The sequence below is a fragment of the Tamandua tetradactyla genome, chromosome X, assembly GCF_023851605.1.
Source record: "Tamandua tetradactyla isolate mTamTet1 chromosome X, mTamTet1.pri, whole genome shotgun sequence".
Taxonomy (NCBI): Eukaryota; Metazoa; Chordata; class Mammalia; order Pilosa; family Myrmecophagidae; genus Tamandua; species Tamandua tetradactyla.
Genome location: NC_135353.1, coordinates 146,567,101 through 146,711,279, shown reverse-complemented (window position 1 = coordinate 146,711,279; position 144,179 = coordinate 146,567,101). Strand labels below are relative to the sequence as shown.

General features: G+C 37.2%; 2 long non-coding RNA genes and 1 pseudogene across 5 annotated transcripts; 2 read left to right on the top strand and 1 right to left on the bottom strand.

The window, feature by feature from the left end:
* Positions 1–29,744: 29,744 nt before the first annotated feature.
* LOC143671551 (serine/threonine-protein phosphatase 4 regulatory subunit 3B pseudogene) lies at positions 29,745–33,775 on the bottom strand (annotated as a pseudogene). Of its 2 annotated transcripts, XR_013169597.1 has the most exons (2): positions 33,349–33,775; positions 29,745–32,753 (listed from the first exon to the last, which is right to left on the bottom strand). The product of XR_013169597.1 is annotated as a serine/threonine-protein phosphatase 4 regulatory subunit 3B pseudogene, transcript variant X2 (transcript). The 2 variants fall into 2 exon arrangements; XR_013169596.1 differs by having other exon boundaries at positions 29,745–33,775.
* Positions 33,776–34,102: 327 nt separating this feature from the next.
* LOC143670387 (uncharacterized) lies at positions 34,103–45,164 on the top strand. Its single transcript, XR_013169345.1, has 4 exons — positions 34,103–34,235; positions 34,596–34,661; positions 36,118–36,170; positions 45,109–45,164. It is a non-coding gene; the product is annotated as an uncharacterized LOC143670387 (long non-coding RNA).
* Positions 45,165–57,778: 12,614 nt separating this feature from the next.
* Positions 57,779–130,564, top strand: LOC143670885 (uncharacterized). Of its 2 annotated transcripts, none has more exons than XR_013169473.1 (6): positions 57,779–57,941; positions 61,147–61,324; positions 122,956–123,294; positions 124,958–125,198; positions 126,064–126,290; positions 130,453–130,564. It is a non-coding gene; the product is annotated as an uncharacterized LOC143670885 (long non-coding RNA). The 2 variants fall into 2 exon arrangements; XR_013169474.1 differs by lacking the exon at positions 57,779–57,941 and adding an exon at positions 59,926–60,009.
* The last annotated feature ends 13,615 nt before the right edge of the window (positions 130,565–144,179 follow it).

Here is a 144,179-nt window from a genome sequence, read left to right as displayed (position 1 = left end):
CTTTTATACTCTGAAGTTTGCCAACCCTTATTGGTCCTGAATTCTGCATTTGGTGACTTGTCTGATTGCCATTGGCTGGTATTTTTGCTTCCTTCTTCTTTGTGCCTGTTCTGACCTGTTTGCTCTTTATTGGAGGAGTTTCAAATAAATCCTTATTTGATGTGGTTTTTTTGCCCCAGGCAGTGTTTGGCAGAAGGCATCATGAATTGTGGTAAGGAGGAGGGGGAAGGGAAGGGGTCAGGAGTCATTGGACCACAAATTTTGGCCGTTGCTGCAGGGTTGGGGAGGGAGGGCTAAGCTTCGTCCCCTGTGACCTCTGTCATTCCTGTCTTTTGATTAATATATATGTTTGGGAAGTTTAGGCGAGATTTAAGGGAGGGACGTGGGGCACTGTTTGTCTTTTTTGGCTACTTCCTGCTGGAAGGGGGTGGAGCTAGGAGTTTTCACGGGTGGAGGCAGGATTTGCAATGCGGCAGTGGTCAGGGGTCGAGTCATCCAGCTCTGTCATTCCTGTAAGAGCTTAAGAGTAATATGTTATGAACCAAGGTAATTGTGCAGTGAAGAAACGGATTTATGAGTTTACAGAACAGAGGTGCTAAGGTGAGAAGTATTAATAAAATGATAAGAGGCCCTGTAAGGGGAAGTAAGTAGGAGAGCCACGATGACATTTCAAACCAGGAAGGATTTACCCTGTGTTTTTGCAGCCAAGCAAATTTAAAAGCATTTGGGATGATTGCCAACTCTTGTGCCCACCCTTGTTAAGATACCTAGAGTGGCTAACAGACGTGTAAGAAAATTTTGTATTAATATATTATTTGACATTAAAGCTTTAAAGCATTTTTTAGATAGCTGCATCAGATTTTCCCAACTTTGACCATAATTTTATTTCCCAGAAGCATTTTATGACTTACTATATCCATTCAGGTTTTGTCTATATTTCCTCATTCTATTGTAACCACTTATTTTATCTCAAGACAAAACTATACTTTTATTTTTCCTTTTAACAAAATCACATCCTTTATATCCTTTATAGTTAAGTTTCTAAGCAAACATCTCATCACACACAATGACCACTAAAATAAAACTTGGCAGAATAATGTCAAATACTTTAACAGTGGGAATGTCTAAGGTTGGGGTTGGGTAAAAATTGTGGCTGAGGATAAGTAGCAGGACTGCAAGTGGCATAAGGCTTAGCTTTGAAAGCAAGGAAAGCATGAGCACCGTGTTTTGTTTAGCTAGAATGTCTCGTCCTAAGTGGGGGACTGGATATGCAGGCACTATTAAGAATGAGTGGGAAAAGGAGGTGTTTTGAAGAGTGCAGGCCATGGGTGAGGTTTGTACTGGGTGGGTGCTTTCTCCATTAATTTCAATTATAGACCTGAGGGAAGGTTTTAAGGTCCCCCAAAATTCAGGTAAGGCTGAAAATGTGGCTCCTGTGTTATTCACAAAAGAGACTGGTTTACCTGCCATGAGGATGGTTATCCTGGGCTCAGTCATGGAGATGGAAAGAGTTTGGGCTGAGGAGCCTGGGCCCCATCAGTTTTCAGTAGCCAGGTAGAGGATGTCTGAAACTTTAAATCCTAAGTAGCGGCTGTTTGTTAAGGATGGCTGTCTATTCCCATGTGCGAGGCCAAAGGACAGTCAGTTTTCAGTGTCCTGTCTTATGGCACAGAGGGCAAGGCCCTGGATGTGGCTTGGGATTAGGGCAAGCTTTTGCCCAGTGTCTCTTCTGGCCCTAGCAAAAACAGGGACCTGAGGGTGGCTTAGCACCTGATTTTGTTCCATCTTGCTGGGCATGGATGGATCCTCGCAGGGCATTGGCCAATTATAAATAGTGAGTGTCTTCACGCTCCTGTTTGAGTTTTTCCTGGACTGATTTTTTAGTGTCCCTTTCCTCCTGTCTATTGTTGAAAACCCAGAAAGCAACCCAGATGAGTTTATCCTGCGATGTTTGGGGTCCTTGTTCTAGTTTCTGGATTTCTTTTATGAATGTTTGCAGCTGATTGTGTTAGGAAGTGTGTGTAGGAAAGGAGTTCTTCCAGCGTGGTTGAGTCTAAGAATAGGGTTGGTAATTTTAATTTGGGGGCGATAGAGTAAGTTTGAGGGTCAGTAGCAAAAAGTTGGCCTGCATGAGTGGTAGCTCCCGCCCAAATACGTTTGTTTTTTTTTAATGGGATGGTAGAGGAAGTAAGAATTATAACTGCATCTTAGTAGGTAAGATCATAGATTTGAATTAGATATTTACATTTTTTATGATATTAAGTAGAGTCTATAGAAAAGGAACCTAAATGTTGCTTAATCTGTGAAAGATCAGAGAGAGAAAACGGAACTTGGACGCTGGCTGTGCCTTGGCGTTCTGCTACTTCCCTTAAAGGAAGAATGGCAGCAGAGGGGAGGTTGTTGAAGATGAGGAAGTGGGAAATTCGGCACTAGGGGGAGAAGAGGGTGCTAGGGGTAAGGCAATGGAAGAGGTGGGGGATGGAATCGGTCTGCGCGACTGGGTACAGGAAGGGGCAAAGGAGGAGGGGAAGAAGGAAGGGTGGGTGGGAGTGGGGGGTTGTGGGGAGGGTGAAGGTAGCAGAGGAGGGGCAGAGTATTGAGGGGGTGGTCATAGGGAGGGACCCAAAACGGAAACACTGTGTCATGTACGCCTGAGTTCGAACTGCCATGGACCCCGCTGAAGCATCCCATGAGAACGCCCCAGAACAATCCAATTCCTCAGTCTTACCTTATAGAAGGAGGGGACCCGTGTTGGGTGTTGGGTGCCGCCAAGTGAAAAGAGGGATGTTCGAGCTACGGTGGGGAGAGTGAGGACGTAACCAGTTTAAGCACCAAATGTTAATAAAATTGAGGTTTGATCCATCAGTTGTAACCATGCTGTGAGCTGAGGTTGAAAGGGGTTTATTATAAAGGAGGGAGGGGGAAGAGGAAGAGGGAAAGGGGGAAAAGAAGGGGGGGGGAGATGATAAAGGAACACTTCAAGAGCCCAAATAAAATGTCCACCTGCGCTGTGATGTGTTTCTCTTTTTATGCTTTGAAGTTCGCAAATCCTTATTGGTCCTGAAGTCTGCATCTTGGTGACTTGTCTGATTGCAATTGGCTGGTATTTTTGCTTCCTTCTTCTTTGTGCCCGTTCTGACCTGTTTGCTCTTTATTGGTGGAGTTTGTGCTCTAAGTCTTTCCTTGATGTGGTTTTTTGCTCCGGGCAGTGTTTCGCAAGAGGCATCACGAACTGTGGCAAGGAGGAGGGGGAAGTGAAAGGGTCACGAGACAATGGGCCATGAGTTTCGGCCGTTGCTACAGGGTGGGGGTGGGGGGGCGCTGAGTTTCGTCCCCTGTGACCTGTCACTCTCTATGTTAAAATAATAGGATTTATTGTTCTCTGGGTTTGTGCTATATATAGATCCTTTCCCTGACATTATGGTTAAACAATCTGCACAGTAGATGGCTGTTACCTGACTGTTGCACTAATGCTGTGATGGAATGATGGAATATGCATACAGGCAATGAGGAGTGCGAAAATAATTAATTTCTAGACCAGGACCACCATGAATATTCACACTATAAAACCTGCTTCTTCATTCTTTCAGAGACAAAAACAATTAAAATACGAGGCATTCGTTTGAATTTAATGAGTAGAGTTAGTTTAAACCTTTCTTGGGGACATATGATAGGGGCAGCTCCCAGGCATTGATATTTAGAAGGTGTGCCAGTTTGAAAGTATATGTACCCCAGAAAAGCCATGCTTTAATCCTGATCCAATTTTGTGGGAGGCAGCCCTTTCTTTTAATCCTGTTAAAAAGATTGGAAATTTAATTAAATTATCCCCACAGAGATATGACACACAAAATTGTGGATGTGACCTTTGATTAGATGGAGATGTGACTCCACCCATTCCAGGTGGGTCTTAGTCAGTTTACTGGAATCCTTTAAAAGAAGAAACATTTTAGAGAGCATCAGAAACTACAGAGCCAGCAGAAACTTTGGAGCAGAGCTGACACAGATGCCGACACTTGGAGAACAGAGACACGGATGTTTGGAGATGCTTGGAGCCCAGCAGATGTCACCATGAGATGTTAAGCAAGCTGGAAACTGAAGACAGCCAAGAGAAGCCAAGAAATGAAAGCCAGCCCCAGAGAAGCAAAATGAAGAACCCCCACAGGAACAGAGGCTGAAAGCAATGGAGCCCAGGAACAAGAGACCAGCAGATGCCAGCCACGTGACTTCCCAGCTTACAGAGGATTTCCTGGCCCATCGGCCTTGAATTAAGGTTTCTTTCCCTGGATGCCGTAGCTTGGACATTTGTATAGACTTAGACCTGTAAATTACTAACTTATTAAATTCCCATTTTAAGAAGCCATTCCTGTTCTGGTATATCACATTCCAGCAGCTTGCAAACTAAAACAGAAGGCTGCAATATAATTTTAAAAAGCATTTTATTATGCCAGTTAGAATTAGTGATAGAGTAATACATTTTCTCCCTCCTTTAGCAAATTTGTCTACCTGGGGAAAAAATAAATCTGAAATGTGATTTAAGACAGCATCATGACTTTTTCCCTCTATATCACAGTTTCAACGCCTACATGAAATGTAAAGTCTTGACATGCATAGTACTTCATACTTTTTTTAAGAATGTGAAAAGTTGCATGTGTTTTTAAAAGCAATATTGTGGAATAATTGTCATTGAACAAACTGTACATATTTAAAGTGTACTGCTTGATTAATGTTCTCATATGTATAACCTCATGAAACCATCAAAATAAGGAATATACGTATCACCCCCAAAGTTTCTATAATCCCTCCCTCTTGGCTCTCAACATTCTCCCCCCCAATCCCAGGTACCATTGATCTGTTTTATGCCATGAATGAATGAATATTCATATATTCATTGCGATTGTCTAGAGTTTTATATAAATAAGATCAATTGGTATATACTATTTCTTACCAGATTTTTTGCACTCAGAAGAATTGTCTTGAGATTCATCAATATTATATTGTGTATCAGAATATTGTCCTATTTTGTGGACGTACCACAATTTGTTTATCCATTCACCTGATAATGGACACTTGGATTGTTTCCAGCTAAATGCTCCCTAGTATATTGTCAAATCATTGAGAACATTCAACCTTAATTTGACTAATTACTGACCAATTCATGCCCAGATATGCAACAGTTAATATACTCAACAGGAGGACACAGGAATCTCTATTTCCCACATCTGCACCAATATTTCCAATGTACACTTTTTTCTTATTTGCTGGTATACAGTGGTATCTTCTTGCTATTATAACTTGGTTTTTTATTACTAATGAGTTTAATTATCTCTTCATATAGTCATTCATCTCTTTGATATTCTCTTTGCTTTGTTTGCCTGTTTGCATCCTCTGTTTATGTTTTTATTGGGTTTAGATGTTGCAAATCTCTCTTTGCCTCATCATTCTTCTGCCTGTTAAATCTAGGTGTCCGTCCTTGGAAAAAATCCTTTATTTTTGATGCAATTAAATCCATCCTTTGGAACGACTTCGTGGATATTGTGTTTTGAGGCTTATTTAAGAAGTTTTCTTGCAAATTCAGGTGACAAATATATTCTTCATTGTTTCCTATTAACTTTAAATTTTGCCTTTCATTTCTACTGTTTTTAAATCCTTTGAAATTCACTGCTTTATATCTGATAAAGCAGTGGTTTGGTTGTAATTTTCTATATATACCAAGTAAGTTTTCCTAACATCATCTATTAAACAGGCTGAGACTGACCACCTTATATTCAGATGCTGTCTATTGATTTCAGGACACTTGTTTATCTTTCTCTATGTGGTCACACACCACACAGGAAATCTAAAGTGCTAGTATTTAGCTTTTAACATGGAACTGTTCAAACTCTTTGTGATCAGTGAATACTTTTCATTATATTTGGGAGTCAATGAAAAACATCCATTATTTTCCCAATTGATATAAAAAGCAATCTTTTCCTATATTAATATATTATAATGATTTGTCTATTCTTGAACCAATAACACATCCAATTATAGTTGCTATAGGTAATCTAATATCTGGAGAAAAATTATACCTTCAATTTCTGTTTTTGTAATTTTTCTCCTGGGAATTCTTTCGTCTTTATTTTCCTATAATTTATCTATTATATTTAATTGAATTGTATTGAAGCTATTGATTAATTTAGGAGACACTAATAGCAAAAATCATATCTCCCCATATAAGACAATGGTTTCAACTTATGCGCAACCTCTAGTGTGTCCTTCAGTAGAGTTTACATTTTATCTTATACTCTACATATTTTCTATAAAATTTATATTACTCTTTGAAACTTAGCCATAGATTAAGTCCAAATCTTAGTGTTGGACCAATTTCCTCTTCTTTGGACAACAAAGTTCTATTTCTATACTAGTTTGCCATGAAAAAAAAAAATGCTGTCCTGGACCTGTATCTCACAAACAAGTATCTGTTTGTGTTGAAGAGGTTCAGATTCACCTCAAGACCTGCTTTCTTTCTTTTAGCCCCTGGTACCTTTTACTAGGAGCACTCCGCAGGAACCTCATCTACTATTTAAAGAAGTACAACATTGATGGAGAACCTGAAAGCATCAGCCATATTGCTCTGAGTTGGTAAACAAATTCTCAGCTACCCCAGCTCTTTGTAATGTAATTCTTAGGGTATTCTGATGATTGATCTAAGTCTGACACAGTGTGCTGGTTTGAAAGGAAGTATGCCCCCTAAGAAAAGCCATGTATTACTATAAACCCCATTTCATAAAGGTAGAATAATCTCTATTCAGTGCTGTATGTTTGAAACTGTAATGAGATCATCTCCCTGGATGATGTGATTTAGTCAAGAATGGTTGTTAAACTGGATTAGGGGATGACATGTCTCCACCCATTTGGGTGGGCCTTGATTGGTTTATTGGAGTCCTATAAAAGAGGAAATATTCTGGGGAATAAGAGACTCAGAGAGAGCAGAGAATGCTGCAGCCCCATGAAGCAGAGAGTCCACCAGCCAGCGACCTTTGGAGATGAAGAAGGAAAACACCTCCCGGGGAGCTTCATGAAACAGGAAGCCAGGAGAGGAAGCTAGCAGATGATGCCGTATTCACCATGTGCCCTTCAGCTGAGAGAGAAGCCCTGACTGTGTTCGCCATGTGCCTTCTCACTTGAGAGAGAAACCCTGAACTTCATCGGCCTTCTTGAATCAAGGTATCTTTCCCTGGATGCCTGTGACTAGATATTTCTATAGACTTTGTAATTGGGACATTTTCTCGGCCTTAGAACTGTAAACTTGCAACTCATTAAATTCTCCCTTTTAAAAGCCATTCCATTTCTGGTATATTGCATTCTGGCAGCTAGTAAACTAGAACACATAGTGTCAGCAAATGTTTTTTGTAAAAGGCCAGCTAATAAATATCTTATGGTTTGGACACCGTAACCTGTCACAACTGCTTAACTCTGCTAGGTAACAGGAAAGCAGCCATAGATAATATGCAAATAAATTGGTGTAGGTGTGTTCCAGTAAAACTTTATTTACAAAACCAGTTGGTGGGCCAGATTTGCCCTGTAGGATGAGTTTCCTGTCCACCGATCTGAGATACTGATGCCCATTGCAGACTTTTTACCAAAATGTTTCAGTTTGCTAAAGCTGTCTAAATGAAATACATGAGAAATGGATTGGCATTTATAAAGGGACTTTATTAAGTTACAATTAGAATTCTAAGCCATAAAAATGTCCACATTAAGGCATCAACAAGAGGATACCTTCTCTCAAGAAAGGCTGACCAGGTCCGGGGTTTCTCTGTCACATGGAAAGGCACATGGCAACATCAGCTGTCTTTCTCTCCTGGCTTCTGGGTTCAAACATCTCTCTCAGCTCCTTCTGCACCTCCAGACATCTGTTTCTCCTCTAAACTCATTCTCTCTCCATGAGTTCTTTTAAGGACTCCAGGAAACCTATCAAGACGTGAATGGGTGGGACCACAACTCCATGTAAATAATCTCATCAAAAGATCACACTTAAAATTGGGTGGGTCATATTTCCATGGAAACAACCTAATCAAAAGATCCTAGCCTATAGTAAATCTGCCCTCACAAACCTGGATTAGGATTAAAAGAACATGGCTTTTCTGGGGTACATAACAGTTTCAAACCAGCCCAAGGAACTTTAAAAATTATGTCTTTGCTTTGTAACCAAGAAGTTGGATTTTAAGGGATGATTATGGTTGCTGAATCATTATATGGATATTCCTTTTAGCTTTCTGGTATATTGGAAGGAAATATCTGAAATCTTTGAGTTGTAATCCAGTGGACTTGACCTCTGATAATGATTTTTAGAGTCTTTATCTTGTGCCTTTATGACTGTAAAAGCCTTGTGACTGACCTTCACTTGTAACTATTTTATCAGGTTTTTTTTTTTTTTTTTTTTGCCTTTGGAGCCTTATGATCATGAGACAACCCCTAACGCTTATTAATGAAGGGCTTTGGGTCAGTCCAAAATGAACCCACCCCAATTCCAAAGTTATCTTGATAGCCAAAACTGGATCTAGCCAAAATGGACCCATCTGACATGTCCAAAAGCTTAGGCTTTAACCTATAAGTGACCTATACCTCATTATAATACTAAAAACATGCCCATCATCATATTAAGGCCATTTTCTTACATACTATGCTGGTTTGAAACTGTTGTGTACCCCAGATAAGTCATGTATTTTAATCCTCATTCAATATTGCTAGGTTGGATTTGCTTTTTTTTTTTTTTAAGGTGGGATTTTTTTAATTGTTTCCATGGAGATGTGTCTCCACCCATTCAAGGTGGAGTTGCTTGTTAGAGTCCTTTAAGAGGTAATCATTTTGAAAAAAAAGAACTGTTAGTGCTGACAAAGACCATTCAGCCAGAGAAGTTTAGAGATGTAAAAAGAAAATGCCCCAGGGAAGATGTTTGAAATGAGAAGCCAGAAACTCCAGCAGATGCCAGCCATGTGCCTTCCCAGCTGACAGAGGTGTTCTGGACCCATCGGCCTTTCTTGAACTAAGATATCTCTCTCTGAATGCCTTAGTTTGGACATTTTTATAGCCTTAGAAGTATAAACTTACAACTTAATAAATCCCTTTTTAAAAGCCGTTCTGTTTCTTGTATATTACATTCCAGCAGCTTTAACAAACTAAAGCATATGCATTCTGTGACTAAGCACGTAATCAGTCTGTGCATGCTCAATGATTAGGTCACCTCTAATTGCATCACCTAGAGCCATTGTGCTTGTTATCTTAAAATCTGCCCATCTTTTGATATTATAAAACTGTCAGAATTACTGCAATATGGGGAGACAGATTTTTGGGTTGATAGACCATCTGATCTCTTATTGTGCCTGGCAATAAACGCTTTCTCTCTTTGAAACCCCAGTGTCTCTGGAATTAGTCCATTAAGTACATCGGGCAGGAAATCCACTGCCTTTGTCTGGAAACAGCTCTACCCTCCTCTCCCAGCCACAGAAAGTCTGTATTAATTGAAGTAGGCCAGGCACCTACTTTATTTAGCACCCCCAAATCAATAATTCAGAAGTCAGAGTTGAGAACTACATCCCAGAGGCATTTTCTCAAAATTTATCTACTTTTAGATATTACATATATCACCTTAGCACTTTTAAAACTACAGACTGAAGCATCCCACTCAAGACCTACTTAATCAGAGTCTCCATGGGAGGACAGTGGATTTGAAAAGCCCATTAAGAATCCCAATAATTCTTATCATCAGAAAAAATTTAGGAAACACTGCCCAGAGACAAATTCTGATTTCTGTATTTGCCCACTATGAAGCTCACGTTAAATGCCTTGGAAAATTATCTTTCTACCTGAAGATCATATATTCTGGAGGAAAGCAAAACCTTTTTGGTGGTAGGGAAGTATGCATAGATCATTTTAAAGGGCATAATTTCCAAGATATTTGCCTTCCAAATGTACACTTTTATGAAACATATTTAGCTGAGAAAACTATGAGTTCACAAGGGAATGTCTCTCTCTTTACATGAGTTAGCTGCTGAGTCTTCCTTGCAACTCTCACCCATCCCAAAGCCTACTATGCAGCATTGCCTTAGGGTGAAAATCTCCAGGGCACTGAGGGGAATCCTCCTTTAAACCTAAATCAAGAAACTATGGACATGTAAGGCTTCCAGTGCTTTCATGTTGTGTTAGGCAGGTTCTCTACAGAAACAGAACCAACAAGAGAATTCTGTAAATATGAGATTTATAAAGGTGTCTCACACAATCATAGGAATGGAAGAGTCCAGAATCCATAGGGTATGCTGTGAAGCTGGCAGCTCTAATGAAGGGTCCGGAGAAACTCCATAGGAGAGCCTTGCTGGCTGAAGAAGCAGTGGAGTCTCTCTTTATCCTTAAAAGCCTCCAGCTGACTGGATTATCTCATTGAGGGAGACACGCCTTAGTTGTTGACAGATGTAATCAGCCACAGATGCAATCAACTGACTGATGATTTAATCTACCAGTCTTCTGGTTTATCAACCAGCCACTAAATATCCTTGTAGCAACGGTGAGGCCAGTACTTGCCTGACCAGACAACTGGGTATCATCATTTGGCCAAGTTGACACCAGAACCTAACCATCACACGTCTTCTACATATTTCGGTTATGAGCCATTTGTTAGAAATTTGGTATTTTGGCTATGAAGAGATGTTCTGAATTCAGATATGTGTAGAGTAGGATGGTAGTAAATATGATGATTTTTATTTAATGACACTCTCTCCTGCATCAATATCTTAGTTTCCCTGAGCTGCTATAACAAATACCACACAATGGGTTGGCTTAAACAACTGGAATTTATTAAACTCCTAGTCTTGAGACTAGAAGTCCAAAATTGAGGAGTCAGCAAGGCAATGCTTCCTTCCGAAAATCCGTAACATTCTGGTGCTGGCTCCCAGTGATCCTTGGGGTTCCTTGGCTTTTATCCCTGCCTCACATCACATGGCGAGGTCCTCTCCTTTCTCTTCTGGATTCTGTTGACTTTCATCAGACTACTGACAACAATCAGACTATGTTAATGAACACATCTTCTTTGAAGGACAGTCTCATGACAGAAAAGAAAGATTCAGTAAGAATATTGAATATTCAACATGATTCATTGCTGCATAAACGTAAGCAACTCTTTTCCGCTTTTCTCAATATCCATCCCTGAGAGTGAGTCATTAGGCAGAAAGAAAACAATCTTCCAACAACCAAAGCAGTATTAGTTAGTGATCCTACTACATCCTTATGGAACTAGAAGTTTCACAATGGAATATTTTCAAGACGCACTATATAAAATTCCAGAATAAAAGTTATATGTGATTTATTTCTGATTTAGTATATATTTTTACATTTTTTTAGAAGAATTTTGAAGTTGCAAGATAGTTTCAAAGAATACAAAACCCATATAGAGCACTCCAACAACCCACCCCCCAGATACCCAGAAGCACAAACTTTTAATATTTTTCTACATTTGCTTTATTATTCTAATTATCCATCGATCCATTCATCTATTTATCCCTTTATCCAATCATCTACCTTTCCATCTATTATGTATTTATCTATTTGTCTATTTCTCTATATATTTTCTAAACCTTTGAGATTAAGGTTGTACACATTTTGCTCTTTGAACACTTAATATATCCATATATTCTTTCTAAGAAAAAAGATATTCAATAACTACCCTAAGTATAGTTATCAAGTTCAAGAAATTTAGGATCGTTGTAAAGCTTACAATCTATAGTTCAAGTACTAATAATGTCCTTTTGGGCCATTTCTCCTCCTTTATTAGATCCACGCATTTTCATTTAATTGCCATTGTTTCTTTAGTCACTCCTTTTTTTTAAATTTTGAAAACATATATACAACTTAAACTTTCCTGTCTCAACCACTCACTCACAAGCACACCATTCAGTGAATTAATCTTAGTATATAGTTTTGAAAATCAAGTTAAACATATTTTATCAAATCATGAATATAGTATTTTTCCTTTTTAAATCAATTCTCATTTCATCTGGCATAATGTTTAATATTTTTTATCATCCCTTGACAAAAAACAAAATGTTAGCTGCCAGATAGTAAATAACAAGACTAATTTCTACCATATTTTATTTCTTCAGGAAGTGCAATTTCCATAAAACTTTATTTTGTAACAGTTACCAACATTTATAATGTATTTATATTGCATTAACAAAAAATAAATCCACAAATTTTTTAACAGTTAAATCCATGTGCCCACAGGTATAGAACATATTCTAAAATTTCAATTATATATGTAAGGTATTTTTGTTTTCATATGTAGTATAGGTTATTAAGCAATAATAATATTCAAAAATTAAAGTCGTGGCATGCAAATATAAAGTGAACATATGTCAAAGATGTATTTAACTCAATAATGAAGAAAACAGAAGGTGGAAAAGCTGGTTCAATGAAGAATTTAAACAGCGGTTGTATTGTCAGTTTAAGAAAGGCAGACATTTGCTAAGTTTGTGACAAAACTCTTTAATATATTATCAGAAAAGCAAATTTTAGGGGTTATCTCCTTTACCTGAGGGAAATCATCCACCTCAACTGAACTGCATCATTGAGACATAACTTCACAGAGTCTCAACCACGATAAATAAATAAATAGTAAAACAAACAAGGGTACAGTTCCCTAAAGCACCTTTTAGATATTCAGTATGAAAATGAAAAATATACACTCATCCATTTATCTTGTTTCTAAGACTTTAGTAATTTTCTATTAATAGTGATCAACAAAATATTTTCAAGCATAAAATAAGGTTAGTGTTTGTTCTGGTTTGCTAGCTGCTGGAATGCAATATACCAGAAACGGAATGGCTTTTAACAAGGGGAATTTAATGAGTTGCTTGTTTACAGATCTAAGGCCGAGAAAATGTCCCAATTAAAACAAGTCTATAGAAATGTCCAATCAAAGGCATCCGGGGAAAGATACCTTGGTTCAAGAAGGCCGATGAAGTTCAGGGTTTCTCTCTCATCTGGAAAGGCACGTGGCAAACGCAGTCAGGGCTTCTCTCTCAGCTGGAAGGGCACATGGCAGACACAGCGTCAACTGCTAGCTTACTCTCCTGGCTTCTGGTTTCATGAAGCTCCCCGGGAGGCATTTCCCTTCTCCATCTCCAAAGGTCGCTGGCTGGTGGACTCTCTGCTTCGTGGTGCTGCAGCATTCTCTGCTCTCTCCGAGTCTCTCTCTCCAAAATGCTTCCTCTTTTATAGGACTTCAGAAACTAATCAAGACCCACTCAGATGGGTGGAGACATGTCATCCCCTAATCCAGTTTAACAACCGTTCTTAACTAAATCTCATCAACCAGGGAGATGATCCCATCACAGTCCCAAATACACAGCATTGAATAGAGACTATTCTACCTTTAAGAAATGGGATTTATATTAAAACATGACTTTTCTTAGGGGGTATACTTCCTTTCAAACCAGCACAGTGTTTAAGAAGTAAAAGGAAATATATAAGATCTCTACATATAAAGATCTTGTTCATGTATTTTCTTTCGATGGATAAAGGTGAGTAAAAACTCTTGATATATTTAAATTCCCTTGATTACAATTTAAAAAGTGACATCATGGTTTATTTGTAAATGACAATATTACATTATATCAGAAATCATATACTTCAGAATGACTTCAAATTATGGTGAATAATTTAGGTTCCACTTAAAGTATGTGGCAGGTATATAGTTTTACAAAATTCTTATAGGCCAGATTTTAGTGAAATCGTTTGAAGTATGATCCTTAGGCAATATTTTACTCTGTTCAAATTTCTCCGTCAATGTGACACTAGGCACTTTGCATTTTCCTGAAATTCTTCCAAACATCTGGGTCACTGGAGGCATGGTTCTTTATTCCCTGGTACTGGGAAATAGGCATTGGTATACAACAGTGAGCCAAAAGAGCCTACATAATTATCCTCAGAGTGTTTAGTGTCCAGGAAAAGAAATGGACATTAATCAAATGATCACATACAAAAAAGCAAAATTGTTACTGAGGCATATGCTACGACAGGCGGGTATGCAGAACTCTGAAAGTGAAAGGGGAGGGAAATGAATCTTGAAAGAGTTGAGATATGAAGAAAGAGTTAACTAGGTGAAGACAGGGATTCAGTGTTTTAGAGCATTATCTTTTCTGTCATTTCAAGAGCTTCTTGAGTAAGAGGGAGAATACATATGTTTGGTTTTATTCCCCTTTACCTTTTTTTTGGAATTTAATTGTTTATTTTTGCCCAAAAGTTTCACTTTAAAATCTTCAGAGTTGCCATTGGCAACCAAGGTGCAGTTAAGAGGGTCTGGATTCACCCCACAGTCTGAAATAGCCAAAGTCAGACAAGAATTGCAAGACTTCAGGCCACAAACACAGTGATCCCCGAAAGATGGGAAATAAACAAGGTGGGGCCCAAGTCTATCTGAGTTTACTGCTGAGAGAGGGTTTCCTGGCCACAGTTTAGGGAGGGGGAATTCAGGCAGGGTCCCAGGAGACTCTCCGAGATGGAGCTGAAAGTCCAAGGAGACGGCAGTGGCTATTGTTCCCAGAAAAGGGTGTTGGAGAGAAGAGAGATCCACAGAGAGAGAAATCTGCAGAACTGCAGAGGATCATCCTCAAGTATTCAGCTGATTATTGAAAACTATTCAAGGTGGGGGAAAGAACCACTGGGAAGGATTAAAGGGAACAAGGCTTGATATTCAATCCATACTAGACTTGATAAACCTGTTCATTTTTATTGGCCGGGCTCTTGAAACAGAAGCACTATATCCCCTGGAAAAGACACAGTAAAAACTTGTAGGAGCCAAGGCTAGAATAGTTTGCCTCATTTACATTTCCTTTGTTGTCACAGCCATTATAGTCTTCTTCATAATTGTCTTCCTCGGAGACATCTTCAGTTAAAGAAGAAATGAAGTTTTATTTAAAATATATCTAAGAGAACTTCCTGTTCACATTCTTCTGTATCTATCTTATATATCTTTAAAAAGTGTTCTTTTGAAATAATTTCAAACTTAAACACAGTTGCAAAAATAATGCCAAACCCAGACAGAGAACTCCAACATACCCCTCCATCAGATACTCCAATCCACCAACTTTTAACGTTTTGCCACTTTTGCCATATCATTCTATCTATCCATCTGTTCATCTACCTTATATATATTTTATTTGAGAATATGTCTTTGAGATATTTTTTCAGGTCTACTTATTTAGATAACTTTATTCCATAAAATGTTTAATAGTCTGCTTGGCTAGGCTAAAGTTGATAGAGTGCAAGCAGAAAACAACTTCACAACTTTAGTTTTTAATTTTTACTATGGTTCCTTCACATCTGTTGTATCAGTCAGGGTTCCCTAGAGAAACGGGTTTACTTTCAAGGAATTTGCTCACACAATTGTGGGGCTGGGAAGTTTGGAATCTGTAGGGCAGGTTGGCAGGCTGGCCACTCAGACAAGATTTTAGGTTGCAGACTTGAGGCACAATTTCTTTGCTGGATAACTCAGTGTTTCTATGAAAGCCTTCAACTGATTGGATGAGGCCCACCCATGTTATTGAGGGTAATCTCGTCTATTAAAGGCAATTATTATAGATGCTAATCACATCTACAAAATACCTTCATGTCAACATCTAGTCTAGTATTTGAATAAACAATTGGACACCATAGCCTAGCCAAGCTGACAAAATTAACCGTCACATCTGCTTTGCGGACTCTTCTCCACCTCGTGGATGATATTTAAAACTTTTCCCAGTGACTTCCAGATAGTAAAATAGTAAAAGTTCTGTGGTGTCTTTTCAATACTATACCCACGCATTTGAATAGTAAGTTGTTCTGTGCCTTGAACCTCCACAAGTGCTCTCTGCATCCAGCTTGAGTGGGTTTCACATGGGAAGCCCACAGGGGCAATCAGCATACGTGCTCTCTCTCCACCCCCCACTGCTACCCCACATCTTTTCCTAGCTAACTAATTCCAGGATAGAGATTTATTGAGCCAGGGCTCTCTGGGCTTGGTTTGTCCTCTCACTGAGTAATTGCAAGAAATTCATCCACATGCTGTGTGTGATGGCTCTTATTTTTTGGTGGCTGGCAGGCTCTTCCAAGAACTACAGCCCCATCTCTCTTTCAGGTAGCTCTTTTGGGCCAAATCCTTGTTGAGATGGCTATTCGAAAATTGAGTTTCAAGCTATTTTGTCTCTAGCTCTCTGATCCCATATCGACATAAGAATTTGTGGAAAACACAGCTAAAGCCTTGCACGTTCTGTAGGTGGAAGTATGCTTACGTTGCTCCTAATATGACATTCTTTCTCTCTAAATAGTTACACAGCCTCTTTAGAATTCTCAGGTATGAGTCACATCTCAGTATACTAGGTCCCTAAAACTTCGGGGGGCTACAAAGTTTCCAGCTGATCCCTCTCACTAGACTAGGGATCAAAGGCATTGGCATCTCTCTCTCCAAGAAAGAAGTGAAATGGTGAGACAAGGGGAAAGCACCACAGTACTACTGCAAACATCTCCAAAGTAATTCTCTCTTTACCTAACTTCAAGTGAACCTTTTTATACTCTTAAGATTGGGCCAAGGATTGTAAAACCCTTTTTCATATACTTTCATTTTATGAGCTGTATAAGTGACTTGTGCCTCACTTTGGCAACTATTGCTTTGTTTTCCAATGGTAGGACCTCAGCAAAAACGGCTACAGAAAATCTTATTTTAAAACAACTTTACATATGTGCATATTACATTGTAATGTGTAATTTTAGTCACCAGAGATGATGGACATTTAAGGTGCTTCCTGTCTTTGCTACTCCAAATAATGTGGTAATAAACATCAAGGTATATGTGCTGGTTTGAAAGGGAGCATGCCCCCTAAGAAAAGTCATGTTTTAATATAAATCCCATTTCATAATGGTAGAATAATCCCTGTTCAATACTGTATATTTGAAACTGTAATGAGATCATCTCCCTGGTTGATGTGATTTAGTTAAGAATGGTTGTTAAACCGGATTAGGGGATGACATGTCTCCCCACCCATTTGAATAGATCTTGATTAGTTTCTGAAGTCCTATAAAAGAGGAAATATTTTGGAGATTCAGAGAGATTCAGAGAGAGCAACACTACAAAGCAGAGAGTCCATCATCCAGCGACCTTTGGAGATGAAGAAGGAAGACACCTCCCGGGGAGCTTCATGAAATAGGAAGCCAGGAGAGAAAGCTAGCAGATGACGCCGTGTTCACCATGTACCCTTCCAGCTGAAAGAGAAGACCTGACTGTGTTCACCATGTGCCTTCTCACTTGAGAGAGAAACCCTGAACTTCATCAGCCTTCTTGAACCAAGGTATCTTTCCCTCGATGCCTTTGATTGGACATTTCTTTAGACTTGTTTTAATTGGGACATTTTCTCGGCCTTAGAACTGTAAACTAGCAACTCATTAAATTCCCCTTTTTAAAAGCCACTCCTTTTCTGGTATATTGCATTCCAGCAGCTAGCAAACTAGAACAGTATGTTTGCCTATTCACAAATTTTGGATATGTTGGTAAGAAAAATTCTAAGAGAATATATGAATCAGTGATTAAGTGCTTATTTCTATGCATATTTCTAATTGCAATGCTATAGAATAGAAATATCCCATTTTCTTTCCATAGCCATATTTTATCATGTATTTTAATCTTTGCCCATGTGATAAGTGTAGAGTAACATCTCATTGTTATTTTACTTAGTATTAGTTTCCCATGACTGACAGTTGTAACAAACTGGCGCAAACTGGGAGGCTTAAAACTGCAGAAATTTATTCCCTTACAGTTCTGCAGACCAGAAGTCTAAAATCAATATCATTGAGTAAGAATCAAGGTGTTGGCAGGGCTACACTCCCTCTGGAGGCTCTAGATAGGAATCCCTTCTTTGCCTCTTCTAGCCTCTACTGGCTTTCAGCATCCTTTGGCTTGTTGCCCCATCACTCCAATCTCCAAATGTCTCTCTTTTCTGCCTTCACATTGTCTTCTGCTCAGCATGTGTCGAATATCACTCTTTTTCTTATAAGGGTACATGTGATTGCATTTAGGGCAGGCCTATATAATCCAGGATAATCTCCCCATGAAAGAGCCCTAACTTAATCACACCTGTAAGTACTTTGCTATGTATAAGGTGACATTCACAGGTTCTAGGGATTAGGACATGGCTATCTTTGGAGGGGCCGTTTTTTCAGTCTAGCACAGAGTACTCGATTATGTATTTATTGATGGTATTTCATTTTCTGTGAACTGCCAATTTATGTTTTTGAACATCATTAAATTTAGCTTTTCATGTTTTCTATAATCACTATAAAATAGAAAATAGAACCCATAGAAAAAGGGGTACATATTTTATCTTTCCTTCTCCACCAATGCGGAATTTTTGCCTAATCAGTCTCTCCCTTCATCACCACTGGGGTTTTCTGTAGTGATAGAGAAAGGAAGGGTCCTTTGCCTTCTAAGATAGGGAAATAGTATATACTTCTAATAACCAAATATACTTCTAATAACTTTATGATTTATTTTCTTGAAATATTTGATTCCTGTAAAGTGAGATGAAGCTGGATGTTTCTCCTAGTTTCCAGATTGCTGAACCAACATCACTTTTTTCATAACATACTTATCCCGTATTTACTGTATAAGAAACCCCATACATCTATTCCTAAACTTTATTCTTTCCATGGAAATGTCACTTTCTTGCTGTTCCAGAACAGTAATCTTTCAATTAAACTGGACTCATATATTTTGAAATCTAATAGAGCTAATTCTCTATCATTCTACTTTTTCATAAAAGTGTTAATTACTCTTCCATGGTAATAATTCTAGATGAATTTCATAGTTATTTTGTATTATAAAGAAAAAAAATTCTTGGGGTACTTTTCCTGTGATTTCATTCCATTAATGGATTCATGTTGAGAAAATTCAGTGCCCTATATTGCTGATTCCCTGTTTGAAATCAAAGTATGACTTTAACTTATTAAAGTTTTTTAAGTGTCTTAAGAAACGTTAATGCTTTCTTCAGTTTTACACATTTCTTATTATGTTTGTTAGGCATATAATTTTTAGTGGCTATTGTACTTACTATAGGATGAAGGAAAGTTTTTGGTTGTCATGCACTAATTGTGTAATCAACACCTAAATTGAATTCGCTTCTAACTGGATTTTCTTCTTGATTCTCAGATTCTTTTGGATCTTCATGGTATACAGTAATAAAATCTGAAAAGATAAATTGTCCTCCTTCTTCTTAATATTTATAGCTCTCATTTCTTCGTCTTTCTTACCTAATTGCATAGGCGAGGAACAACAGTTCAATGTGAAATAATGGGTGATAATAGACATCTTTATTTTGTTCTTGACTATAATGATTATTTCTCTAGGGATTCTCCTCTAAATATGATACTGAATTTCATGTATATTGTGCTGGTTTGAAAGGATGTATGTCCCCTAGAAAAGCCATGTTTTAATTAAAATCCCATTTCGTAAAGGCAGAATAATCCCTATTCAATACTGTATGTTTGAAACTGCAATCAGATCATCTCCCTGGAGGTGTGATTTAATCAAGAGTGGTTGTTAAGTTGGATTAGGTGACATGTCTCTCCCCATTTGGGTGGGTCTTATTAAGTTTCTGGAGTCCTACAAAAGAGGAAACATTTTGGAGAATAAGAGATTCAGAGAGAACAAAGCAGACCGACATAGCCACGAGAAGCAGAGTCCACCAGCCAGCGACCTTTGGAGATGAAGAAGGAAAATACCTCCCAGGGAGCTTCATGAAACAGGAAGCCAGGAGAAGCTAACAGATGATGCCGTGTTCACCATGTGCCCTTCCAGATGAGAGAGGAACCCTGACCGTGTTCCCCATGTGCCTTTCTGGATGAGAGAGAAAGCCTGACTGTGTTCACCATGTACCCTTCCACTTGAGAGAGAAACCCTGACCTTCATCAGCCTTCTTGAACCAAGGTATCTTTTCCTGGATGCCTTAGACTGGACATTTCTATAGACTTGTTTTAATTGGGACATTTTCTCAGCCTTAGAACTGTAAACTAGCAACTCATTAAATTCCCCTTTTTTAAAAGCCATTCCATTTCTAGTATATTCCATTCCAGCAGCTAGCAAACTAGAACATATATAAACAGATTTTAAAGTAAAATTTTATGTTGAAAAACACATTTTATATTAAAATATACAAAGAAACACACATCAGCACACATACTTGAATGATATTCAAAATGTATCACAGAATCTACCCAGTGGACTCTGGACTCTACTGATAAGTACTGAGCAACCAATCAAATTAGACACCACATACTATGATGTCCAGTATGTACTGTTTGCATATGGGCTCTAGAGAGACACTGTTGTGATTAGATTCAGTTGTCAACTTGGCCAGGTGAAGGCACCTAGTTCTGTTGCTGTGGACATGAGCCAATGGTACGTGAACCTCATCTGTTGCTGATTTACATCTGCAGTCGGCCAGGAGGTGTGCCGGCTTAATTGGCTGGTACTTAAATGAGAGAGCACAATGTATCGCAGCCCAAGCAGCTTGGCATGCCTCATCTCAGCCCTCACAGCTCAGCCCAGGCCTTTGGAGATACAGAAAGAAATCACCCCGGGCAAAGTTGTTGGAACCTAGAGGCCTGGAGAGAAGGCCAACAGAGACCATTCTGTGCCTTTCCACGTAAGAGAGAACCTCAGTGGAAAGTTAGCTGCCTTTCCTCTGAAGAACTAACAAAATAAATCCACTTTTATTAAAAGAATCCATCTCTGGTGTGTTGCATTCCGGCAGCTAGCAAACTAGAACATACACATGGTTAAGAAAGTATGAATTTTTCTTCAGACATAGTTCTAAATTTCATAAAAGTCTTTGTTAGCATTCTATGAGATGCATATTATTCTCTTTTGTAATATTAATATGATAAGCTGCCTTTGCTGTCTGGAAAAATGGTCATGATATGCTGATAGGTTATAGCTGATAATATTATAGATGGGACTTTTCAAATAGGAGTTAAATTTTTCCTTGGGGACTATAGCTTGTCTTCTATTTTGGTAAAATTATATTCAACTGTTTGAAGTGTCCAGAAGCCTCTTTTCTCTGTGTGTGCCCTGAAACAGTTAAAATAGCATTGGAGTAATATTTTTCTTTGAAGAAAGAAAGAGACTTCAAAATTATTTTAATGTAATTGACTTGTAATATTCTCAGAATATGTCAAATAACAGAAAACCCAACACGATCAGTTAAAATTACAAAGGAAACAGGGTAAGATAATGGGTAATTGGAGCTGAAGGGATACAGACTGTGCAGCAGGACTAGATACAAAAACTCTAAAATGGACAACACAATAATACCTAATTGTAAAGTAATCATGTTAAAACACTGAATGAAGCTGCATCTGAGCTATAGGTTTTTTTTTTTGTTGTTGTTGTTTTGTTTTTTGTTTGTTTTTGTCTGTCTGGTTGTTTTGTTTTTTTTTTTGTTTTTACTATTATTATTACTTTTATTTTTTTCTCTATATTAACATTCTATATCTTTTTCTGTTGTGTTGCTAGTTCTTCTAAACCGATGCAAATGTACTAAGAAACGATGATCATGCATCTATGTGATGATGTTAAGAATTACTGATTGCATATGTAGAATGGTATGATTTCTAAATGTTGGGTTAATTTCTTTTTTTTCTTTTTTCAGTTAATTAATAAAATAAATAAATAAATAAATAAATAAATAAATTACAAAGGAAACATTTTCCCTAGTTATTCTATAATCCTAGAGTGAAGCTTCAGGTGCAGCTTGATCCAGGGATTAAATGTTATAGACAAATTTCTCTCTCTCCAATTACCTGTGTTGCTGTTTTGAAACTGGCTTCTTTTGCAGGAAGTTTCTTCTCTTGTTCTCAAAAGATGTCTCCAACAGCTCCAAAAGCTACACAATATCTCATCTATATATGGCAGCAAAGAGAATCCTTTCAAGTTGTTCTCATGGAAGAAGGGGGTATAATTCCCAGAAACATTTGCACTTTTGTCTCTGTTGTAAATCTATCCCTATGTCAATGAATGGCAAATATCAAGAAATACATTAATACATCCTGAGGCTGGTGAAAGGGGTAGGATCAATCTCAGGCAAACGGCTTGGGTAAGAATTGTGAATTGAATTTCCTCTTGCGAAATTAGGATACTTCCAGAGGGAGGGGAGGGAGAATATACAAAACAGAGAATAAATATCTACTAATGTTACATAGTATAGTATAATACTTTTGCATAAATACACACCTAGCTATAAGATGCATTTGCTATGGGTATATTAATATAAACCCATGAAACACCGTATTAATATACAGACAACTGATGGGTCCTGATAAAAAAGTACCAATGATAGACCTAAGATTTTCAGTAATGATAAAAGGAGATTTTAATCTTATTGGTAAAATACTATAGTCATGTATTAAGTATCATTTCTAAAAGTTTGAAGACAGAAAGGATGAAAAGAAAAGAGACCCTATTCTCTTACAGCTAATCTGAATACCTTGTAAAAGAAAAACATAAGGAATCATTGCTTATAGTCCAATTTCAGGGTATCAATATGGAGTTATATCTCTGTATACCCTGATGCAATGTTTTATTCGATAAATAATATTGAAACTGAACTAATGGTTAACTATAAAAGAGAAATTGTTACAATGCCAGATTAATTAAGCAAATCATATTCGTTAATGGCCCCAGTGTTTTAAAATTTATGATTTTCTTCCATCATCATTATATCTAGTATCAGCATCACTTTATAGATGAATGCCCTGAGACTCAGAGAGATTCTATGAATGATCTCAAGACTAATAAGCATAAAATACTTCAATAATGACTCAAACCATAGCCATTCTAAGTCTTATATCCCATATAAAATGTTGTCCCATATCTAAAATATTAATGAAGATATATAAGCTATCATGCATAATTTAATTAAAATGCGTATACCAATTGAAACTCATGTAGCTATTTTTCTACTTATATTATAGTGTACACTTTCCATGATATAAATTTGTTATAAATTTAAAAAGGTCTTCATATTTACAATCAATAGAAATCATGCAGAATTTAATTGCATTTTAGGATTTATACTCAGATCTGAGAATAAATATAGGCTTCCTACAAAATATTTTATTTTAGTCTTGAAATAAGTCTACCTTTCTTTGATATTTCACAGTCTTTGGAAATGTATGAAATACTGTACATTTCTCACTACCAAATATGATAAAGTACTTTTCATATCTGTAATATATCTTTGAATATGTGGAGAGAAGAAACATTCCAATATTACCGAGTAACTTGCTCTCCTCAGCTCATACACATGTCCTTAACTAATGGGTTGCCTTAGTAACTCTGCAACAGAAGTAATTTTCTGTAGTTTCCTGTAAACAGTACCGACATAATTGCCCAAGTTAGTCATTGCAGTGGGGCAGGAAATAATGTATCTCAAACTTGGTTTGTTTCTGATTCCGACACTGAGGAGACCAAAAACCCTCCAGTAAAAGCAGCTAAAAGTGTCAGATATGTTAAAATAGCAACAAGGTGCAATATTGCAGTTGATAGTGGATATAAAATCATTTGTTTATTAGTCAAGAGAAGGAAAGGCTGAGTGTTTAAATTTAGACTTTGTAAAATGAAGTTTGCATGTTATTATTTAAAGGTAACCTGCTACCAGATTAGAGATAGAGAGAACAACTTCTAAAGTAATAAAGGGGAAAGGGAAACAAACAAACAATCCAATAGAAAACTAGAAAAGAATAAAAGTCAATGCATGTCTAGTGGCTAGGAAACTCAGGTCACGTACTTAAAAGTGCAGGAAATTTAATTTAAAGTTTTCTACAACTGGACCTAATTTCTATTTCAAGCCCCCATTCACCAATGGGGTTGACATTCATACCAATAACTTAAGTAGATGCCTATTCCACAAATTTTCCTCAGAATAGCAACTGAATTCTAGCATGGGGAGAGGTGGTGATATGGGCCTCAATTGTTACTACCAAAGTGCCCCATTGTGTATATGAAGCATGTAGCAAAGTACTTGGCACAGAATAAAAGTTAGCTATTTTACCTCTCTTCACTTCAGAGGCAAGAGTGAAAATTTTACTAGCTATCTCTTTAGCAACTCCTGCAGTGAGTGTGACAACATAGTTTGTACAGCATTGTGGTTTTGTGGAAGAGCATTCAGGCAGTGTTGGCTTCCCACAAGACCTTTAGAAGTATGGGTAACCAGTAAAAGGACACTTACTATACATGTGCAGAGATAGTTTACAGCACTTATATATTGATTTCAGATTCTAGTTTAGTATTAAGAAATATGTATGGTAAGCGCATGTAATGTTTTTTAACATTTGAAGTCCTTTCACCATAGATTTCGAGACATCTTATATATTAAGGAAAGAACCCAGTTTAGGGTGTCAGAGACACTCACATCTGAATAGTTTCACTGTTCCTAGTTATGTAACTCTGGATTTAGACTCCTGTGTGCCCTTGCTTTTTCTGTAAAAAGAATGATAGTGAATCCTGTATCAGGCCAGGTTCTGCAAGAGCCCGTTATCATGAAAGGATTTGGCATGCAAGGATCTTATTGGGGGAAAATGTCAGTGAGAGAAAATAGGGAGTGAGATGGATAAGCCTGGGAGAGCCCTCTGATTACGATGTATTCTGACCCCATATGAAGAAGATAGGGAAGGAAGCTATGGTGAAAGCATCCTAAGTCATCTTATAGTCTAAAGAAAGTTCAGGAAGGCCTCCCTAAAGTCTTCAAGTCAATGTCACCTGCCAGAGGCATCCCTCTCTCCAAGGAGCAAGCCTGCTTTAATACCCCTGACATGCTGATCACTGGCTGGGGCCAACCCCTAGGAAGTATGGCCTGGGAGAAAATAGGGCAATGGATTTCAAAGCTCAGTGGTTGGAGCCCTTGGCCAATTATACTTTCTATCGGCAAGGTTCCTTTCCATGGCCATCATACTTACCTTGCAAGTTTATTGTGAAATTAGAAATAGTAGTTAAATTGCCTAGCATAGTGTGTTTCACTTATAATATATGATCAAAATATAGAATAGCCATTATCCTATCTTGTTTGTGAACTCTATTGTAATAACACTGATATTCATAGGATACATATTATTTACTCCTCAAATACTTCTTCATATTAGGTGTTATTAGACATAATTTAAAAACAAGAAAACTGAAAATCAGAGGTGTCAAATAAGAGGCCAAGGTTTCACTTCTAGGGACAGGCAGAATCGGGAGCTGTGTAGTTCCAAGCAAGGTCCGTTCTCTTTTCGTGAAAATACTTATGTGTACGCACTTGGCCCTTTCTGATAGAGAGGAAAGGGAACAGGTGACTCAGTCCAGTAGATATGGACCCAACACCCACAAGATAGAGAAGCCCTTGAATCAATCACGCTCCATACACCTTAGACAAGTGGTGCACAACTCGGGGTGGGAAGATGGGAATTCCCCCCCCCCCCCCGGTGGAACATTTAGCAATGTCTGGATACATTGTTGGTTGTCACAACTGGGGGAGTGCTGCTGTATCTAGGGGGGTCAAAGCCAGGGATGCTGCTAAACACCTTACAATGCAAAGGACAGCCCCCCACACAAAAATTATCTATCCCAAAATGTCAACAGTGCTGAAGCTCAGAAACCCTACCTTACCATACTGCAGTTTGATCATTGAATGTGGCTGTTCCCTCTTAGCCATCTCCTGGCTTATGATCAGGACCGAAGGGTTGGGGAATTATACAGACTTATTTCAAAAATTTAGGATTCTGTCCTGATCATTCCTGAGCCTGGTGCATACTTGCTTTCCCAGGCCAGAACTTGCCCTCTGGGCAGCAGCCTGGCAAATACGGGGCCCACACAACTAAAACTTAATTCTAGCTATGCTTTATAAAAATTCCCTTTTCTTTCTTGCACCTGATTCTTCTGGATGGAAGGTTTGGGTGAGGGAAGGGAACAGCTGAAAAGTAAGGGGAAAGTTATAATTACTAGAATGGGACTTTCAGCTTTTGTGGGGGTGGAAGAAAAGCAACCACCCAGTATCTAGGGTTGCACAGGAGAGGGAGGGGCTTCAATGTCCTTTGACTTTCAGAACTCCCTCTGTAGCCTTCCTCTGCAAGGAAAATACTCCGGGAGGCGCTCCCAAACCGGCATTTGCAACTGACTGCTGTGTCTGTCATCCCCAGCCAGACCACTTGATTTGGTTGCTGTCCCCCTTATCCTTACTGAGAGGTCCATTAGAAGCAGTAGGGGATAATCCCAGCTCCTGCACCTCCCATGCAAAAAAGACAAAACCCTCCAGGTGTTGTCCCCACTCCCATTCTCATTTATCCCATGAGGTGGACTAACATCATGCAATCCGAATGGTAGCTTGGACTACCAAATGAGAAGACTGGATCCTTTAAAAAGAACCTCCAAAACAAGGAACAAACTCAATTATTTTAACTGAATTGGGAACCTTAAGTAGCAGGCTGGGAGGCCACAGTGGAGGCATTCTCAATCTGTTCTCTCTAAATGATGTAGGTGTCATATCACTTGGGGTGGGGAGGGGCCTGGCAATTGTAAAGACTGTTTTCTTTGCGCTTTTGAGATTGGACTTCTTGGGTGGGAGCCAGGCATTAATATGTCTCTCGCCAGAAAACACTGCCACCTAGGTGTGGTAAACTTTCAGCATCTTGGATCCTCCAGCACCCTAGAGAAGGGCTTAACACTGAGGCAACAGCATCCATACCAGAGCCCTCAGCTTTACCTGTGATTTCAATTGCTTTTGGGAAAGGACTTTTGGTCTTTTATCTAGGGATAAATTCTAGCTGACTATTCCGCCTCCTGGAGTGGGGCATAGGAGGAATAGAACTTAGAGACTCTTGTCACTTTTACACACTTTCAATTTCCTTCACACTCCCACCCCAGTGCCCCTTCTAATTTCAATTTCACCCTTCAGTCCTGAGATTTCTCATTCTTGTTATCGGACAAATGAATTCTTTTGCCTGACACACTCAATGACCAATTCCTGAGACACTGGAGTTTCAGAGAGAGAATTTATTACTAGGTGTGCAGCAGGAGAGCAGATGGCTTATCACCCCAATATCTGTCTCTCCGAACTATAGTAATTCTGATGGTTTTATTAGAGAAAAGGATGGGCAGGGTTTAGGATAATGAGAAGAGTGGCCCCAGATGATGCAATTAGAGGTGATCTAATTATTGAGCATGTGCAAATTGATTACATGCTTAGTCACAGAACTTATAATGTGTATAAGAAAATGTAAGAATGAGGTAAAGGTGACTTGTAGGTTAAAGTGTAAGCTACTGCACACGTCAGGCAGACCTCCTTTGGTTAGATCCAGTCTTGGTTATAACTTTGGACTTGTGATGGGTTAGTTCTGGGGTGACCCAAGACCCTTCATTAATAAACATTAGGGGCTGTCTTTAGTGATTACAAGACTCCAAAGTTAAAAAACTGGATAAGTGGGTATAAATGATTAGTCACAGAGTTTTTATAATCAAAAGGGCAGAAGATAAGGGCTATACCATCACGATCAGAGATCAAGGCACCTGGATAACAGTTTACAGATTTCAGCAATTTCCCTCCCTCTACTCCAATATACCAGAAAGCCAAAATGAATATCTACATAATAATTCAGTAATCAAAATTATCCCTTAGATCCTGATTTCTCAGTTACATTCTTTGGTTAACATCTGAGACACCACTCCACCTAAGTATCTTCATTGCTATGAGAGTTTCTCTACTTACATGTTTTATTTCAGTTTGATGCAAACACATAGACTTGTCTTCCAACATAAAATGAACTCATCAATTCTTAATTTATTATACTGATGTGAATTTGATCCAGAATATAGGATTATTAACTTCTGAGTATAACGTGTGATATCGTAGCAAGCAGGCTTTGCGGCAGGCAGGCCTCTCCCCGCCTTCTTCTGGTTCAGCTGCCTCCTCTGTGGAAAATCCCCAACCCCCGACCCCTAGCCTTCAGGAACAGGTGAAACTGCAGGTAGGTAAGATAAGACACATTCCTGGGATAGGGCCCCCTCCCCTTGCCTCCAGGAACCGGTGAAACTGCAAGTGGGCGAGATAAGATATTCCTGGGATGGGGATCCCTCCCTTAACGGCTCCTCTGCTCCTGTAACCTGGCCTCGAGCCCTTCTCAATTTAAACCAGACAATCGTTTACCTTGTCTTTAACATGTCATCCTGTCTATAAAAACTGATGTTAACCCTTTGCTGGGGGCTCAGCCTTTCAGAGGTTACTCGGCTGAGCCCTATGGCCATAGAAAATAAAACCCACTTCCTGAAACTTCGGAGCCTCGGCCCAGTTTGTTCTCTTTCTGTATAACATTCCAGGAGGCTTAAAGCCTTGCCCCTTTTTCGTGCAACAATATAAGTGGTTATGGTTGGCTTTACCCTCCATCTTCATAAGAATGATGATGCTAGGGCTACTGATAATGAGTTTTAAAGACTATTATTCAGTATTAAATATGCCATGGATAATGTACATATAGTTTCTAATTTTGAAAACAAGATGGAGAGATTGTGGCTAGAGGAGAACTAGGTAAATTGCCTGAGGTCATGAAACTGGTAAGCATCAAAGCCTGCAACATCATCAGGGGCTATGTGAATTTGAAGTTTCTGCTTTATCTACTATACTGTATATCACTTTCTTCTTTTTGATGTGTTTAGTTAATAAGCCTTAAAACTTACTGGGCGTCCAATGCTTAAAGCCAAAACCTTGATAAGATTAGGGTACCGTTCCAAAAATGCTCACTGGATTTTATTGTAAATTGTTTCTTCTTTTCTTCAATAATCTGCTTAAATGACTTTTACTTAATTACTTCTGAAAAACTTTAAAATGAAACGAACATTCCTTATATGGTATCTTCTCATATAGCACAGCTATCAAGGTTGAACATTTTGGTCAATTTTTCACTCAGTGTGCAGACAGTAAGGATTGTGCTTCTGTGTTTTGTTGCCCTCTTAAATGTTCCCTTAATAGTAGGTTATGCCATTTGATGGGCAATTTGCCTTTGCACCATTTTACTTGTCATGCTGCTTCCCCTAATATTAAGTAGCTGTGACCAGAAAAGGGCTCATAGAGGTTACAGCTCAATAGAGTGAGTACCTGTCTTTTTGTTTCTTACTTTTCATTATGCTTATGCCCGCCCTCATCTTTCCTTACAAACTCATTGGGAACAATACAGCAAGAAATGCATATATTCATTTTTTTTCTCCTATAGTGTCCATTTTTTTCTGACACAGTAAACCTAACTGATGGGAGGAAAATAAAGCGAAATAGCATCAAAAAAGAAATTTTCTTCTCTGCCTTGCTGTAAATAACTTGTCTGTTAAGAACTGGAGCTACTTCTACTAAAAAAATATATATTTTTATCAAAACTAAAACCCCGTGTGTGTGTGTAAATAGGTGTACCACAGATAACCTTCTCCATGACAGTCGAGCCAGATAGAAAACATGAAATGATTTTCTAACAAACTATCTTTTTTTGGCACACCATCATGACATGAATAATCCCATTGTAATGTTTAACTTAACTAGCTTGGCTTGAAGATGTGAAAATGCAGTTTCCCTGCTGTCACATCCTTGACAATGTATGATGATATCTCTTGAGGTCATGTACACACTTCAGAACACTTTATATCTGATGAAATATTTTTTATTGTTTTAGGAATGTACTTGCTTTGCCATTCTTACACAACAGATTTTTATTTTTGCATAAGATGTGTTTCTTATTGGTACAATAGTAAATTTAGTATGATCTCTTTATTGGGGAGAAGTACAGGAGCACATTTTAATTCCTGAATTTTATAGTTCAATATGAGTATCACCAAATGGTGCAAAATGAGTACACTGGTATTTGTTATACAAAATAAACTCCTGTTTTATGGAAAACTGTACTTCATATCTACACAGAGAAACCATCTTTCCCAAATAATGTCCAAAATTTGAATTAACTACAAAATCTTCAAAACAAGCAAAGCTGCTTCAGTTTAAGGTATCCCAAGAAAAATGAACCCAGGTAACTTGTTCTTCTAAAAACAGACCCTCTTAACTCTTACCCTCAAATAAGTTTTAGAAATTCATTTGCATATACTCTTTAATAAAGCAGCTTTCATATTATACCATTGTTTATAGAAAAACTTCATGTGCTATATGCTGACTTTAACAGTTAAGTTAACTTTTTCTTGGATTAAAATGGCTTTTAGAGGGCGGGCCATGGTGGCTCAGCAGGCAGAGGTCTCACCTGCCATGCCAGAGATCTGGGTTCGATTCCCCGTGCCTGCCCATGCAGGGAAAAAAAAAAAGGCTTCTAGACAATAAACACACTAAACATACTATTTCATTCAGCACTATTCTTTGTAGTCTTTAAAATTTACCTGCTGTTCTGGAGAGACAACTTCGCTATTGAAGCAGAAAATGACTTCAAAGTTTCTTTCACAATCTAGGCAGTTGCAAATGTTCTGATATACTCCCAAAGTCCTAGAGACAATTCTTTTGGAATACTACTGGATGGATTATTGGCATCTCTTATCTTAAAAATTCAGTTATAATAACAGAACTGCACAGTTTGAAACGAAATTTCCTTTTTTATCTATCAAAATACATAGGGAAAGTTACTTCCCTCTAGTTACTCATAAGTCTGAATTTTTGTTAAATTTTCAAAAAATTGTTTGAACAGGTTAATTTAATTTTTTTGTTATGGATGACTTTGTTTTCCATGTAAACATAAACATACATTTTTATTTCAAAAAAGGCAACTGAAGGAAAGAAGGTCATGGTAAGAACCATTATGCAAGTAATGCCTTTACAATTGAACTGTTAAAACTGTTTCCAATAGATAACCTGGGAACAAAAACACAATACTATTATTTTATCAACGTGTTCCCTCCCCAAACCATATCCAAACTAAGACTTTTCCCGCTAAGAAGCAATCACCTAAGTTCTGGTTACTAATCATAGTTCAATTTCAAGTTTCTGGGAAGTCCGATTTTTACAGAACTAAACCCTCCTAGCTGATAACACAACGCATCTTTTACTACTAATTGTATACTTGCAAGTTCACGTGAGAAAGCTTTCTAATTCAGACTTTTCAGCTTTTCGAATGTTTACAGAACTTTAGTAGGACTATATGTTGCGGGTCTCCCAGTTAAGATTTTATGAGCTGGGATGTGGTCTTTTCTTGGGTGGTGCTGCTTCATCATCTCCATCTTCATCATCTCCATCTTCATCGTCGTCATCTGGATAATCCACCAAGCTAACCACACTGCTCTGAATTGATGTACTTTTTCCACTAGCAACAGCAGAATGGGATAAAGGAAATGCGAAGCTGCAAGATGCTCCTTCGGAAAGCGCTGCCTCATTTTCATTTTCTTTTGCTTTATTCATCTCTATAGATTTAGCAATACAATATGCAAAAGCATCTTCTTGCTCAAACATTTGTAATGGCGGCAAAGCTGTTTCTCCTTCTTCTTTATCGCCCTTAGAATGATCTTTGTCATCGCCCTTAGAATGATCTTCGTCATCGCCCTTAGAATGATCTTCTTCCTTCTCCAAGGCTCTGGCACCTCTGCAAAGTATTTTACTATACAGTATTGCATGTAAGTTCTTCCGTATTTGACTTTGTCTGTCTTTCTCTTCCTCATATTTAATCTTCAATCCTTTGAATGTCTGAACATAGTCAATTGATTCAAGCGCCGGATAAAACTTCTCAACTATATGTGTAACAAAAGACTTGATATTTTCCACTCTTATGAATTCAAACAGTTCAATAACAGCTGAATTCAACATGTTGTACCGAGTCCCATTATTCAGAAAGGCATTTACGACTGGCTCAAAAAAATTTCCTTGGATGATGTAACGAATGTAAATTTCATCTTTAAGGGCGATCATCCCTCTCATAAAGCGAACAGCACTCAAAATCAGGAAAGTGTGCTTTGAATTCATCAAGATCAAGACTCTTCTTAGCAAGTCTTTGCTCAAAATATAGTTTTTAATGTAATATGTGTGATGTTGTACACAAAATGTGAGTAGCTCTAACATGAAGTAAAGTAGTTGTGCTGTTTGATAATTATTGAAGCAACTTTTGCTTTCGTTAGCTCCCTCTGTATTATCCTCCTCACCGTTGTCTTCAGAGGTGGCGGCCAAAAGCGGTGCTATAAAGACATGCATACAATGTTTGTAGAAGAAATTTAGAAATTCATTTCTTTCAGATCTATTAGGGGAAGCCATCATGCTGTCTGGGTCAAGGAGAGAACGAAGAAGTCCCATTAAATGCATAGCACCTTCTAGCTCAGGATCAGTATCACAGATCATTTGTTGAATTACTACATTAATGAAAAGGTTACCATCTTCACTCTGCTGGGCTTCTTCTATTATGAATCTTCGGACCACGAATGGATTATGGTCCACTACATAAGACAATATATCTACAGCTGCTGACTTTGCCTGCGAATCATCCATGCCCATTGCAATTTTAAGAGCAGGAAGAATTCCCAATTGGTTGAACGTGTAGAATAATGCATCCCTGTTTTCAGTTTGTAATGTCTGAGAAAACGCACAGAATTCCTTTAGAAAGAGTACCAATTCACGCCGCTTATCAGCTTCTGTAGTTTCACTGGTCAGCTGTGTAAAAAGCTGATGCAAAAACTCACCATCCTCTTGCAACATGCTGACTATCTGGACCTTATTGAAAAAAATAAAAGCTGTAAGAGTGGAAAGTAAATTCTCTTCAAGCGAGGACGGTGCTGGCACGAGGATATCATGAATGTATTGTGCCCTGTACGTCTGGTGTATTTTTTGTCTAAGTTCCAAGTCGGCTATTGGTATAACCTCCTTGAACTTTGCATTCTGGGTCAAGAATTCCCTATATCTTTTTGGCTGAGCCAAGTTGGGGTCATATTCAAGGCACCCCACCACATCCATAATACACTCGTCAGAGAATAAGATCTCAAACAGCGGGACCTCGTCAAGGAAAAAGATCCCTTTAATAATTTCATGCAAATGATATAAGCCGTTAATGTTCTCTAGGTTCTCACAAGTGTGGAACAGCTGTAGTAGTTTCTTAATATAGTCCTCATTTTTCAAGATCAGAGCTAGATTTTTCCTCCAGAGAGGTGAGGAGAGAACTGCCGTAACTAAGTTAGCTATCTCTTCAAGTCTATCGAGTTCACAGTCGGGCAAATAAACCAGACTACTGGTTTCCGACATTTTGACAAACTGGTCTTCTCCTTAACCCGAGAGGTCTTGTGTGATATCGACAGATGGGCTTTCTTTTTACCTTGAACAGGCCAAACTTCTCACAGATCTTCTGTCACCGGTGCCGCTCCCTGCAACTGCAGCTCAGGACGACGCTTCTCAGCCGCCGAGAACGGACGGTTGACGCCCCCCTGCGGTTTCCGAGCGTGTGCCTGACGGGATTTACGCTCGGCTTTCAGGATCGGCAAGGTTCGGATGTGGACCCGATGGCGACAGTCCCTGGGGTTGTTACACCTAAGACCCTGAGACGGACCAGGTGCGCTGACTGTCCCCGTCCCTGGGGGCTTCGCTCAGGATAATGGCTTTAGATTTTTAAACCTGCTCGTCCGCCACGACCACACGGCCGTGGCCCTCAACGTGTCGCCGCCAGCCTCGTCGCGTGGGGAGCCGTAGCTGCCGCTGCCGCCGCGACGGTGGCCGAGGTGGCGGGGGCGGGAAAACGGCGTTCGAAGATGGCGGATCGGCAGTGGTCACAAGCGCGTCAGCGGCGCCCCAGAACCCTGAGGTCAGCAGGGTTCGCCCCGTCACCCCGCTCCTTCTCCCAACTACCTCGGACACCCAGTCTCCCCCCCCGCCCCATTTTGCCACCCTCCCTTCTCTTTCCTTTTAGGAGTTGAAAAAGTCCCTGCTTCTGTTCTAGGCTGTCTAGGACAGCCTCACCCTGACAGGATCCTTGTGAAAGGAACCTACTTGTATTACTAGTTAACACTTCACCTAGTCAAGGGATACATCCCCATACTTATTATTTAAAAAAAAAAAACCTTTACTTATTTTTACGAACACTCCTTGCCTAAATGTATTAGGGGGAGCTGCCTGCTGAGTTAACGAGGGAGGATTCAAAATTAGAGCGATGAGCGTCGTTCTTTCCAGAAAAGGGCTTTGTCCCCTGGAAATCTTTTCGTGCATCAGGTGTGTGGGTTTGGAGAATTAGGACCTCAAGCAAAAGAAGGCTTACTCAGCTATGTCCGGACTAAATCTTTATCTGCCATCTTACGTTAATGAAAGATTGGTCCAAAAAAAAGAGGCAGGAGCAAGTGAACTATACACCACTAGCAAGAATCAGAGATCTTATGTTGGATCTTCTTCTAAGGCTTGGCCTAGGCCCTGTCGTTAATTTATCTATCCCTGGGGGAGGATGTCGTGCCAACGGAGAGTTAGTCATCCCCTCTGCTCTATTCAGCGCAGCCTAAAGCTCCGTCTTCTTGAAAAATGGGGAATTAAAATGTCTTCTAAGTTGTTCAATCCATAACCACACTTTTCATTCTTTAGGAAAGGAGTGGGCCTGAGGGAAAATGTGAGTTGAAGTTAGCCATGGGTGAGGATTGAGTGCCACAGGTCGGTTGCTTTACCTTTCTTAATAATTATAGTAATAATAACACCCTCAGCAGCTAAGTAATAATACTTGAGTGCTTATTGTTTTTATAAAGTTATAACATAATTGATCAAGAATAATAAATAATAATATGCATGCTTATGTTCAACACACTTTCAAGAACCTTATATACATATTCTTACTTAATTTTCATAATAACCTTGTAATACAGGTGGCTTAACCATCTTTTTTTTCTTTTAACCATCTTTTTGGAGATGCGGAAACAAACTTAAGTTAGATAAGTTGCCAAAAGTCAAATAGCCAGTAAGTCGAGGAGTTCTAACATGAGCAAGTCTTTCTGATTCCAAAATTGGTTCTCTCAGCCACTGAACTATGCTGTCCTCTTCTTTTCTTGGCATTCATTTCATTTATTTCACATTCCTTCCATCTATATAATTTGTAATCAACACAAAATTATCAAGCCAAGATGAAAGTCACACACTTCCTCCTTTAGATCCACATCTGTGTATAGCCAATGGAAAAATAGAAGCTTGGATATGACAACTCTGTTAAATATAATTTTAATAGTAACCATGTTGATTTTTGATGTAGTAGCAACTTCTGCAGTTTTCTTTTTAAAAACATATTTTCTAAAACATTAACCCTGTTATCGCAAGGGAAAAAGTGAGAATTGGGCCACCTCAAGTGCGTTTTCACTTGAAGGGTCCTATTTCACTTAAAGGGTAACAATCTTTATTTTGCATAGCATTGGAGATGGGTGACAATTTTCAAGTAGGGCACAGAAAAGCTTTTCCACCCACCTCTCTTGCAATATCACCTCCAGGAATTTATAGTATGGGAATATTCTCTGGAACAGTACAGAATGGATGCTTGGGGAACTGAATGCGAATGACAATCATTTCCTGAGAAAATTTAAATCAGTGCCAGCATACTGCCTGCTTAGAAACATTTTCAAATTATAAATAATATTTAAACATAAGAATTAATGATTAGTACTAGAACTGATAAATGTACTAATTAAAACCCATGTTATTTCAATAAGAGTGCAATATGCAAATTCACAATGATAATAATGGCATGCATGTTAATGGTCCACTTTTTTTCTCTGTTGTGGTTATATTGAAGTTTCTATTATAATCTGTTATAAAATTGTCGATTCCCTGAATATGCCCTCAGGTTACATTCTACACATTCTGAAAGGCGTTTGTCACAAATCTAGCTATTCTCACAGTTTTATCACTGGGAGATTCCCTTAGGCCAATTAAAGTTTCTTTATCTTAATTAGGTTATCTCAAGTCTCTTTATAGTCTAAAAGAGCCTCGAGTTGATATTTTTTATTGCCTATTCTGCAAGAATTTCTTTCTGTTCCTGTCTTTATTTGGCGTGGGAAGTAGAGCAGGATCCTTTATGTTCTTAATTATATAAAATTATTATTATTATTTTGTTGTTGTTTTACAGGGAGCAAGGTAGGCTGTAATACGAACAAGCAATTGCCATGTTCCAGTAGATGTGTGAGTTCCTTTTATATGCGTTATTTTCTCCTTCAATCATCATGCAAATATATATATATGTATATATATAGAAAGAGAGAGAGAGAGAAAGATAAATATATTAGTACTACAGTATAGGAGAGGAAAACTCCTGAAACTCCAAGAGAATAAGAATTTGGTTCAAATCCTGCAGTCAGTGATGATGTTAGGATTTGAAACCAAGCCTGCAGGGCTCCAAATCTCCATATTGTTCTCCCCGACATGCAATATTCTCTCCCAGACTGTACATATTTTTATAGCAGATATTTACAACAATGTAATTTTTATACCAGCTATCAATGTTATCTGATGTTACCTCATTTTATTTTGTGAGGGAAAATTGTTGAGGCCAGGTCAAAATAAAAATCAGTAGATTTACTCTTACGAGCCAAGATACCACTTTTTGTTTTGGTTACCTGCTTCTCTCTTGTGCTTTCTTTCTCCCTATGACCTTAAGGTAGTAAGAAGTACTTCTTGCTGACTCTACCCTGACAATGATCTTGTAATTGATCTATACTTTATGACCACTAAAGGCTTAATTTCTATAGTTCTCAGAGTTATTTTAGAGGAAAATAAAGGAATGAGTCACACATTTCTAAATTTTTGGTATAGGTAATTCAAATGTATATTGAGAGAACATTTAGGTTTCTAAATATCCTATCTATTAGAGGAGAGGACATTTCGTAGTAGGAAGAGCAAGGTAGAGATTTTAAAATTTTAAATTTTATGAAATTGCATTAAAATGATTGCTTAAATGTATCTACTCAAAAATTGCAAAAATTTTCAACTTCAAAATCATGAATGGAAAATGCACATGCATGTTCTTCTCTACAAGCCCTCCAGCTAATTTATTTATTTATTTCATGGTATGCTGCCTTTTTAGGCGTATCTCATGGGAGTATCTGAAAACAAGGCAAGCAGTGTCAACACCATCCCTCCCATGGCTCTGGTTAACAATTTAGAGTTATCCTTGCCTCTTCCCCTTTTCTTATCCTTTTGCCATTCAGACTGTCAAACATTATCTCTCTAACTTTCAAAATGTGTTCAGAATCTTACCTCTTCTCACCATGTTTATCACCATTAGCACCAGTGTCAAAGTCATCATCATCTCTGATTTGTACTTTTGTAATAGTTTCCTTTGCTGCTTCTGCCTTTCTCTCGATTAGTATAGTCTCAGCACAATAACTAGAAGGGAAAATTTTAAAGCACAATCATATCCTACTCCTCCTCTGCTCACCTTACTTAGAATAAAAGCTAAAGTACTAAGTTTTTAAAGGCTAAGAATAGCCTTATAGTCTTAGCTATTATGGTCTGTAAGGCCCTAATCTGGCCCCCTCAATCTATCTGAGCTCTTCACCTAATGGTCTCCCTCTCCCTTAATCTGCTTTAGCTACACTACCTCCTTGCTCTTTCTGAGGCACATCAGGCACACTCCTGCCTCAGGGCCTTTGTGCTTGAACTTCCTCCTATCTGGAACACTCTGTTCCTCATTATCTACATGGCTCACACCCTTACCTGTTTCAGGAATTTAGTAAAGTTTCCTTTCTTCAGTGAGACCTTTCCTGAATACCTATTTAAAATTGCGGAGACCTCCCATCCCCGGCATTTCCCATCTCCCTTCTTTGATGTATATTTTCTCCAAAGCACTTAGTATCATTTGACTACTTTGTATTTTATTTATTCTGTTTCTGCAACCAGACTATAAGTTTCATGAGGGTTGTGATTTTAAAATTTATTTTGTTCACTGCGGTTTCCTCAGCACCTTCCATAAGTTATGGTACATAGTAGCTGCTCAATAATTGTTTGTTGAATAAATACATAAATGAAGGAACATTCTTTCTAGGATGATTTCTAACAATTCATTCATTTATTTCTCACATAGTTATTTAGCAGCCCCCCAAGTACAAGCCCTATACAAGGTACTGGGGATAAAACTATGAATTTGAAATTTGTGTCCACTTTCTTATAGAACAGATATATAGTTTTATCAGGCCATGGTACATTTATAAGATACATATGGAATTACCCCTGCTCCTTCACTCCCACTCCTTTGGATATTTTTCCCCTTATCGATAGTTACCAAAGAAGCAAAATATCTTGAATAATCTGGGGTTTTCCTCCATGCTCTGTCAAATGTTCCTTCGCCAACCCTGAGTGAAAGTCCAGCTTTTCCATCTACTTTCAGATGTTGAAAGAATCCCAATTTTCCAGTATTTAAATGTCCAGTCCATTTTAAGCTTCTATTTGACTCATGTCCTGTCCAAAGCAAGTCCATAGCCGAGCCCAGTGTCATGAGATGGGAAGATACGCCCCACCCAGAGTGAGGAATCATTGCAAAGTTATATGGCAAAGGGCATGGGGACATTAATGCTTGGACAGTAGTTATAACCAGGGACTTTTCTGGGAAAAGAGCAATGTATGGTCCCCTGTTCTAGTTTGCTAGCTGCTGGAATGCAATATACCGGAAGCAGAATGGCTTTTAAAAAGGGGAATTTAATGAGTTGCTACTTTACAGTTCTAAGGCTGAGAAAATGTCCCAGTTAAAACAAGTCTATAGAAATATCCAATCAAGGCATCCAGGGAAAGATACCTTGGTTCAAGAAGGCCGATGAAGTTCAGGGTTTCTCTCTCAAGTGAGAAGGCACATGGCAAACACAGTCAGGGCTTTTTTCTCATCTGGAAAGGCACGTGGCAAACACAGCGTCATCTGCTAGCTTTCTCTCCTGGTTTCCGGTTTCATGAAGCTCCCCAGGAGGCATTTTCTTTCTTCATCTCCAAAAGTCACTGGCTCGTGGACTCTCTGCTTCGTGGGGCTGCAGCATTCTCTGCTCTCTCCAAATCGCCTCCATTCTCCAAAATGTTTCCTCTTTTATAGCACTCCGGAAACTTATTAAGACCCACCCAAATGGGTGGAGACATGTCACCACCTAATCCATTTTAACAACCATCCGTGATTAAATCGTATCTCCGGGGAGATGATCCGATTACAGTTTCAAACATACAGTATTGAATAGGAATTATTGTCTTTACGAAATGGGATTTTGATTAAAACATGGCTTTTCTAGGGGACATACCCCTTATATATAAATATTAGGTTGCTTGAACAATGAAAACCTTTTATATTCAGATGAAAACATCATCCTGTTATGTGCAAGTTGCAGCATGACTGGCTGTCATTATCTTGGAGTCCCAGAAGTAAAAATCTCTCTAAGTATTTTTTTAGATCCACAGGCAGCTTCTGTTAACTCCAGTACTTCTGAGCTGTTTGCTTGGTTTCCTTGGAAATTCCCAAATCTGTTGCTCACACCTTTAAGGGAGGGAAAAAGAGGAAAACTAAATTTTCCAGTCTAACGTTCAGTGCCACCCTCTCTTCTTTTTCTTCTGTTCAAATAGTTATTTCTAAACTCATTTTGATTTTTTAAATTCTTTAATTCATAGCTCTCCTCTTTTACTCTATTCTGATAGATCATATTACTGCCTTATCCTATCTGGATTGCGAGGAATCATACTAGCTGCTTAGTAATTACCTCACAATTGTGTTATGTAAAAAATAGCAATAAGCATAATTTGGAGTTAAAATCCACTCAATTTATTTTTAGAATAGAAATCATCTTCTTTTCCTTGAATATCTTTTCCTTGGTACAATGCATTTATATTGGAAACGATAAATTTCATTTTTTAGGTAGCAACTGATTTCAACTTAACAGTTCTATTAACCCTTTTTTAAAAATTTTTTGTGTGCTGTATGGTGGGGGTCACATTTCATTCTTTTTCCATGTGAGTATCCCCTTATTGTAGCACCATTTGCTGAATTTTGGTTTGTTTGGTTTTTTGTTTGTTTGTTTGCTTGTTTTGTTTTGGGAAGTGTGTGGACCAGGAATCGAACCCAGGTCTCCCACATGGCAGGCGAGAATTCTACCACTGAACTGCCCTCGCACCCCCTCTATTAACCATTTAAGAAGTGCATTTAATATGTGCTTGATGTTTGATGAAAGCATTGGACTGAGTTAGAAATAGAAAAAATGTTTTCATGATAAGTAAGGGAAAGTCTTAAGTACCTTGGCCAATACTGGTTTTGGATTCATTTACCTACTGAAAGTGTAAAGCTCTGGTTCATTCCTCCTGCAAAATAACCTTTTGTGTTTTGTTACCTGTAGGTGATCTGTTAATCACTTTCCTAGGCAGAAGAGCTGACCCGGTGGTTTAGGAATGTCCTTTTGAAATACACACAAAGTTATTCAGACAGTTTTCAAACCTTTGTTTACAGTTACTTAAAATTATAATTTTAAAAACCTCTTAGCTTAGTAAATTCACTTATGAAATATATAGGTGACAAATACAATCTTCTGTAAAACAAAGATAAAGCATCATAATTCCCAGTGTGGGTGTCATAACTTCTTAAGTACAAGGGCTGTATTGTTCTATGCTTCACGTGGCCCTTAAAATATGATCCTATAAAGTAAATTTTGTGTAGAGATCTTGACTTAAGATGCCTACCTTTGTATTTTTGCTTGATTGGTTGTTTGTTGGGTTGTTTGGTTGATTACTGAGAGTCGGAGAAGTAGGGTAGTTGTTTACTTCCTAGATGCCAGTAGTACCCTGAACCCACCCCCATGCCTCAGTTAGTTGTGACAGCCAAAAGTGTCTCCAGATTATGCTAAACATCCCTGCGGGCAAAATTACCCCTGGTTGAGAACCATTGCTAGTAATCATTTTCAGTTCTCATCATCTACTAAGTCTACTAAGTGTTTAAAATTGCACAAAATAGTTCAAAAAGACAGATTTTGCAGTCTACTTTTCATTTCTAATATAAAAAGACCAGCTTACCTGAACTTGTGTCATCTAAGATTTCTATTAACAAGGATTTCTGCACAATTATAGTAAAGCAATAAGTGACATTGATTATCAGACCTTTCCTTAGGAAATAATTAAGGAGTGAATTTGTCGGATTGGAAATACCCTTTCTATTCTCTCTTGGGTCTTTTCCTGCAGTACTTGGTTCTCTCATACTCCTCAATGTAAGTCAAACTGTTACAGAGCAATTAAGAATTAACAAATGATTATTGAATCATTTTATAGATGTTTTTCTTTTTACATTGTAGAACAGGGAGAAATTAACACCTGAAATTACTGAAACTCAACTAGTTTTAGCCCTGTTTATACTTTCTATTGTAATGGTTATTCTAGCATAGTCTGAGTTCTTTGTATACTTACTATTGTAATGGTAACAACTCCATCGCCCCTTGTTTGAATCCCTTGAAAACCTCAATTCCTTAGATAAATTTTGGGGCAGGTAGGCCGTCTTGATACCCATCAAAAGCTGCAGGTTCTTTGTCCAATGCACTCAAATGACCAATTCCTATGACACCAGGGTTTCAGAGAGAGTTTATTGCTAGTTGCAAAGCAGATCAGATGGCCTATGGGCCTAAAAATCTGTCTCCCTGAACTGCAGTAATTTTGGTAGTGTTATAGTAACAAAAGATGCGCAGGTATTAGGAAAATGAGCACAGTGGCTCTAGATGATATAATGAGAGGTGATCTAATTATTGAGCATGTGCAGATCGATTATATGATTTGTCATAGAACATATGTAAGAAAATGGTGGCCTTGAGATAATGATGGGTGTGATTTTTAATATTATAATGAGGTATAGATTAGTTATAGGTTTAAGTTTCAGCTACTGTGCATGTCAGTGGGCCCATGTTGGTTATATCCGACTTTGGTTATCAAGACAGCTTTGGAATTGGGATGGGTTAGTTCTGGACTGGCTTAGACCCTTCATTAGTAAACATTAGGAGCTGTCTTTAGTGATTATGACTCTAAGGTTGAAAAACCGGATAAAAGGGGTACAAGTAAGTGTCAGTCACAAGGTTTTTTACAATCACAAGGGTACAAGATAGAAGCTATAGAATCATTATCAGAGATCAAGACAGCTGGATTACAAATAAGAGATTTCAGGTATTTCTCTCTGTCTAATATACCAGAAAGTAAAAAATAATACTATATAATGATTTCTTCATCATAATTAACCCCTAAATCATAACTTCTCAGGTACAATCTAATCTGCTTCTTGCATAGCATTAAATGCTTTCTGTTTTTTAAAACCCAGGTGTCATGGATTGGCTGTTATGTGTGTCCAGCAGAGAATCCACCACTTTTGTTCAATATCAAAACCCTTTAGCATCCTACTGACCCTCATCTCCTCATACTCATTGCCAGCCCCTTTCCCTCACCTCCAGCTCACTGGCCTTCTTGCATATCTCTTTCCCATTTTTGTCCTCTGTTGTTGCTGTTTCTACTGACCAGAACTCCTTGCCACAGTATTTTCACATCTGTCTCATCATCGTTCGTATTTCATCTCAAAAACCAGTCCCTCAAAAAGTACTCCTCTGCTTACACAATCTAAGGCAGCATCTCCTTATCCTCCCACTGTCTCGAACATAATCCTGTTTCAGTTTCTCAATAGAACTTTTCACAATCTAGAATAAATATACTTATTTATTTGTATTGCCTTTTTCTTTCTCCCAATCCCCTCCCCCCCAACCCAAAGGTAAAAATGGGCCCTGGCTGGTGTTGTTCTTCCTTCTATCTCTTTACCTAGAAGACAATAAACATTCAGTGAATATTTATGAATGAATACATTAAAAAGTGTGCACAAATCACTCTTTCCACAAGACCCAGAGACAGGGATACCATTTGTAAGATAATAGCTCATTAAATGGATCTTCATATCTACTGTCAGTGAGTTTGTGATTTAGCCCTCCTAGAGGTACATAGTCAACTCTCCTCATCTACATTTGAGTTCTTCTGAACACTGGCATTCTACCTGAATTATCTTTCAGTAAAAGAACTCATCTAATACTTTACCCAGAGAATAGAAACCAACTCAAGGCAGGCCTTTCATTTTCAAACAACTTCATCTGCATATTTATCCAACTCTCTCTCCCTCCTATGCAGAGAAAAGGGTAGCCTTCTCTCAAAGAATAACCTCTTAAACTGTGCTCTGCATATCCTGCTCTTTCTGGCCTCCTGAAATCTCTCATGCCAACAGTTATTTCTTCTGTGACTTCAATCTTTAAACTCTACCTAGGGTATAATTTCTTTTCCCCTCTTCAGTTAAATGTGTTCCAGTTCCTCCTATCTTAAACCAAAAGACTTACCACAAAATAAGAATAACATTCATAACTTTAATAACTAATATTAATTATTATTATTAACATAACATTGAAACGAGACCAAGAATGTTTGTTTTGTTTACTGCTCCATTTCCAGGGTCTAAAAGAGTCTGGCACATAGCAGACACTCATGAAGATTAACATGAGGATCCATTTGTTAAACAGCTCTTTAACACTTATCAGGGCTTACTGTGTGACTGGCGCTGTTTTAAGTATTTCATAGGTGTTTTGTCACTTAATCCTCTTAAGGCAGGTGCCATTATTAGCTTTACTTTGCTTTACTTTACTGATATAGAAGCTGAGGTATGGTGAAAGTGAATAACTTCTTCAAGGTCACAGATGCCTGATTCTTTTTGGGGGGCTGGAGTACCTGGTCCAGAAGATGCTTGATTCTTGCACTTGTTGTCTTAATCATTAGATATGCTGTCTCTCAATCATAGAGAGATCATTGTACCTATAGCAAAAGATAGGTATTTAGATAGATAGATAGATGATAGATATTTAAGGTAGGCAAATAGATACATATATGATTATAGATAGATGATATATATTTCTATTTCTATATATTTATTCTGAATGATGTTCAATTCTATAGTGAAAATGTTTCATTATATAGACCTTTTAAATACCTTCTCATTTTATTCTAAAACTTCGCTTAAATTTTAAAGACTTCCAGGTAGAGAGAGATGTCATAGTATCTGGTTTCATTAACCAAGTTTATTCAGATTCTTTCCTAAATTTCTGTATGAGGGCAATGAAGCTAATAAATCTGTTTCCACAGTGAAACTCATTCTGAGCTTGGATTTGAACCCTAGTAGTCAGGCTTAAAGACGTATGTGGGTAATCTCTTCACTATGCAGCACACCACTATAATATCTTTCCCTTTAAATTGATGCTGAAGCTAAGTTATGTATCTCAGTTACAAAATCATCAAGTTAGAATCCTAAGCGTTTTGGGACAGGCAAATATATGTTTCAGTATCCCCCTTCTTATCCCCCTTCCTCTCTTTTTCTCCTTAGTTGAAAGCGTAGAGGGCAAAGAGATTTCAAGTACTTCTTCTTGGTCATCTCTCTCCCTTAAAATATTTGTCCAAACAATAGGAACATTCTTATCCTATTTATTATGTTTACTATAAATAGAGGTAAACAAACTTTGAATTTAAATTCTGCATTTTTTATCATGCCTTTGATTGAGTTAAACTGTAGTTGAAATACTAGTTTTATAGCTATATGCTACTTGAATTTGCTTTCAGCAATATGTTGCCCCTTTAAATTTTGCAACTTTTTATCTTTATTTTTTTTCCATTCTGAACTCATAAAAACTCTTAAAAACAGTTTTAATGACCATTTTCCCCTTTTCATCTTTTATTAAGCTCATTCTTTGTAATAATTACTTTATGGGACCTCCAGTCATTTATTCAAGCCATCCTCATTTAAATGTAGTTGTATATGTAGAACAACCTTTTAAAATTTTCCATTTGAGATTCTCTGATACTTTTCTCCTCTCCCACAAATATATTAGTACATACCACTCACAGTTAGGACTGGCTCACCTAAGCTGTCTTCGTTGTCCTGAGCATCTATTCGTTTTGCTTTAATTTTAAAGATTTCCAGGTAAAGATATGTCACAGATTCCATAGATCATATTTTCTATCATTCAGCTTATACCAGTGGGACAGGTTTTTGCCTTTTCTCTTGAATAAACCTTGTTGTTTTAGTTTCTTCCTGTTCTCTTTTGAATAACAGAGGCAAAGAGTGGGAGCTCACATCTGCTGAATTGCTTTCTTTCATCTGAAGGTAAGTACAGTCTCTCCAGGCCACATATACTTGAATTAACCATTGCATTTATGAGCTCTCTTGTAAATGACTGTTAATCTGACTTTTTTCCTTGCATATTCTCTCTTTACAATGACTAAATCTAATGATATGTCTCAAAAGAAGAATATCATTCTAATATCTATCCAATTCTAAAATATTTAAAGAAATCTTTCGTTATTCTTAAATTATACGTACATAATTATCCAATCTCCATGTTATGTGTACTTAGGCTGCCTTCAGCAATACAAACTTGTGTTTCACTTTAATTCATCAATGGATAAAGGAGAGGCAGAATATGCCTTTTTTTTGCAATATTCTTGAGGTTGCTCTGGGTACATACTTATGGGAGTCTTTGCCATTTATTAAGAATAATAAGCAAAGGAAAGCAAAGAGAAATGATAAAGCATATATATTCCCTAGGGCACTAATGTTCAGGCTTAATTGGAGTCTGGAGGGTATTTTAACACCTAAGTCCTCTGACTATAAATCTGTCCCTTGGGGTCTTTTCAGTTATTTCAGGGAAGTGTCAGTTGCTCACTGTACAAGAAGCAGTTATCCCCACACAAAAAATAGTTCAGGGAAAGAAAGGAAGAAGCCTGCTTAATGAAATAAGGTACTAAAAGGAGAAAAATTACAAGGAAAAATGAAAGAGCACACTGAAAACAAGCACAATGATATATGTTTGCTATTGATTTTATATTCAAAAGTAAATATAGGGGAAAAAAAAAGTAAATATAGCCTGGGCAACCATGGCTTAGGGGCAGAGTTCTCACCTGCTGTGCTGGAGACCCAGGTTTGATTGCCAGTGCCTGCCCGTGCAAAAAAAAAAGTAAATAAAGATACGGTGACATTGAGCTGTATTAATTTAGATCTACATTTATATTCATATTTATATACCACCAACATAGAAGTATATATCCAAATTGCAAACTCTGTGCATATCTGGCTCTGTAAGTGACAGGAAGTAAGCCTGGTGGTTAAGAGTTCAAATGCAAAAACCACTACCTCTAGTTAAAACCAAGGCTCTACCAGGCACTTGTCACATGACATGACAAGATACCTACTATGTCTGGGCCTCAATTTCTACATCTCTAAAGTGGAACTCTTACCTACTGAATTTGGTTGCTATGGGGACTAAATGAGGTAATACATATAAAACACAAGAACAGTGCTTGTTGTAGTTATTATTCAAACATGCTGATTCATCAAAAAAAATTATACCTGAACTACCAAAAAAATGTTCTTTAACACCATCCACTCTATTTTAAAGGGAATGGGTCTGAGAAACTGAAGACTTTTTTGTTGTTGGCTGTGTGGCTGAGGTGTTAAATGCATATTTATTAAGATTTGGATGTGTCTTGCATAGAAATGAATGAGATGTTTGGAGGGAGCTACTGAAGAAACAAGAAATCCCGAAGGCACTATCTGAGGAGAAGGCAGTAAAGAAGAACCATAAAGAAAGAGACCCTGAGATCTGCTCTCTGCTGGGAGGTTTGGGAGGAGGGGTTAGTCTGAGGAGAGTTTCCGGTGAGATGCTGAATGCTCCTTCCCAGGAGCCCATGGTGCTCCAGTCAGTCTTGCCAATTCTCAACACCATTGTTGTTAATTTGTTTGCTTGTGAAAGCAAGTCAAGTTGGTTGGTTTCACTTAGAGTTTGGGTCCAGAGCAGAGTCAATCTGTGCAGACTTAACCTTTTCCTGGGTTACTACTTTCAAAGACTTTAAATTATTGAGAAGTCTAAGGTCATGACATCCACTTGCCTTAGGGATAAGTATGCTACCCTGAGTTGTGAAATTTCCTACAATGATATTTCTTTTCTTATTTTTCGCATGGCAGGCACCAGGAATCAAACCCAGGTCTCTGGCATGGCAGGCGAGAATTCTGCCACTGAGCCACTGTCACAGTGCCCTATAATGATATTTTAATCACTGAAGTTAAGTTTTCCAAATCATGTATAGTTTCGAATTCACTTTTCAAACGTTTTAAAATTTTGCTATGTGTTTCCACTTTAGGACCAATTTATATTTGATGAGATTTATGTGTCTCTTATGAACAAAAATAGCACTCATCTTCAAGGGTCGAGCAGTTTTTCAAACTACATTTTGCCCCCCGTAAATGCTAAAGAGCACAGCTTAGCTGCTAAGCAATCATATTGGACTCAAAATATTCAGAGGTTTAATCATGAGTTTATTTTGGATTATCAGCATGTCATTTAGCTCCTCTTTTTACCTCAGTTTCCTTTGTTATGTGACTGGAATAATGATAAATATTTCTCTTTTGACAGTAGACAAGAAAAATATTTTTGCATCTTAATTTTGCCTTACAAGTGCTGAAAATATCCCAGAATGGATTTCATGCTTAACTAACAAAATTAATTGCAGTAGTGTTTAAATGCAAACCAGCAGAACAGTTAATGATTAGACATTTTAAACTGGAACTGATTTTATGAAAGTTAAATGAAGTTATTTCAAGCATCCAATGATTATTGAGTGCCTCCTATGAACCAGGAAGTTTGCTGGTGACTCGAAGGTGAATGTAGTGATGAATGTCCATCCTCAGTCTCCCTTTAATCTTCAGCTTTGAAAGGGAGACAAACATCTCTGATGCAAGCACATTATAGGGACACCTAAGACAACCTAGACATGTAAGGGAAGTCTTCCCAGGTAAAATCTTGATTAAGTGGTGTCATGAAGTTTAATTAGGAATATAAATGTGAAGAGGGCGTAGGAAGGGGGAAGGAGACAAGAGACTGCAGTTAAAGAGAAAAGAAAAGCAGGGACTAGATCATGAAAAGTGTGCAAACTAAAAAATTTGAAAGGATGAGCATGGCAATATCCTATTTGTATTATAATTGGATGGAGAATGAATTGAAGGAAAGCAAGCCAGGAGTCTTACTAGAAAATATTGCAGAAATCTTAGTGAGAGATTATTATGATCTGAACTATAATTTTTAGCAGTGAGGATGAGGAGAAGTTGAAAAATTCAAGAGATATTCAAAGGTTTTATCAACAGAACTTCTTTATTGATTGGAAAGAGAGTGAGTAAGGCAAGTAGAGAGGCAATAAAGAATAATTACCAGCTTGATAGACATTAATGTCTTTCACTTAGAAAAGGGGCAGGTTTAGTACGGAAAAGATTAATTTAGTTTGAATCAATTGAGGTTGAGGTACTTAGAAGACAGAATATCATAATAGGTCTATGGCATGATACAATGATTATTTACTCCTTTCATTCTACTTATGTGGGTGTGCCACAATGATATTCTGCAAATAACAATTGGAAGTAATCCTTATACTTCATGAACCACATATTTTCATGCCATAGAGCTGTTCCACTAGGAAAGCTCAAAGTAACTCTGAAGGCTAAAGAGAGGGGTGTCAACGCATAATAGTAAAGGCTCACTGCAAAATTGGGAGGTGGCATTCATTTTACCTTTTGTGCCTTTCTCTGCTTTGCAGCATTATTTTTTCTTTTTCCTAGGTTTGTGTCTCTTTAATTTCTTCCAACCCCTACCAATATATAAACAGGTAAAACCGTGTCCCATAACTGTGGACTGTAAAGTTGAGAATTGCTATACTCCTTTTTCTTCCACTGCCTGCAGAGTTAGTCCTAGGACAAGTTGAAAGAAGTATGATACTGTGGTGGTTTGATGCTGTACGTACCCAAGAAAAATATGTTCTTAAATTTAATCCAGTTCTGTGGGTGTAAATCCTTGTAAGAAGGACCTTTTGATGACGATACTTCAGTTATATTGTGTCCTATCTCAATGAGGGTAGGCCTTAATCCTATTACTGCAGTCCTTTATAAGATAGTGAAATTCAGAAAGAAAGAAAGCCACAGGAAGCAAGAAGCTGACATGGAACCCAGAAGAGAAGAAAGAAACCAGGAGATGCCACCATGTGCCTTGCCATGTAATAGAGGAACCAAGGATCACTGGCAGCCAGCCCCAGAACGTCAGTCTCTGGGGAGAGAGCATCACCTTCAGGTTACCTTGATTTCAATGTTTTCCTGGCCTCAAAACTGTAAGTGAAAAAATTCCCATTGTTTAAGCAGAACCTTTTTATGGTAGCAGCCTAGGAACCTAAAACAGATACAGTCTATGTTCTTTCCTCATCATTAAGTTCTTGGAACTAGTGGTGAACAAGAACCGGGATTATTTTCATAGCTCTCCTACTTTTCCTTTCCTGAGAGGTTATTAGGGTAATAATGATACATGAGTCAGTCCTCCTGCTTTCTTTGTATAGATTTAAAATACATGGTCATTGGTCTCGGGGGTGGGGTCTGAATATAGATTTCCTTATCTTGTAAAAGAGAAAACAAATAATTCCAGGCAAAATAGAAGAAAAAAAAGCTTATTTTCAATGTTTCTCTCTTTCTTTTATCTGCCTTACTTGAACTTTATTTTGACCTCTTTCTCTGCAGGCATTTACCCAGTGCTCTGCTGTTGTCCCAGTGCTCCTCCTTTAAACCCTTAATCTAAAATGTCTTCAAACTGATTTTGCCATCAAATCTGTAGGCATTGTATGTTAGGGTACACAGTATGTGAGTAAAAGAGGGGAGTGGGGAAATCAGTCATTTTTCAATAACCAACGGTAAATGAGCCTATTTATAGTAATTCAAAGACAACTAGAAAACTAAAAACTGTTCCAAATTTTAAACTTCAAGTAATCCTTCTATATGATTCTTTCAGTTATTTTTAGAAAGGAAATACCTAGAATGTGGATTGGTAGCTTATCAAATAGTGGTTTATGGTCTGATTGAGATGACCCCATTGATTTAATTGAGTTCAGTCACAACCATCGTTTTCTGTTAGTCTTTGCACTAATGTGCCCATTCTGCTTTGTCATTTTCTTATTTGGAGGATGTTCTAGTTTGCTAGTTTACAGTTCTAAGGCCGAGAAAATGTCCCAATTAAAACAAGTCTATAGAAATGTCCAATCTAAGGCATTCAGGGAAAGATACCTTCGTTCAAGAAGGCCGATAAAGCTCAGGGTTTCTCTTTCAGGTGGAAAGGCACATGGTGAACATGGTCAGGGTTTCTCTCTTGCCTGGAAGGGCACATGGCGAACACGACATCATCAGCTAGCTTCCTCTCCAGCTCCCTGGGAGGCATTTCCTTCTTCATCTCCAAATGTTGCTGGCTGGTGGGCTCTCTGCTTCGTGGTGCTGTGGCGTTCTCTGTTCTCTCAGATTCTCAAGCTTTCTCCAAAATGTTTCCTCTTTTATAGGATTCCAGTAAAGTAATCAAGACCCACCTAGAATGGGTGGAGACACATCACCACCTAATCCTATTTAACAACCACTCTTGATTGAGTCACATCTCCAGGGAGATAATCTAATTAATGTTTCAAACATACAGTACTGAATAGGGATTAGAAGAAATGGCTGCCTTTACAAAATGAAATTAAGATTAAAACATGGCTTTTCTAGGGTACAAACATCCTTTCAAGCCAGCACAGGGGACAGGGATTTTTAGACTTCATATCCAAGAAGGCAGTTTCTTTCCCAGTAATATAAGGAGCTTTATCAATTGTTAACTCTATATCTCCAGGTAAGGCAGAAAGTACATACAACTATAAAACATTAGCTCTCCTTTGAATAGTAGCAGTTCTAATTATGGGGGAGGTACATAATTAAAGATCATTTTGAAAAATCTAAATTTTTCTTTCTTCTTATTAAAGCATATATAAGCTAGAGAATAGATTCATACATTAATAAGTGCTTTTTTATTTTCCTGCTGAGAAGAGAAAGTTGACTTTTGCTAGGGCCATTTAATTCTTAAAGGGTAATGAAACATCTGATGGCACCTCTGTACTTTGAAGAGAAATAAATACAGGGTGTCTCACTCATAAAGAGTATTACATTTGCTTTCTTTGTGTGAAAGATATATAATTCATAAGCTAATGAGTTATAAAGGTCTTCTCACAAGTAAAAGAAAATTATCACTCCCAGGAGTAAGATAATCAAACTATTCTCTAGTAACTCATTCCAGTTTATTTTATATTAAATTTTAAACATAATCCCTTATTTTTTAATATGTCATTAAAGGAGAGTGGCAAGATGCAGAGTAGGTGGGAGTTACTAGAGCAAAAATGGAGAGGAGTCTTAGGTAGTTTTCTTATTTTTGTCTTTTGATGAAGAAGTTCATTTTTTTAATATTAGTGATATAAGCATTGATTGTTTAGCAGCTAAAATATAACTATTATACAACTTATATTCCTTCAATAAACATATTTTCTTTTGTCTTATGGTTTCATCACTGTGGTACAGAGCCTTCTATAATCGTTCCCAATGATCCCAGCCTCCTTGTGTTTGTGCCTTTGTGTAAGCCTCTTTGTGTGCAAGACTAGGTCTAGTGATTTGCTTCTAATGAATTAATATGGCAAAAGTGAGGGTATATCACTCCTAAGATTACTTAATACAAGACTGTGACTTCGTCTTCCTTTCTCTCCCTTCCCAACACGTACTCTCTCTGGCTTTTCTCTCTTGCTTGCTCTGATGAAACAATATACCATACGGAGAGACACATATGTAAGGGAACTAAGGGCAACTTCTGGCCAATAGCTAGCAAAGAACTTAGTCCTTCATTCTAACAGCTCATGAGTAGATACTTTCATGTAAGCCTGAAAGCAGGTACTCCCCCAGTAGGGCCCTTGGATATGAGATCACAGCCCTGACTGACACCTTGATTATAGCCTGGTGAGAGACCCTCAGCTAGAGGACACAGTAAACTGCACATGGATTCTTGACCTACAAATACTCTGACCTAATTAAATGCATGTTGTTTCAAGCTGCTAATTTTGGGGATAATTTGCTATGCAGAAATAGATAATTAATAACCAAAGTAAATCTTTGTGGTTATGTGCGATTTATATATTTATATTTACATTGTGTGTAATTTCATCAGAGCCCAGTGACAGATGTTATGTAAATTAAATATTTATAAATATGGAATATGTATATAGTTCCAGTTGTCATTTTAAAATCAAGTTATATTCATGGTAAATTTCTTTGTCATGAAAGAAAAGGGAGGAGTTCCAGGAAGATGACTGAATAGGTTAGCTCGAGTTCAGCCCTGCTCCACAGAAAACTTAGAGAAGGGACGGGAGGGCTACTGAGACAATAATTCAATAGTGCAACTGACCTGGGGAGAGCCTTCTACACCACATAGGGTAGCCTAGGTTGCAGAGGAGCTGAGAAGCAGAAAGCTGGAACCTGGCGCAAAGGTGCGGAGTTGCGGGAGATCATGGACAGGGGAGTGCTCCCGAATATAGGGGGCTGGAAGGCTTAAATCATTTTTATCATCACAATCGACTTTTTTCCTTTTTTTTCTTTGCGAATAATAACATATATACAGAAAAGCAATAAATTTCAAAGCACGGCACCACAATTAGTTGTAGAACATATATCAGAGTTCAAAGTTCTCAACACTTGCACAATTTTAGGTTTTTACTTCTAGTTGGTCTAAGATACTGGAGACTACCTGGTGTGGGTGCAGTTTCCTGACTGCTACGTTAGAGCATTCATCTTAGGGAAGGAAAGTTGCAGGATGGTTTCCTTGAAGATATTAGATTTGAGCTGAAGTCTGAAATATAAATGCATGTTATTTAGTCAAAATGGAGTAGGGGAGAAAACAGAATGTTCCAGGCAGAATATGCACTTGTCAGGTTCCAAAACTTGAAGAAAATTCATTGTTATTAAGGTTTGGATAGCAATTTGGAGAATGGCATGCGATGAAGTAGATGAAATCAACAAATTTTACAGAGATTTAGCCTATGTTAAGAATTTTGGTCTTTATCATCAGAGAGCAATGGGAAGCCTTTCATATGTCTTTGAGCAAGTTTTTGTTGTTGTTGTTGTTTTAAAATATGTTTTATTGAGAAATCTTCACAGACATACATACATAGTATACAATCAATGGCTCCCAGTATCATTACATAATTGTGTATTCATCACCACAATTATTTTTAAAACATTTGCATCACTCCAGAAAAAGAAATAAAAAGAAAAAATAAGTAGCTCATACATCCCCTAACTCTTACCCCTTCCTCTCACTGACCACTAGTATTTCAATCTGCCCAATATTTTTACCCATTATCCCCCCTATTATTTATTTATTTATTTATCCTTATTTTTTTACTCATGTGTACATACCCTGGATAAAAGGAACATCACACACAAGATTTTCACAATCACATGGCCATATTTTAAAAGCTGTATACTTATACAATTGCCCTCAAGAATCAAGGCCACTGGAACACAGTTCAACAGGTTAAGGTACTTTCCTCCAGCCACTCCTATACATGACAAGCTAAAAAGCTTTATCTATATAATGTATAAAAATAACCTCCAGGATAACCTCTCAACTCTGAAATCTCTCTCAGCCACTGAAACTTTATTTTGTCTCATTTCTCTCTCCCCTTTTTTAGTCAAGAAGGCTTTCTCAATCCCATGATGCCAGGTCCTGGCTCACCCTGGGAGTCTTGTCCCATGTTGCCAGGGAGATTTACACCCCTGGGAGTCATGTCCCACATAGGGAGGAAGGCAGTGAATTCATCTGTAAAGTTGACTTAGAGAGAGAGGCCACATCTGAGCACCAAAAGAGGTTTTCTGGGGTAATTCTTAGGCATGATTAAAAGTAGGCCTAGCTTCTTTGCAGGAATAAGTTTCATAGAGTTGAACCCTAATATTGAGGGCTCAGCCTATTGAATTGGTTGTCCCCACTACTTGCAAGAATATCAGGAATTCCCCAGATGGGGAAGTTTAATATTTCCTGCTTTCTTCCCTCATTCCCTCAAGGAGATTTTGCAAATACTTTTTTATTCTCTTCCCAAATTACTCTGGGATATATTGGGCATCACACTAATCTGTTCAAACCAGCAAGATCCCATGCCCTATTCAAGATTCCATGTAATTATGGTGTTCAAATAAACTGATTATACCAGTTAAATTAGATAATGTATTACCCAGAATGCAAATCTGTACCAAACAAACATCTCTCCCTTTGGTCTCACACAGAATTTGAAGTTTTAAAATATGAACGATATCATCCCTTACCCTGTATTCTTATTTACCTTAGTCCTGTCCAGGTCAGCTTCATTCATATCTCTAATCGAATTCTGATCACTTTTTCCACTTTTTAAATAGTTGCTATATGGGGTAATACTGACTTTCATAGCTTCAGTGCTCTAAGTCAGAGTCTCAGGTGTCACATAAATACCCAAAGTTTCAGGGAATGCCCAGGTTATACACAAATAGCTCAGTATCTCAGAATTTAAAAATAACAGTTACAACTCCTGAATTTATGTGACTGCTGTAAGAGCTTACAATCTAGGACACTTTACAATAGGCCCTAACTTGATAACCCAGGCTCTCAACTTCAATTCTCCAAATTTATATATTATAGTCAGTGTTCTAGTTTGCTAGCTGCCAGAATGCAATATACCAGAATCAGAATGGCTTTTAAAAAGGGGAATTCAATAAGTTGCTAAGGCTTAGAAAATGTCCAATTAAAACCAGTCTATAGAAATGTCCAATCAAAGGTATCCGGGGAAAGATACCTTGGTTCAAGAAGGCTGATGAAGTTCAGGGTCTCTCTCTCACTGCAGAAGGCACATGGCGAACACACTCAAGGTTTCTCTTTCATCTGGAAAGGCACGTGTGGAACATGGCATCATCTGCTAACTTTCTCTCCTGGCTTCCTGTTTCATGAAGCTCCCCGGGAGGCATTTTCCTTCTTCATCTCCAAAAGTTGCTGGCTGGTTCTCTCTGCTTCTCATGGCTATGTTGTTCTTCTCTACTCTTTCTGAATCTCTCTCATTCTCCAAAATGTTTCCTCTTTTATAGGACTCCAGAAACTTATCAAGACCCACCCAAATGGGTGGAGACATGTCGCCACCTAATCAGTTTAACAACCACTCTTGATTAAATCACATCTTCAGGGCAATGATCTAATTACATGCAGTATTGAATAGGCATTATTCTGCCTCTACAAAATGGATTTTGATTAAAACATGGCTTCTCTAGGGTACATACATTCTTTCGAACCAGCACAGTCAGTATGAATGATGCATGATAGTATTTATCTTTTTGTTTCTGCCATTTCATTCAACACACTGTCCTTAAGGTTCATTCACCTAGTTGCATACTTTACAACTTCATCCCATTTTGCAGCTGTTCTGTAGTCTGTTGTCAGTTCCCCTTCCATCCCTCAGTCGTTGTATCCCTAGGCCACTTCCATTCATTGCAAATTCAGAACACTGTCACCATAAACACCAGTGTGCAAATGTCCATTCATGTCCCCATTCTCAGTTCCTCTGTGTATATACCTAGCAACGAATTTGCAGGATCATATCACAACCCCAACCTTAACCTCTTGAGGAACCATCATGCTGCCCTCTGGAGGGGCTGCACCTCTCAGCTTCCATACCAACAGTGAACGGGTACATCTCTTTCTCCACATTTTCACTAGCATCTGTTTCTCTCGACCAAATTATTTTGAGCAATGGGATGACATGCTTGTATATGTGTATTTTGAAATATGTATGTCTTTAAACGTGTATTTAAAATTGAAATATGTGGAGAAGAAGTTAGGAAGGAGTATACGTAAGATGTTGGTACAACAGAGAAAAGTGATGCTAGTTTGGGCAATGTTAGATAAAATTTTAAAGCTGTTCAAAAGGATTTAGTGATGCCTTAGATAAGGGGGTAAGGCAAATGAGGTAAAGGATGGTGGCATAAATGACTCTCCTTGACAAAAAGCTGAATGGTGATGCCATTCATTGAGCTAAGAGAACCTGAGAAAGAATTAATTTGTGAAAGAGGATAATAAATTAAGTTTGGATCTGTTGAAAATGTCCTTAGCAAAATAATGGAAAATTCCCTTTAGGATTATGGTATTGATTTACAATTAATAATTCAATGTAATCTCCTAACTGGATTTATTTACTTTTGGTCAGTTGGTTGATCAACTAGCAAGAGTTAATCTGGACATATTATAGATATGTCTATGATTTTGTTTAAATAAACTTGTTATTTTGGTTGGGTAAACTTATGGTCTTGGTAATATAAGCATTTCTATTCTAAAAGGTTTTAATAAAATAGTCTGGGAAGTTTATTTTCTATAAGCAGGTGCTATTCACCTTAGTGTCCCTATCTCCCACATCTTTTGACATATACTAGATGCTTAATAAAGTTTTGGAAATTTGAATTGAATTGTGCTTCTCTAAAAGACACACTTTTCCCCTCCCAGACCAAGATTTTAGTCTTGAGACACGTTGAATGAATTTTAGATATGCAACGATGTATTTTTGTGGCAGTGTGATTCCATATGAAAGTTTTGGTATGAATTAAAGAAAGAGAATGCCAAATACGCTCTACATTTCAGAAGTAAGGCAGTGAATCAAAATTGCTAATTGCAAACTTTGGTGATTGGAAAATATTAAGGCTTTAGGTTCCATAAAAGAGAGGTAGTTACCTTTACTCATTTAAAGTTCTTAACGTAGTTTCCTTGGGTCCTTACACCTCATTCAAGCCTTACCTTTTAGTTGTGATGTGGGAATATTGTGAAAATATATGGAATGAAAGTGTGGATGTCCTTGTGATTCAGGTCACTAGAGACATTCAACAACTTCAACAATACTAGGAGGAAAATATTCAGTTTTTGAAAATGGTTATACTTGGTACTTTGAGAATGTTCCTTTATGAAAAATCTGAACATATTTTAGAACTACTGTATTTTAGGGTTTTGTAGAATGTTAGTGGAAAGAACTTGAAAATGTAGAGGACAGCTTCCCTGAATGCAAATTATTAGATTAATTCATATGTCATTGTCACTTCATTAACATTCTAAACCCTTTTATGTCAAGAAAGACATCTGTCAAGATTAAATAATTGTTATTTTGAGATTACCACTCTCAATATACAATAACCTCTCATTTATGTTTCAAGCAAGTCCCTTGTGCCTGAAGGAGTAAGTTCAAATTATCTTTTGTTTGTTTGTTTGCATTTTAGTATCTTCATTCATATGTTTTTATTAATCCAGTGATAACATAAAATTCCAAACATCTGTCATTTGTTAGCCTGTAGCTTCTTTTACAGAGAGCACTGAAAACATCACATTGTCCTAAACGTCTTTATTTCACCTTAAACCATATAGACATACCTTGGAGATATTGGGGTCTTGGTTCTAGACCACTGGAATAAAGTGAGACACGTGAATTTTTTGCTTCTCAATGCATAAAAAGTTACATTTACACTATCTTGTAGTTTATTAAGTGTAATAAACATAATATAATAGCATTGTGTCTAAAAAAAACAAGTACATACCTTAGTTAAAAAATACTTTGTTGCTAAAAAATGCTAACCATCATCTGAGCCTTCAGTGAGTAATAATTTTTTTGCTGGTAGAACGTCTTGCCTTGAACTTGATGGCTGTTGACTGATCAGAGTTATGGTTGCTGAAGGTTGAGGTGGCCATGGCAATTTCTTAAAACAAGGTAACAATGATGTTTGTCACATTGATTGACTCTTCCTTTAATGAAAGATTTCTCTATAGCATGTGATGCTGTTTGGTAACATTTTAACCACAGTAGCACTTCTTTCAAAATTGGAGTCAGTCCTCACAAACCCTGCTGATACTTTATCAACTAAATTTTTGTAATATTCTAAATCTTTTGTTGTCATTTCAGCAAAGTTCAGAGCATCTTCAACAAGAGTAGAATGCATCTCAATGAAACACTTTTCTTTCTCATCCATAAGAAGTAAGTCCTCATCCAATAAAGTTTTATCATAAGATTGCAATTCAGTCATGTCTTAAATCTCCACTTCTAATTTTAGTTCTCGTGGTATTTCCATCACATCTGCAATTACTTCTTCCCCTGAAGTCTTGAACCTCTCAAAGCTTTTCATGAGGATTAGAATCAACTTGTTCCAAATTCCTGCTAATGTTGTTATTTTGACCTCCTCCCATGACTCATGAAGGTACTCACTATGGTCTGGAATGTGAATCTTTTCCAGGGGATTTTCAATTTACTTTGCTAAAATGCATTAGAGGAATGGCTGTCTATGGCAGCTATAGCTTATGAAATATATTTCTTAAATAATAAGACCTGAAAGTTGAAATGACCCCTTGATTTATTGGTTGCAGAATGAATATTGGGTTAGCAAGAATGAACACAAAATTAATCTTGGTGTATATCTTCATCAGAGTTCTTGCGTGACAGATGCATTGTCAATGAGCAGTGATATTTTGAGAGGAGTTTTTTGTCTGTGCAGTAGTTCTCAACAGTGACATAAAATATTCAGTAAACCATTTTGTAAACAGATGTCCTGTCATCCAGGCTTTGTTGTTACATTTATAGAGCACAGGCAGAGTAGACTTGGTGTAATTCACCAGCTGCGTTAACTCCAAGAGAGTCAGCCTGTCCTTTGCAACTTTGAAGCCAGACATTAACTTCTCATCTCTACCTATGAAAATCCTAGATGGCATCTTCTTCCAACAGAAGGCTGTTTTGTCTACATTGAAAACCCCTTGTTTAGTGTAGCCACCTTCAATTATCGTAGCTGGATCTTCTGGCTGATATGCTACAGCTTCTATATCAGCACTTGCTACTTTACCTTGTACTTTTAGGTCATGGGTAAGGCATTTTTCCAGAAATCTTATGAACCATTCTCTGCTAGCTTCAAACTTTTCATCTGCAACTTCCTTACTCTCTTAATCTTCATGGAATTAAAGAGAATTAGATCCTTGCTCTAGATTAGGCTTTGACTTAAGGAATGTTGTGGCTGGCTTGATCTTCTATCCAGATCTCAATAACTTTTTCCATGTTGGCAGTAAGGCTATTTCGCTTTCTTAAAATTCCTGTTTACTGGACTAACACTTTTAATTTACTTCAAGAACTTTTCCTTTGCATTCACCAACTTGGCTAACTGGTACAAGAGACCTAGCTTTTGGTCTTTCTTGGCTTTCCACATGCTTTCCTCACTAAGCTTAATCATTTTCTCGCTTTTGATTTAAAGTGACTTTTCCTGTCACTTAAACAGTTAGAAGCCATTGTGGGGTTATTAATGGGCCTAATTTCATTATTGCTATGGCCCAGGGAATAGGGAGTCCCTAAAAGAGGGAGAGAAATAGAACAGCCAGGAGGTAGAGCAGTCAGACCCACACATTTTGTAAAAAATACAGAATCTGCGAAGCACAGTAAAATAAAGAGCAATTAAACAAGATATGCCTGCATTATATGAGTTTAGCATATAAGCTTTGGTAAAAACTTTGGAGTACGCGATGTAGGGAAGTAACATTTGATGTCAAAAAGAGAGCAAACTGTTCAACCATATCTTATTAATTGGGTAGATTATTTGTGTACATCTTGGCTGAAAGGCTTCTTTTCATATTCTGGAGACAAGCACTTATCTAATATATAATTTCCCAATATTATACCTGTATTTTAATTTATCCTTGTATTTTATTTTTTTAATGAAGCCTTTTGAGGCACAAAGGTTTTTTTTTTATATTTTAGTGAAGTCAAATCTATCTTTTTTATTTATTTGATTTTAATGTGCTTGGGTATTATATCTGATACAGCATTGCTTAAGTCATGGGCACAGAGATGTGTGCATATATTTTCTTCTAAAATTTTTGACATTTAAATTTAGATCTACGATCCATATTTGAGATAATTATTTTTTTTGGCATGAATTTAGGGCTTACATTCATTTTTTTTTTTTGCATGAGCAGGCACCGGGAATCAAACCAGGGTCTCTGGCATGGCAGGCGAGAACTCTGCCTGCTGAGCCACCATGGCCCACCCCCTATATTCATTTTTGCAGGTGGGTTTCAAATTGCCCAGCATAATTTTTTGGAAAAGACTGTCCTTCTGCATTAAATTGGTTTGATAACTGTTAAAATTCAATTGATCCAACATATATGGGTTACTATATGGACTCTTTATTATGCTCCATTGGGCTGTATTTCCATTCTAATACTAGAACCATGACCTCTACATTACTGGAGTTTTGTATTAAGTTGCGAAATTGTGAATTTCTGCAAAAAATGCAGCTGGGATTTTAACAGTATTTTTTTTTTAAATCTGTAGATCTACTTGGTTCAAATGATGTCTTTTTTTTAACTTTTTTATTCTGTAGTATAACATATATACAAATCAAAGAAATATAAAAGCAATAGTTTTCAAAACAGTCTTCAAAAAGTGGTTACAGGATAGCTCCCAGGGTTTGTCATGGGCTACCATATGATCCTCTCATATTTTTCCTTCTAGCTTCTCCAGAATATAGGAGGCTAGAGGGCTTAAATACTTTTTTATCATCACAATTGACTTTTTTCCCTTCTTTTTTTGGAACAATAACATATATACAAAACAGCTATAAATTTCTGAGAACAGTACCACAATTAGTTGTAGAACATATTTCAGACTTTTGACATGGGTTCTTCTAGCTGCTCTAAAATACTGGAGACCAAAAGAGATATCAATTTAATGATTCAGCATTCATATTCATTTGTTAAGTCCTATCTTCTATGTATAATTCCACCATCACCTTTGATCTTTCCATACCTCTTATTGGGGTTGTTTGGGCTATGACAGTTCTAAATTTTTTTATATTGGAAGGGTCTGTCACTAATATGGGGTAGGGAGATGGAACTATTTGATGTTCTGGAGAGGCTGGGCTAGGTTTCAGGACTTATCTGGACCACGGACCCATCTGGAGTTTGTAGGTTTCTGGAAAGTTACTCTAGTGCATGGAACCCTTGTGGAATCTTATAAATTGCCCTAGGTGTTCTTTAGGATTGGCTGGAATGGTCCTGGTTGGGGGTTGGCAGGTTATGATAGGTAGTAAGGTCTACCTGAAGCTTGCGTAAGAGCAACCTCCAGAGTAGCCTCTCCACTCTACTTGACCTCTCTCTGCCACGGATACTTTATTAATTACACTTCTTTTCCCCCATTTGGTCAGGATGGAATTGTTGATCCCTCGGTGCCAGGTCTGGATTCATCCCTGGGAGCCCTCTCTCACGTCGCCAGGGAGACCCTGGATGTCATGTCCCACATGGCGGGGAAGGTAATGATTTCACTTGCAGACTTGTGCTGAGAGACTGAGGCCACATCTGAACAACAACAGAGGTCCTCCAGAAGTAAGTCTTAGGCATGCCTATAGGTAGTCTGAGCTTCTCTGCTATCTACATAAGCTTCACAAGAGTAAGCCTCCTGACCGAGGCTTGGCCTATTGATTTGGGTGTTCCTAAAGTTTGACACAGTATCAGGGGATTCCCTGATGGTAAGGTTTAATAGTTTCATAGTCTTTCTCCCCTCCCTCAGTGGACTTTGCCAATACTTTTTGATTATCTGGTTAATATACTCTACAATGTTTTTAGGCATTACAATAATCTATACAGCATTAAAGGACCTCTTTCTCATTCTGTGCTCTCTGTGTTTCAGTTGTTCAAATGAGCTATACAGATAGGTTGAATTAGATTATGCACTACAGAAAATTTCCGTTCCAGATCAAACAAACCTTTCTTCCACTGGTCTCAAAGAGTGTGGTTCTAAAATATAGACACTGTCTTCCTTATCTACCCCTGTGTTCTGAATTACTTTAATCCCAGCCTGTTCAGCATCGTTCTTATCTCTAAATATCAGGTTATGTATATGAAACAGCCTCTCAAAATCCAGAAATAATAAGCACTCCAGACTTAATGTATCTGTTCTAAAAGCTTAAAATCTAGGCCTCTGTTTTCTAGTAAGCATTTTCTAAAGGTGACCATATCATGGTTGTTTTTTTGTTTCTGGCTTATTTTGTCTCACCAAATATTCCACATGTTCATTCACATAGTTGCATGCCTCATGACAATGTTCCTTTTTGTAGCAGCACAGCCTTCGTTCATAAATATACACCATCATTTGCCATTCTATTTCTCCAACGTATATCCTTCAGGCACCTGCATTCATCGGGCATCATGTTGAGGGCCCAAAGTCCACAGTCCATCAACATTCTCAATTTTAGATAATTCCATTGTTCCCAGGAGAAAGAAAACCAATAAACACAACCTCACCAAATAGAAGATCTAAACCTCCTCTTAACTTGTTCCTCCCCCCATTATTTATCTCTGGTGTTGCTGTGGTAGTGCTGATGGTTTCTTTTTGAACATAGCTCATAGCATACAATAGCTGTTTTGCCCCTGTACCCTAGACTTAAACACTCTTTATACAAGAATTCTATCTTTGAAGTAATTCTTTCTTTTTTGAATAAAAGAGTTCCTTTTTTAATTGTTTATTTATTTATTTTATTTATGATACATAACCACATACGAACACAAACATTCTTACCATATGATCATTCTGTTCTTGTTATATAATCAATAACTCACAATATCATCACATAGTCGTATATTCATCATCATGATCATTTCTTAGAATATTTGCATCAATTCAGAATAAGAAAATAGAAAAAAATTCGTACATACCATACCCCTTAACCCTCCCTTTCATTGATCACTAGCATTTCAACATACTAAATTTATTTTAACATTTGTTCCCCCATTATTTATTTATTTTTAATCCATATGTTTTACTCATCTGTTGATAAGGTAGATAAAAGGAGCATCAGACACAAGGTTTTCACAATCACACAGTCACATTGTGAAAGCTATGTCATTATACAATATCATTTTGAAGTAATTCTTACAAGAACTCATTCATATTTCTAGTGTGAGTCAGTGGGACACATAGGTCTATACAACCCCTTTGAATATTCTTCATCTTCAATATGGTAATATTACTTCTAGACCCAGTAAAAAATCACCTTTGCTCCTATCTATTCCCTTACATTGGAGTTCAACTTCATTACTAATGGTTCACCCATCTCTAGCTTCTATGTATCTCTAAGTCCCCTGTATTCTATATTATAAGTCTCTGATTATACCTTTATGCTGGTCATAAAAGTAGAATCATACAATATCTGTCTTCTTGTGTCTAGCTAATTTTGCTTAGTATTATGTCCTCAAGGCTCATCCATCTTGTCATGTGCTTCAGGATGTCATTTTGTCTTACTCCTGTATAATATTCCATTGTATGTATATACCACTTTTTTTGATCCACTCATCTGTTGATGGGCATTTGGGTGTGTTTCCATCTTTTGGCGATTGTGGATAATGCTGCTATGAACATCGGTGTGCAAATGTATGTTTCTGTCGTTGCTTTCAGCTCTTCTGGGTATATACCAAGTAGTGCTATTGCTGGGTCATAGGGCAGCTCGATATTTAGTTTCCTAAGAAACCACCAAACAGCTATACCATGATCCATTCCCACAAACAGTACATAAGTGTCCCAGTTTCTCCACATCCTCTCCAACATTTATAGTTTCCTGTTTGTTTAATAGCAGCCATTCTTATAGGTGTGAGGTGGTATTTCATTGTAGTCTTGATCTACATTTCCCTTATAGTCAGTGAAAATGAGCACCTCTTCATGTGCTTTTGAGCATCTGTATTTGCTCTTCAGAAAAATGCCTATTCATACCTTTAGTCCATTTTATAATTGGATTGTTTGTTCTTTTGCTGTTGAGTTGTATGATTTCTTTGTATATACAGGAAATCAAACCTTTGTCCAGTATGTGATTTCCAAATATTTTCTCCCATTAAGTTGTCTGCCCCTTCACCTTTTTGACATAGTCTTTTGAAGTGCAGAAGCATTTGATTTTGAAGTGTTCCCATTTATCTATTTTTTCTTTTGTTGCTTGTGCTTTGGGTGTAAAGTTTAGGAAGTTACCTCCTATTACTAGGTCTTGAAGATGTTTCCCTACATTTTCTTCTAGAAGCTTTATGATGCTAGTTCTTATATTTAGGTGCTTGATTCACATTGAGTTCATTTTTGTGTAGGGTGTAAGATAGGGGTCCTCTTTCATTCTCTTGGCTATTGATATCCAGTTCTTCTATGCCCAAGAATTGAAAAGACTATTTTGTCCCAGTTTAGAGCATTTGGGGGCCTTGTCAAAAATCAGTTGAGTATAGATTTGGTGGCCTATTTCTGCACTCTCAATTCGATTCCATTGGTCAATGCTTCTGTCTTTGTGCAGTACCATGCTGTTTTGACCACTGTGACTTTATAGGAGGATTTAAAGTCAGGGAATGTTAGTTCTCCCACTTCGTTCTTCTTTTTTTGGATGCTTTTAGCTATTCAGGGTCTCTTTCCCTTACAGATGAATTTGGTAGTTAGCTTTTCCAAATCTTCAAAGTAAGTTGTTGAAATTTTGATTAGTACTGTGTTGAATCTGTAGATCAACTTGGGGAGAATTGACATCTTAACTATATTCAGCCTTCCTATCCATGAGCAGGGAATGTCTTTCCATCTATTTAGATCTCCTTTGATTTCTTTTAGCAATGTTATGTAGTTTTCCATGTACAAGTACTTTACGTTCCTAGTTAAGTTCATTCCTAAGTATTTGATTCTTTTAGTTGCTATTTTGAATGGAAATTTTTCCTTAACTGTTTCCTTAGCTAGCTCATTGCTTGTGGATAGAAATGTTACTGAATTTTACACATTAATTTTATATGCCACCACCTTGCTGAATTTGTTTATTACCTCAAGTAACTTTGTTGTAGATTTTTCAGGATCTTCCAATTATGGCATCATGTCATCTGCAAAAAATGACAGTTTTACTTCTGCCTTTCCAGTTTGGATGGCTTTTATTTCTTAGTCCTGCCTGATTGCTCTAGCTGGAACTTCTAGCACATTGTTGAATAATAGTGGTGACAGTGGGCATCCTTGTCTTGTCTCTGATCTTGGGGGAAAAGCTTTCAGTCTCTCTCCATTGAGTACAATGCTGGCTATTTGTTTTTCATATAGTCCCTTTTTCATATTGAGATAGTTACCTTTGATTCCTATCTTTTGGAGTGTTTTTATCTGAAAAGGATGCTGAATTTTGTTGAATGCTTTTTCAGCCTCAATCGAGATGATCCTGTGATTTTTTCCCTTTTGATTTGTTAATATGCTGTATTATATAGATTAATTTTCTTGCATTGAACCATCCTTACATTCCTGGTATAAACCCCACTTGGTCATGGTGTATAATTCTTTTAATGTGTTGAAAATATTTGATTTGCTAGTATTTTATTGAGAATTTTTGCATCTATGTTCATTAGGGAGATTGGCCTGTAGTTTTCTTTTCTTATAGCATCTTTATCCGGTTTTGGTATTAAAATATTAGGTTCATAAAATGATTTAGGTACAGTTCCTTTTTACTCAATTTTTTAGAAAAGTTTGAGCAGGATTGGTGTTCGTTCTTTCTGGAATGTTTGATAAAATTCCCCTGTGAAGCTATCTAGCCCTGGGCTTTTCTTGATAGGAAGATTTTTAATGACTGATTGAATCTCTTTACTTGTGATTGGTTTGTTGAGATCTTCTATTTCTTTCTGAGTCAGTGTAGCTTGTTTGTGTGTCTCCAGGAATTTGTCCATTTCATCTGAGTTGTCTATGTTGGCATATATTTTTTCATAGTATCCTTTTATGATTTATTTCTTCAGGGTCTGTGGTAATGCACCCCTTCTCATTTGTGATTTAGTTTATTTGCATCCTCTCTCTTTTTTTCTTTCTCAGTCTTGTAAGTGGCCCATCAATTTTATTGATTATCTCAAAGAACCAACTTTTGGTTTTATTGATTCTTTCTATTATTCTTTTGATCTTTCATTCATTTGTCTCTGCTTTAATCTTTGTTATTTCTCTTCTCCTGTTTGCTTTGGGGTTAGTTTGCTGTTCTTTCTCAGGTTCCTCCAGGTTTGCTGTTAAGTCCTCGATTTTTGCTCTTTCTTGTTTTTAATACATACATTTAAGGCAATAAATTTCCCTCTCAGCACATCCTTTACTGCATCCCATAGATTCTGATAAGTTGTGCTCTTATTTTCATTCATCTCCAGATACCTACTGATTTCTCTAGCAATTCCTTCTTTGACCCACTGGTTGTTTAAGAGTATGTTATTTTTATCTCCATATATTTGTGAATGTTCTCATTTTTTTCGTGGTTATTGAGATCCAACTTCATCCCACTGTGATCAGAGAAACTGCTTTGAATCATTTCAAGATTTTTAAATTTATAAAGACCTGTTTTGTGCTCCAGCATATGATCTATCCTGGAGACTGTTCCATGAGCACTAGAGAAGAATGTATAGCCATGTGTTTTGGGGTGCAATGACCTATATATGTTAGGTCTAATTCATTTATCAAGTTACTTAACTTCTCTATTTCCTTGTTGATCTTCTGTCTGGTTGTTCTATGTATAGAGGAGAGTGGTGTACTGAAATCTCCTACTATTATTGTTGAAGCATCTAGTTTCCCAATGTCTGTCTCATATACTGTGGAGCTCCTTAATTGAGAACATAAACATTTATGATTGTTTTATCTTCTTGGTGAGTTGACCCTTTGCTTTGCATGTAGTGTCCTTCTTTATCTCTTATGATTTCTTTACATTGTCTGACATTTGTTTAGCTACTCCTGCTTTCTTTTGATTACAATTTGTGTAGAAGATCTTTTTCCATCCTTTCACTCTCAATCTATTTGTAACCTTGTGTCTAAGATGAGTCTCTTGCAAGCAGCATATAGCTGGATTATATTTATTAATCCATTCTGCCAAACTTTATCTTTTAATTGATAAGTTTAGTCCATTAACATTCAAAGTTATACTGAAATTGCGTTTCTTGATTCCACCATCTTATCTTTTTTATTTTACATGTCAGATTTATATATCCTTTTCCTCTCTCTTTGTATTCTTTAAATTACCCTTAGTGGTACTCTTCAGTTCTGTGCCCTCCTCAGACCTCCCTCTCCTGTCATTTTTCTTCTTTTTTCAGCTGATAGAACTCCTTTTAGTATTTCTTGTAAGGCCTGTCTCTTGTTGACAAATTCTTTCAGGACTTCTTTGTCTGTGAAAGCTTTAATCTCTCCCTAAATTTTAAAGGACAATTTGGCTAGGTACAGAATTCTTGGCTGGAAGTTTTTCTCTTTCAGGATCTAGAACATATCACACCACTGCCTTCTTGCCTCCAGGGTGCCAGTTAAGTAGGCTGAACTCAGTCATATTTGACTTCCTTGTGTATAGTAGATTGTTTTTCTTTTGTCGCTTTCAGGATTTTCTTCTTCTCTTCTACATTTGACAGACTGGTTAGTATGTGCCTTGGGGGAGGCCTATTTGGATTTATTCTGTTTGGAGTTCTTTGGGTCTTTGACTTGTATATTTATGTCCTTCATGAGGGTTGGGAAGTTTTCCCTCATTATATCCTCAAGTACTCTTCCTAGCCCTATACTCCTCTCTTCTCCTTCTGTGACAACAATGATTCTTATATTTGTGCCTTGGTTTTGTTTATCATTTCCCTGAGTTCCCATTCAATTTTTTCCATCTTTTTTGCCATTTGCTGTTTTGAGTCTTTGATGTCAATTATCCTGGGCTCTATATCACTTATTCTTTCTTCTGTCTCTTCAAATCTGATGTTGTGTGCCTCTAGTATGTTTTTTATTTGGTCAGCTGTCTTTAATCTCCATGATTTCTGCTATTTTTCTATGTATTCTTTCAAATTTCTCTTTGTGGTCTTCTACTATCTTCCTAATCTCCTTTATGTCATTTGCTATCCCACTTATTTTATTAAGTAGAGTTGTATGAACAGCTTTGATTAGTTGTTCCAATGTCTGTGTCTCCTCTGAAGTTTTAATTTGGTCAATTAGGCAGGGCTATATCTGTATGCATTGTGATATGCTTAGTGATCTTCTGCTGTCTTCATTGCATACAGTTATCTTGATTGATTTACTTTGGGAGTTGGTTTCTTTCAGTAGTCTAAGGTTTTGTGTTTGTGGGATGGCTGTACAGCAGGGAGCATGGCATGGGGTGGAGCACTTAGTATGCTGATTTGTTTCAGGGCAGGTGTGGGGATGTTACACTGGTGCTTGTGAACGTGGGTGCCCACTGGCCAGGGATGATGTAGCTGTGTGGGTGCACTTTTCTGATGTGCACTGATCTGAGGCATAGGGCCCTTTGTGTGCTTGTGTATTGCTGTGGCAGCAGGTCAGCATTATGCCTTTGTGAACTGGAGGCAGTTGTGACCGAGCTGTGTAGGTTGGCACTTTCTTAATGCTGGGACATGAGACTGAGGGCTGTGCGCATGTGCAGTTCTAGGACTGCTGTAACATGCAGTTCCCAGGGCTGAATGACGTGACTGTTCATGTGCATGCTTGGGCCTATGAGTGCTGTAAGCTGATGTGCTGAACTCAGGGAGGGTCGGGTGAGGCAGTGTGAAACTATGGGCAGGGGCAGGGGTAGCCTAGGTATGTAGGTTAGTACTCGCAACCTTTATATGTTGGTAACAGCTTGCAGGGAACAGGGAGGGGGAGGTTGTGCTTGGGAGGGGTGCAGGCGAGGTGGTTTGGGCCGCGCTTGGGGTGGGGATGGGGGGCAGGTACGTGCACTGGGGGTTGGTGGGGTGGGGATGCCTGGAGCATGGGGAATGGGAACGGGTGATAGGGTTCAGGTGTGTGGGCTGTGGGGTGAGTCACCGGTTACAGGGTTGCACTGGTGAGCGTAGCGCTCCCAAAGAATGTGGCCTGGCTTACTTCCTAGTCCCATGTACCTGTCCCACGGGCTCTGCTGCTCTGCTCCTCTATGCCAGGTTCCAGCTTTCTGCTTCTGAGTTCCTCGGCCTCTGCAACAAGGGCTGCCCCATGTGGTGTAAAAGTCTCCCCCAGTTCAGCCGCACTCCCGAATTGCTCCCTCAGTTGCCCTCCTTTCCCTTTTCTAACTTTTCCGTGGAGTAGGGCTAATCTCTAGCCGTTCTTGTCTGCCATCTTCCTGGAAGTCCCACCATCAAATGACATCTTTATTATATTGAATGTTCTAATCCATGAATATGGATTTGTATACAATATTCAGTCCGATTGTGTTCCACTATAGTGATATACACTTTTTATTCCTCTGTCCAATCCCCAGTTGAGGGCATTTGGTATTTTCCATGTTTTGTTTTGTTTTGATATGAAGAATTTGCTATGACTTTCACATACCTATTATTGTAAAAATATATATTCTTCTTGCTGTTTTCTATTGTAAAGCTTTCCTTAACACTAAATGAAGTTGTCACACTCTTTTCTAAAGTGGCTGCACCACTTTACATTACTGTCACCAGGGTATGAGGGCCCTAGTGACTCCACATCTTTGAGCATGCTTGTTATTTCCTGTGACTTTTTTTTTGAGCCCATGGTTTAATTTTATTAAATAACCCAGAATTGGCAGACTTGACCCTTAGCCTGCCCTTCCATATAATCTTTTTTATTAATTAAATTTTTTTTTAAATACCAAAAAACACCAAACAAATGCAAACATTTGTAATTTTTGATCATTCCATTCTACATATATAATCAGTAATTCACAATATCATCACATATTGCATATTCATCATCATGATCATTTTTGGAATATTTGCATCTATTCAAAAAAGAAATAAAAAGAAAACAGAAAAAAATTCATATATACCATACCCCTCCACCCCTCCCCCTCACTGATCACCAGCATTTCACTCTAAATTTATTTTAACATTTGTTCCCCCTATTATTCATCTTTATTCCATATGCTTTACTCATCTGTTGATAAGTTAGATAAAAGGAGCATCAGACACAAGGTTTTTACAATTACACAGTCACATTGTGAAAGCTGTATCATTATACAATCATCTTCAAGAAACATGGCTACTAGAACACAGTTTCACATTTTCAGGCAGTTCCCTCCAGCCTCTCCACTACATCTTGACTAACAAGGTTATATCTATTTAATGCATAAGAATAACCTCCAGGATAACCTCTCAACTCTGTTTGGAATCTCTCAACCAATGACACTATTTGTCTCATTTTAATCTCCCCCCTTTTGGTCAAGAAGGTTTTCTCAATCCCCTGATGCTGATTCTCAGCTCATTCTAGGTATTTTCTCAATCCTTTGATGCTGAGTCTCAGCTCATTCCAGGATTTTTGTCCAAGGTTGCCAGGAAGGTCCACACCCCTGGGAGTCATGTCCCACGTAGACAGGGGAGGGTGGTGAGTTTACTTGTTGTGTTGGCTGGAGAGGCCACATCTTAGCAACAAAAGAGGTTCTCTTGGGGGTGACTCTTAGGCCTAATTTTAAGTTGGCTTGACCTATCCTTTGTGGGGTTAAGTTTCATATGAACAAACCCCAAGATTGGGGACTCAGCCTATAGCTTTGATTGTCTGCACTCCTTGTGAGAAAATCAATAATTCAACTTGGGGAAGCTGAATTTTCCCCCTTTCTCACTATTCCCTGAAGGGGACTTTGCAAATATTTTTTTATTCACTGTTCAAATCACTCTGAGATTTATCGGGGCATCCCTCTTGACAAACCAACAAAATCTCATGTCCTGCTCAAGGTTCCATGTACTTATGGTGTTCAATTAAGCTGTCTACATAAGTTATATCAGGAAATGCACTAGTCAAAATATAAATTTGGTACCAAATAAACATTTTTTTGCTTTAGTCTCACATATAAGAGAAAATTTTAAAATATTAATTACCATTTTCAGCACCCTGCAGTAATGATATTCGTTTGTTCTTCCTCATGCAAAAACATTTTTTAAATTTGGGCATTTAGTCACTATCATTATACACTCTAGGCATTCCTAGATTATACCATCTCAGTCTTTATTGTCTATCTTTCTTTCTGATTTCATTTGTGCCCCCAGCTCTCCTCCCTCTATCATTCACACATTCAGCTTCATTCAGTGTTCTAACATTATTGTATTACAGTTAGGTAGTATTGTGCTGTCCATTTCTGAGTTTTTACATTCAGTCCAGTTGCACAATCTGTATCCCTTCAGCTCCAATTACCCAGTATCAATTACCCTATTTCTATCTCCTGATGGTCTCTGTTACCAATGAAATTCTCCAAGTTTATTCACTAATGTCAGTTCATATCACTGAGACCATACAGTATTTGTCCTTTTGTTTCTGGCTAATCTGTTTCTGGTCCATCCATGTTGTTAAATACTTCATAACTTTATTCTGTCTTACAGCTGCATAATATTCCATTGTATTTACATACCACACTTTGTTTAGCCACTCTTCTCTTGATGGACATTTTGGCTATTTCCATCTCTTGGTAATTGTAAATAATGCTGCTATAAACATTGGTGTGTAAATGTCCATTTGTGTCCTTGACCTCGTGTTCTCTGAGTAGATACCTAGCAATGGGATTGCCAGGTCGTATGGCAATTCTATATTTAGCTTTTTGAGGAACCGCTAAACTGCCTTCCACAGTGGTTGTACCATTTGACATTCCCACCAACAGTGGATAAGTGTGCCTCTTTCTCCACATCCTCTCCAGCACTTGTCAGAAAATTGTTTTATTAATAATGGCCATTCTGGTGGGTGTGAGATGATATCTCATTGTGGTTTTGATTTGCATTTCTCTAATAGCCAGGGAAGTTGAGCATCTCTTCATGTGCCTTTTGGCCATTTGTATTTCCTCTTCTGAGAAGTGTCTGTTCAAGTCTTTTGCCTATTTTGTAATTGGATTGACTGTCTTTTTGTTATTGAGTTGAACAGTCCCTTTATATATTCTGGATACTAGACCTTTATCAGATATATCATTTTCAAATATTGTCTCCCATTGTGTAGGCTGTCTTTCTACTTTCTTGACGAAGTTCTTTGATGTGCAAAAGTGTTTGATTTTGAGGAATTCCCATTTGTTTGTTTCTTTCCTCAATGCTCTTGCTTTGGGTGTAAGGTCTAGAAAACCGCCTCCTAGTATAAGATTTATAAGATATTTCCCTACATTTTCTTCTAACAGTTTTATGGTCTTAGATCTAATATTTGGGTCTTTGATCTAATTTTTGTATAGGGTGTGAGATATGGGTCCTCTTTCATTCTTTTGCATATGGATAGCCAGTTCTCTAGGCACCATTTATTGAAGAGACTGTTCTGTCCCAGGTGAGTTGGCTTGACTGCCTTATCAAAGATCAGTTGTCCATAATTGAGAGGGTCTATATCTGAACACTCTATACAATTCCATTGGTTAGTATATCTATCTTTATGCCAGTACCATGCTGTTTTGACCACTGTAGCTTCATAATACACCTTAAAGTCAGGTAGTGTGAGACCTCCAACTTCACTTCTTTTTCTCAGGATACTGTTAGCTATTCAGGGCACCCTGCCCTTCCAGATACATTTGGTTATTGTTTTTTCTATTTCTGAAAAGTAAGTTTTTGGGATTTTAATTGGTATTGCGTTGAATCTGTAGATCAATTTAGGTAGAATTGACATCTTAACTATATTTAGTCTTCCAGTGGTATGCCCTTCCATCTATTTAGGTCTTCTGTGATTTCTTTTAACAATTTATTATAGTTTTCTTTGTATAGGTCTTTTGTCTCTTTAGTCAAATTCATTCCTAAATATTTTATTCTTTCGGTTGCATTTGTAAATGGAATTCTTTTCTTGATTTCCCCCTCAGATTGTTCATTACTAGTGTATAGAAACACTACAGATTTTTGAGTGTTGATCTTGCAACCTGCCACTTTGCTTTACTCATTTATTAGCTCTAGTAGTTTTGCTGTGGGTTTTTCGGGGTTTTTGACATATAGTATCATATCATCTGCAAACAGTGAGAGTTTTACTTCTTCCTTTTTTAATTTTGATGCCTTGTATTTCTTTTTCTTGTCTAATTGCTCTGGCTAGAACTTCCAACACAGTGTTAAATAGCAGTGGTGAGAGTGGACATCCTTGTCTTGTTCCTGATCTTAGGGGGAAAGTTTTCAGTTTTTCCTCATTGAGGATGATGTTAGCTGTGGGTTTTTCATATATTCCCTTTATCATGTTGAAGAAGTTCCTTTCTATTCCTATCCTTTGAAGTGTTTTCAGCAAGAAAGGATGTTGAATTTTGTCAAATGCCTTTTCTGCATCAATCGAGATGATCATGTGGTTTTTCTGGTTTGATTTGTTGATATGGTGTATTACATTAATTGATTTTCTTATGCTGAACCATCCTTGCATACCTGGGATGAATCCTACTTGGTCATGATGTATAATTCTTTTAATGTGTTACTGGATTCGATTTGCTGGAATTTTGTTGAGGATTTTTGCATCTATATTCATTAGAGAAATTGTTCTGTAGTTTTCTTTTTTTGTAATATCTTTGTCTGGCTTTGGTATGAAGGTGATGTTGGTTTCGTGGAATGAGTTAGGTAGCTTTCCCTTCTCTTCAATTTTTTTTGAAGAGTTTGAGCAGGATTGGTACTAATTCTTTCTGGAATATTTGGTAGAATTCACATATGAAGCCGTCTGGCCCTGGACTTTTCTTTTTGGGGAGTTTCTTAATGACTGATTCAGTTTCTTTACTTGTGATTGGTTTGTTGAGGTCGTCTATTTCTTGTCGAGTCAAAGTTGGTTGTTCATGCCTTTCTAGAAAGGTGTCCATTTCATCTACATTGTCATATTTATTAGCATAAAGTTCTTCATAGTATCCTGTCATTACTTCCTTTATTTCTGTGGGTCAGTGGTTATGCCTCCTCTTCCATTTCTTATTTTATTTATTTGCATCCTCTCTCTTCTTTTTGTCAATCTTGCTAAGGGTCCGTCAGTGTTACTGATTTTCTCATTGAACCAGCTTCTGGTTTTGTTGATTTTCTCAATTGTTTTCATGTTCTCAATTTCATTTATTTCTGCTCTCATCTTCATTATTTCTTTCGTTTTACTTGCTTTAGGGTTAGTTTGCTGTTCTTTCTCTACTTCTTCCAAGTAGACAGTTAATTCCTCGATTTTTGCCCTTTCTTTTTTGATATAGGCATTTAGGGCATTAAGTTTCCCTCTTAGCTGCATCCTATAAGTTTTGATATGCTGTGTTTTCATTTTCATTTGCCTTGAGATATTTACTGATTTCTCTTGTAATTTCTTCCTTGACCCACTGGTTGTTTAAGAGTGTGTTGTTAAGCCTGCACATATTCGTGAATTTTCTGGCCCTCTGCCTATTATTGATTTCCAACTTCATTCCTTTATGATCTGAGAAAGCGTTTTGTATAATTTCAATCTTTTTAAATTTATTGAGACTTGCTTTGTGACCCAGCATATTATCTATCCTTGAGAATGATCCAGGAGCACTTGAGAAAAAGGTGTATCCTGCTGTTGTGGGGTATAATAAATGTCTGTTAAGTCTAGCTCAGTTATTGTATTCTTCAACTTCTCTGTTTCTTTATTGATCCTCTGTCTAGATATTCTGTCCATTGATGAAAGTGTGGAATTGAAATCTCCAACTATTATAGTAAATGTGTCTATTTCTCTTTTCAGTATTTGCCTCATGTATTTTGGAGCATTCTGGCTTGGTGGATAAATATTTATGATTGTTATGCCTTCTTGTTGAATTGTTTGTTTTATTAATACATAGTGTTTTCTTCTTTGTCTTTCTTAACTCTTTTATATTTGAAGTCTAATTTGTTGGATATTAGTATAGCTACTCCTCCTCTTTTCTGATTGTTATTTGCATGAAATATCTTCTCCCAACCTTTCACTTTCAACCTATGTTTATCCTTGGATCTAAGATGTGTTTCCTGTAGATAGCATATAGATGGGTCCTGTTTTTTAATCCATTCTGCTAGTCTATGTCTTTTGATTGGCAAGTTTAATCCATTAACATTTAGTGTTATTACTGTGTGGGTAGTACTTTCTTCTACCATTTTTCCTTTTGGAGTTTAAGTCATATCTAGTTTTTCTTCTTTTTACCTTTACTGATAGTCTTCCTTTCTACACTCTTCTCCACACCTCTCTCCCCTGTCTTTTCGTATCTGCCTCTAGTGCTCCCTTTATTATTTCTTGCAGAGCCAGTCTCTTGGTCACAAATTCTCCCAGTGATTTTTTTGTCTGAAAATGTTTTAATTTCTCCCTCCTTTTTGAAGGACAATTTTGCTGGATATAGAATTCTTGGTTGGTAGTTTTTCTCTTTTAGTAATTTAAATATATCATCCCACTGTCTTCTCGCCTCCATGGTTTCTCTGAGAAATCTACACGTAGTCTTATTAGCCTTCCCTTGTATGTGATGATTGCTTTTCTCTTGCTGCTTTCAAGATTCTCTCTTTCTGTTTGACCTCTGACATTCAGATTAGTAGGTATCTTGGAGTATGTCTATTTGGATCTATTCTTTTTGTGGTATGCTGCACTTCTTGGATCTGTAATTTTAAGTCTTTCATAAGAGTTGGGAAATTTTCAGTGATAGTTTCCTCTATTAGTTTTTCTCCTCCTTTTCCCTTCTCTTCTCCTTCTGGGATGCCTACAACACGTATATACATGTACTTCATATTGTCATTCAATTCCCTGAGTCCCTGCTCATATTTTTCCATTTTTTCCTTATATTTTCTTTTTCTTGTCGAATTTCCGATGTTCCATCCTCCAGTTCACTAATCCCGTCTTCTGTCTCTCAAAATCTAATATTGTAGGTTTCCATTGTTTTTTTCATCTGTTCTACTGTGCCTTCCATTCCCATAAGTTCTGTGATTTGTTTTTTCAGGCTTTCAGTTTCTTCTTTTTGTTAATTTCTTGCTTTCTTTATATCCTCCCTCAGTTCATTGATTTGATTTTTGATGAGGTTTTCCATGTCTGTTCTTCTGAATTAATTGTTTCACCTCCTGTATCTCATTTGAATTGTTGGTTTTTTCCTTTGACTTGACCATAGCTCCAATTTTCCTAGTGTGATTTGTTATTTTTTTGCTGGCGACTAGGCATTTAGTTACCTTAATTAGTTTATTCTGGAGATTGTTTTTACTTCTTTTACCTAGGGTTTTCTTGCTGGATGAGTTTGTTGTCTGTTCTTTGAAATGCAGTTCAGCTTTTTCTGGACCACTTGCTTAGGTTTTGTTTAGCAGAGGAGAATTTTTCAGTTCTTGTTTTCTTGTTTCTTGCCCTGCCTGTATGGTGCCTTCCTCCCACCTTGGGACGGTCTACTTAGGTATTATAGACCCCAGCTGGATTTCCCCAGACCAAACTGGCCTCCTGTCCGAGGAAAGAGTCACCTGCATCAGTTTTCCCTGGGGGTGAGACCCAGCAGGTTGAAGTGCTTTCCTATGAAGCCTTTAGACTCTGCGTTTTTCCTATCCTGCCTGGTATGTGGCACTTTTCTGCTCGCAGGTCCCACCAGCGTAAGATGATATTGTACCTTTACCTTTGGCAGACTCTCCCTGCTGGGGGCATGGTGGAGACAGAGGAGAGGTTGTAAGCTGGTTTTAATGACTTCAAATTACCAAGCCCTGGTGTCTGAGTTCCTTAAGGGAGGGACCTGGGTTGGGCTTCACCCCTCCCCTGGGGAAGGCACAGGCTCCAGACAGGTCCTCTAACGAGCTTGTTTCTGCCTATGCCTCGGGCAGCTGCAGCCTGAGAAGTCCTGTTGCTGTATCCAAAGGCAGTCCAGCCTTTGTAGAAACATAGTCACAAAAACCTCTGTTTCCTTTTTTCTTTTTCTGTCAGCCCTACCCCCTTGGCGCTGGGGCAAAAATCAGCATCCTCTGCTTTGACCAGGTTCACCTGAGCTGGGGGCCTATTTTTAGTAGTCAGAATTTGTGAATTAATTCCACACTTGAAGCTTAGTTGCGCTCAGCCACTGTTGCTGGTAAAGTCTATTTCCTTTCACCTCTGGGAAGCAGCCTGTGGGGGAGGGGTACCGACTGCCTCAGTTTGGTTAACTCACAGTTCTGGGGGGGCTTGCAGCCGGTCCAGCTGGTCCAGACTGGGGTACACTGTGTGTCTGGTCACTGACGTGGCCCCAGGAATTGTTCTGTACTGTTTCTGGCTGTAGCTGTTTTGGAGGACGAACTAAATACCACACCTTGCTAAGCCACCATGTTGGCCGTCTCTCCGAGACCAGCCCTTCATTCCTGTTTTTATTAGACTAATCCTTCTGGGCAGTAGTGGTATTTTCATGCCATTTTAATTTTCAATTTCTGTAAAGAAATGGAGTTGAGGATATTTTCAGATACTTCTTTGTTATATATGTATTTGCTTTTGTAAAATGTCAATCCAAATTTTTGTCCATTATTTAATTGGGTTATATGTGTTCCTCTTCTTCCGTTGAAAGTGGTCTTTATATATTGTGAACACATTTTAGTTATCTGTGATATGACTTGAAAAAATTTTTCCTCAGTCTGTTTCATGTTTTGTATTTCTTTAACAGATGCTCTTGCAGCACTAAAGTCTTTCATTTTGCTGAGGAGTAGTTTCATTTTTTATTTCTTAGTACTTTTGTTGTTATATTCAAGAAATTTTTGTATATCCCAGGGTCACAGATTTTCTTAGTGGTTTCTTTGAAGATTTTAGAGATTTTTCTCTTTCATTATTGCCTCTGATCCATTTAAAGTTAATTTCTTATCTGGTGTGGACTGAATATGTATATTCTTCTTTTTACATGTTGATAGACATGTGTCCTAGCATCTTTGTGGAAAAGAATATCCTTTCCCTGTTGAATTTCTTTGGCACATTAAAACAAAATGGTTCAAATATGCATTTTTTAAAAATCTGGAATCTAAATTCTGTTCTCTTGATCTAATGTCTACTCTAATGCCGGTACTATAATCTCTAGATGACCTTTGTAGTATGATTTGAAATCTGGAAGTGTTAGTCCTTCAGCATTCTGTTGATTTTTTAACATTGTCTTAGCCATCTTAGCTCCTCTGCATGCCATACCAGTTATAATTTGTTCATTTGTACAACAATTCTCTCTGAGAGTTTTCAGAATGATGATGTTGAAACCATAGTTCAATTTGAGGAGGATTTACACTAAAGAACATTGAATCTTCTGATATTCATTTTAGTATTTTTTCTCTTTTATACTATTGACAATGACAGTATTGTCTCAATTTCAGTTTCAAGATAATACCTTACTATTAAATAGAAATGGAATAGGTGTTTTAAAACAAATTTTATGGGGTAATTTTTTGTTATTGTTTTTTATTTAATCCAGGTGACATAAAAGTTTGAAAGTAAATAAAGGAGTTAACATGATTTTAAAAAGACTTTTTTTCAAGTGAAGAGGCAATTGTCTAAAACAATAAGGAAGGAGATAGTCAACAAACATATCAATAAGTATATTGGTCTTATAAGACATAGAGTCTTTGTCATCTAGGCAGATTGCTCAGATGGTTGAAAACATTTTACAGCTTCTCACTAAGAGCAAACAAATAATTCAAGAAAACATTATCATCTTAACAGAATGAAAACCAAATTCTTATTTTGCATAAAGAGACATCTGATAAGAAAACTATTAAAAATCTTATAAAACTATAAAGTCTTAATCAGCCTTACCCACAACCAATAAAATTTACTTCCCACAAGACTTCTACAACTTTCTATATCCCTCCATTTTGTCTTACACATTCCTTTTTCTCATTCTGCAAAAATCAGTTATTTTACTTTAGGGAAAAAAGTGCTCTCTTTTTCCTTAACTAAAACACTTCCTGCATACTTTACATATTTAAATTACCAAAAAAGATCTTGAAGCCAGTCTTCAAGCCAACATCCTACAAAACACAATTCTTCTTTTTGTTCGTTTTTTCTTTTCTTTTCTTTTTTTGAAAAATAACATACATACAAAACAGCAATAACATTTCAAAGCACATCACAGCAATTAGTTATAGAAAAGATTTCGTAGTTCAGTGTGGGTTACAATTCCACAATTTTAGGTTTTTACTTCTAGCTGCTCTATGATACTAGAGACTAAAAGAAATATCAACATAATGATTCAGCAATCATGCTCATTTGTTAAACCCTAACTTCTCTGTATAACTCAACCATCTCCTTTGATCTTTCTCCCACTCTGTAGGGGTATTTGGGCTATGCCCATTCTAACTTTTTCGTTTTGAAGGGGCTGTCAATAATTATGGAATGGGGGATGGAACTAGTTGATGTTCTGGAGAGGCTAGCCCCTCTAGGTTTCAGGACTTATCTGGTCCGTGGACTCATCTGGAGGTTGTAGGTTTCTGGAAAGTTACCCTAGTGCATGGAACCTTTGTAGAATCACATATAAAACTCCAGGTGTTCTTTAGGGTTGGCAGGAATGGTTTTGGTTGGGGTTTTGCAAACTATGATAGGTAGCAAAGTCTAGCAAAAGCTTGCATAAGAGTGACCTCCAGAGTAGCCTCTCAACTCTATTTGAACTCTCTCGGCCACTGATACCTTATTTGTTACAACTCTTTCCCCACTTTGTTCAGGATAACATTGTTGATCCCACGGTGCCAGGGCCAGACTCATGACTGGGAGTCATCTCCCATGCCACCAAGAAGACTTTCAACCCTCTCTTTATGAAGTAATTTACAGAGAACATAGTTTACCCACGTTAGGTGTACAATTCAGTGATTTTTAGTAAATATACTGAGTGGTGAAACTGTCGCACAAGTTTATATTTAGAAATTCTATTATATGTAGAGAACCTTAGGCCCTGTACAATCACTCCTGCTTTCCCCTCTGCCCCTGTACTTTTTGCCTCTATTGATTTGCCTTTTCCACGCAGTACTTATAAAGGACATCATATAATGTGTGGTCTTTTGTTTCTGCCTCCTTTCACTTCATATGATGTTTTTGAGGATCATCAACCTTGTAGCATGCATCACAACCTTGTTCTTTCCTCATATAGAATCATATTGCAGTGTATAGACAAATGCCACCTTTTGTTAATCCATTCACCAATTGAACCACATTCCAGTGTTTTCCTACTTTTTCATTATTAGTGTAATGCTCTTAGAAACGTTCACTTGTGTTTGGGTGGACCTGTGTTTCACTTGTCTATGGTAGAAACCTAGTTGTGTCCTTGTTGATCCCTATGCTAAGTCAATATCTAATGTAATCTTAAGAAACTAAAAACTATTTACCAAAGTGGCTGCAGCATTTTGAATTCCCTATATCGTGGTATTAGATAGTTCATTCTTCTCCACCTTCTCAAAAAATACTTCTGATTTTCAATGTTTCTGAAAAAAAATTGCTTCTCTTTTGGATTTGAATTGATGTTTGACACTGCATTTCTTTAAAAAACTAATATTGAGCATTTGTCATGAGTCTCCTGTCAATTTCTCTATCTTCTAGGGTGAAATATCTGCTCAAGTCTTCTTTCTACATTTACTTTATTTATTTCTGTTCTTTTTGCATTGAAATGGTTCTTTACATATTTAGGACACAAGTCATTTATCTAATATCTGATTCGTGAATCGTGTTCCTGGAGTACAAGTTATTATTGCTCTTTTTTAATGTTGGCATTTGAAGGACAAAATTCTGATTCGTCTTTTCTTTTTTTTTGCATGTATAATTTTGGTGTTGCATCCAAGCAATCATTGCAAATTTCAGGTGTATGAATATGTATTTTCTTCTCATTGCTTTAAGGTCTTGATCTTTACCTGTATGTCTGTTACATATTTTTATGAATTATTTTGTTGGATTGGAATTAAAGGATTTGCATGAGGATATCCCACTGCTCCAGCTTCATTTGTGGAAAAGACAATTATTTCTGCATTGAATGGTTTTAACATCATCATTGAAATTCAACTGATCAAAGTATATGATGGCTGAATTCCCTTCCATTCATTGGTATTTCCATCCTAATGCTGTACATGAGCTCTCGAATTTACCACAGTGTTTTAGTAAGTTTTGAAATTGGGACGTTTTGGCTCTTCTGGAGTACTTGGCACTACCATGTGAATTTTAGTTCCAGCTTCTTCATTTCAATAAAATAATTCAGGTGCAATTTAACAGCAATGTTTTTGAATCAGTGTATCTACCTAATTCTGTTGACATTTTAACAATTTTGAATCTTCTACCCAATGAACGTGGATTTGTCTTCCATGGAATTATATTCCATTGTGTCGATATAACTATTATTTTTCATCCAGTTTTCAGTTGAATAGAATGTTCTTGTTTCCACGGTTTTGATATAGAGAATAATGTTGCTTATCATTGGGTGCATGTTATTAAGTAGATTTAAGTTTTTATCGCCTATAGGTAGATTACTAGTTCTGCTCTTGCTGTTTCCTATCAGAAAGCTTCCTTTAACAGTAGTAGAAATCATCAAAATGATTTTCTGGTAATTTTTTAATATGCATTTCATGTTAACTCATGGTTTTGATGATCTTTCATGTACTTCTTGATCATATATCAATGTGCTTTTGAGAAATGTCTCTTCATTCTTTGCCCATGTTATATGTGGGTTAATAATTTTCCTATTGTTGGGTTGAGTGCATTCTTTGTATATTCTGAACACACTTCCATGATTTATTATATCATTTGCAAATTTTTCTAGTTTCTGGTCTTTGTATAAACTTAACGGAGGCTTTTTGAGCATAAATGTCTTTGATTCTTCAAAAGTGTTATTTCAGTTTTATTTCTTATACTTTTGTTGTTGTATTCAAGAGTGTTTTGCATATCCCAAGATCAGAGATGTTTACTCGATATTTTGTTCCAAGAGTTTAGAGAATTTTCTCTTCCATTCATGCCTCTGATCTATTTTGAGTTAATTTTTTTGTTTGGTGTGAACTAAATGTCTCTACTCATCTTTTTGCATGTGTACATCTATGTGTTCCATAGTCATTTGTGGAAAAAATGTATATATTCCTCATTGAATTTCTTTGGCATATTTTCCAAAAATACATTCGTCAAACATGCCTGGTTTTATTTCTAATGTCTAATTTCTGTTTTCTTGATATATATCTAATCTAATGCCAGTACAGTGTTCTTTAGATGACTGCAGTTTTGTAGTATGTTTTGAAATCTGGAAGTATCATTCCTCCAAGGGTGTGTTAGTTAGATTCAGTTGTCAACTTTGCCAGGTGAGCATACCTAGTCTTGTTGCTGCGGACATGAGCCAATGGTACGTGAACCTCATCTGTTGCTAATTACATCTGCAGTCAACTAGGAGGTGTGTCTGCTGCAATGAATGACGTTTGACTTAATTGGCTGGTGCTTAAATGAGAGAACGCAATGTAGCACAGCCTAAGCAGCTCGGCATTCCTCATCTCAGCACTAGCAGCTCAGCCCATGCCTTTGGAGATGCAGAAAGAAGTCACCCCGGGGAAAGTTGTTGGAACCTAGGGGCCTGGAGAGAAGACCAGCAGAGACCATCTTGTGCCTTCCACGTAAGAAAGAACCTCAGTGGAAAGTTAGCTACCTTTCCTCTGAAGAACCAACAAAATAAATCCCCTTTTATTAAAAGCCAATCCATCTCTGGTGTGTTGCATTCTGGCAGCTAGCGAACTAGAACAGATTTGGTACCGGAGAGTGGGGTCCTGCTGCGGTTTGCAAATACCAGATATGTTGGAACAGTTTTTGGATGGCTAAAGGAAAGATTTTGGAGGAACCATGAAAAGAATGATGGAGAAGTCCTGGAGGGCTTGAAGAGACTGTTGGTGTAAATGGAACCACTGCCAACCTTGGCAAAGGAGGACACAAAAGGGAAAAATTGGAGTTTGCAGAGTAAGAACTATGGAAGCTTGGGTCTGAAGCCAAGAAACCTCGGCCAGGAGAGTGGACCCACCCATATACACGGAGAGGGTGAGTTTACCCTGAAGGGCGAGGATGAGTCTCCCCTCTCATTGCAGTGGAAGAGTTGTGCAGCCTCGCGCCTTGGAAAAGGCATAGCACGCTCCTTGGGGGACTGGGAGAGCCTGGCTGCCACCATGTGGAGGGGTTGAGCGTGTGCCCCAGAAATGGCAGAGAGCCCAGGGGTGGCCCTGATGCCTGGAGAGAGTGGAGCCCAGAGGTGGTCTCCTCGATGTTCCCTGAGGTTGATTTGGAAAGAGGCGGGCCACTGCATGGGCCCTTGGAAGGGGTGGGAGTGCCACTTTCTACAGCTGAAGGATAAATGGCTTTCAGACTTTGAAATCCAATGGTGTTTGCCTGCAGATTTTCCTTCCAATTTCTCCCTATGGAAATGACAATCTATATCCTGTGAATATCCTCCTTTGCATCTTGGCACTAGACAACTTGTTTTGAGATTCACAGGTCCACAGCAAGAGAATTTTTTACATCTGTGTAAGGTGATGCTTGAAGTTGCCAAGTTGACAAGGGGTGGACATGTGTTAGTTAGATTCAGTTGTCAACTTGGCCAGGTGAGCATACCTAGTCTTGATGCCCCGACATGAGCCAACTGTACGTGAACCTCATCTGTTGCTAATTACATCTGCAGTCAACTAGGAGGCGTGTCTGCTGGAATGAGTGACGTTTGACTTAATTGGCTGGTGCTTAAATGAGAGAACGCAATGTAGCACAGCCTAAGCAGCTCAGCATTCCTCATCTCGGCACTAGCAGCTCAGCCCAGGCCTTTGGAGATGCAGAAAGAAGTCACCCAGGGAAAGTTGTTGGAACCCAGGGGCCTGGAGAGAAGAGCAGCAGAGATCATCTTGTGCCTTCCACGTAAGAAAGAACCTCAGTGGAAAGTTAGCTGCCTTTCCTCTGAAGAACCAACAAAATAAATCCCCTTTTATTAAAAGCCAATCCGTCTCTGGTGTGTTGCATTCTGGCAGCTAGCACACTAGAACAAAGGGTGTTTTTTTTTTTTTTCAGCATTGCCTTAACAAATTTACCTCTTCTGCATTTCCATATGAATTTTATGGTTTTCCGTTTGTGTAAAAACTCTCTCTGGTGTTTTGTAACTCGTGATGTTGAATCCACAGATCCATTTGATTAGTATTGGCATAAATATAACATTGTCTCTTCTAATTCAGGAACATGGAATGTCATTCCATTTATTTAGATCACCTTTAGCTTCTCTCTAACATTTGTATTTTTAATGTTCTCTTTACTTTCGTACTATTGGCAATGGCTATGTCTCATTTTATGTTTTAGGTACTACCCTTGCTGTTACATAGAAATGCAATAAGTGTTTTTAAACATCTTTCATGGGTTAATTTAGAGAATACAATGTGAACATTCATTACATGTACAATTCAATGATTTTTAATGAATATATCAAGTTGTGAAAGCCTTATTGAAATACAGTATTTAGAAATTCTACCATGGCATAGAGAAACCTTAGTTCTCTTTAGTCGCGCCTCCTTCTCACCCTTTCTCTGAATCAACTGATCTACTTTGTGTCCCTATGGATTTGCCTTTTCTGGATGGTGCTTATAAAGGGAATCGTACAATGTGTGGACTTTTGTTTTCTGGCTTCTTTCATTTACCATGGTGTTTTTGAGGATCATCAGCCCTGTACTATACATCACAACCTTGATCCTTCTTTATGTGGACTAATTTTCCAGTGTATGGGTGCACTGCCTTTTGTCTGTTCATACACCAGTTGTAGTACATAACAATTTTTTTCCAAGTTTGGGTTATTATGTATAATGCTCCCATACACCTTCACTTACAAGTCTTTAGAAAGACCTATGTTTCCCTTCTCTTTTGTAGCAACCTTGTTTTCATTTGCTAAATCCTCTACTAGGTCAATGTTTAACATTTTAAGAAATTGAAAGCTGTTTTCCAAAGTGGTTGCAACATTTTGCACTCTAACCAGCAAGGTATGCAAGTTCCAGTTTCTCCCCATCCTTGAACACACGTTATTTTATTTCCTGTCTTTTTTTCCGTTATTATTTCTTGGGGGGTATTAATTGATGTTTGATATTTCATTCCTTTAAAACTAATGTTGAACATCTGTCTGTAGGCCTTCTGCGAATTTGTATATATTGTTCAGGGAACTATCCGTTTGAATCTTTTGTCTACCTTTAATTTTAGTTTTGTGAGTTTGTATTGCCTTGGAAGGTTTTCTTCCAATTCAGAACAAAAGTTAATTATCTGATATGACTTACATATATTGTTCCTGGTCTATGACTTATTGCTCTGGTTCAATGTTGGCATTTAAAAGACAGGGATTTTAATTTTGGAATTTTTATTCTTTTTCTTGTTGCATTTGTGCTTTTGGTGTTTAAGCAATTATTGCATGTTTTGGGGACACAGGGATGTACTATTCTATTTTCTTTTAACAGTTTTAAAGTTTTATCCTTTACATGTGTATCATCTATTTTTCATTAATTGTTTTCCTGGGTTTTAATTAAGACTCTACATTCATCTTTGCATATGTATATATCACTGTCCCGGCATCATTGTGGAAAAGATTATCATTTCTGTATTGAATTTTTGGCATCCTTGTTGAAATTCAGTTGATAAAAAAAGACATGCATTTATTTATGTTCTCTGATTTATCTTTTATTCGTCTATATTTCTATCCAATAACGTGTTTTCTAAATTACTGTAATTGTATAGTAAATTTTGGAATACAGTAGTGTTTGACCTTCTACTTTGGTCATCTTGTTCTAGATTGTTTTTGTTCTTTGGGGCCTTTGCATTGCCAAATAATTTTAGTATCAGCTTCTCAATTTATGCAAAATAATGCATCTGGGATTTTATAATGATGTTTGAATCTGTAGATTTACCTGATTCTATTGGTGTCTTAAAATTACTGACTCTTCTTATCCATGAACATGGATTTGTGTTTTATGGATTTATTCCACTGTGTAGATAGACCTTTTATTTTTCATCTGGTCCCTATTTGAAGGACACATGGTTGTTTGTATTGTTTTGAAATTGTGAATAATATGGCTGTGACATTTGCCTACATGCTATTGTATGGCCATAACTGTTTATTTCTTATCTGTAAATTACAAGTTTTGCTATGTTGCTTCTTTCAGAAAGCTTTCTTTAACATTATTGGAAATCGCCAAACTGTTTTCTGAGGTGTTTGTACCATTTGACTTTCCCATCACCTGTATATGAGGGTTCCAGTGACTCCACATCTTTGATCACACTTCTTAATCCACATGTTTTTGTTGTTGTTAAACAAATTTTTCTAGGTTAAAGGGATATTTTCTTGTCATTTTAATTTGCATATATTGGTAACTAATTTAAGGGTCTTTCCATGTACATCTTGGTCAAATATATGTCTGCTTTTGAAACATTTATCTTCCTTTTTTTATCTATTTTGCATGTGACTTGTATTCCTATTCTTGAGTTGAATATAGTCTTTATATATTCTAGACTCCTGTTCATTATTTATTGTATCATTGGCAAATTTTTCCAGTCTGTTTCTTTTCTTTGCATTAAAATTAAAATTAATGGAGGATTTGAGTACAAAATCATTTTTGCTGAAATGTAGTTTAACTTTTTGTTTCTTACACCTTTGGTGTTGTACCTCAAAGAAATGTTTGCATCTCTCAGGGTCTAAGATATTTGTTTGATGTTTTCTTTTAAGAGTTTAGAAAATTTTCTCCTTTATTCATGCCTCTAATCCATTTTTGGTTAATATTTTATCTGGTATGAACTAAATGTCTCTATTCAAATTTTTTTCTTATAAAAGTTACTTTATTGGCTTTTACCTTATGTCTGTTTTTTAGTTGTAGAACATACATACAATTCGAACGTCTTATTCTTTTCTACATTCATAGCTACTGCTACCACCGCCACTTCTCCCCCACTGCCACTGCCACTGCCACCCTCCCTCCCTTTTTCCTCCTTTTTTCTTTGCATGTGAATATCTAAATGTTTCAGCATTATTTATAGAAAAAACTTTCCTTTCCACCTGGGATTTCTTTGGCACCTTTCCCCAAAGCAAATTGTTCTAATGTACATGGTTTTATTTCTGGAATCTTAATTCTCTTCTCTTAATATATATGTCTAATGTAATGCACTACTATACTCTCTAGAGAACTGTAACTTTGTAACATGTTTTGAAGTCTGAAATTGTTAGGCCTCCAGTATTGTTCTTTTCCTTTTAATTTTGCCTTCTCTTAATTTGCATTTTACTTTTTCTGTTTGTATAAAAACCTTGGTGTTTTGAGTATGATGACATTGAATCTGTAGATCAATTAGGAGAGTGTTGGCATCTATACACACTGACTATTCAAATACATTAATATGGAATTTCACTCTATCAATTTAGAGATCTTTCATATAGGTTTTGTTTTTGTTTTTTGTTTGTTTTGCATGGGCAAGCACCGGGAATCGAACCCGGGTCTGTGGCATGACAGGTGAGAACTCGGCTGCTGAACCACCATGGCCTACCCAAGTTAGATATCTTTAATTACTTTCTGTAATATTTTGTCCTTTTTGGTGTAGAAATCTTGCCTCTTATTATTTTGTTATTCTCTTCTATTTCAGGCTATTGACAGTGGCGACATTTTCTCAATTTCAGTTTCAAGTAGTACTTTGCTGTTATATGAAATTCAATTTGTGTTTTTAAAAAAAGCTTTAATGGGGCAATTTATTGAGAACGAAGTTTATCCATGTTACATATAAAATTTAGTGATTTATAGTAAGAATACCAAGTTATGAAACCCTCAACAAAATATAATTTTGAGAAATTCAGTCATGGCATAGAGAAATCTTGGGCTTGTGTGCAGTCACTCTACCTTCCCATGCTTATCCTCAGTCAATTATCATTCTAGTTTCTGTATCTTACGGATTTGTCTTTTGTGGACACCTCTTATAAAGAGCATCAAACAATGTGCAGTCTTTTGTTTCTGACTTCTTTCACTTAGCATGATGTTTTTGGAGATCATTAGCCCTGTAGCATATATAAGAACTTCTTTCTTTGTTCACATGGAATCACATTTCAGAATATGGACACACCACCATTTATTATCCATTTACCAGTTGGAAGACATTCCAATTATTTCCTAGTATTTGGTTATTAATATAATGTTCCTATAAATTTTTATTTATAAATAAGTCTTTCAGTAGACCTGTATTTCACTTGTCTGTGGTGGAAACCTGATTGTATCCTTGCTGAATGCTATGCTAATTTGATGTTTAACATCTTAAAAAACTGATAAACTATTTTCCAATGTGGCTGCAACATTTTGTATTTCTACCAGCAAGGTATTAGAGTTCTCCACTTCCTTGAAAACTTCCTATTATTTTCTGTGTTTTTAAAATCATATGTGCTTTGGCACCTTTCCCCAAAGCAAATTGTTCAAATACACATGATTTTATTTCTGTATTCTCACTCAATGTGTGAACTAGGATGCAGATCCTTCCTAGTTGAGCCTGTAGGTAAACACATTCTTGTAAGAGATCTAAAGCCAGAGAACCCAGTTAAATTACATTCGGATTCGTAACTCACAGAAACTGTGAGATAATGCGTGTTGTTGGTTTAAGCCATTAGATTTTGGGGCTATTTGTTACATGGCAATAAATGACTAATACAAATAAATCATTCATGCTTTATGAACTGCTGGGTTCTGGACATGCTCTGACCAGGACCTGGCTTCAAAGTGAAATGTGATGTCCTAGCAATTATCAAATAACTGAGGCCAAGACTTCAAATAACCTTGGTAATTCAGAGGAAAGTATAGGTTGATTCAACTTTTCTCTGTTCTTAGTCTGTCAAAATTTGAGCATTTTCATTGAAAACAAAGTAAAACCATGTTATCATAGATTTATAAACCAGTGAAGAAACTTTCATTTTCACTTTAAATCTTTGTCAAGAATGAGAACATGTCCATGTTAAGATATTTACAGGGTGAAAATTGGGAGTTTCACACAACTCTCCACTCCAAAACAATTTTGTATACCCTGTGTCCTATGAAAGATAAGTGTAGACATGTATCTTATTTTTAATTTTACAATGTAGATTAAAAAATAGTAAATCTTTCCTTTTACTTACAGGAGCTGTTCTTTTTCATTCATTCCTTCTTCAAGAAACCTATCTTGGTGTTACATCATTAAACTTTTTCTATGCTGATCAAACAAATTATGCTTTCTATCATCCCATGCATTTTTGTAACATACTATCTTATTTTCCCGCCAAGATTCTAATGTTGTACACTCTAAGGGATTATTGCTAGTTTTGTACCAGAGTTTTCTTCACATAATTCAATATAACAGTTGTCTCTAATGTAAAGAAACATTTTTAAAAATCTTTGTTAAATCAGAATATCTTTCCTTCATTATACCTGTTCTTAGAACAACTCAGGAAATTCTGAAATTTATTCTAATTTTAGGTGTCCCAAGTCTTGTGAAATTCTCTATCATAAAATTATGTTAATATAAAGTTCTTGAAACATTAGCCTGATATTTTCTTGCATTCCACAAGTTTTTTGATATTGCATCAACTATAGAGGGTTAGAGAATAATATTCATGCCAATCGTAAACTATAAATTATTCTGTATCCATTCATTAAATATTTATTACTTAAATGTTGGGTTCTAGCTCTAATCCTGAATTTATTGGAAATAACACTATTATTGGAAAGATTATAGACTTTAGAGTCAGGAAAACTTGTATTTCATTACTTGCATTGCCATATGCTAATAATTCTTTTAAATCCCCATTTCTTTCATCTATAAAGTGGGATAATAACTACTTGCTTATAGATTTGTTTCAAAGATTAGATATATGTATATAAGGCTTAAATAAGTTCCTGATTCTCAGAAATTATGTCTAATAAAGTCAGATTACAAAAAATAAGATTTTTACAACCCTGGTTCCTAGTAAATATATACTGATATATCAGTATATTTACTAGGTTTATTCTTATTAATTAATTCATTTACACATTCACCACAACTTTATATGTTATTTCAATTAGCTCAATAACATTATGAGATATTATTATACCAATAAAAATCTGAAGCTCGGGCGGGCCGCGGTGGCTCAGCGGGCAAGAGTGCTTGCCTGCCATGCCGGAGGACCCCGGTTCGATTCCCGGCCCCAGCCCATGTAAAAAAAACAAACAAACAAACAAAAAATAATAAAATAAACAAAATACTTAAAAAAAAAAAAAAATCTGAAGCTCAGTATAGTTAAGTAATTATTTCAAGACAAAACAGCCTGTAAGTTTCAGAGCTAGGATTCAAATCTAGACTAAAGTTCAACAATTTTAACCGATCCTCCTCAGTAACAAATTTACTTACGTAGTGGATGAAAAAGCAGCAGGGTTTTTTTTTTTCTTTTTTTTAATTTTTAAATTTAAAAAAAATATATAACAACATGCAAACACAAACATTCTTAGCTTATGATCATTCCGTTCTACATATATAATCAGTAATTCACAGTATCATCACATGGTTGCATATTCATCATCATGATCATTTCTTAGAACATTTGCATCAATTCAGAAAAAGAAATAAAAAGAACAGAAAAAATTCATGCACACCATACCCCTTACCTCTCCCTTTCATTGATCACTAGCGTTTCAATCTAAATTTATTTTAACATTTGTTCCCTCTATCATTTATTTTTATTCTATATGTTTTACTCATCTGTTAATAAGGTAGATAAAAGGGCATCAGACACAAGGTTTTCACAATCACACAGTCACATTGGGAAATCTATATCATTATGCAATCATCAAGAAACATGGCTACTGGAACACAGCTCTACATTTTCAGGCAGTTCCCTCCAGCCTCTCCATTACATCTTGATTAACAAGGTGATATCTATTTAATGCCTAAGAGGAACCTCAAGGATATCCTCTCGACTCTGTTTGGACTCTCTCAGCCATTGACACTTTATTTTGTCTCATTTCACTCTTCCCCCTTTTGGTCAAGAAGGTTTTCTCAATCCCTTGATGCTGAGTCTCAGCTCCTTCTAGGGGTTTTCTCAATCCCTTGATGCTGAGTCTCAGTTCATTCAAGGATTTTTGTCCCACGTTTCCAGGAAGGTCCACACCCCTGGGGATCATGTTCCATGTAGAGAGGGGGAGGACAGTGAGTTTGCTTGTTGTGTTGGCTGGAGAGAGAAGCCACATCTGAGCAACAAAAGAGGCTCTCTTGGGGGTGACTCTTAGGCCTAATATTAAGTACGCTTGACTTGTCCTTTGCAGGGTTAAGTTTCATATGAACAAATTCCCTGATCGGAGGCTCAGCCTATACCTTTGAGTGTCCACACTGCTTGTGACAATATCAAGAATTCAACTTGGGGAAGTTGAATTTCTCCCCCCTCTCACCATTACCCAAAGGGGACTTTGCAAGTACTTTTTTATTCACTATTCAAATCACTCTGGGATTTATCGGGGCATCACTCTGGACAAACCTGCAAAATCAAGGAGCAGGGGTTTTTGAAGTAAAACAAAAAGTGCAATAAGAGAAGCAGGAGAAACCTAGAATCATGCTGTCATAGGAAAGGCCATGGTGACTTTGAATGTGAAGTGGAGGCTTAGTAAAATAGATGTGTGCAGTGTCTCATCTGCTTAACCACAAGTGGTCTGTTTGGGCTGACAGTTAAACTCATCAGATATAGTAAATTTTACCCCATATCAAGTTTATTTAATTTTAAGAAAGGATATTGAACAGGCATCAGCACAACATGTGCAGTGATACCACAGTGGCGAGTTTGTGATTCCTAAACATAACTTCCAGTGACCCAGTCACTTCATCCTCAGGACTTGTGTGATCACATGTGATCACACATATAGTGTCATGTATGATCCTGTGGTTCCTGAACAGACCACTTCAGTTGAGCAAACTCATTTGTTCTTTTTACCTCGTTAGCCATGTAGCTCCCTCAGGGTAGCTCCTGTTCTCTGGTGTAACTGCATCTCATCAATGATAGTTACTCATCACTTGATAACCACCTTGTTGCTTGGTCTGATTCATTATGTCCTGGTGCTTGGTGTAGTTTATAATGTGCAGTAAGACTTGCTTGGATCTAGTATGCATCCATAAATTCCTTGAGTTAGTGCTGTAACTCAAGGGATTGGACTAGTTTTAAATCTTCAGTCATCTTTGAAGATAGAGGATGACCACACAACCACGAATACATGTGACTGTAGAACAATCATTTGCAAAATTTTTTCCTATCATTTGGTATGTATAACATTCTACCATCAGTGACAGTGGATTTTCACTGGCCTTTTGAGGGTTAGGGTGGAGACATAGGACACATAAGAAGCATAGAAATTGAGATTTTAAACATCTGCCCTAGCCCTGAGATTTTGGCCCAAAGCTATGGCCCTATGCCTGCCCCCACCCCGCATAGTATGTCACTTTCCTTCTCTTAGTTAAATATTACTGGAATGAGGTTCTGCTCCTGACTTATCTATGATTGATTTGTATGTATTTGTATAAAGCTCCTACCCATTAAAAAAAAAAAAAAACTTTAACTATGAGCATAGGTATTGCTGTAAATTTGAAATATAAGAACTTTTTTTTTTTTTTTTTTTTTAAAGGAAAGACAGAGAGAAGGAAGGAAGGATAGAAGGAAGAAAGGGAAACATCTTTAAACATTTTCTTGTTTTTTATTGTATTCTGTTTCTCCGTATTTGTTACATGGGCTGGGGCCGGGAATCGAACCGAGGTCCTCCGGCATAGCAGGCAAGCACTTTGCCCGCTGAGCCACCGCGGCCCGCCCGAAATATAAGAACTTTTTGTCAGCCAACCCAACATATCTTGACTTCTTAATATAGACCATAATTCTACCGGAAATACCCTTATAAAATACAAATTAAAAAAAGCCAACCCAACATGTCTTAACTTCTTAATATAGACCATAATTCTACAGGAAATACCTTTATAAAATACAAATTAAAAAATTGGAAAGTCAATTGTCGTTTGTCTAATGATTATTGCATTTAACTTTTAAGTTTGCATGTATGCTATTTCAGTGAATGGTCGCTGATTTATCCCCATTCGTTGTGAATACAGATGTAAGCTTGTTGCTGAAATGAGAATCCAATAAATCAGCATGATAAGCTCAAGTCTTTCATTCTTTTCATTTTATAACAAAATACAAGTGTTAGTGAAGGGAAAAATGTGAAGACTTGGTTTTAATTATAGTATTTGAACATCAGTGAACAGAGATTGTATGATGTATTATTGCATGAAGAAAGAGTACACTGTATGCGTACAATGTATGTATTGACTGTTTATGGAAGTCACAATGATATGTATAAATAAAAGATCTTTTCAGTTACCATAGAATGAGGAAGTGATGGTTCAAAAATAAATAATAATAAGGACTCTTTTTAGTTTTCCCTTTCCTCTTCTCTTTAATTCTCCAGGCAAAGCCTGCTTAATTAAAGATATTTATTACAATTTGATCAAAAAATCCTAATTCTATGTGTCCTACATCTAGCTACCACGATATTCTCTGTCGTGGGCCTCATGGGTTTGAAGACTTTGACTTGGTAATAAAGTCATCAAAGGGGTAGACTAAGTCTTTAGTTAAAACTGTTTGTTCCAAGATGCTCTGCAAAATATGCTTCAGGCTTTTCCAAGCCGACTCTTTCATTTTTTCTCCCTCTTAACTTAAAACTAAGCTTCCTTGTCATGCTTAATTAAACATCTGAATCCAATTAATTATTTTGTAACCAGAATGGTGTGTAGGATGTAAATTTCAAATTTAGCATGGGGCTTAATTGAAAAGGCAAATTGTTTTTTATAAAATATGATTATCATTTTTATGTTTTCAAAAACAGAAACTGGTAATGGACATGAAAATTGCCCAAAGTCACATACAGGATAAAAGTGTGGGACATATAAGGTGCTTAGCAAAGACAAGTGTAATATCTTCTTGGACTTGAAGGAACTGAACCGTGTGTGTGTGTATGTTTTATCTCCAAACTCCTTTTGTAAATTTAGGAATGGTTTTACTGCTTTTGGTCAATCATCCCTCTGCTTCTATGTAAGTTATAAACATACTTATATAAGGAAATATCTGATGAAATCTGCTTACTGGTTCTTATTTACTTAGAATAAGAATGCTTATTATCATGGCCTGATACTTTCTACCTAAAATCAAATTATTCAAATGAAGTAACTGATTTATAAAATGTTACACTTTGGAATTACTAGCGTTCTTGTTTATAAAGGAGGACCAAGAGTCTAAAGTAATTTGTGCTCTGTGTCCTTAAGTTGATTTTCCATAGTATTATCACAGGCAACATTTCTGCATTCATGTAGAGAAATAGAGATTTAAAAGGTTTAACCACTAAAAATACTTCACATCTTGTAATACACAAGTGAAGCAAATATGCAGGAGCTAGGTTTCAAAGCTTGTACACCTTTTTGCCTGTATTATGTATAGTATTGTACCACACAGCTTCTAAATGTTAGTTACTGTTATTTTGCATTAAAGATAAAGCTTGCAAATGAAGTCTTAATGTCTTTAATGTCGACAGCTTGTGGGGGAGAGAGAGAAAGCTGTGTAATTTAAGGACTTTAAATAATTCTTAAAGCAGTTTCCCTGTGCAAAGGTAAATCAACTTAATTCTCTCAGCCTTACAATCACCAGAATTCTCCCTTATATACACTTAAAAATTTTTCATGTGTACATTCAAACAGCTGTTCATATTTCCAAGCATAAGTAGAACAGTTTGATTCCAAATAAAATTTTAATTATCACTTACGAAATATTTCTAGTAAATTGACTAAAACAGAACAATTTCTATTATATCTATATAGATGAAGATGAAGCATCAGTGCTTTCAAAAAGGTAATATATTATGATATTTAAGCATTTCTAAACATAAACTATGTGTCCCGATCTGTTCCATACAACATCTGAAATAAAAGTTCTGGCCTTGTCAATTGGTTGCTCCGTGACCTTGGGTAGGTCACAAATTTTATGCCTAAACTTATTTATCCAAAATGTAAAATAATGATTGTTTTACCTATACAGTCTAGTAGGTAGTTTGTGGGTATGAAAATGAATGAGACGCTGAATGTGAAAGCAATTTGCCTGCCATGAAGTGACCACAAGAGTAAGGCGAAGAAAAAAAAGCTTTTGTGAGTAAGTTTATTATGATATAATTACATATCTTATTCTAATAGTTAACTTTTTAAACCAAATTGTTAACTATAGAGTCCTTTAAAACATTGATAAATTAGATGAAAGATTAAATTTCCATGTTCATTCAACTTTTAAAATATATCCTTCTTTCCCTTTAGTTAATATTTCTCTATTTTATGTGTTTTATTATATTCACTTAGAAAATTCTATCAGCATAGGATGATAAAGCAACTGTTTAAATGTAAAAATTCAACTAAAATGAACATCATATTCTCCAAAAGAAAAATCTATTGATTTAATTTAGTCACGGTTTTATTTTTTTAACTTCCTAGTAATATTGTTTAAAAGAGACAACTTTAAAACCTAAAATTGTGGAATTGTAACCCACACCAAACTATGAAATCTGTTCTAAAACTAAATGTTGTGATGTACTTTGAAATTTATTGCTTTTATGTATATACCCTATTTAAAGAGAGGGAGGAGTATAACAGGGAAGATAGGATTTAACAAATGAGTATGACTGCTGAATCACTGTATCGATATTTCTGTTTGTCTCTTGTGTCTTGGAGCAGCTAGAAGAAAAAGCAAAAAATCGTGAAACTGTAATCCATACCAAACTTTAAAATCTGTTTTATAACCCTACTTGTTAAAATATAAATAAGTAAATAAAAATAGCAATACTTATTCATAGACATAGAAACTACAGAAAGAATAAAGAAGAAATGAAAAATTATTCATAATTTTGTAACCCCCCCAAAAATAGATATATTAAATTATGTGATTATTCAATACTAAAAAAAAATAAAATAAAAGAGACAACTTGATTACAAGACCTGATTTTGGGTGAGGTGAAATATACAGAGCATGAATATTAAACCCCAGTATTCAAGATTTAGTAGATTTATATTTGGAATTACATTGAGAGATGCAAAAAGCTGGAGAGAAAATTAATGTAATCAATGACAAATGTAGAACTAGATGATTCCTCTTAAATAATATTAGTGCCTTTTACAAGTTTATAAATGCTTATATTAACGTATGAATTGTTTGAATGCTATCTTTTAATAAGTGACTTCTGTTTTCAATTAATACGGTTATGTATTATACCTTTTAAACTGAAAGAATGAATCATCCATCTTCAAATAAAAAGCAGTCCAAAACTTGAGAAAAATAGAAAAGTCCATTTCTGCCCATGTGAGTGTTGAATAGTTGTGCATAAAAATATATCTCAAATAATAAAAACATACCTCTTGCCCTAATAATGTCAGATGGTAAGATTTGTATAAATGGCTGAATCAGTACCTACCTACCTACCTACCTACCTACCTACCTACCTACCATCTATCTATCTATCTATCTATCTATCTATCTATCTATCTATCTATCTATCTATCTATCTATCTCTGATCTCCCTATCTCTCTTTTTAAACTCAAAGCCAGAAGTGACATGAATTGTAAGCGAGCCTCTTCCCAGGAATCTGTGGAGAGAATTTGACTTTAAGCCAATTAGGTTTAATTCTCAAAGGACAAGTACTTTCTGGTTGCTATGCATTGTACTAGGAATATGTAAGTTTTGTCAGTAGAAGCATAATGCTATCAACCATGTGGGAGAAAAGGAAAAAGAGTTTATTTACATATTAATATTTCCACACATATATCCTAACAGTTACCAATATCAAAGTATAACTATCTAGCTAATAAATTCATCTTTCATAAAAATATAAAATTAAATGTAACCTTAAATGTATTTAACTCATTTATTCACATACATGCAAATTTAATAAACAAAGGTTAAAAGGGAACTAAGTGGGCAGGCCACGGTGACTCAGCAGGCAAGAATGCTTGCCTGTCATGCCAGAGGACCCGGGTTCGATTCCCAGTGCCTGCCCATGTAAAAAAAAAAAAAAAAAAAAAGGGAACTAAGTACATTCCCTTACATAATCCTTGGATGACCTTCAGCCTTCAGCACTATTTGAAGACATGCTCACTATGTGAGCAGACATGCTGTGTGCATATATATATATATATATATATATATATATTATCATTATTATTTTTCATGGGAAGGCACTAGGAATCAAACCCGGGGTCTCTGACATGGCAGGTGAGAGCTCTGCCTGCTGAGCCACAGTGGCCTGCCCTATGCTATGCATATTTTTGCCTCATTTCCAAGTGTTATAATTTCTCTGACACTAGAACTCTTTCACAAAAGATATTCTGAAAAAAATTTGGATGTATAAAGCAAAGTTCTACTGTGTCTGTTAAGACATTTCCACATTGAACTTCAATTTTCACTCCTCTTTACCATACTCTTGTAGAAACAGCTTATGCTTTTGCACATTTCTGTCTCTTGTGAACTGTTTCATTCTCTGTTGCTTACGCTAAAGTCCTGAAGTTAAATTTGAATCTCTATAAAACACTTCAACAGAAGATAAAAGAAGAAACACTTCTATAGTTGCACAGAAAACTGGCGAACACAATGAAGTTTTGAAATGCATGATTTCTCTATTGTGTTAAAGAAATATATTTTAAATTTTATAAATATATTCACAAGATACAGTGTGCGGTAGATTGAATTATAAACCCCAATAGGTGTGAACCAATTTAGTTAAGGTGTGGCCCAATTGAAAGAGGGTGAGCCTTACTCTGGATTACTGGAGTAATTTATAAGAAATGAAATTTAGACACAGTCAGAGAAAGCCATGGGAAGAGCTGGAAGGTGGAAATATGTGGAAACCTGAAAGATCAAGGAGAGAATATGCCCATGTGACTGGAAAGCCAAAGGAACCTCAAGGATTGCCAGCAGCCAGCAACAGAAGTCTACAGATTTTGGGGAGTAAGCAAGCCTTGCTAATGCTTCAATTTTGGACTTCTTCTATCCTTAAAACTGTGAGCCAATCAGTTCTCATTGTTTATGCCAACCCTTTGTGTGGCACTTGTCATAGCAGCCAGGCAAATTAAGACACATTGTAAAACATTTATGAATAAATTCAAAGTTATTTTCATATCACAATTATAGGCAATAAAAAACTAATATCTTACTTTTTTGACATACATAGTTGGACATACTTTTCCTACTTTTCAAAATACTTGTTATAGGGAAACTTAAGGAAGTGAAATTTCAAAATTGGAAAATATATCTATGTTTATTGGCATGAAATTAAAGCAAGATGTATTAAATATCAGGTTTGCCTTTTTTCTAGATGAAATGGAATGATGTTGTGGTTGATACATGTAGGGTAATTTATTTCAAGAAAATCTGGAGAAATATTTTATGCAAATTTTTCAAATAATGCTTCTACTCTCAGAAAACATACTTCAGAAACATTACTGTATTGAAGCATTACTGGCTAGATAGATAAAGAGATAGGTAGACAGACATACACTCATGCCTACATACATACATATATATGTGTACACTACAAGTATGTGTTATGTTTTCTTTCGGTGATTGGTATAGATTTTGAAATGCTATTAATTTGATAGAACTGGATGAGACAAATCTTTTACTTTATTTCATATACATTACCTTTAAAAATATAGAACACCTGTGAAATAAAGAATAATTAAAGAGATATGTTGCCTTATTTAGGACAGGTCAAAGAAATCCAAAGAATTTAAAATATCATTTTCTAAATAAACATTCCCTTGGTTTGTACAGTTATACCTCTCACTCTGTCTTTTTATGTTTAAAATATATAAAGATAAAATTTTAGCTTACTTTCTGAGTCAGCACACAAAATTTTCAAAGTAGCCACACACCCTTTTTATTTCTTAAAATCACTTTACCATTTTATATACAAATATTTTAAGTTATTTCAAGGTATATTTATTTAAATCTCCTTCCACATGTCAAGAAAAATAGTTCTAGATTATTGTTCTATGATGTAGAGTCAGGTATGAGGGATTAAAAGACAAGATACTTGGGACTGATTTTGGTTTAAGTAGATAAACAAATATGATTCAGGAAATGCTGTCTTTGGGAGGTTATGATTGAATTAATGGATTATCATATCTGAGTACCTCATTTATTGTACGTGGTTCAAGTTGTTAAGCCATGTGAAATGGTGTAGGTGGTGAAGCAGGTACCTAGTTATGTGAGTTTTGTTTCTTATATGATCAGAGAAAACATTTTGAGCTATCTCTGGTTTACCTTCATCTCTTCCATGACTCTCTCTACTGTAATACCTATTTAGTTAGGGAAGCATGGAAATGTCAGATAATTTTCTGGTTTTACAATGGGTTTGCAAAATTTTGTAGAGTGTATTCTTCAGAGAGTTATAGCCTCTGTAAACTTGGACTAGATGATATTAAGCACATTGTTACATATAATATATAAATTATACAATTACAAAAAATTAAATTTTATGTTTCTCTGTTTATCTCCAGAAATTTCAGAGAGCCATAATTGCACAAACCTTTCTACCTAGAGATTTTGGCCCTGAGTAGTCTGTAACATTTTTCATTTTATTTCTTCTTTCAACAGAAGATATTGAACATTGACATATAGCAAGTAGATAAGCTTAATATGTCCACCTGAACAATGATGAAGAAAGAACAGATTCATGACCAATGTTTGTTCTCATTAGCCTATTCATGTATTTATTCATTGATCTTATCAAATGAGCAATACGGAAGAACAAGGTTTTGCACCGTGTTTGGATTGAATCTGCTAAAGACATCCTTTATTTTAAATAGTGGCCAAAGACGAAGGTATACATAAACTGCCTGTAGCTTTTGCATAAGCAGTATTGATATTAGCTACTAGATATTGAGCACTTATTATGTACAGTTAACGTTCTAAAAGCTTTATCTTATTTATCCCATTACTTCTCATAAAAGCTAAATGAGTAAGAATTATGATACCAAATTTCCATATTGAAGCACAATGAGGATAACCACACAGCTAGTAAGTGGTGGCATCAGAATTGTACTTAGGTGGTTTGGTTCCACAGCCTTTGCTCTTAGCTATAATCAATATTGCATTACAAGATAACCTTTAAGAGTATCTATGTAATCTGTATCTATATATCTATATTGATATATCATCAGTATCTATATATATGCTGTCTGAGCGTGTGTATGTATGGGTTAATTATACAAAGGCTAATGATTTGTTTAAAGAATAGTGGAAAACATCAACTTCCTACAAAAAATTAGTCTCTAGAATATAGAGTACAAAATAACTAAACCACTATAATTCCCTAAAAGAGATATATTTAACAAGCTTAATGGTTGAAGGTTACATTGCTTAGAGTATCTAAACTGTTTGTGGCTAAAAGGAGCTGCTTGCTCCTTCTGAGTAAGGGATGAAAAGTGGAACTTTGTTTCCACAAGAAACAATGTATTGAATGAGAAGTAATTGAGACCTTTGCCCATCCTTATTCACTTAGAATATTCTTTGTTTATCAACCTCCCATGTATACCAGAATGAACTATTCTCAACTGCTTCTTTTTTTGTGAGTATAAGCATGATGATATTTTGAATTTTTTCTTAAGACACTTATTTCAACAGCATTCTATCTCTCAAGGTTTCTCATCAAATGTTGTCATAAATAGAAAACAAAATAAGAAAAAGATACATATAGACATAGACATATATATAGTTTAGCCACAGTTAAATCAAATTTTGAAGTTTTTAATTTAATACCATTGATACTGAATATAAAAAAATGGAAAAATATTTGGTGTCATAGCAATAATAAGTGCATTCCCTATTAAATTATTATTCTTTACTTTTGATGAAATGGTGCTTGGATCTTTGAGCAACAACCTTTGTTTTCTGGTTTGTAACTACAGTACTTCATTGTTATCAACCTGGTTATTACAGTCAACCCATTTTTCCCTTTAAATGAACTGAATGTCATTCAGTAAGGTACTGTGCGAGTTTTAAAGTGTTGTGTACCCCAGAATAGCCATGTTCTTTGATCCTAATTCAGTATTGCTGGGTGGAATCTTTTTTATTGTTTTCTTGGAGTTGTGACCCATCCCATTGTGAGTGGTAGCTTTTGATTAGTTGGTTCCGTGGAGATATGTCTCTACCCATTCAAGGTGGGGTTGCTTACTGCAGTCCTTTAAGAGGGAACTATTTTGGAAAAAGCTTTAGTGCTGACAGAGCCCACACAGCCAGACAGCTCTGGAGATGCAGAAGGAACACACACCTGGGGAAGCCTTATGAAATGAGGAGAGAGCTCACAGATGTCACCCTGTGCTTTCCCAGCTGAGAGAGGTGTCTAGAAGCCAGAGACCCCAGCAGATGCCCGCCACGTGCCTTCCCAGCTGACAGAGGTGTTCTGGATAATATCAGTCTTTCTTGAGTGAAGGAAACTTCTTGTCAGTGCCTTAATTTGGGCATTTTCATGGTCTTAGAACTGTTAACTTGCAACTTAATAAATTCTCTTTTTAAAAGCTGTTCCGTTTCTAGCATATTGCATTCCAGCAGCTTTAACAAACTAAAACATGTACCATGCATAGTTACATGTCAATATAAATGCAAGAATTTGTCTTTTCTTAAAAATAAATTACTTTGTAAAAGAAGACATGGTAATCACTAGTCGTGTTTAGCAACATATTCCATTACCCCATTTCAAGCCCCTTTGTTAGGCCTACTTTCCTGCCCTATGATCACATGACTTGTTTTGGCCAGTGAAATAAGACATTGACATTTGACACTTCAGTATGGGAACTCGAAGTGCCTTTGCATGATGGTCTTCATTGTCTTTCCTCTTTTGAAGTAATCATGAAAGCACAGATAGTTGCTCTGTCATCTTGGGTCTCTGTGTGTTCTAGTTTGCTAGCTGCCGGAATGCAGTATACCAGAAATAGCATTGTTTATGCCAACCCTCACCTTTCTCTCCTGCTTTCACATTCACTTGCAACATTCCAATGCTATTTGTTCTAGTTTGCTAGCTGCCGGAATGCAATATACCAGAAACGGAAGGGCTTTTAAAAAGGGGGATTTAATAAGTTGCTAGTTTACAGTTCTAAGGCTGAGGAAATGTCCCAATTAAAGCAAGTCTATAGAAATGTCCAATCTAAGGCATCCAGGGAAAGATACCTTGGTTTAAGAAGGCTGATGAAGTTCAGGGTCTCTCTCGCTCAAGTGAGAAGGTACATGGTGAACACAGGGTTTCTCTTTTGGCTGAAAGGGCACATGGCAATCACAGTGTCATCTGCTAGCTTTCTCTCCTGGCTTCCTGTTCCATGAAGCTCCCCAGGAGACATTTTCCTTCTTCATCTCCAAAGGTCGTTGGCTGGTGGACTCTGCTTCGTGGTACTACAGCATTCTCTGCTCTCTCCGAATCTCTCTCTCATTCTCCAAAATGCTTCCTCTTTTATAGGACTCCAGAAACTAATTAAGACGCACCCAAATGGGTGGAGACACGCCTCCACTTAATCCAGTTTAACAGCCACACTTGATTAAATCATATCTCCAGGGAGATGATCTAATTAGTTTCAAGCATACAATACTGAATAGGGATTAGAAGAAATGGCTGCCTTTACAAAATGGGATTAGGATTAAAACATGACTTTTCTAGGGTATATATATCATTTCAAACCAGCACACTGTGTGACTACAATAAGCTAAGACCCCTCTGCCAACATACATTTGACATGTATCATGTGTAAAACAGAAACCATTTTGTTTTAGGGACAGAGATTATTTGTACTGCAACATAGTCTATCCCATCCTGAATGGTACAGAAATTTTCCAAGGAGTATATGCTCATAGAGCAAACCCTTAAAATAGCCTAGGTGCAAGGCAGTAGGAGACTAAGAAATTATTCCTGAGCAATGAAAGGGAAGGGATTCATGTTATGCAGTGGCAAAATATTTGGCAAAATTCTCACCTCTAATATCATAAGAAGTAGATCCTGTATCTAATGAATTTATAACCCCAAGGGGAGATCAGAGCAATTAAAATGTTAGTAAATGTTGATTGCTGCCGGCTGTGTTTACAAGGTTTTATAAGAAATAGATCACAAAATAATTGGCTGATTTGCAAGCAGGAATGAGAAAGAATAGAGAAAATTTTCGTATTCAAAGACTTGTAGGGTTGAAAGAAGTGACTGATTCCCAAACCCAAACAGTAATAGAAGTGTTTAAGAAATGCTTTAAGCAAAAATGCTTGATTAAGATTAAGAGTTGCAGGAAGGATCAAATCATGACTATAGTTATCAGACAAGTTGTTAAAATATATGAATGGATAAAGTTAGCGTAAATATCTGAGCTTTGCAGTGAAGATGATGGTGCCCAGGAATTCCTTTTAATTAAACAAAAAGGCTTAGGAAAAAGAAAATAAAGGTGAGTCTTTCTCACAAAAACATTCATAGTTTCTTGGTACCATCAATTAAGTCCATAGGGATAGGCACAGGGTCCCCAAAGCAAAGAACAATAGCAAATAGGAGAGTTTTGTTAAGAAAAGGACTGTGGGTGTGAATATTGGCACATGGAACTGACTGAAATCAAATAGTAAGAAGCTGGCTAAGTATTTGAGGGGGTTTGGAATAAAAGAGATTAACTGTTTAAGGCCTAAAATCATACTTGGTTCTCCAACTTTATCTGACTAGGAAGTAGACAAAACTGCACAAGGAGAACATATTCTCCAACTCTCAATTTAGATATGGCCAATAAGGATAATGGAAAGGGAAGGGCATCTCAGGGTCAGAGCCATAATGTTTAAGGAGGACAGTGACCTAGGGGGCAGAATTGAAGCTTAACAAAAGAACATTATCTACCCCCGGGTTAGAAGTCCCTTGCAAGATCTTTCCAGCAGGATTTCAGGTCTGAAATTTGCAAGTAATTGCTGTATACCTCTCATTCTTCTATTTCTAAGTAGGAATATTTATTGTGTATATTGTATCCCTATTACTCCAATGTATATTGGTTTTGTGGAGAAAACAATCTTTCCTTTGTCCATAGGTCTTCAGACTAATAGGAACCAAGTCAGGACTTGATGTGGACTACTGCACATTATCTCCTGTGCTAGAAATTATGGATCATAAACCAGAGATACTAGCTTGTAAATGTTACTGGACTATACTGAACTCTTATATTGTCTCCTCAAGAAAGAACAGATATATTTTGACTGTAGGATGAAGATTAAATTGATGTTCATACCAGAAGGTGGATTGGTGTAGTTTTTTGAGCAGTTCACTAAATATTTCCTGCTCTCCACCTTTCATACGCTTTAATCACCCACTGCATTTAGGTATGGTCACATGGCTTGTTTTGCAAATGAAATGTAGGTGAAATGAAAATGAAATGTAGGTGAAATGAAAGCCATGTATACCACTTCTAGGAAGAAGTCTTAAGAAATAGTTTGATTCTGTACATTTGTCTTTTCCCTATAGAGGTGATCATGTAAGCTTATGATGAGATGGAGAGTCTTTCACTCTGGTTTGCTGAGTGATGATGTTGAGCAGAACCACCTGATGACCCACAGTGGTATGTAGCATGAAGAAGAACTAAAATTTGTATGTTGCGTCTCAAAGATTTATGAGTTATTTGTTACCACAGGATAACAAGACCTACCCTGCCTGATTCAGATTGTAAGAAATGAATGTATGTGTTGCACTAACCCCATTAAAATAATCACCAAAATATCGAAAGAAAAATTTTTAAACTACACCAACAATGAAAATGGGGAACATTAAAAACCTAAAAACTTTGAAGAATGTATGCAAAGAATGTATAAAGTTCTTAACTTCAAAAAAAATGAATTTCCTTAATTTTCTAATGCCAATAATAGAAACCATGATACCTATGCTAACATTGCCTAACTCAAAAGTGTGTAGGATAAAGATAAGGAAAACCCGTATAGTATTTGACGGTGTGCCAGTTTGAAAGGATTATGTACCCTAGAAAAGCCATATTTTCATCCTGCTCATTTTGTGAATGTAGCCATTTCTTTTAATCCCTATTCAGTACTGTAGGTTGCAAATTTGATTAGAGTGTCTCCATAGAGATGTGACTCACCCAATAGTGGGTGTTAACCTTTGATTAGAGGGAGATGTGACTCTACCCATTCCAGTTGGGTCTTGTTTAGTTTATTGGAATACATTAAAAAAGACATTTTTGAAAAAGCTCCAGAGCCATGAGATGCATAACAGCCACAGAGCCCACTTAACCAGAGACCCTTGGAGATGAAGAAGGAAAACACCACCTAGGGAGCTTCATGAAACAAGAAGCCTGGAGAGAAAGCTAGTAGATGGCGCTGTATTCACCATGTGCCTTTCCAGATGAGAGAATGAAACCCCGAATGTCATCAGCCTACTTGAGCCAAGGTTTATTTCCCTGGATACCTTAGCTTGGACATTTCTATAGCCTTGCCTTAATTTGGACATTTTCACAGCTTTAGAACTGTAAACTTGCAACTTAATAAATTCCCCTTTTTAAAAGTTGTTTCATTTCTGATATATCTCATTCCAGCAGCTTGCAAACTAGAACAAGGGGCTATATCTTTTTTCCACCTATGTGTTTGGGAACAGCTCCTAACCCTGAAGGCCACAAAAAGTGCAGAGCTCAAAATAGGAGGCTTATTTTCAAGTTATACTTGGAATATTTAGGGTTGCTTGGCAAAGATGGTGGACATTGCATCACCTGAATTTCTCTATGAACCATATATGGAAAAGGGACTCTAATCACAAAGGATGAGCTACTACCTTAAAAGGTCTCTAATATAGCTCAGCTATCAGATTGTCATATGATGTTAGATAACCAACCTGATCAAGGATTTAGGTGATAGATATAGATAGGTATTTAGATAGGTAAATTTAATTTAAATAGATTTATTTTCTTGAAATTATAGCCCCTGATGGAATCCAGAAGCAATGACAACCGCACCCCTCACTGCCTGCTCATGTGACAATAAGCGCATGTAGGGTCAAATCTTGGTTGCTGCCTTAGGTTGCCAGCCTGCTATGACAAATATAAGACAATGGGTTGTAAACAACAGGAATTTATTGCCTCACAGTTTTGAGGCTAGAAGAGGTCCAAAATCAACAGATCTACAAGGCTTGCTTTCTCTCAGATTTTATAGCATTCTAGTGCCAGCTGCCTGCAATCTTTGACATTCCTTGGCTTCTATCTCTGTCTTCTGTCACATGGTGATGTTCTCTCCTTTCATAGGCTCTTCCAGCTTCCACTAACTTGTGGCTTCTTCCTTGCTGGCCTTCTCAAACTTCTGGCTTCCTGTTTCTTTTCTTTAAAAAGCCTAAGGTAATGTGGATTCAGACCCATCCTCATTCAGCTGAGCCACACCTTAACTAAAAGTAACACCTTCAAGAGGTCTTACTTACAATTGGCTTACAACACAGGAATGTAGATGAAGGTTAAGAGCATTTCTAAATTGGGGAACATGATTCAGTCTTTCATAGTGCTGAAGGCCATTCTTCACTAAAAGAAACAAGGGCTACTTAGATGAATGGCTCATTGCAGGGCTAGGACTGGAAAAGTGTGAGATGATCTTGGTACATCCTGCTCTGCCAAATAATAAGAGACTGCTCAGTAAATAATAGGAAAATGTCGAAAGGACACCAGTGCCAACCACTAGCCAAATATGGGTCAATTTGAGAATCTAAATAAATAATGGTAGCAATGAATTTTATGTATAGAGTAAAATAAGAATTCCTGATTCCCTATAAATAAATAGATCAACAGGAAAAGATTTTTCTTATATAAGAAGGTCAACTAATAAATAGAAGATATGATGGAAGAATGACATCATCAACATGACAATGTAACACATCCCCTGTAAAATGTTCTGCAGGGATTTAGCAAATAAAAAGGCAATTTTCCACTTGATTTGAACTCTGGAAGACAACAGAGACTGCCAAAGGACTCCACAAATACTGAATCAAAGAAAGAGAAAAATATTAGGTAGGAAACTTCTGCCCCAGACCTCCCGATCCACTCCTTCTCCCTCAGTCCTGCAGAGCTTGGGCAGTGGCTCAGGGGAAGTGGCTCAGATCCTTCCCACTTCCTACTTGGGTCGGCAGCAGTAGAACCCCAACATATCCAGGCACAGGGACCCAAATCTACAGAGACCCATGGTGAAACACAAACCACTGAGGAATGTTATACAAAAGGGCCCATAAGAGGAAAAAAAAATAACAAAAGAAAAGAAAGACAGTGGTAAAACTGTGGCTGGAAAGTTCTGCACTTACTCAATCCAGTTTCTGTTGACTGGACCACCTAAACACAAAACAGACCTTTCTGGAGATGCCTAGATAGCAGCAAAAAATTATAAGGCATACTAAGAAATAGGAAGATATGGGTCAGTCAAGGGAATAAATTAAAACTTCAGGGGATAAACACAATTTGGAACAACCGAGTAAAGAAGTTCAACCTAATATTCTAAATCAGTTCAAGGGAATGAAGGAAAATATGCATAAATACATAAAGGATATTAAGAAGACAATGTGTGAGCATAAAGAAGAATTTGAAAATATAAAAAGAAACATAAATTATGAGGATGAAGGGCATAATAGTTGGGATTAAAAATACGTTAGAGGCATACAACATGCAGAAGAAGGAATCAGTGAATTAGAAGACAGGACAATCAGAATCATACAGTCAGAAGAACATACAGAGAAAAGAATAAGAAGAATTGAGCAGTGTCTCAGGGATTTGAGTGGCAGCATGAAGCACACAAACATATGCACCATGGATATCTCAGAAGAAAGAGAGAAGGGAAAAGGGACAGAAAGAATATTTGAGGAAATTATGGCTGAAAATTTCCCTACTCTTATGAAAGTTATACATGTCCAAGAAGTACAACATATTCCAAACAGTATAAATTCTAATAGACCTACTCCTAGACTCCAAGACAAATAATAATCAGAATGTCAAATGCCAAAGTTAAAGAGAGAATTCTTAAAACTGCAAGAGAAAAGCAATTCATCACATACAAGAGGTCCTTAGTAAGACTAAATGCGTATTTCTCATGAGAAACCATGGAGGTTAGAGCAGCTAGAAGTAAAAACCTAAAATTGTGGAATTTTAACCCATACCAATACTCTGAAATCTGTTCTACAACTAATTGTTGCGAAGTGCTTTGAAATTTATTGCTTTCTTATATATATGTTATTTTTCACAAAAAAAGAAAGTTGATTGTGTTGTTAAATGCACAGCTGTATGATATTGTGAACCATTGATTGTACACTTTGGATGAGTACATGGTATGTGAATATATAATATGTATAGCAATAAAAAAAGAAACCATGGAGATGAGAAGGTAGTAGCATGGTATATTTAAGGTACTAAAAGGATAACTGCCAGCCCCAAATTCTATACCCTGCAAAATTCTACTTCAAAAATGGGGGAAAGGGCGGTGCACCAGTGGCTCAGTGGCAGAATTCTCGCCTGTTGTGCTGGAGACCTGGGTTTGTTTCTCAGAGCCTGCCCATGTCTAAATAAGTAAGTAAGTAAGTAAATAAATAAAATGAGGGAGAGTTTTAAATATTCACAGATAAACAGAAACTGAGGGAGTTTATCAACAAAAAGCCTACCCTACAGGAACTATTAAAGAGAGTTGTGGTAACTTTCCAGAAGCCTACAACCTTCAGATGGATTCCAGGACCATGTAGGTCCTGAAATACAGAGGGGCCAGCCAATCCAGAATATCAACTGGTTCCATCCCCCTATCCATACTATCGACAACCTCTTTCAACATGGAAATGTTAGAAAGGGCATAGCCCAAATACCCCTAAAGAGTGGGAGAAAGATCAAAGGTGGTGGTGGAGTTATACAGAGAAGGTAGGGTTTAACAAATGAGTATGATTGCTGAATCATTAAATTGATATTTCTTTTAGTCTCTAGTATCATAGAGCAGCTAGAGGTAAAAATGTAAAATTGTGGAATTGTAACCCGTACCAAACTCTGAAATCTGTTATATAACTAATTGTTGCAATGTGCTTTGAAATTTATTGCTTTTTTTGTATATATGTTATTTTTCACAAAAAAGAAACAGAAATGTCAATTGTGGTGATAAAAAAAGAGAGTTCTGTGGGTTGAAAGGAAAAGACAAGAGAGAGTGACTTGGAGTAGTGTGGAGAAATGAAGACTATCAGTAAGGGAAACTAAAAGGGAAATACAAAACCTAACAGTACTGTATCCTCAATATACAGCTATACTCTTTATTCCTACAACACTTAGAATACAACTGAACAAGTAAAAACCATAGTTTCTGAGAATGGGCATGCAAAAATATAAAGTAGTAAAGTGGGAGAAAAGCAATAAAGTGGGGAAACAGATATATGGGAGCAGAGAACATGTAGGCTATTGAAACAAAGTTGGCATCTTTTCAAGTTAGCAGGGTATAATTGTAGGTTGTGTAATATAAATCCCAGAATAACCAGAAAGAAAGTATAAATTAAAAAATATTCAGAAATAAAGATGAAGAAGGGGTCAATCAGATACATTACAAAAGAGCAACTATACAGAAAAGGAGGTTGTGATAAACCTAAAGAAAGACAAAAAATGATGTGACATATAAGAATCAAAGAACAAAATGACTGAAGTTAAAATACTGCCTATATGGTAATAACACAGAATGTCAATGAATTAAACTCCCTAATCAAAAGACACAGTGGCAGAATGGATAAAAAGCATGATCCAAATATATGTTGTTTAGAGGAGATTCACCTTAGTCACAAAGATACAAATAGGTGGAAGGTGAAAGTATGGAAAAAGATATTCCATGAAAATAGTAACCAAAAAAGAGAAAAAGAGCTGGGCTAGATATACTAATATCAGACAAAATAGACTTTAAGTCAAAAGCTGTTGTAAGAGACAAAGAAGGACTCCATATATTAATAAAAGGGGCAATCTACCAAGTAGAAATAATGATCAGAAATATTTATACATGTAATCACAGTGCCCTGAAATACATGAGGCAAACACTGGCAAAAGTGAAGAGAGAAATAGACACTCCTACAATAATAGTTGGAGACTTCAATACACCACTCTTATCAATAGATGGAACTTCTAGACAAAAGATCAATAAGGAAACAGAGAACTTACATAATATAACAAATGAACTAGATAGAGCAAGCATATATAGAGCACTGTATCCCAAAACAGCAGGATATACATTCTTCTGAAGTGTGTATGGATCATTCTCCAGGATAAACCACATGTTGGGCCACAATCAGAAAGTCTCAATAAATTTAAAATGGTTGAAATTATACAAAGCATCTTCTAGGACCATAATGGAATGAAGCTGGAGACCAATAACAGGAAGATAACTAGAAAATCCCCAAATAAGTACAACTTAAATAATACATTCTTAAGCAATCAATGGGCCAAAGAAGAAATTGCAAGGGAAATCAGTAAAAATCTTGAGATGAATAAAAATGAGAACACAACATATCAAAACTTATGGGGTGCAGTGAAGGTAGTGCTGAGAGTGAAATTTATAACCCCTAAACATATACTTTAAAAAAGAAGAAAGTACTAAAATCAAAGACCTAACTGCACAGCTGGAGGAGCGGGAAAAAAAAAATCAAACTAATCCTAAAACAAGCAGAAGGAAAGACATAAGAAAGGTTAGAGTAGAACTAAAATGAAACTGAGAATAACGAAACAATAATTAAGAAAACCAAAGGTGTTGGTTTGAAAAGATCAATAAAATTGAAAAAAACCTTAGTTAGGCTGAGAAAATAAAAAAAGAGAGAAGACTCAAATAAAATCAGAAATGAGAGGGGGGACATTACCAACGACCCCACAAAAATAAAAGGGATCAGAAGAAGATACTATGAAAACTGGTATGCTACAAAATAGACAACCTAGACAAAATGGACAAATTCCTAGAAACACATGAACAACTTAAATCGACTCTAGAAGAAGCCTTCCAAAAAAGAAAAGCCCAGGAACAGATGGCTTCACAGGTAAATTATATGAATTATTCCAAGGAGAAATAATACCAAACCTGCTCAAACTCTTAGAAAAAGTTGAAGAGAAAGGAACACTATCTAACTCAATTCTAGGTCAACATCACCCTAATAACGAAAGCCTAGATATGCTACCACAAGAAAAGAAAATTACAGACAAAATCCTCTCAGGAATATAGACTCAAAAACCCTCAAAAGATACTTGCAAATCAAATCCAACAGCACATTATAAGAATTATGCATCATGATCAGGTGAGTTTTATCCTAGATATGCAAGGGTGGTTCAATATAAGAAAATCCATTAATGTAATACACCACATTAACAAAATGAAGGGAAAAAAACTACATGATGGTCTCCACTGATGCAGAAAAAGCATTTGACAAAATCCAGCATCCTTTCTTGATGAAAAATAGGAATAGAAGGGAACTTCCTCAACATGACAAAGGGCATATATGAAAAACCCACAGCTAACATCATACTCAATAGTGAAAGACTGAAAGCTTTCTCTTTATAATTTGAAACAAGACAAGGATGCCCACTGTCAGCACTGTTATTCAACATTGTACTGGAATTTCTAAGCAAAGCAGTTAGGCAAGAAAAAGAAATAAATGAAATTCAAATTGGAAAAGAAGGAAAACTTTCACTATGTGCAGATGACATGATACTATGTATAGAGTATCTTTAAAAATCTACATTAAAACTACTAGGTATATATCCAGATGAATTGAAAGTAGGGGATGCTCACAGATGTTTTCATCCTGATGTTTATAGCAGCATTATTCACAATTGCCAAAAGATGGAAGCTACCCAGGTGTCCAACTGATGAATGGATTAAAAAATGTATATACGTACAAGGGAGTATTATTAAGCATTAAAAAGGAATGAAGTTCCTGTTCATGTGACAACATGGATGGACCTTTAAGACATTATGTTGGCTGAAATAAGCCAGACACAAAAGGACAAATATTGTATGATCTCACTAATATGAACTAATTATAATAAGCAAATTCATAGAGTTAGAATTTAGAACATAGGTTACAAGGAGATAGATTGGAGATAGAGAATAGGGAGTTGTGCTTAATTTGTACAGAATTTCTATTTAGGTTGATCTTAAAGGTTTGGAAATAGATGATGGTGATGTGAATGTAAATAATAGCACTGAATTATATAGGTTAATGTGGTTAAAAGGGGAAACTTTAGGTAGTATATGTTACTCGAATAAAAATTAAAAGATAAAACATAAGGTTGTATAACACAGTGACCCCAAGTGTGGACAGTGGACTGTAGTTAACATGCAAGTATGAAAGTGTTCTTTTATGAATTATAACAAATGTATAACACTAATACAAGGTATTATTAATAGGATGTTATATGGAAAAATACACCTAATGTCAACTATGGGTGATAGTTGATAGCACTATTTTGATTTTTCATCAATTGTAACAAAGGTAAGTACTGTTAAAAAAGTAGTACAATTACAAAAAGTGTCATCCTCAATTGTAACAAATGTTGCAGACCAATGCAAGGTGGTGTTGCTGGTAGAATGATGTATGGGAATCCTGTATTTTGTGCATGATTGGTCTGTAAACCTATAATTTCTCTAATTAAAAAAAAGATATGATGGAAGTAGAAAATCACTCTTAGGCGAGTGTCATAACAATATTTTTTCCAGCAAGAATTATCAGTGGGTGTTAAAAAACTCTGATGGGAAACAATGTGTTTACATTGTGTTAAGATGTTAATTATAAAACATCCACTTCACAGTAGAGAAATCTGGCACATATGACTTTTGCAAAATACCATTAACTTTGTCATCAGTGGATTAAATATGCATTGTGTACTATATGATATGATACACTGAGAAGTGTATGACATCACTTATGTTATATTCTTGCCCAAAATGGACAAGTCAATCTAGACATGAGAAAAATAAAATTGAGGAACATTCTGCAAATAAATGGTTTATACTCTTCAAAGGTTTCAAAATACTTAAAACAAAGACAGGTGGAAGAACTCTTCCAGATAAAAGGAAACTAATGGGACATTGAAACCTAATTTAAATTTTAATTCTGGATGGGATTCTGGACTGGATTTTTGAAAGAAATTTCTATAATGGATATTAAGGAGTAATTGGCAAAATTTGAATAATGTCTATACTTTAGATATTTTCACTGCATGTTAATGTATTGACTTTGATAACTATACTATGGTTAGGTAAGAGAATGCTCTTGTTCTTTAGAAACACTTGGAAGTGTTGAGAGGCCTGCAATTTATGCTCAAATATCTCTCAAATATCTCAAATGGTTCAGAAAAACTGGTGGATAGATATATAGGTAACAGATATACATATATACATATATTCAGACATACATATAGAGGAAAACAGCAAATGTGGTAAAATTTTAATATTTGGGAAACCTGGGTAAAGGGTATTTGGAAAAGCTTTTCATACTTTTGCTTTTAGGCCTGAAACTATAGGCTTTTGCTTTTAGGCAAGTTAAAAGTTTTCTCTCCTTCCCGCATTTAACTTGCTTGCTCTTTCATATTTAATATTTCTTACCACTCCTTCTCTTGAAACCACATATTCCCTGAATTCCTAACACCTTGTTCATAAAGAGTTCATAACTCTTCATGATCTGGCCTCTTCTAACCTCAGCAAAGGTGTCTTTTGCTTCTTGTCCTCCTTCTCCTACTCCTCCCACTTTCTTTATATTCTTCTGGAGCCATCCTGAGTAACCTGATATTTCCAGAGTGCTATATTCTTTCATACCCTGCTAAGGTCATGCTAGTCCTTGTGCCTACTTCTACTATTATGTGGATGATGCTCGATTGCAATTTATTTATCTCTTTGTTAACGGAACATCTTAAAAAAGAAAAAAACATATTGCTCTTTAAGTTCCCTATACTTACCATACCTGAGGTATAGCGGGTGTTCACAAATATTTGTTGAAATAATTAAATAAAACCACAATTATATATCAGCCCTCAAAATATAGTAGAAACACAATGTAGTATTTTGAATTTAAAAAATGTTTTCATTGCAAGTTGTCGTTAGTAAAAATTACATTTTTTTCTTTAGGTACATATATAATTGCTAATCTCCGATATCATCATCATTTTAACATACTTAGGAAAATTAGCTTTGTGAATCATGTTACACTGCGAAACTACTTCCCCATAAATGCAGCATCGTAAACCAAATATCACCTTCTTAAAAAATATAGCTTTAATCAGTTTCCAAATTCTTACTAGCTTGACTTTCTGTTTATTTCTACTGAAGTGCCAAACTCAGTAAATATATAAATGAATATATTAATTAAATGCGTTTTAAACTCTTTGCTTTGACTAATGTACTTCAAGTTTGGCTCTAGGCTAAGAATATTTTGAAGGTGAACTAGTTTTCTTTTAATTTTGTGTGGAGTGGGTATTGACTGAAGATAAGAATTAAAATTTGCCTTTCCAACATTTTTGTAATTCTTTCTGTATGTATTTGAACATACACCCAACTGGCAGAATCACCTTTTAGGAAGAAAGAGGAATATAGGCCATATTGTCTTTCTTTGTTATATTTTGAACTGAAAATTAAATTTTCAGGGCCCCCTAACCCTTTCCAAATAAGCACTTGTGAATAAAAAAAAACCCCTGATTTTGCCTTTCTTATCTGACAGATGCATATGAAAATTATTCTCATTTGTTGCACCCTTTCTCAAATAATAATTCTGTATGGAACGTTGCTATTTGCAAAATGCGAATATTTTGTTCACCTGTAGAGGTGTTTCGTAAATGGAATCCGGTGTGACAGTTTGTATAGCTGTTATATTTTGAAAATTTAGTGTGTATTTGCTGAATGTACAAAGAGAGGAATTTACAGTAAGAGCAACAACCTATAAAAATCATAATAATAGAGGTCGGTAGAAGTCTTTCTTTCAGTAGGGAAGAGTTGGGAATACCTGAAATCATGACGGACAAAGACTTCAATTTATGTTACTCTAGATTATTTATCCCCTTTGTTAATTATAGTTTAAGCAGAGAAATGGAAAGAAAAATTATTCACCTGTGATACTGTGGTAGTAAATCATTTACATATCATATCATTTAATTTTATAGTATATGAGGAATATATGTTGTATGTGAAATGACAGAATATGGCACGAATTTGAAAGTTTTAAAGTAAGACAATTTGTTTAAAAACAATGCAGCAAAATGAATTAAGTAACAAATTGTTTTATTGTTTCAGTATTAATTTAACCATTCCAAACTACTTATCTTTTCCTTGTGTCTTTGTAAACCCCCTCATAATATAGTGAAGAGTTAGATTCACAAACTGTTTAGACCATAACGTAGTAAATGCAGTGATGGACGAACATAATAGGGGATGGCAAGGATTGGCTTATATTAGTTCTTGTGCGTTTGTGTGTGTGTGTACATGCACCTGTGTGTGGACCTGGGATGGTTTTAAAAAGCAGGCAACATTTTATTGATGCCTTAAAGACTGCATGGCAGTTTTCAAGATAGCAGTTGGCAAGGAGAAGAAATGCATTTCGGCTCAGGCAAAGATGCTGAGGTATGAAAGGGCATGGTATATTTACCAATGGTGAAAAATTTGATATGGTACTAACAAAATTTTATGTTAACTACCATTCTCAAAAGAATGTTTTTCTACTGTTATTTCGCCATATGATCCTTTGCCCAAATGCAATATTTGTAAACCACTTCTGTAAACAAATTACCTCACATAATCTCAAAAACAGATGTTTGGTTTGATTAGGGCCTACAGAGAGGTCCTCTCATCCCATCAGGTGATCCGTGATGAAATTCACAGGAACCCTTAGAGATCATCCCAGCTCAGTTTGAAATAATTTGTCTTATGTCATCTGGCCCAATATTATTTGTAAACAAATGTTCCTCTATTTTACATGTCTGTCATCCAGAAATTCTGAGCTGAAATATCAAACGCGTTTCTTTAATTACCCATATATTACTGTGGTTTTGCTACCATGGCTGTTTGCCTTTTAACTAGCTGTAGCAGTCAGAATGGGCTAGACTATGCTATTATAACAAACAAACACAAACTTTCTTTTGCTTAACGCCACAAAATTTATTTTCACTCATACTACACATTTTCATTTCCTTGGCTGATCAAGCAAATAGCATGCCATAGTTTGGCCTAAACAATGGGAATTTATTACCTTATGGTTTTGATGCCAGGGAAAGTCCAAATCAAGGCTTTGTGATGGAGATGTTTTCTTCCCAAAGGCTGGCATTCTGAGGCTGGCTACTGGATCCTTTGTTCTTGCCTCCCCTGTCACATGGCAAAGCACATGGCAGACTCTCCTTGCCTCTCTCTGGCTTCTGTTGATGTTCAGCTTCTGGCTTCTCCCTCTGGCTTTTCCTCTCTCTGTCTTAATCTCATTCTGCTTATAAAGGACTCCAGTAGTAGGATTATGATCCACCCTGGTTGAGCTGGCCATACCTTAACTGAAGTAACCGCATCAAAAAGTTCTGCTTCTAATGGATTTACAGTTATGGGAGTGGGTTAAGTTTAAGAACAGGTATTTCCAGAGTTTCCAGGGTATTTACATTGCCTCAAACCACCAACTACATGGCACAAAGAACTAAAGGCTCAGCTTATCAAAAACACTTAGGAATCCAGACTAATGAAAATACCTTCTCATCAACTTCTTCCATGAGTGCCTTGAAAGGGAAGAGAATGTAGCAAATCACTCATTGCCTCTTAATTCTGCCAAACATATGTGGAATATTTTATTTCCATTCACATTTTATTGGTCAAATATGTGTGCATATCTGTGTCAAATTTAAACAGTGTCAGGGAAATATCTTCATAAGTAACTGAAAGGCAGAGATAGATAAATATTTAATAAGCCACATTAATGACTTCTACAGTGTCCATACCCATTTTTGCTAGTGATGAACTTCCTCCTCACTTATAAATATATTTCATTAGTCTCAACGTTTTTTGATGCATGTAAGTAAAGAAGCATATGGCTCTCTTTTTGAAAGACATACTTCAGAATTTGACAGATAAACAGGCACCTTGGCCTTCATTATGTGTTAAAACGAGTGAGATTGGCACATGGCAGAAGATGCCTGGGCAAAAGAAAAAAAACACTGGACAAGCAGAGGAATAAATAAAATAAGCAACAAAATCTAGAGTGAGAGAATGTCTATGTAATAGCATGGTGTCTTTTTCTCAGTGATATACTTCCTACTCTATCCTAACACCAGGATATTGAGTGTTACATGCATTTGTATTAATCTGTTAACTATATATCTCTAAGAATGCTGGAAGAAAATCCTTCCACTATTCATTTGTTAATCCACCCATCTGTTGATGGACATTTGAATTGTGACCATCTTTTGGTGATTGTGAATAATGCTGCCATGAACATCAGTGTGCAAATGTCTGTTTGTGTCTCTGCTTTCATCTCTTCTGGGTATATACCAAGTAGTGCTATTGCTGTGTCATAGGGCAACTCGATATTTAGTTTCCTAAGGAACTGCCAAACTGTCTTCCATAGTGGCTGTACCATTATACATTCCCACCAGCAGTACATAAGTGTCCCAATTTCTCCATATCCTCTCCAACATATATAGTTTCCTGTTTATTTATTAGCAGCCATTCTTATAGGTGTGAGGTAGTGTCTCATTGTAGACTTGATCTGCATTTCCCTTATAGCTAATGAAAATGACCATCTCTCCATGTGCTTTTGAGCCATCTGTATTTGCTCTTAAGACAAATACCTATTCATATCTTTAGCCCATTTTATGATTGGGTTGTTTGTTCTTTTGTTGTTTAGTTCTATGATTTTGTATGTATATAGGATAGCAGACCGTGACTTCCAAATGTTTTCTACAATTGAGTTGGCTGCTTCTTCACCTTTTATTTATTTATTTTTATTATTTGCATGAGCAGGCACAGGGAAATGCACCAGGGTCTCCGGCATGGCAGGCGAGAACCCTGCCCACTGAGCCACCACGGCCCGCCCTTCTTTACCTTTTTTACAAAGTTTTTTGAGGCATGGAAGCTTTTGATTTTGAGGAGCTCCCATTTTTTTTTCTTTCTTTTGTTGCTTGTACTTTGGGTGTAAAATTTAGGAAGCTACCTCCTATTACTAGATCTTGAAGACGTTTCCCTAAATTTTCTTCTAGAAGCTTTATGGTGCTAGTTTTATGTTTAGGTGTTTGATCCACTTTGAGTTAATTTTGTATAGGGTGTAAGGTAAGGGTCCTCTTTCATTCTTTTGGCTATTGATACCCAGTTCTCCCATGCCCATTTATTGAAAAGACTATTTTGTCCCAGTTCAGTGGATTTGGGGGCCTTGCCCAAAATCAGTTGACTGTAGATTTGGTGGTCTATTACTGTACTCTTGATTCGATTCCATTGGTCAATACTTTTATCTTTGTGCCAGTATCACACTGTTTTGGCCACTGTGTCTTTTAGCTATTCGAGGTCTCTTTCCCTTCCAAATGAATTTGGTAACTAGCTTTTCCAAGTCTTCTAAGTAGGTTGTTGGAATTTTGATTGGTGCTGCATTCAATCTGTACATCAATTTGGGTAGAATTGACATCTTAACTATATTTAACCTTCCTATCCATGAGCAGGTAATGTCTTTCCACTTATTAGATCCTCTTTAATTTCTTTTAGCAATGTTATGTCGTTTTCTGTGTACAAGCCCTTTACATCCTTAGTTAAGTACATTTCTAGGTACTTGATTCTTTTAGTTGCTATTTTGAATGGAATTTCTTCCTTAACTAACTCCTCTGTCATGTCATTGCTTGTGTATAGAAACATTACTGAATTTTGCACATTAATTGTGTATCCTGCCACCTTGCTGAATTTGTTAGCTCAAGTAACTTTGTTGTAGGTTTCTCAGGATTTTCCAAGTGTAGTATCATGTCATCTGCAAATAATGAAAGTTTTACTTCCGGCTTTCCAATTTGGATGTCTTTTATTTCTTTGTCCTGCCCGATTGCTCTAGCTAGAACTTCTAGTACAATGTTGAATAACAGTGGTGACAGATGGCATCCTTGTCTTGTTCCTGAACTTAGGGGGAAACCTTTCAGTCTCTCTCCATTGAGTATGATACTGGCTATTGGTTTTTCCTATATGCCCTTTATCATATTGAGAAAGTTACCTTTGATTCCTATTGTTTGAAGTATTTTTATCAGGAAACGGTGTTGAATTTTTTCAAATGCTTTTTTAGCATCAATTGAAATGATTATGTGATTTTTCCCTTTCGATTTGTTAATGTGCTGTATTACATTAATTGATTTTCTTGAGTAGCGTGTTTGTGTGTTTCCAGGAATTTGTTTATTTCATCTAAGTTGTCTAGTTTGTTGACATATAGTTGTTCATAGTATCGTCTTATGATTTCTTTTATTTCTTCAGGGTCTGTGGAAGCGACCCCCCCCCCTTTCATTTCTGATTTTGTTTATTTGCATCCTCCCTCTTTTTATTCTTTGTCTCTCTTGCTAGTGGCCCATCAATTTAATTTTCTCAAAGAACCAACTTTTGGTTTTATTGATTCTTTCTTTGTTCTTTTGTTCTCCTGTTCATTTATCTCCACTTTAATCTTTGTTATTTCTCTTCTTCCATTTGCTTTGGGGTTAGTTTGCTGTTTTTTCTCAAGTTCCTCCAGGCGAGCAGTTAAGTTCTTGGTTTTTCCTCTTTCTAGTTTTTAAATATAGGTATTTAGGGCAATAAATTTCCCTCTCAATACAGCCTTTGCTGCATCCTGTAACTTCTGATATGTTGTATTCTCATTTTCATTTATTTCCAGATAGTTACTGATTTCTCTAGCATTTTTTTCTTTGACCCACTGGTTTTTTAAGAGTGTGTTATTTTATCTCCATATATTTGTGAAAGTTCTCGTTCTTTGGTGGTTATTAATATCTAGCTTCATTCCCATGTGATCAGAGAAAGTGCTTTGAATAATTTCAGTGCTTTTAAATTCATAAAGACCTATTTTGTGCCCCAGCATATGATATATCCTGGAGAATATTCTGTGAGCACTAGAGGGGAATGTATATCCTGGTGTTTTGGGGTGTAATGACCTATATATGTCTATTATGTCTAATTCATTTATCAAGTTGCCTAACTTCGCTATTTTCTTGTTGATCTTCTGTCTGGTTGTTCTATCTATAGAGGAGTGTGGTGTATTGAAATTTCCTACTATTATTTTTGAACATCTGTTGCTCCCTTCAGTTTTGCCAATGTCTGTCTCATGTACTTTGGAGCTCCTTGATTGGGAGCATAAACATTTATGATTGTTATTTCTTCTTGGTGAATTGTCTTTTTGATTAATATATAATGTCCTTCTTTCCTCTTATGCTGTCTTTGTATTTGAAATCTATTTTGGCTGATATTAGTATAGTTACTCCTGCTTTCTTTTGGTTACAACTTGCGTGAAACAAATTTTTCCATCCTTTAACTTTCAATCTATTTGTATCCTTGTGTCTATGATGAGTCTTTTGTGAGCAGCATATAGCTGGATTATGTTTCTTAATCTATTCTTTCAATCTGTATCTTTTAATTGCTAAGTTTAGTCTGTTAACATTCAAAGCTATTACTGAAAAGGTGTTTATTGAATCTACCATCTTATCTTTTGGAATTTTATTTTTCAGATTTATGTATTCTTTTCCCTCTTTCTCTTTTTCCTTTAAGTTACTCTTACTGGTATTCTTCAATGCTGTGCCCTTTTCCAGACCTCCCTCTCCTGTCTTTTATTTTTCAACTAACAGAACTCCCTTTAATATTTCTCATAGGGCCGGTCTGTTGACAAATTCTTTGAGGATTTGTTTATGCAAATTTTAATGTCTCCCTCAATTTTAAAGGACAGTTTCGCTGGGTACAGAATTCTTGGTTGGAAGTCTTTCTCTTTCAGCATCATGGATATATCATATTCTCCCCTCCATTGTGCCAATTGAGTAGTCCCACTCATTACCCCTATATTTGGTAGATTGCTTTTCTCTTGCTGCTTTTAGGATTTTCTGTTTCTCTTCAACGTTTGGCAGATTAATTAGTGTGCGTCTTAAGAAAGGCCTATTTGGATTTATTCCATTTGGAGTTTGTTGATTTTCTTTGACTTGCATATTTATGTCCTTTATAAGTATTGGGAAGTTTTCCCCTATTATAGCCTCAACTAATTTTTCTAACCCTTTACTCTTGTCTTTTCCTTCTGGGTCCCCAGTGATGCTTATATTTGTGCGCTTTGTTTTGTCCATCATTTCCCTGAGATCCAATTCCATTTTTTCCCATCTTTTTTGCCATTTGCTATTTTGAGTGTTCAAAAACAGTTATCCTGTCCTCTCGTTTGCTTATACTTTCTTCTGCCTCTTCAAATCTGCTTTTATATGTGCCTAGTATGTTTTTAAATTTGGTCTACAAAATCTTTAATCTCTATGATATCTGCTATTTTTCTATTTATTCTTTCAAATTCCTCTTTATGCTCTTCTAATAACTTCGTGGTTTCCTTTATGTCATTAGCCATCCCATTTATTTTATTTAGTAGAGTGATATGATCATCTTTGATTAGTTGTTCCAATGTCTGTGTCTCCTCTGGTGTTTTAATTTTGTTGTTAGACTGGGCTATATCTGTCTGCATTATGATATGCTTAGTGATCTTCTGCTGTCTTCATGGCATATAAATATTCTTGATTGGTTTTACTTTGGAAGTTGGTTTCCTTCAGTAATCTAAAGCCTTATTTCATGGTATGGATGTGGAGCCAGGATGCACAGTGCGGGGCTGGGGACAACAGTGCAGTGATGTGTTGCAACGCACAGGTATAGGCGCAGGTTGGGGATGCTACACTGGTGCCTGTGAGCATGGACACCTAGTGGCGGGGTAGATGTGGCTGTGCTGGTGCATGGGTCTGAGGGGGAGTTGCGTGCCCTGGTCTAGGGTGTATCGCCCTTTGTGCACATGTGCAGAGCTCAGGGCAGCGGGTCCGTGTTGTACTTCTGTGGGCTGGGGGCTGACATGGTCTGGCTGTGCAGTTCAATGCTTGCCCTGAGCTAGGGGCCATGACTGATGGCCATGTGCATGTGCAGATGTGGGAGGGCTGTAAACTGATGTATATATGTGCAGAGCTGGGGGGAAGTTGGGTTGCATGACTGTATGGGCTGGAGGAGGGGGTGTAGCCTCGGGATGGAGGTAAGCACTGCAGCCTTTATGTGCTGGTGATTGCCTGCACGGGGCAGGGATAGGAGGTAGAGCTCTTTAGTGGTGGGTTAAGATTGCACTTTTGTAGGAGAGGTGGGTTGGACTGGGGCAGTTGTATGTGCGCTTAGGGTGTGGGTGTGGGGCCAGTACACATGCAGGGGGTTTGGCAGGGGCGCTTGGAGTGCAGGGAGGGTGGGGCGGGTGACAGGGTTCAAGTGCGTGGGCTGTGAAATGAGTTGCGGGGCTGCGTCGGTGAAGGTAGGGCATTCAAGGAACATAACTTGGCTTTCTTCCTAGTCCTGGTCTCCCCATCCGTGCACTCCTGAGGGTTCTGGGCTTCTGTGTTAGGCTGTTTGCACCAACCGGACCGTTTCCGGTTCTCTGCTTCTCAGTTCCTCAGCTTTTGCAACCAGGGTCTCTCTGTGTGGTTTAGAAACTCTCCCAGGTCACTTACACCCTGGAATCACCCTCTCAGTCGCCCTCTTATCCCTTCTCTAGCTGTTCCTTGGAGCAAGGTTGAACTCGACGTATCCTATCGTGCCATCTTCCTGGAACTCCTTTCCAGTATTTATTTGAAAATTACATTATTAAAAGCTGAGGGTGGGCGGGTCACATTGGCTCAGCAGGCAGAGTTCTCGCCTGCCATGCCGGAGACCCAGGCTTGATTCCTGGTGCCTGCCCATGCAAAAAAAAAAGCAAAAAAAACCCTGAGGGAATCCACACTGTATGTGTGTGTGTGTGTGTGTGTGTGTGTGTGTGCGTGTCTGTGTGTATACAAACATATTCAGTAAGATTAGTCATAATTAAGTGTAGAAAAGTATATGATATATATCTGGTGTAAAGTTTTGAATCAAATCATTTTTTAAAGAGGATGTTGGTGCTCCTTTATCCAGAAGATATCTGTGCTGTTTGAAACTGTTGTGTACACCAGAAAAGCCAAGTTCTTTAATCCTCATTCAATATTGTTGGGTGGGATCTTTTTTTTTAGGTGCATGGTCTGGGAATTGAAGTTGGATCTCCTGCATGGGAAGCAAGCATTCTACGACTCAACCACCCATGCACCCTTGGGATCTTTTTGATTGTTTCTATCGTGATGTCTTTCCACCCATTCAAGGTGGGGTTGCTTACTGGAGTCCTTTAAGAAGGAGCCATTTTAGAAAGAACTGATGGAGCTGACACAACCAGATACCTTTGGAGATGAAGAAAGAAACCCCACCTTGGGAAGCCTTTTGAAATGAGAGGTCTGGAGAGAAAGCTAGCAGACATCACCATGTGCCTTGCCAGCTGACAGAGATATTCCAGACCCATCAACCTTCCTTGAGCCAAGGTATCATTCTCCGGATGCCTTAGATTGGACTTAGAACTGTAAACTTACTACTTAATAAATTCCCTTTTTAAAATCCAACCCATTTCTGGTATTTTGTATTCCGGCAGCTTTAGCAAACCAATACAGTATCAGAGTCTTTTTCTAGATTGAGGTCTCAATTTTCAGTTGAGTTCTGTATCTCTCACCTGTTGTAACTTCTATGTTCAACATTTTATCATGCTGTGCTTGTTACTTTAGGCTATCCGAAATGTTAATTGTGCTGATTTTTCAGTGTCCCTCTGCTTGTAGTTGCTTTCATTTCAGTACTTAACGTTTCTCTTCCTGGATATAGAATTAATCAACTGTACTAAGTCAATCGATGTTTCAACTTTTCTCCTTTATTGCTGTTGTACTCATCTACATTATACTGGTGCCCCTGCCTCTGGAGACCATGCACCTGTCTTCTGCTATGCTCCTCAATTTCCTCTGTCATTTTACTGAGAATAGTGATGCTTTTTTTCTTCTGCTACAGTGGGAATACTTTATAGACTTCTCTTACTTTGGGTTGAAAAGAAGATTATTTTCCAAATGATACTTCTCCTCCCCTTGAAACAGTAAATTTAACAAATGTTTATAGAGCACTTATTATGGCAGAGAGTGTGTCAATTACAGGGGATTCAGAAATGAATTGAATATGGTACCTGCCTGAAAATCCCAAGTATATCTTAGGGGTCTCAAACCAAAGTGTCTAAAGCAGCCCAGCAGTCTCCTTTAAAAAGAGAAACAGGTTGGATGTTAGAAAGAATTATGGGACTATAGGAACCAGGGAATAGTTTTGGGTGTTATGTGTGAGTTCTTTGGGTGATGAGGTGAAAACGCAGAAAGCCATCCAGCTGAGAATGTGTGAAAGATCAGCTTTCTTAGGTCAAAGAGCCTGTAGTAGGAGAGGGGAGAGAATAAGGGTGGCAGAGGGACGTGGGCTCACCAAACCTAGGCTCCTGTGAGGGGCCGTTGAAGAGGTGGGGCACAGGATACATGCAAGTCCAGGGCTCTTGTCTTTATTGTGACCTGGAATGGAGGGGTAGGGCTTTCCTGCAGATACTGTGGATTAGAAATTTCAAATTATAGGGCACAAAATAAAGTTTCAAATTATACAGCAAGAGTTGTTTGGAGAAGCTGAAGGCAGCTTCTTATCATCCAAGAAATATGGAGATGCAAGCCTGGCTGGTAAATTATGCTGTCTGAAATAGCAAGGGGCCTTTCGGAAAAGCTATGGGTATCTCTTATTATACAAATCCTAGGGTATAGGCCCCCCTAGTCATGGCTACACCCAGGGCAGTGCTAACTGTGGAAAACTTACGACTAAGCCAGGCAGGATGAGGAAGCGCTGAATATAATTTATTTTATGCCATTGCAAACGCCTACTTATAGTTGTTATGAGGGTAAGTGGTCAAAGATCTTCCGATTTTGTGTATGTGCCAAAATCTAGGGGTTTGAATTTTTAAATATTGGCAATGAGCCACAAAAATTTGTAAATGCTATATGAACCCAATAAAACGTATCCATGGTTTGAAAGAAGCGTTAAAACCACCAATTTTGACTTTTGATATAAGCCATTTCCAGCACAATGATTTCTTTACTTGTCTACACATCCTAATAAAGTGCTCCCTTATATGTGCCTTAGATGTTCATCACTGAATCCAGATAGCTCTACTGAGCCTAATTGATGGAAAAAGAGTTAAGAGGATTAAAAATTCTAAACTTGAGAAGCAAAAATCTATCTTGGGATCTTCAAGATTGAAGAAGTAACTTCAAACAAAAATCAAGTATTTACCAGGAGCCCATTGAGGCATCATCATTTTCTCAGGACCGGGAATTGAGGGAGAGAAGCCAGCCAGCATACATGGTCACAAAGCAGGGATAACGTGAGTATTCATACATACTCAATTATTTACCAATTCCTTACACTAAGCAAGCATTTCTTGAGTGTTTTATGCCTTACCAACACAATCTGAATGAAGGTTTTTCTGCAAGAAGACTTATTGAAGGAGTGATCTCAGGATAAAAAATGTAAGGGAGAAACTGAAGCCAGATGGATGGATGGGTCAGAGAAAGAAGCACAGCGATAATTTCAGGAAAGGCTTGGCCTCAGCCTAATCCCATGAGGACCTGAGGAATATGAGTTACAACGCAGAGGTTTTCCAGTCTACAGACAAGGGAGGTGGGCTATTATGTCCTTGCATCTGTCTTTCATTGCCTAGAGCTACTGCAAAGGGGAATATAAATCTCTAGTGTCTCCCAGAGTGGTGGCTTCAGTTAGCCAAGAGCAATCCTCCAGGGGAGGGTACTAGCTACCAGCACCCACAGCAGCTGTGCCTGGCTTAGTAAAGGAAGCCTAGGCAACAGTAGATCATGTTATACCCTGCATCAAAGAGAGTGGTAATTAGTAGTGGAGATAGTCAATTATACAAATATACATGAGGAATGGTGTATCATAGGAGTGGTTTTCATACACCATGGAAACATTGAGTAACAGGAGTAAGGGGCAAGGGGGAAGGATTGGCACAAGCTTCATAAAGTAGATGTTAATGAAGCTGATCATTGAATATGCATATAGATTTTTTTTGGGGGGGAAAGATGGTCTAAATAGAATCAATAACTTGTGTAGAGGGCTAAAAGAGTGAGTGGATATTTAGGCTCTATCAGTGATTGGAAAGAGGAATGTTTCTCAAGCAGCTAAAACTGGAAAGGTTATCCTAACAAAAAATAATTTTATTTTTTGTTTTTAAGTTATACCTAGACGTCTGGACTTTTTCTTCGAAATGGCATGGAGCCACTAAGGATTTTAATCAAAAAGAATCTTCACACAAATAGAAGAGAGAAATAAATATTCTATTTTTACCTTCACTGAAAGTGATACAGAAAAGAAGCAAAAGGCAAGGCTGTAGCTGTGCTTGCAGTATAGAAAGCATTTTTAATATTCTGGATGATTGCAGAAGCTCCAGAATGGAACACAGGTAATTCATTTTAGTATAGAAACAATGGGAGGCAGAATTATTTAGAGGAAATTGCATTAATCAGTATATAAGAGAAACATCCTTCTGTTTTATCCCCTTCAAATTTGAAAATAATCACTCAAGTTAGGAATAAAACCCCCAAAGTAGATAAAATAGGACACTACCAATGTACCCAAAATATGAAGTGATTATTTTTTCAGTTCCTGAGAGAAAGATTATTGATCACAACCGTCTTGAAAGATTGATCGCCAGCATCTTCATGATGATATTTAGTTAGATGCCATTCATGCCAGTCAGTTGAAAATAATTGTGGATAGTGCATGATACATATTCCAAACTTTGTGCAGGAAGGTTAGCTTTAAGGAAGAAAAGGTGGGTGAAAGTTTACTCTGAAATATAAGCATTGTCACATTTGACTTGATGGTAATAATTATTATTGAAGTTTAATGCGTTCTACTTTCCGACCACAGATTTAACAGCTACCCCAATGAATAAGAGAAGGCAGGAGAAAACATCACTGAGGGCAACAAATCAAGGCCCATTTATTTTGGTAAAAGTAGATATATGTATTGTACAATTCAGACAGCTTTTTACCACTGATTTACAGATAAATGGTTGTAATAGATACTGTGGTGAGCCACTCAACTTCTCCCTTCAGGACCAAGGCATATTAATGCTTAAGAAAGCACATCTACTATGAAAGCATCCTCTCAGATGCCCACAATGTATAGAATGACCAAGTGAGCAGATGCCAGCCAATTCTGACATTGGCCTTTTCAAGTTTTGGCACAATGGACTTGTGAGAGGAATGAACGTGGTGGCTGGGATTAATGTAATGTATAGTTCCCACTGAACAGGGCTCATCTAGCCGCTGTAGTTGCCAAATGTCTGACCTGCCAGCCACAGAGACCAACACTGAGCCAGTGATGGGATGCTGTGATGGTTATCAAGGTGTTGCTTCTCAGCTCCAAATTCACCCTTCAATAGCTACTCTGCAATAATGGACTGAATTTCTTTAAGCATTTCTCCTTTACACTGAGTACCATGTTAAACTTTCTCACTGAAGGTCACTGTAGTGACGTTGCAGGAGGGAGGGGCATCCAGGGACTGTACCATGGATCAGAGGTGTGAGCTTGAGAACATCTAGGGTGTTTTGCTCCAATCAGGTGTCCAGAATGTGTGGTTTCTTGGTGATATCACAGCTGTAGCTCCGCCTAGTGATTACCTTCCCGTGACCTGTGCACCATCGACATCATATTTCCCAAACTTCCTGTCTGCACTGATGCCCCCATTCCCTCTACACACCCACTCACCCACTCACCGAATGTGGTTTGCCTATACCTTGGAGGTTACTTTCTGCTTGACCATGAACCCAGCTCTGGCCCAGAGAAACTCTTTTTTTTTTGTTATTTTTTAATTAGAGAATATGTAGTCTTACAGAATCATAATGCAGAAAAAATAGAATTACCATACCCTCTCATTATTAACACCTTGCAATAGTGTAGCACATTTGCTATAATCGATGAAAGAATTATAATTGTACTATTACATATAGCCCAAGTTTGTGTGGTAAAATCCTATGTTTTTTTTTTTAGATCTCCTTTGATTTCTTTTATTTATTTATTTTTATTATGATCATTCCATTCTACCTACATAATCAGTAATATATAATATAATCACAGAGTTGCATATTCATCATGATCATGTCTTAGAACATTTGCATCAATTCAGAAAAAGAAATAAAAAGAGAACAGAAAAAAATTCATATATACCATACCCCTTACCCCTCCCTTTCATTGATCACTACCATTTCAATCTAAATTTATTTTAACATTTGTTCCCCCTATTATTTATTTTTATTCCATTAGTTTTGTGTCTATTGATAAGGTAGATAAAAGGAGCATCAGATACAAGGTTTTCACAATCACAGTCACATTGTGATAGCTATATCATACAATCATCTTCAAGAAACATGGCTACTGGAACACAGCTCTACATTTTCAGGCATTTCCCTCCAGCCTCTCCATTACATCTTGACTACCAAGATGATATCTATTTAATGTGTAAGAATAACCTCCAGGATAATCTCTCAACTCTGTTTGGAATCTCTCAGCCATTGACACTCTATTTTGTCTCCTTTCAGTCTTCCCCCTTTTGGTTGAAAAGGTTTTCTCAATCCCTTGATACTGAGTCCCAGCTCATTCTAGGATTTCTGTCCCATGTTGCCAGAAAGGTCCACACCCCTGGGAGTCATGTCCCATGTAGACAGGGGGAGGGCGATGAGTTTGCTTGTTGTGTTGGCTGGAGAGAGAGGCCACATCTGAGCAACAAAAGAGGTCCTCTTGGGGGTGACTCTTAGGCCTAATTTTAAGTAGACTTGACCTATCCTTTGTAGGGTTAATTTTCATATGAACAAACCCCAAGATTGGGGGCTCAGCCTATTGCTTTGGTTGTCCCCACTGCTTGTGAGAATATCAAGAATTCGACTAGGAGAAGTTGAATTTTCCCCCTTTCTCACCATTCCCCCAAAGGGGACTTTGCAAATACTTCTTTATTCATTGTTCACATCACTCTGGGGCATCACTCTGGACAAACCAACAAAATCTCATGCCCTACTCAAGGTTCCATGTACTTATGGTGTTCAGTTAAGCTGCCTACGTAAGTTATATTAGGAAATGCACTAGTCAAAATATAAATGCAAACTTCTCTTATGTCCAGTGAACTGCAACTACTTCTTCAATGAAGTCTGCACCCCAGCTTTGGGAAAGTGAACCCTTTCCAAGATTGTCCTTCTTTGGGTACTCTCTCAGCCATAGGTTATCATATAGACTTCTCTTACATATTATATTCACTCTTCTAACATAGCTTAATAATATTTATATTAAACATCCCCTGTTTCAATCAGTTTTTCTGAGCCCCAGTACCTCTTTCTGTAAAATTGAAATACTAAAGACTACTTAAACAAGGTCATGTGTTATTTCTGAGTATCGATTGATATGAGGTATGTAATAAATATTTTGTTAAGTAGTATATAATATAAGTGCAAGCTATTTTATTTTTATATTAATAATACTTAATTATTGACTTTGAAAACATAGTATCTGATTATTAATAAAAAGTATTTGGTTAAATTATGCTACCACTATTCCTGATTCTGAAAAAATGGTCTAGTTTTTGGTGGATTATTCCTTAATTATCATTCTTATTCATGCAGAAAAGTTGAGAATGCAAGCTGTGATATGATGAAATATCCCCTTCTCCATCATAAAATCTTACCTAGAGGAAGAATCCTGACTGAAGTGCCATAAGATCATGATAACAGAGCCAAAGACAATGTAAAATCATTCATGCAAGTTAATAAAGCTTAGAAATCTCAGGCAGTTGATATTTATCACACAGCTGAATGCCAATGCAGCCAGGAAAATATCATCAGCTCCAGATGCAGCTGTTAGGAGTGTACTGTGGGGCAGGTCATCTGTGCTTTTCATCTGCCAAATGCATCCCTTAATGGGAGTGATAGTGAGCTTTGGTGAGAAAAGGAATAGGGAGACTAAGCACCAATATCAATTTTGTCTAGCCTCTGAAAATGCTCAGACCTAAATCATCTCTTAATATATTAACTTAGTGTTATTTTTCACTTGATAAGTGACTTTGAAATACTTTCAAGTATTCAAATCAATTGTATAGAAAAGAATAGAAATATGATCAACCAACTGAAATATAAATCTTTATGTTTTAATCGTGAAAATGACTGAAATATTTTTAAGTATTCAATTTAAAGCTGTAGAAAGGAATAAAAATGGTGTCAAGAAACTGAAATGTAAGTTCTTCTGAACCAAAAAAAATTCTATCACCTCAAATTGTCAAAGTATCACAGGTATTATTTTTATTAAATTGTCTCAAATTCAGGGTTAATCTAAAAATGTTTAATGTACTGCCCTTTGGCACCTCAAAGACAGTAAGATATGAAAACTCAGGTGTTTAGCTTTGGTAGAATTCTAATTAATAAAAAATCCTTTAATGATTCATTTTGACTAAGTAATAAGGACAGTATCATATTCTAGGAGATGTCTCTCTAAATAAAAAGCATACAATGATAAACATTTCTACCACAGGTACATCTGAAGCTAAATAAAATTTTCTCTTAAATTTTTTATTCCAGGTTGAGTTCTCCAAGAGCAGTTGCTGAGACAGAGTTTGGAGACAAGATGCTGATTAAAGAAGAGGAGAGGAAGAACTTGAACTGTGATGCAGCCCTGACAAAGCTTCAGCTAGGAAGCTCTAAAGTGAGTATTGCCTTTCAGAATGGCTTGTGTTGGACAGTAATGTCTGGGCCTTTCTACTCCCTTGCTCAGTGAGAGATGTGAGCTACTTGGTGATGTCTGACAAGGCAGCTCTCTGCAACTGAGGGAAATACTGAGAGGTTGACAGCTAGACAGTGTCTGCTGACCACACTCCCTATAGCTGAATAGAAAGTCCTTCTTTGAAGGTGGATTTGGGCAGTGCAGCTCCATGTGTATCACAGTCCACACCTTGTGCCACATAGGTCCATTTCTCTGTGCACATTTGGAGAACAGCTTTTGCATGACTCCAGTGATCATCTCTTTCTTAGGAGAAACTTAGAAGAAGGAGGTTAGCAAAATAATCCACAGTCTATGCTGCTGCAGTTGGATTCTGGACCACAATTGATACGTTTTCCCTCTTCGACTTTGATTCTAGATAATCTCACCCTCAGCTACCACATAATTTGGCCTTAATGTCTTCCCTGGTGGCATGACCCAGATCCTTATCCCTGAAGTGCCCGAGTACTTGGTCACTATCTCAGAATCAGGTAACCATACCTGTCTCTTTATAGTCATAACTGAGCCAGGGAATACCAAGAGGTACTCAAGTGGATTATAAGGTTCCATACTCAATCTTCTGAATTTCCGTTGTGTAAGCAGCTCTAAATCCTTACTATTGCCAAGACAATGACTCCTCTTCATGTGTGAAACTACAGCTTATAATTTGAGGGGACTCTTCCTGTATGCTTGGGAAAATTGTGTCCTCTTTTGGGAAAAGGATTTATATTCCTGCAGAGCTCAGAGTTGCACAAGAGTCCTCAGTGAGTCATGGGGATAGTGGTAAGTGGGCGGACACTTGAGAGTCTACTCAACTTTCAGACATTCCACCTATTGGGAACACAATATCATATAAAGATTGTTAATTTAGTGTGTTTCCAACTTCTGGAGCATGGAGTATTGCCTCTGAGCTGGTGCTTCACCTGTGCTTTCAGCAGGCTATCCCATCACTCTGTCAGGACAGCAGGCTCAAGGTCATGAAGTATGCGATATGGACCATGGATTCCATGATCAAAGGCCCACTCCCATATCACCTTTGCTGTAAAGAGAGTTCCTTAGTCTGACATTGTGTTAGTGTGGTTTCATATGTCAGTGGATCTAACACTGTGAAAACCTTTGGACACTGATGCTGACGAAAGCCCTGCATATAGTAAAGACAAACTCATTTCTACAGTAAGTGTCTGGTCCTGTGAAAACAAGCCACTGGTCTTTATAAGCTAGGAGGGGTCCCATGTAGTCAGCAGCTTGCCACCACGTGTATGGCTGTGCTTCTTGAGGAATATAGACATATCAATGCAATAATTGGTCGGTCTGCCTGATATCAACTGACAAGTAGGTCATTGTCTAAATTACTATGTGGTGTCTCTGCCATCGTGATGCTTTCTGTTAGGTATTTACATGTGATGCAAAGACCTTCTTTTTAAACTTCTTGCCCACTCTTGTATGTCCTTCCATATACCCCTACCCCAGAACCTCTTTTAGTAATTTTATTTTATTATGGTAACATATTATAAGATAAATTTTTCCACTTTAGTCATTTTTGAATGTACAGTTCAGTGAGATTAATTGCATTTATAATGTTATGTACCGTCACCACCATCCATTACAAAATTTTTTCATCACCCCTAATATAAACTACTTATAAAGCAATAATTCCCTAAACCTATTCCCTTCAGCCTGGTAAATTCTAATCCACTTTCTTTCTCTACAAATTATTCTAGATTTTTCACATCATTGGAATCATACAATATTTCTTCCTTTGTAACTGGCTTATTTCACTTAATATAATGTTTTCAAGGTTCATCCATGTTGTTGCATGCATCAGAATTTCATTCCTTTTTATCAAGAAATAATATTACGCTGTTTATTTATTTGTTGATAAACATTTGGGTTGTTTCTACTTTTTGGCTATTGTGAATAGTGCTCCTATAAATATTAGTGTAAAATATATGTTAAAGTCCCTATTTTCAGTTGGTTTGGATTTATACCTAGGAATGAAATTGCTATGTGTGCCTGCCCAGAAAAGCCATATCTTCTAACCCCCATTTAGTATTGCTGGATGGGATTTTTCTGATGTTTTCTATGGAGATGTGACCCACCCAATTGTGGGTGGAAACTTTTGATTAGATGGTTTCCATGGAGATGTATCTCCACCCATTTAAGGTGGGGTTCCTTACTGGAGTTCTTGGAAAAAGCTTTAGAGCCATCAGAGCCAACAGAGCCCACACAACCAGAGAGCATTGGAAATTAAGAAAGAAAATGCCCCCAGGGAAGTCATTGAGGAAGCTTGGAGAGAAAGCTAGCAGATGTTGCCATTTGCCTTTCTAGCTAAAAGAGGAACCCTGAACATCATTGCCCTTCTTGAACCAAGGTATCTTTCCCTGGATGCCTTAATTTGCACATTTTCATGGCCTTAGAGCTATAAACTTGCAACTTAATAAATTCCCACTTTTAAAAGCCATTGCATTTCTGGTGTATTGTATTCCAGCAGCCTACAAATTAGAACAGATTTTGGTACCAGAGAAGTAGAGTGCTGCTGTAGTTTGCAAATACCAAACATTTTGGAAGAGCTTTTTAAATGGATAAGGGGAAGATTTTCCTAAAATTGTGAGGAGCTTGATAGAGAAAGCCTAGATTGCGTTGAAGAGACTCTTGGTAGAAAAATGGACTCTGATAAGGCTTTAGACAGAAATGAGGAATGTGCACTATAAACTGGAAGGAAGGCAACCTTTGTTTTAAAATGACAGGTAATTTGGCCAAATTGAGTACTTCTGTTGTATGGAATTTCAAGGAGACAACCCAGGATACTTAGCTGAGGAAATTTCTAAACTAAATGCTGCAAAGGCAGCCTGGCTTCTCCTTGCAGTTTATAGTGAAATGTGACAGGAAAGAGATAAACTGAGAACTGACCTCTTGGGTATAAAAAAGCCAGAAATTGATGGTCTTAAAAACTCTGGGCTTCCAGAAAGTGAGACCCCAGAGAATAGTGCCCCACATAAGGATTTAACCAAACGTGGAAGCAGTCAGCTATTACAGGACAAGTGAGAATTTGAGATAGAGTTATTCAGAAAGGATGTATGGGAAGGCCTTTTGTCTGATGATCATGATCCCAGTGTACTGCATAGAAAACTAACAAGAGTTTTGTGGGATCTGTATAAACAGAACCACTGCCAGTCTGAAATTAAAAGGACAGAAAAGGGACAAATTGGAAGAAAAATAACTTCAGAGGCAGAGCTATGGAAGCTAAGGTCTGAAGTCAAGAAACTTTGAGCCAGGAGCGCAAACCCACTCAAGCCCTAGGAGAGGGTGAGTTTGCTCAACAGGCAGAGGGTAGGCCTTTCATCTGGTTGCTTTGGAAGAGTTGTGCCACCTCAGGCCTTGGAGAGGGTAGAGCACATTCCTTGGGAATTGGAGAGAGCCTGGCTGCCACCCCATTCTTCTGAAGGGGTAGAACATGTGCCCCAGAGATGGCAGAGAGCCTGGATGTGGCCCTGATATTTGGAGAGGGTGGAACCGAGAAAAAAGTGGTCTCCCAATGTTCCCCCAAGATTGTATTTGGACAGAGCTGGTCTGCTGCGTAGGCCCTTGGAAAAGGTGGGACTGCCATTTTCCAGAGTCTGGAGGATAAATGACTGTCAGACTTTGAAATCTAAAGGTCTTTGCCCTGCAGATTTCCGGAACTGTTTGTGTCCGGTGACCCCTGCGTTCCTTCCAATTTCTCCCTATGGAAATGGAAATGTTTATGCTTTGACTGTCTCTCCTTTGCATATTGGTAGTAGATAACTTGTTCTAAGTTTTACAGGTCCAGAACCAGAGGATAATTTTGCCTTAGGACACACCATGCCTAAAGATGACTTTGATGAGATTTTGTACTGTTTCTGACTTTGTATTGTTATTGGAATGGTTTAAGGCTTTCTGATATTGTTATGGAATGAATGTATTTTGCATTTGGAAGGAATATGTCCTTTTGGAATCCAAAGTGTAGAATGTGCTGCTTTGAATCTGGTATGTACCCCAGAAAAGTCATGTCCTTTAATCCTCATTCAGTATTGATGGGTGGGATCTTTCTGATTGTTTCCATGGAAATGTGACCCACCCAACTGTGGGTGGTAACTTTTGATTAGATGGTTTCCATGGAGAAGTGTCTCCACCGATTAAAGGTGGGATGGCTTACTGGAGTCCTTTAAGAGGAAACCATCTTGGAAAAAGATTTAGAGCCACCAGAGCCAACAGAGCCCACACAGCCAGAGACAATTGGAGATGAAGAAAGAAAACACCCTGTTCTAGTTTGCTAGCTGCCAGAATGCAACACACCAGAGACAGACTGGCTTTTAATAAAAGAGGATTTATTCTGTTAGTTCTTCAGAGGAAAGGCAGCTAACTTTCATCTGAGGTTCTTTCTTACGTGGGAAGGTTCAGGGTAATCTCTTCTGGCCTTCTCTCCAGACCTCTGGGTTCCAACAACTTTCCCCAGAGTGATTCCTTTCTGCATCTCCAAAGGTCTGGGCTGAGCTGTGAGTGCTGAGATGAGATATGCTGAGCTGCTTGGGCTGTGCTACGTTGAGCTCTCTCATTTAAGCACCAGCCAATTAAGTCAAACGTCATTCATTGCAGCAGGCATGCCTCCTAGACAACTGCAGATGTAAATCAGCAACAGATGAAGTTCACGTACCATTGGCTCATGTCCACAGCAACAGAACTAGGTGCCTTCACCTGGCCAAGTTAACAACTGAATCTAATTACCACACGCCCCTAGGGAAGCCGTTGAAGAAGCTTAGAGAGAAAGCTAGCAGAAGTCAGCATGTGCCTTTGTAGCCGAGAGAAAAACACTGAACATCATTGGCCTTCTTGAACCAAGTTATCTTTCCCTGAATGCCTTAATTTGGACGTTTTCATGGTCTTAGAACTGTAAGCTTGCAACTTAAAAATTCCTGTTTTTAAAAGCCATTACATTTCTGGTATGTCACATTCCAACAGCTTACAAACTAGAACACAATCTATGAACTAGTACATAGTAATTATGTTTAACTTTTTGAGGAACCACCAAACTGTTTTCCATAGTGGCTGCACCATTTTACATTCCCATCAGCACTGTATGAGGGTTCCAATTTCTCCACATTTTTGCCAGCACGTATTATTTTCCATTTTGTAAAAAATAATAGCCATCCTGTTGAGTGTGAAGTGGTATCTCATTATGGGTTTTGATTTGCATTTCCCTGATGATCAATGATGTTCCCCCCCTAAAAAAATCTCATTTTCATTATCAATCTTTCCCCATCACCCCAACTCTCCATCCCCAGCCCTAAATAACCACTAATCTACTTTCTGCCTATATAACCTTCCTGATTCTGTACATTTTATATAAATGGCAACATGCATTGTTGTGGCCTCTGTGACTGGCTTGTTTTACTTAGCATAATATTTTCAAAGTTCATCCATGTTGTAATATGTATCAGTATTCCAGCCCTTTTGATTGCTAAATAATATTAAGTTGTATGGACATATCACATTTTGTTTATCCATTCATCAGTTGATGGATATTTGAGTTGGTTACAATTTGGCTATATGAAAAATGCTGCTGTAAACATTCATGTATAAGTTTTGCATGACCATATGTTTTCATTTCTCTTGGGCTTATGCTTAGGAGTGTAATTGCTGGGTCATGTGGTAACTCTATGTCTAACTTTTTGAGGTACTGTCAAACATTTTCCAAAGCAGATACACCATTTTACGTTCTCACCAACAATGACGAGGGTTCCAGATTATCCACATCCTTGCTGACACTTGTTATTGTCTGTCTTTTTTTATTTTAGCCATCCTACTGGGTGTGAGGAGATAGGTCATTGTGGTTTTAATTTGCCTTTCCCTAATGGCGATGATTCTGGGCATCTTTTCATGTACTCTGTTATCCTTTTATATACTGTTTTCTCCATAAGTATCCAATACCTAGTACACTGCCCCTGCTGTGACATTCTTTCCCACTGGTACAACCTCCCAATTCACCACCAGTGAAAGTTTTAACAACTTAAGAGCCACCTTGTGCCATGAATTCACTATGCTCTACTTATCACCAGGGGTCATCATTGCCAGTTTAAAGGTGAGTAATCCAGCTTCAAACAGCATCTTATTTTCTGCTTTCTAGTCACTCCTGGTACTAACTGTTGCTAGTTGGAAACTGTGAGAGTTTGGGGTACAAGACATTATTAGAAATCAACATCTGTGAGGGTGATGAAAGAAGGAAGATCAGACAGAGGAAGAAGTCAAACTCCCATACAGGTCCCGCTGTCTTAGCCAATCTGCTGAGGAGTTCTGGTGCAATGATTGTTCATGATAGTTCTGCTTTGGGTCAAATTGGTCAGATCTTTATGTCCTCACCTGAGTCAGCCACCAAATGTGGGCTGCCTTTGAAGGGTGTGATGACAACTAAGGATGTACTCTGCCGTTGAGGAAACATAAGGAGCTGACAGCTGGAGGCTTTTTGCCGACTACTCCCCTCAAAAACTGGGCATCAAATCTTTCCTTCCATAGGGATCTGGGTGGCACTAATCCATGTCTACCACATATGTTATACTTGGATGCAATTCAGAGGCCTTCCCAATAATCATTATATTTAATTAAAGTGGCTTTTGGTCATGTTGAATAATCTCTAAACATCAATAATTAAGAGATAAATATGATGTGATAATAGATAACATATGCAGGGATTAATTTCCTCTTTTCAGTTATTTACTTATTTGCATATGTTTATATTTTTGTTGCCTATTTATCATTGTGTAGAAATAGAACTACAAGCTGCTTTCTTCTGTGGAAACATATAAAATTGTATAGTCTAAGAAATTCCCCTAGCCTTGAATGAAAAAAAGAAAAAGGGACCTATTTATCTTTATCTATCTGTGTTTCTCCCTCCCCCCCCCCCCCCCCCCCCCCCCAGTGTCCTGGTAGATTTTTATTATTTAAAGCCCTTTCTTCTTAAATTTAGATATTGCTTAAAATGATTTTTGCTCATATGAAAACTCTTGTATGCAATAGTTACTTAAATTCATTTCAAAGAAATTTACTGCAAAATGAAATGTAAAATTCCACCCAGAGTTATAGTGGCCTTGAGGGAGAGCCATTAAAAACATTTCTCATGGCTTTCTACCCTTTTCTGTAATTTGACCTTTCTGTATTGGGGCATGGCTCTTTCAATTTTCAGTTCTTATGTTGCAAGTGCACTGATCTTTCATATCTTGGACATTCACTCTTTCATGTAGAATTGACTGAAATAAAATGTAATACAATATGCACTTTGAAGACCCTAAATCAATTTAGGCAATTTTGCTACAGTTTTCAGAAAAATAAATTTATTTATAAATGGCAAATCGTATTGGAATTCCTGCACTTATTGGCAATTAGACTACCCATTTAAACTTGATATGAAGTGGTTTTCTAATATGCTTATATAGAGGTGAATAATAAGAACAAATCCTTTCAATATGCATTCATATATTGTCTATTAGGCAATGATTTTCTCATGCAATATGTATTTGATTTTTTATCAACAAGTAGACATTTCAATTGATTTGTTCTAATGGTGCTTTAGTTTAATAGTTTCTGTATTTGTTTAGCTAGAGGGTCCAGTGGCTGTCTCTTATTCTAAATAATTTACACTTGTCTCAGCTTTCAACACTTTTAACTTGGCAGTTTGGACATATTGTCTGAAAAAATGTGAAACATTGGTCCAATTAGTTGAAATGAAAGGTAAACAGAAGTGAATTTTTATTGTCAAAAAGAATGGGTAAGTCTTTACCTAACCACTGAAACACGGGCATGCACATACACACCATGGACTTCTATGGCACATCTGCATATCTGGGAGTCTATTTGAATTTTCTTCTCCTATACATAATACAGTAGAGTAGATGGGGGGGGGGGCGGTGGGGAAGACTGAAGCCCATCTCAAATACCTGAATAACAGGATCATTTCTCTTCCTAAAAGGCTGGAAGAATATCCTTATGAAGGGACAGAATGGTAAAATTTCCTTTGCAGTAACACAGCTGTTCATACACCCAGTAACTCCCTTAAAAAAGTTTCTCATTCCTGGCAACCCCCTAAAGAGAGGTGACTACTGTTATGTCAAATTTTATAACGTCCTATTTTTTTTTTTCCTTCTGCCTCTCAATTCAGATAAAAGTTTGGACACAGATTAACTGCTGTTCTAGGAAAAGAAGTATAGGGGTAAATTGGGTTTGCATTGTATAAGATATTGAGATTTTGTCAAATTATTAGTCCTGCCTTTTTACACCAGTGGACATGTGTATGAATTTGGTTGCTGTAACACTAGATGACAATGATGGCAATAGAAACTATTTTTTTGTTTCTCTTATATTGATAGGATCTCTAGAGAACTCAGAACTATTTATGTAGTCATGAAAAAAGTTGCTTTTATTTACGAAAACATGTTTGTCTTAACACACAACTTTCATATATATATATATATGAAACCAAGTATAATTTAGAAAACGATCTTTGAAACTGAGGTTTATGTAATAAACAGAAATACTGGACTTACTAGTAAACTCCCTAAAACAATCTTGCTGATTTTTCTCAGAGATAGGATATTTTATTTCCATAAGACTCATTCCTTCAATCCAAGCTTCAAAGCTTTTAGCAAATCTGGTTTATGTCTGCCAATAGCCAGTTTAAAAAATTAATTATGATAACATATATACAACTCGAAATTTTCTGTTTTTACCATTTTCAGTTGTACAATTCAGAGATATTAATTACATTCACAATACTGTGTTACTATCACTAACATCCATTACTGAAATGTTTTCATTACAGAAACTCTGTACCCATTAAGCAGTAACTCACCAATTCCCCTTACCTCAACCCCTGGTAACCTGCACTCTACTTCCTGTCTCTGAATTTACTTATTATAGGTCTTTCATGTAGGTTGAATCTTAAATAATATCTTTTCGTGTCTGGCTTATTTCATTCAACATGATGTCTTCAAGGTTCATCCACATTGTAGCATATATCAGAATTTCATTCTTTTATGGCTGAATAATATTCCATTGTATGTAATATACCACATTTTGTTTATCCATTCATCTGTTGCTGAATGTTTGGATGGCTGGACACTTAGGTTGCTCTACCTTCTAGCTATTGTGAATAATGCTGCTATGAACATTGGGATACAAATATCTGTTCAAATTCTTGCTTTCAATTCAGTATATACCAAGAAATGGGATTGCTGGGCATTTTGAATTAGTTAGGTTGAATTTTAAATTTGGGTGGAGATGGAGGGCAGGTGGAACAAACAGAAAAACAAGACCATAATGCGTGAGAAAAGGCAGTTTGTTACCCAGGGATTGAGGGGGGGGTGCCATGAGGAATCAGCTGGAAGCATGATTAACTTGGGGAGCTGAACCAGCAGGTGGGGAATACATAGGCAGTATGAGAGGGAGCCATAGGCTTGTGCTTTAATTATGGTCCAGGGGTGGAGGTTGCTAGATATCCCATGGGAGTCAGAATTTCTTAGTTTAAAGCAAACACATTTGAAATGGGAAAGGGACTGGGGTTTCATGGGTAGAGGGGATAGCTAGCTTATCATTTGAGACAAGATTTGGGTTCTGGATGAGGTGTGTGGGTGGTGGGTGTGGATGGTGGGGGTCATGGCTGCAGATGTAGGTTTGAACTCTGAGGAATACAAGCCCCAGGGATGGAAAACTGTTCCGAACTAGAACAAAGGTCAATGTTGAGGCAAGTGGTTTAGGCAAAGTAAGATTGATGACAGGGTAGCACACAAAAGCATTTGATAGTTATAACAATCCACACCTTGATGCCTTGGCATCATTTATTTGGAGCATTGTGGCAGTTTGGATGGTTGATATGTTTACTGCCAGGGGCATAGCATTTTAAGCCAGTGTATGAGACACTTGAGGCTATTGGTTAATATAAAAATGTCAATAAATAGTAAGCCAAGAGCTGGAAGATTGTGTGTAGCTATTCTCCCCTCTCCTTTCAGGGGATAGCTAGGAGAAAATGTTTTTCAGAGATTTTTTAGGGTCTGAGTTATGTGTTGAAAAACCTTGGTTATATTGTGAAACACTTAAAATCTCTTGAGCCATCTTTTGTAAGTTGATTTTAATTTGCCCCAAACTATTAATATACATGTAGCAGAAGGTGCCTCTTATGTATTATGGCACAGACACACTCTTCTTTGACCAAGAGGTAGTCTAAGGCTAGGTGGTTACCCAAGGTTATCTGGGCAAGAGAATCCAATTGTTGTTGTATCACCACATATTAGCATATACAGGGACAGGAGATCAGGCAAAGGAACTCAGGGCAAATAGGTGGGCCTTGAGATGTTGGAAGATTGTCCCAACTGCAATATTAAAGAGACAATGTTTACCTAGTCAATGGAGGGTGGCAAGGCGCAAGGCAGCTTCCCACTGATGAGGTGATGTGACTGACTCACTGTCATAAGCTGGGCATAAGGAAGAGGGGCCCATGATTATGCAGTCTTGTCATTTCAAGCAGGTAGTATTCTGAAGGTTCTCTTTCTGCTGGGGAAGTCACAGATACACTCAGCGGTCATTTCCCAGTCCTCACCTAGCCCCGTACTTTTCCCTTCTTGCTTTTTTGTGTGAAGGTATTTTTAATGTTTCCATTCTTGTTTGTTTGTGTGTAGGTGTTTGGTATTTTCTGTTTGTGCTTGTTTGCATGCAGGTGTTCAGTATTTTTCTATTTCACACGAGACTGGACATCCAACCAGCCCTAACTGCTTGTCAGGGCACAAAAGTTGCTCATTGGCAGGACCCCCTCTCACTGGAGTGTTATTTTAGTTTCCTTGGCTGCTCAAGCAAATACTATGAAATGGGTTGGTTTAAAAAATGGGAATTTAATAGCTAACAGTTCTGAAATCAGGAAAAAGTGCAAACCAAAGTAATACTTTCTTTCTGAAGACTAGCATTTGGGGCTGGTTATCACTCATCCTCCATCCTGGGCTCTACTCTCACATAGCAATGCACATGATCACCTCTACCAGGCCTTTTCTTTCTCTTCCAGGTTTCATTTATCTTCAGCTTCTTGCTTTCCTTAGCTTTTTTTCTGTGTGAGTTTCGTTCTGCTTATAAACTATTCCAGTCATAGGATTAAGACCCATTCTGGGCCACAGCGTAACTGAAATGATCTCATCAAAGGCCCTAGTTACATAAGTTCACACCCACAGGGAGGGATTAAGTTAAAGAACATGTTTTCCTGGGGGTACATACAGCTCCAAACCACCACAAAGGTATAAAAGCTCATCCCTGGGGCAGTAAAGTGGGTTGTGCAGAACTGCCAGCCACTGACCTTGACCTGAGCAGTTGGCTTCCCTAGTGGACCAGCCATGGTGGGATCTTTTCCCCTGCTCTTTTGGACCCTTGGTGCTGTGTAAGTAATAAAGCAGTCATTGGATGGGAGTTTCTGTTGTGTCTCATCCTGTGTTCCTACGATGCACAATGTAGCAACTCATACCACACCTTCTTATTTCTCAAGGCAGGATCTGGGCTCATTAGTTGGTTTGAGCATAGGTGTGGCTCTGGTTTGTCATAGTGATAGGAAGAGCACTGGATGGCCCTCAGTGGTGGTTTGAGCAGTGTCATCTCCATCACCGAACTTGTGAGCAGTAGCAACGTTCTCTGAGGTGAGGTGGTGATTGCCGTGGGTGGGTATCCTTTCAAAAGAATGGGGAATTTAGTCATGGATTTTTAAATAACCATTGGACAGTTGAGGTCATGATATCTCTTCAGGCTGCTATAAAATAGTTGTTGCCATAGAACTTCATGACTTTTAAGGGGTCAGCTGGCAAAAGCTTTGGTTATGTGTTCCCACATGGCCCACTGCTCTTCCCAACACAAGGAGAATATATTTTGTCCACATTTATATGCCAACTGGTTGTTAATTCTTTGAAGGCTTTCTTTGCAATCCAAGCTCTTATCTTAGAACAGTGTGTTCAGCAGGCTGGGTCAGAGGATAGTTAACCATGCAGGTTTTATATGATTATATTGGTGAGGTCATTGTTCCTGTATAATAATCTTATTTAGATTATGCCTGGGTCAAAAATAATTCATGCATTGGTGTCAGCAGACCCATGCTTGGTGCAAGTGGTTCAGAAGTGACAGCCTAGCAATTTCCTCTGTTTCACCCCTGGGTATAATTTTAGGATTAGCCTATTTATTTATTCACTTATTTGTCTATTTGCTTTTTAATTTTTTTATTTTAATGCAATTTTATTGATGTGTATTATATATTCGCATATCATCCAAAGTGTACAATCAGTGGTTCACAATATCATCATATAGCTGTGCATTCATTGTCACAATTGACTTTTTTTTTCTTTTTTGTGAAAAATAACATATATATCAAAAAAGCAATACATTTCAAAGCACATTGCAACAATTAGTTGTAGACCAGATTTCAGAGTCTGGCATGGGTTACAATTCCACAATTTTAGTTTTTTACTACTAGCTGTTCTAAGACACTGGAGACTAAAAGAAATATCAATATAATGATTCAGCAATCATTTTCATTTGTTAAACCCTAATTTCTCTGTATAACTCCACCACCTCTTTTGATCTTTCTCATACTCTTTAGGATTTTGGGGTATACCCATTCTGACTTTTTCATGTTGGAAAGGGCTGTCAGTAATATGGAATGGGGGGATGGAACTAGTTGGTGTTCTGGAGAGGCTGACCCGTCTGCATTTCAGGACTTATCTGGTCCAGGAACCCATCTGGAGATTGTAGGTTTCTGGAAAGTTACTCTAGTTCATGCAACCTTTGTAGAATCACGTATAAAGCCCCAGGTGTTCTTTAGGGTTGGTAGGAATGGTTTTGGTTGGGGTTTTGCAAACTATGATAGGTAGCGAAGTCTAGTGGAAACTTGCATAAGAGTGACCTCCAGAGTAGCCTCTCAACTATTTGAACGCTCTCAGCCACTGATACCTTATTTTTTCCACTTTGTTTCCCCCTTTTGGTCAGGATGGTATTGTCAATCCCATAGTGCCAGGACCAGACTCATCCCTGGGAGTCATATCCCACGCTCTCAGGGGGACTTTCACCCCTGGATGTCATGTCTTATGCAAGAGAAGGGTAATGATTTCACTTGTAGAGTTGTAGCCAATTTATTTTTGAATATCCATGGTTCTTCATGGTAAGACCTTGTAGAGTAAGTACGCTTATGACCCATGTACTCAGCAAAAATACTAAAACCCAGAGCCAGGGTGAACATTGACATTGCACTAGTCAGCAAGAACTGGCTTCTGGAACTGCTGCTTATATCATGACAGCTGAACTTCGTGGTGTTTCTCCCTTTCTGAGAGATTGCATAATGCTTTCTCTCAGGGCTTTCTCTGTGTCTGATGCTTGCCATTCCAGGTAACTTGTAAGGGTAATTGGCACCCATGATAGATAAAAGGAGGTCATTTTTTGATGGGACAGGCATCCCCCAGACATCGTTTCTAGTCACCTCTAAAGGTGGCCCAACCCATTCTACTGCTTGTTCTGGGAGCAATATTCA